The sequence below is a fragment of the Lynx rufus genome, unplaced genomic scaffold (assembly GCF_022079265.1).
Source record: "Lynx rufus isolate CCGP_SWC_20201006 ecotype Redwood Valley unplaced genomic scaffold, mLynRuf1.p SCAF_56, whole genome shotgun sequence".
Lineage (NCBI taxonomy): Eukaryota > Metazoa > Chordata > Mammalia > Carnivora > Felidae > Lynx > Lynx rufus.
In genome coordinates this window covers 42,899-187,077 of record NW_025814874.1, presented here as the reverse complement: position 1 = coordinate 187,077, position 144,179 = coordinate 42,899, and the positions used below count along the sequence as shown (strand labels likewise).

The following is a 144,179-nucleotide window of genomic DNA, read 5'->3' as shown; positions in this document are numbered from 1 at the left end:
AAGCTAAGACTCCCCTTTGCCCCCAGCAAAGTGTCATCATGCAGGCAGCTGAGCTCCTAGAGGAAGGTCACACTGCCCATTTCAAGGACTTGTCACTGGGCTGTAGGCAGTGAGGGAATTTAATTTTTCATTCACTTTTGTTTCCCACATCAAATGGCCAGCACCTAAACCCCTTTCGATCTCGATGAGGGTGATATTAGGGCTTCAGGAAACGGAGTCTGTAGGTTTCTGGGGACTAGGATGTGGATGAGATCGCCTCTTTCTTGCAGTTACCAAGTTCTCCGTAAACCGAAGGACACCCCTGTCCTGCATGACTGTGATCTCCATCAGGCAACCACATGTTTTCTTTCCTTTCCCCTGCTCTCGGGCAGCCGGGAGAGTCCGAGGAACGTCGCCCACATCCCACCTGAGGGGGTGGGTGCTCTTAGCCCGTCCTCTGCCCTCAGCTTGCCCCTCACTCCCTCGTCACAACGAGACCAGTACAAGCTGCTTGGAGCCCAAATGGCGCCACCCCACACGGGACACGGTACAGAAAGCCCCGTCACCTGCTCCGCCTCTGCGGGTGTGTGGCTCCCCGAAGCCCCCACCCACCTGTGGGCAACACACAAAGACGTGCTCGCGCTCACGTGCACAGCAGACTGCGCGCACACACACGCCCTTCCCTGGAGGAGGCGGAATCGGTGACTCCGTGAGGCTGGTCGCCAGTGCTAAAAACGGAGACGGCAGCGCCTCCACACCAGTCTGTGCCTTCGATCCCACCTCAGCCCCTCAGCTGCCTCTCTCCACAGCGTCCGCAGCCGGCCTCTGTGGGCCTCCCGACAGCCCTCACCGGTCACCACCGCCTAGCCCAAGTATTGATCTTCCTGATGTATGTTTTACGGGCCAAATAAGTGACACAAGAAAATGCCAGTAGGCTTTGCAATAGCAACAGACGTTTGTTGAGCACCTGCTGAATGCAAAATTCCAGTGCCGCAGGAGCAGGGTTGGGTGAGGGGTGGTGAGGATACAGGGGTGGTGAGGATACAGGCCCCCTGAGGACGCAGGGCCCACGCCGCCCCCACAGACAGGCCAGCAATGTCACCCAGGCCCAGGTCAGGCTGTGTGTGTGTGTGTGTATGTGTGTGTGTGTGAGACCAGCATAGGGTCCACACAGACCCCCCCACACCGCACGGCCCACGCACAGAAGGTCGGTGCGGAGCCTGGAGCCCGGCACGTCCTTCCACATAGCAGCTGTGGAACCAGTGGGCCTCCAGCCCCCACTGCTCAGCAAAGCGGGGCTGAACCTCAGTGTCCTGCCTTCCCTTCAACTGGCAGGCGGCCATCTGTCCTGGAAACTTCTAGGTGTGGTCCCGCCTGGAGGCAGGGGGCTGGATCAAATGAGCTTTTGAGGTTCCTTCCCTCACAAATCCCTAAAGTCTGTTCAGTGGAGCCCATGAAAGGTTGAAAATCAAAGCCTTACAGAGTCAGATTTCCACATAAAACAAGCGTGAATATAAAAGTGTCAAATGGAAGATTTGGCCTTCACTCCCCGCCTGCTCCCTGCTAACACCCCTGCGCTGTGCTCCAGAGGGCTGGCTCCCTGTTCGCACTTCTGTAAACTGGAGAGTTCAATGGAATGGGGCCATCAGCACTTGGCTGAGAAGTGGGGCTTCACCTCCTTCTGCCCCTCCCCCAGCCACAAGTGACCCTGAAGAGTGTCCGAGATCAAAGGAAGCAGGCCCCCCTCCCTGTCTCCGCTCAGACCCACACCCACCCCCAGAGGACGGGAACTCACACCCGCTTGGGCTGGAGCCCAAGTTGTGGATGACCGAGTTGGCCCGAGGCATCACCTGGAAAGATGGCTGAGCTTGGGCTTTCGGAGGTGGCCACCTCCAGGGGTAACAGCGAAGGGGGCCTTCCGACGACGACGTTGCAGAAGCTGCTGCTGGGATCCACACTGCAGCCCAGCTCACAGGGCCTTGAGGCCTCCCAGCCCGCTTTCCGCAAACTGACCCGAGGCCTTCCCTCCTCTGCAGCTTCCCCCAGCGCCCCTCCCCAGCCAGGAGGATTGCCGCCAGCTGGCCGGGGAGGCCTCAGCCACGCTGACACGTAAAACTTAACCTAGCAGCTGCAGGCAGGTCACACAGACCCCCGCAGACAACCCATTTTCCTGAACTTGCATCAGTGGCTTGACCGTAACTGGAGCGAGTAAACTGGCCTCTTGCACGTGTAGCTGTGGCCCCTTATGTATTTGAAAGGAGACATTCACCCCAAAAATTCTCTAGAATGGTGCCTGTGGCTGGTGGAGCCTCACCCGGCGGGGGTGGGGGGAGGGGGTGGGGGGTGATTGCTGTGCTACCATACCTTGCACACACTTGGTGCTCAATAAATGTTTGTTGCATAAATGATTTGATATTGAGATAATGATTCCTGTGGTTTGGGTCTGTCGTGGAACAATATTTACTGGAACTCTTGAAATGATGTTTTATCGTTGTTTCTGCTGATTTCAGTTACTGCTTAAGAGTAATGTCCCTCACGGTTCAGTCGTGTGTGGGAACCTCAGCCCCAGTGTTCAGGCTGCTTTCCCAGGGCATACCATTTCAGGAACAGCTTGGTTTTTGTCCACGAGGAGCGGACACACGAGGAGTGTCACAACAATAGCTGACACGTGCCATAGTGGCAAAGCTTCTAGAAGAAACAACTCTCTCCTCAAAATTTGCTGACATGACACAAGATTGCTTGTTTCTGAGTCTTTCTAAACCCTGACTCATGGCTACACATGGGCTCTGCCGCTCATCTTACTGGTTTGAGAGTCAAACCAGTTAGTCTGCTTTCAGACAACGGCTCCTACAGCAGCGGGTCCGGCAGGTGTGTACCTCAGGCCCTTCAGCAAACACCACCACGTGCAGAACCCTGGCCTGCCCTCCCACTCCACTCCGACCGGAGGCGAGGGTGTGACCCCCACAGTGGGCCCGTCCCCAACAGGCACAATTCGAGAGGTACACTGAGGGCTCCGGCGGGGGGTGGGGTGGGGGGGGCTCCAGGTGCGTCCCAAAGCCCCAGTCCTGTGTCGAGGACACAGAAGATTGGCCCAGCAGACACTTGTCCTCGCGTCTCCATCACCCGGCACAAAGTAGGTGCTCAATGAGCATTCATTCGAGAAATGAATGGAAGAGTTAACGAGTCTGAACACGACTGCCTGGTCCCTTGACCGGTTCTGTCAGCAGAGGGATGGGCTGAGAGCGGGCCGTGGTCAGGTCACAGCCGTCCCTCTGTGTCGGCGCGAGACCTCTCACCCGGCAGCTGTCAGGCAGCGGTGGCCTTTGGTCCCTGTGCCCGGCCAGCCAGACTCACACAGGTGGACCCCTGTCCTGTTCCTGGCTCCCGGCAGTGTTGATTCCACTTCCGTCTGGAAGAACTTCGCCGTGAGCAGAAGCCTTGAACACAGGACTGCGTCCTCCGCTTTCTCCCTGTGCCCTCAGCACAAGAAGACCGGGCTCCTTCGGGACGCTGCAAGGGAGCCACGGGAAGGACCGCACAGCAGAGACTGTCTGCCAGGAGGCAGGGCTGGGCGGCTGGAGTTGAGGGGGCAGTGAGGAGGCATGGGGATGTATGGGTACCGATGGTACCCGTGCCCGGTTGCCAGTAGCCCCGTGGTCAGCTGGGCTTGTGGCCATTCTGAGGGGGGCCGCCTGGCGGGCCAGGTGCACTCAGCCGGTGTCTGCGGCGGGCCCTTTCACCTGGCTCGGGTTTCCACCGCTCAAGCCTGCTGCCTCAGAGTGGCCTCTGCAAGTAACCCTCAGTTTAAAAAGGGGAGTGATCATTTCAACACCCTGTTCTGCAAATATTAGGAGATTGCATGAAAATGTGTGTAAAAGTCCTTCACCATTGTGAACCCTGACACAAATGCTAAGTGTTGTAATGAGACACAACTGAGTCACTGTGGGCTTCATACTAAATTACATGTGGGTTTTGCCCCAAATTCTTGCAATTCAAAGAAGTCCTCCACGTAGTTTTTCAAAAGGTGGTAGGGAAAAGACCTTGATCTGACCGTTTGAGAAAGCGAAAAGTAGATACTTGACTTTGGTGTTTTTTACTGTCACCTTTTAATTGCTTTGGCTTCTCTGTTTTGTGACCGTGTCTTCCCAAATGACCATGTCTGAGCAAACGCCGTGCTCTGGAGCAACAGGACAGTCGGGGCAGTTGGGGGGCGGGGGGGCTTCCTCTCTTGTCTTCGCTAGGCAGCCAGGCCCACCCGACGGTGGTGCAGTGATCCTGGGGTGCCTAGAGTGAAGGCAGCCCCTCCCTCCCCAGCCGGAGCACCGGCCCCGGCTTCCTTTGTCATCTTAGGGACACTGCAGAGAGCTGCGCGGGCTCATCTTGCTGATGGATGACCAGTGCCTCGGACAGCGAGAAAGGAAAAGAACCGTGTCCTTTGGTCCCTCTTCCCATCCGGAAAGGTTCAAGGGAGGCTGCTGCGGCAACCAGACACAGTCTGGGCTCTCTGGGAGACTTTCCAGCTCAGCCAGAAAGACAAGTCAGGGCTCTCAGATGTACCTCCCACCTGCTCTTCTGTCAGGCAGGGCCTCACCGATCATCCTCAGGCTCCAGCTCAGGTTTGGCCAAAGCAAGACAAATTGTGAGAGGTCAGCTGAGAGCCCGGCCCTGGGGGCCACCTGGGCTGGGGCTCGCCCCAGGTATGAAAAATGTGGCCCACATGCTCCGTAAACTCGTGGTGGATGGAGGAGAAAGGTGTTCTTTTTTTTTTAAGTTTACTTATTTTGAGAAAGAGAGAGCGCGCGCCGGGGAGGGACAGAGAGAGGGAGGGAGAGAGAATCCTAAGCAGGCTCCACGCTGTCAGCACAGAGCCCAATGTGGGACTCAAACTCACGCTCACGAACCTTGAAATCACGACCTGAGCCTAGACCAAGAGCGGCACACTTAACCGACTGAGCCACCCAGGTGCCCCAGAAAGTGTTCTTATTCAACTCAGCCTAACGCTCCAGCCTTGAACATCCTGTACCTGCTGTAGCACCTGGCATGTCCAATTCCTCCATGAGCAGGTCCTCCCAGTCACTCTCGTTTGGCATTTTACTTCAATTATGTCATTTGTTCCTCATAGTAACTCCATGGAATGAGGGCATCAGTTAGGAATTGAGTTGAGCTGCCCGTGACCGAAAGGCTTAGCGATGGAGGCCCAACAAACGCCAGGGTCTGTCTTCCCTTCCACAAGAAGAAAGTCCACACAATGGCCCCAGGCCCCCATCTCCTTTACAATCCAGAGAGGAGGGTGGTTTCTCCTCCACGGCCTCTTGGAGACTACAGCAGTGTCCTCCGGGTCCATGGGGAAATTCTAAGATCCTTATTCGGGAGACCCGGGCAGGGGTGTCTTGCAAACCCTTTCACAGGTGACTGGACAGAGGTTTGAGAAGCTGCCATTCAGCCCCAGATCGTATAGCTAACGAGTGGAGAGTCTAGGGTTCCAGGCCGGAATTCAAACCCAGGTCTGACCCAAAGCCTGTGCTCTGTCGTTGTCTGTAAGTGGATACACGCATATATACACTCTTGCACCCCAGTGCCCACGCACACGACTCTGAACAGCCACAAAGACCACCGTGCTCACTGTGTAGACTTGCTCGCTGTTGGGATGGAAAGCTGCTCTGTTTCCAGTCACTGCGTGCAGAGGAGCCTGGGAGTCCCCAAAGATTACCTCTTGTGCTTTAAAGAACCGCCGAAGGCCCGACTGAGAGAGCCCTGGGAGGTCTGTCTCCTGAGCTCTGCTTGGCCTACACGGTGGCTTTGATTGTCTTGAATTCTAACCCTCGAGACCAGGTGGGTGCTTTCCAGCCCGCTTCACATAATGCCTGCCTTGCTGGCTGTCTGAGGTGGCCACTCCTAGTCTAACCCCACAGCCTGCTTCGTGCCAAGTGGTCGTCCAGCCTGAGAGTGCTTGCGGGGATAGGAAGGCTCTGGTAACTTCTGTGACACTACCCAAAGCATATTATTTCTCTCCCTTTCCCAGAACTCCGGGAAATATCTGGAGTGAAAAGCACGCCTTTCCACAAAGTCATTTTAAGAAGCAAAACTAATAGAAAATCCTACCTAACACACACCGCAAACATCGTGTGTGTGTACGTATGCAGACCCCGTGACTCCCACCTGCAAAGCCCTTCGCCACACCTGCTCTACTTCCTGGCCAGACCAGCAGGTGATACCTAGGGTTGCACCTGCTTCTCCTATCAGGTATCCAGTTTTTCTGAGACTCCATTCCAGATCCCGTCCTGTCCCAGAGCCCTGTCTTTGCTAGGCTAGATAGCTCCCATTGTCCCAAGCTTCGGGAGCACTTAATAGATCTTTTCAAACTTGATTAAAGCCATACTCCCCTTCTCTTCACTAGCAGCCTTGCCTGCCACAGTCAGTGCTCGTCTTTTTCCGGGAGGCACAAGTCACCTGCAGCTGCTGCCTCCCCAGCGATCCCCCAGCAGCAGCCGCCAGAGAGATGAGGACCACCAGGACCCTGGCCACCTCACTCAGCTCCCCGTCTCCCACCCTGTGCTCTGGCCTCTCACTGTTGAACGTGATGACATCCTTTTCGGTCCTAACGCACTTTTTCACGTCTGATTTCCAGTGCCTCTTTCCTATAGGAACAACCACAGTCCAGCATGAGCCATAGGTGCTCAGGAAGGGAGGGTTTAGCCCAAGGATGAATGGGTGTAACACTCCAGGATTCAGCTGAGGGAGAGGAAGACGCTCCCAGGCCATGAGCATTCCTGAATACTCCAGAACAGCACACAATAACGTTTTTAGCATAAAAGTTTTCTAAAGAATTTTTAAAACTATGAACCCCTTCACACGTTAAGTTTACACTTAAGATTTTTATCATGTGTTAAAATAGTTATAAAGAATATTGTTCCTGGTCTATGGTAAAAATTTACATTTAAAAATAAAACTGCTATATCACTCTTTTAAATTGATCCAATGGATTCTGAAGAAAACATTTGAAACCCCCAGAATTTCCTATTGCTTTTCTTTGTCCTTGAATTCATATTCTCAGTCTCTGCCTGACAGAATTTTACCCTGAAGTAATATACTTTAGGGTTTACAACTTTATTTGTTTTACCAATCACCCCATCCTATTTTCCGTGATTTAAAAGGTATAAAATAAAAGTTGATGTTTAAGAATCTGCCTTCAGGGGGCTTTGGGGAGGGGATGAGAATATTTTGGAAACAGGTGGTAGTTGCCCAGCAGTGTGGACGTGCCAAATGCAGCTTCATTGTTCACTTTAAAAAGGTCACTATCATGCTACGTGCATTTCTCCTCAATAAAAACAAATTAATTTTAAAATTCCATTGTCACCGTAAGCCACTGATTCATAGATTTCTCATTTTTAAAAAAATTTGTTAAAGTTTATTCATTTTTGACAGACAGAGCATGAGTGGGGGTGGGAGGGGCAAAGAGAGAGGGAGACACAGAATCTGAAGCAGCTCCAGCTTCTGAGCCGTCAGCACAGAGCCCGACGTGGGGCTTGAACCCATGAACTGTGAGATCATGACCTGAGCCAGAGTCCAATGCTTAACCAACTGAGTCACCCAGACGTCCCAAGAGGTTTCTCATCTTTTTTGACCTGGAAGGTGGTCTGGTGAAGCCTAAAGACCCCTTCTCAGAGTAATGTTTTTAAGTGCAGAAAATAAAATACATAGGATTAAAAAGGAAGCCAGGTGTGTTAGGGATATAGTTTTCCAAATAGTTTTAATTGTGATGTAGTAATAATGCAAGTAATTCTTTATCACCACATTAACAAGATCTAGCTGTAAGTTCAATAACTATGGTAACTTTGAAGCAGAAGTAGAAATAATGTTTCAAGTTATGTGATACAAAGCTCCTTCTGATTTCTCCTGGTGACAAAGTTAGAGACGCTAATACCAGTAACATTTGTTGTTTGCATATGTGATAAAAGGAAGCCCTAAATGTCACTTAGAGGTTGGTGACACAAAGATGTAATTTTTTTCACCTGAGTTCATGAACACACTAAGCTAAGAACCCCTACTCTAAGCATAAAAAATTGTATCTATCTAGGATTACACCAAAATAAAAAGCTTTTGTACAGTGAAGGAAATCATCAACAAAACAAAAAGGTAATCTACTGAACAGGAGAAGATATTTACAAATGACATATCTGATAAGTGGTTAATATACAAAATATGTAAAGAACTTATACAACTCAACACCCAAAAAATAATCTGATTAAAAAGTTGGCAGAGGACCTGGATAGACATTTTTCCAAAGAAGACATCCAGATGGCCAACAGACACATGAAAAAATGCTCAACATCACTCATCATCAGGGAAATACAAATCAAAACCACACTGAGAGACCACCTCACACCTGTCAGAATGGCTAAAGTAAAAAAGGTAAGAAACAACAAATTTTAGTGAGGATGTGGAGAAAAAGGAACCCTGCTCGGTCGGCACTGTTGGTGGCAATGCAAACTGTGCAGCTACTGTGGAAACCGTATGAAGTTTTCTCAAAACCTTAAAAATTGAATTACCATACAATCCAGTAATTTCACTTCCGAATATTTACCAAAGAAAACAAAAACACTAATTCTAAAAGATATATGAACCTCGTGTTTACTGTAGCATTCATTATTGACAGTAGCCAAGATTGGAAGCAGCCACGTGTCCATTGATAGAGGACTGGGTAAAGAAGATGTGGTAGATTGGGGCGCCTGGGGGGCTCAGGCGGTTGAGCGGCCGACTTCGGCTCAGGTCACGATCTCGCGGTTCGTGGGTTCGAGCCCCGCATCGGGCTCTGTGCTGATGGCTCAGAGCCTGGAGCCTGCTTCACATTCTGTCTCCCCTCTCTGCCCCTTCCCTGCTCACACTCTGTCTCTCTCAAAAATAAATAAACATTTAAAAAAATTTTAAAGGAGATGTGGTATATATATATACACAATGGAATATTATTTGGTTATAAAAAAGAATGAAATCTTGCCATTCACAACAACATGGATGAGACTACAAGGCATCATATCAGTGAAATATGCCAGCCAGAGAAAGACAAATGCAGTGAGATTTCACGTGTGTGGAGTCTAAAAAACAAAACAAACCAACAAACAGATAAAAAACAGAAACAGATTCATAGAACAAACTAGTTGCCAGAGAGGAGGGGGGTGGGTGAAATCGGGGAAGGGGAACAGGAGGCACAAACTTCCACTTATCCAACAAATGTCATGGGAATGAAAGTACGGCGTGTCGGGAGTACAGTCAGTCGTGTTGTGATAACACCGTATGGAGACCACACTTCACCGTGGTGGGTACGAGTGACACACAGACTTGCCGAGTCGCCGTGTTGTAGACCTGAAACTAACACAACATTGTGTGCAAGCTGTACTTCAATTTAAATTTTTTTTTAACGTTTATTTTTGAGACAGAGAGAGACAGAGCATGAATGGGGGAGGGTCGGAGAGAGAGGGAGACACAGAATCTGAAACAGGCTCCAGGCTCTGAGCCGTCAGCACAGAGCCCGACGCGGGGCTCGAACTCAGGGACGCGAGATCGTGACCTGAGCCGAAGTCGGCCGCTTAACCGACTGAGCCACCCAGGTGCCCCTGTACTTCAATTTGAAAAAGTAATAAATTCACTCCACATAAAGCTATCATCACATTTGTTAGTACTACACAATTGATCAGAACAGCATAAATATGTTATAAATCTTGATAAATAAGTAATATGAAGGATAACTTATAAAATGCCTCTCTTAATAACATGGCTGAGGCTGGGGGTTTCTGACGCATTTCTCTTTGCATGACTAATAGTTCTAAAGTCACAGAGAGCTCAGCATCCGTTCTCTTCCCAGCTCTCGTTTTTAGGGATGTAATTTTTGAGGAAACCTTGTTTATGTAAAGAGTGCTGCCATAGCAACAATACTCAATTATTTGAGCTTCTCCAGAGTTGTATGTCAAACATCATGTGATAATGTATCATCAAAAACTGTTGGTGATGACCTGTTAACATCAAGTGGGACCTTCTCCGATTCTGATAAGAAAATAGGAGGTCAACCTTCCTTTGAAAGACTTGTATTTAGACATGAAACGCCCAAAGATGTAGCAGATGGCCATTTCTTCTACCTGCTATTCAATCACTTAAAGGCACCTAGGGTCCCCCCCCCATGCCCTCAGGGGTGAGGAGGGGAACCTGGCATCTGTTTCGCTGGCACAGATGCTATAGAAGACACCAGGTGACCTTGTGGCCACAGTCTGGAGGCAGCTTGCCGAGCTCTAAGTTGGCATAGGGGTGGTTTCCCGAAGGTAACCTAGAGCCTGCTCCTCTCCCCATATCGATGGCTCTGGAAGGGCCTCTTCCCTGTGTTAGACATTTTTCTGCCTGGAGGATATCTGCAATGGAACTGCGGAAAAAAATCCTATGTTTGCCCCTCGTTGGGCCCACGACGCTCTTACCGGAGGTGATGTGCCACGGAAGGTAAGACTGCTGCTCGTTAACAAATCCACCTTCTGGGCCTCATGTTTTCTAACCTGTAAGATGAGATGCTCAGTGAATGCTCACTCCTGATGCTTCCCTGTGTGGGAGGGGCACATCCCACATCCACGGATACTGGGTTGGGCGCCCACGCGCTTGGATCAGTGGGAGCACGCCACACGAGTGCCAGGCCAGGAAGGCACTGCGGGTTTCTGCTGAGCTCCCCCTCCCTCACCCCGTGAGAAGGATTTGCTTTGTCCCCGGATGGGATACCTCACAGCCGCAGCCGGAAGCGGGGCTGACCCACAGACTCCGAGAGAGAAATGAGCGCCTACCAACAAGCCCTGGGTGACCTGTCACACAGCTTTGCTGGTCAGCACCCCAAGGGCTGAGAACCGAGCAAGGACATAGGAAGCCCTTCCCGTCACCTGTGCTGCGTCACATAGTAAGCCCTCGTGTCCTGTTTCGGGAAAGCCCCCCCCCCCCCCGGTTTCTGTCATGCAGCCACGTGCTTACAGTTCTTCCTTCCTTCACCAGGGCCAGAACCGTATGTGGGATCTGACTGCAGGAGCTTCTCCTACAGGTTCTCCACCTTTCGCCTCTCACCCACCCTCGCGCCCTGAGCATCAGACACACACACACGGCCCGGGCAGCTCCTCAGACACCAAGCGTGGAGGAGAGAACCCTAACCCACCTAACTGGGGCGGCGGGGGAGCTTCCCAGGAAGTGCCCGCCCCCAACCCCGATGGGGTCGGGTCCCCTCGACAGCCCCTGTGAAGCCCTGTGTCACCATGCCTACCCTCCTCCATTCTGTGCCGAGTGTACGATGTCTCCTCCCCAGGGACCCTGTCACTAATTTTATTTATTTGTTTGCTTGCTGAGCTCTGCCACCGTCCAGCTGCTGAGGCTGCTCGGGCTGGATTCCCAGCCCGGCCTCCGTGAAACACTCTTAGGGAATCTCTTCCACACCAGAGAGCCCTGCCGCACCCTCCAGACCCTGCTGTGTGATTTAATCAACACACACTCCACATTCTGGCCCCCCGTACCCAAGCTGCCCTCTCTCCTCTCAGGGAAGCGATTATATTGGCCGCCACGGCCTAGCTCACATCTGCCAGTCGACTTCTTCTAATTGATTTAGGAACACACAGCCTCTTCCCACTGTCTGGAAAGTGGACGAGTGCTTCTGTCTTTGGCAAACAGGCCTCGGCCACAAGGCAAGTATTTAGTGAGACTCGGCCTCTCACTCTGTCCTTCTAAATTTCCCCTGCAACTTCTCCAAGAATAAGGACTTGGAGGTTTGGAGCCAGTCGAGCTGCACAAACCCAAACGAAGCCCCGAAGCCCCCTGAACGTCCATCTCCTCCCCCGTGACACGGGGCAGGCACGTGTCCCTTTCAGCGTGCCGGCGAGGGCTGGCTCAGACGCAGCCGTGAGGAGGACACTGTGCACTTCAGCAAACACACATGCCCTCCCCTCCCTCCCTGTGTTTCTCTCTCTGCCTCCCGCCACTCCCTAGGTGGCTGTCTCTGACTCTGTCTCTCTTTCTGTCTCTTGGTCCCTGTCTCTTACTCCCTCTTTCCATCTCTTTCTGTCTGTCTCTGTCTGTGTCTCTGTTTGTCTCTCTCCTGCCATCCACCTCTAACAGTCGTGTCTCAGCTACCCGCCCCCACGCTATGGTCTGGACATCCAGAAGACCACATGTAGGGTCCCCTGCAGGACTCACTGTTCTTCTTAAGTCACGCTAGTTCAAGGGCAGACTCCTTGAATTCTCCCTTGGTCCGAAAGGCAGGAGGCCCAGGGAGCTGATGGGGAGCTAAGGGGACCTTCAGCCTCTCTGCAGGAGCTGGACTGGGAAACAGACAGAGAGGGCTAGCTGCTGAGCACAGAACAGAAGCAAAAAGGCAACAGAGAGAACAGGCCACAAGAAGAGAAAACAGCACAGGAACCAGGCACAAGGAGCTGCTTCTGGGGGGGTGCTGGGTCTCCGACCACCCTCCTGAGGGTCACCTGACTGCCAGGGCTAAGGCCAGGACACCCTCCCCGGGACGACTGTCTTCCTCCCTTCCCTGAACCCTTATAATCCGAAGGCTGCCTCTTTCCCTGGTGATCTGAATGAGCCCCAGTGGTGCAGGTGAGAGGTTCAGACCACCTCATGTGCTGAGGTTTTGTTTTCTCTTCACCCAGGCATTCGAAGCTCCAGCCTCACACTGATCTGCTGACACACTCTCCTCTGTGCGATCTTTGGCACCTGGAACGAGTCTCCTTCGAAGCAGCCGAACAAATCAGCTCGAGGAAAGAAGGCCAAAACTTGAAAAAAATGAGACGTCTTTGAAAAGAAGTCAGAGAGGCTTGACTCATATAAATAACTTGCCTTTTCTTCTCCACTCAGAGGCTGGTTCCCCGGGCGGGGGGGCGGGGGGGGCACCTAGGCGGCTTAGTTGTTAAGGATCTGACTTAGGCTCAGGTCATGATCTCACAGTTCGTGAGGTCTAGCCCCGTGTCGGGTGAGCACGAGCCCCAGGTGAGCCCTGCTTCTCTCTCTCTCTCTCTCTCTCCCCTCTCCCTTTCTCTGCTCCTTGCTCACTTGGACCCTCCCCCTCAAAAAACAAAAAAGGCTGGTGCTTGGGGACCTCAGGAATGCTTAGGTGAACAGCATTGTTTGGGTGAACCCTGCTGTCCAAGCACTTCCCTCTCACAGATCTCTAATCTGGAACGGAATTAGAGAAAACATCAAGATACCTCTCTGACCCCAACAGCAAAGGCAACATAATTATCCATATCCTTCAACACCACTCTGAACTTAAGGTCTTTCTTTCTAAGTAGAGAGTCCCCATATACACATGCACTGCCGGGAATTTTACGCCATTTGTTAAGATGTGACATTGGTGGTTGCCTCTCACTGCCAGAGCATAATCTTCAGACAGCATTCCCACCATCGGGAGGGGGGATAAAGACCCTCAGGGCCTTTCCAACATCCGGAGGTGGGCGGTGGCTAAGCACACACACTTTGACACCCCTTAGCTCTTTGTCCCTTGGTCAATAACCCAAAGAAATGATGGAAGGTCCCCTCCAGAAACACCCTGAATGCCTTTCTTGCTGCTGGCGGTCCCTGTGGCTCCTGACTTCCCACCCAGGCTGTCTTGCCTCTTGCCTTTTTGCAAAATTTCTCATGAATTTCTGGACCTCCTTACAGCCTTACAATATATCTTTGTGTAAATTGCCAGACTCTGTTTCTTGGCTCACAAACTAAAGAATGGAATCAAATCACTCTCCACCCTTCTTGCTCAGGGCATCGTGCATGCTGTTTATCAGCTCCACTTATAAGTAGAAACTTCGAGAAGAACATCCTTGGCAGGTGCTGCTGGCCTCTGTTCATTTGCTGGTGCAGCCACTGCCCCACGTGAGTGGCGCCTCCTCCAAGCAGCCTGCGGCAAGGGTGTGCTTACACTTGTCTCTCAGGGCCCTGCTGTTTGAGGCCAACAATGGTCATGTGGTCAGGACTTTCACCTGGGCTGCTATGTGGACGCTTTGACATCACAGGTGAAGACTTGTCTGGGCTCTTCCTCTGCCATACTCTCCACATCCCTGAAAGGGCATCTGCCCATCCAGAATTTTAGAAGACACCTGTAAAATTAAACCAACCTCTCTCTTTGAGAAGTTGGAAGATTAGAGAAGAAACTGGGGGGAGGAGTAGTTGAATATTTAACTGGGTTTGGTAGTGAAAAACCCTTTTCCACTAGAATGCATGAAAGATGCATCCAGCTCCCTTGAGATCCTCCTATGAGGTCCAGGGACCAGGACACAGCAAGGCAAGGTAGTCTGGGACCAAGGAACGCGACCTGTTTGTGTGTGTGTGCGCATGCATGTGTGTGTTCATGTGTATGTGTGCGTGTGTGCACATGTGTGTGCTTGTGTGTGCGGAGTATGCATGTGCATACATGTGGGCGCAGATGTGTTTGTGTGTTGTGTGCACGTGCGTGTGCACGTTCTCATATAAACATATTCACACACATGGCCTGGAGCCAGAGACAACAGTACAGCCCGCAAAAAAATAAATAATTCAATTACAAAACCACTGGGCGTTTTTATAGTTTTCTAGTAGAAAAAAAATCTCACAGGAAGAGAATAGGCGCTTAGGCTTGAGGCAGAAAGGGAGGACAGAGCCAGGGCCAGAGAGAAACATCTCAAATGTGAAATAGATCTGTGGCTTCAGCACACCTCCTAAAGGTAGCATCCTTGCAATGGAAGCCGTGTGCCAGCTGAGCACGGCCTGCGGCCCAGGGAGCCAACCAGGCTCCTGTTCTTCGTGGCGGACCCTCCATGCAGGCACATTTGACAGAACAGATTCATAACCTGAGAGGAGCCGAGGCTTTCTGCTTTGAGAACCCTCCTACACTGCCTTCCACTTCAAAACTAGCCATCACCTTAAAACTGACAAGCCACTCACTCGTTCAGAAAGATCTCTAAAAAATCTTGAAGGCGGTTTGGGGCTGGAGGACTTGGAATGCCCAAAATGGCTAGAGCTGACTTTAATCCTGCCAGGACTTGGTCTTTTTACTTCCAAAACATGGACACACACATGGAGCCCATACATGTCCTGCCCAGGTACCAAGCGTGGTGTCTCCCACTGTATTCAGCACCCAGAAGCATCTGCTGTGTTGAATGATGGCCTCACTCAGTTGCAGTCCTATTCAGTTGAAAACACCCAATAAGGATTTTAATTTGAGTGGTCTCCTATAGGACATGGATATACTTTGAACCAGCGACCAATATATGGTGCTCTCCCTGCCATAGCCAGAGTCCAGAAATCAAAGGGTAGAAGTGAACCATTGTACTTAATAGCCCATGTGACAACTTTTGCCGTCTGTCCCCTCAACTTGGCACTGTGCTGGTCTGAAGTTTCTATTTCTCAAAAGAAGAACCACTAATTGTTCTAATGAATCAGAAGCTGAAGCTGCCTCCTGTCCTTTTGTGCTTCTCGTCCCATCGGATCAACAGGCAAAGAAAGGAGGCACTGTGCTGGCCGCCAGATGGAAACCCCATTGCTGCTGTGGGAGAGGAGAGCTGATGTCCGAACCCAGAGGGCTTTGTGCCCAATGGTAGAGGTCAGTGGGAAACCCAGTGGAAATGAATGTTTGGGTCATCTCGTCATGGAAAGAACCCCATCAAGAGTTGAGAGCAAATGCAGGGTGCTCGGGCGACTCAGTCTGTTAAGCATCTGGCTCTTGGTTTTGGCTTAGGTCATGTTCTTACAGTTCATGATTTCAAGCCCCACATCGGGCTCTGTGCTGACAGCGCGGAGTCTGTTTGGAATTCTCTCTCTCTCTCTCTCTCTTTGCCCCTCCCCTGCTCACTCTCTCTGTCTCTCTCTCTCGCTCAAATACATATATATCTGCCAGAACAGGGGTCACATCAGACACAGCTAGTTTATTAAAAAAAAAAAAAAGAGTTGAGCACAAATGGAACACAGAGAGGAAAGTAGAAAAAGAAAATTATTATGAAAAAATAAATCTGGGCACAGAACTTATATCTTCACAAAATTAACTCAAATGGGTTGTAGGAATAAATGTAAAACATTTAACTATACAGCTTCTAGATGATGATGCAGGAGGAAATCTGGGTGGCCTTGGGCTTGGCAATGAGTTTTTAGATATTTCACCTGAAGTGTGACACATGAAAGAAAAAATGGATGAGTTGGACTTTATTAAAATAAAAAACTTCTGCTCTCTTAAAGACACTGTCAAAAGAATAAAAAAATCAGGTTATGGACTGGAAAAAATATTTGCAAAACACGTATCTGATAAAGGACTTGTATCTGAAATATATATAGCCCTCTTACAACTCAACAGTAAGGAACAAAGAACTCAATTTAAAAATAGGCAAAGATCTGAACACATACTTTACCGAAGTAGATATATATAGATGTCAAGTAAATATGTGAAAATCTCAACATCATATGTTATTGGGGGGTTGCAAATTAAAACAGCTATAAAATGCCACTACATACTTACTAGAATGGCTGAATTTTTTTTTTTTTATTGACAACACCAAATGCTGGTGAGGGTGCAGAACAACAGAAACTCTCATTCTTCGCTAGTAGGAATGCAAAATGGAATAGCCACTCTGGAAGACAATCTGGAAGTTTCTTACAAAGCTAAACATAGTCTTTCCACACAATCCAACATACATACTCCTAGGTATTTACCCAAGCGAGCTGAGAACTACGTCCATAAAAAAAACCTGCACACAAATTGTTACAGCAGCTTTATTCATATTACCTAACACTGGAGGCAACCAAGATGGCCTTCGATCAGCGAGGGGATAAACTCACTGTGACACATCCCGCCAATGGGATATTACTACGAGCTGTCACACTGGAAAAAGACACGGAGAAACATTAATTGCATATTACCAAGCGAAAGAAGCGTGACTAAAAGGGCTGCATACTGTGCAATTCCATCTACGTGACATTCTGGAAAACATAAAACTATAGAGACAGTGAAAAATAGGTGGTGGCCAGGATTAGTAGGAGAGGGAGGGATGAACAGAAGGAGCACAGATTTTTAGGGCAGTGAAACTACTCTGTATGATATTGTAATGGAAGACACACTACATTATGAATTTGTCAAAACCCCTAGAATGTACAACACAAAGAGTGAATCTTAACATGAATTATGGACTTAGTTAATGACGATGTATCAATATTGCTTCATTAATTGTAACAAATATGCCACATTAATTGAAGATGTTAATAATAGGGGAAATCGAAAAACAATAACAACAGGGGACATTGAGTGGGTGGTAGTGGTGGGCTAGGAGGAGTAATATGGGAACTTTCTGTACTACCTGCTCAATTTTTCTGTAAATCTAAAATTGTTCTAAAAATAAAGTCTATTAATTTAAAAAAATGAGTAGAGCATCAGTAAGCTGTAGAAAACCTTCCCAAATCTGATGAAAACTATAACCCAGAAATGGGTTATAGTTCATGCAACTCAACCAATTCCAAGCACAGGGAATCTGAACACCATGGCACATCGTAAATGGCTTAAAACCAATTATAAAGAAATAATCTTAAAAATTGTTGGGGCGCCTGGGTGGCTCAGTCGGTTGAGCGTCCAACTTCAGCTCAGGTCACGATCTCACGGTCCGTGAGTTCGAGCCCCGCGTCGGGCTCTGGGCTGATGGCTCAGAGCCTGGAGCCTGCTTCCGATTCTGTGTCTCCCTCTCTCTCTGCCCCTCCCCCGTTCATGCTCTGTCTCTCTCTGTCTCAAAAATAAATAAATGTTAAAAAAAAATTTAAAAATTGTCAAGGGGCGACTGGGTGGCTCAGTCGGTTAAGCATCTGACTTCAGCTCAGGTCATGATCTCATGGTTCATGGGTTCGAGCCCCCCATTGGGCTCTCTGCTGACAGCTTCAGATCCTCTGTCCCCCTCCCTTTCTGTCCCCAACCCCGCTCATGCTCTCGAACTCTCTCTCTCAAAAATAAACATAAAAGAATTATTTTATTTAAAAAAAAAATGGTCAAGACAAGGGACACCTGGGTGGCTTAGGCAGTTGGGCATCCATCTTCAGCTCAGGTCATGATCTGGTGGTTCATGAGTTCGAGCCCCTCAGAGGCTCTCTGCTGTCAGCCTGAGCCCCCTTCACATCCTCTCCCCCTCTCTGTGGCTCTCCCTGGCTTGTGCACGCATGTGCATGAGTGTGCACTCGCTCTCTCTCAAAAATAAATAAACATTCAAAAAAAGTCAAGAAAGACCCATAATGTATAGAGGAAGAAAGTTATGGTGGCCAACTTCTTATCAGGAACAGTGTGAGCCAGAGGACAGTGGGTCAACATCTGTAAAGCTTTGCAATAACACTGTCACCCTATCATCCACGCCTATGAGAGCGTCTTTCAAAAGGGAAGTCAACAGGGGCGCCTGGGTGGCGCAGTCGGTTGGGCGTCCGACTTCAGCCAGGTCACGATCTCGCGGTCCGTGAGTTCGAGCCCCGCGTCGGGCTCTGGGCTGATGGCTCGGAGCCTGGAGCCTGTTTCTGATTCTGTGTCTCCCTCTCTCTCTGCCCCTCCCCCGTTCATGCTCTGTCTCTCTCTGTCCCAAAAATAAATAAACGTTGAAAAAAATTAAAAAAAAAAAAAAAAAAAAAAGGGAAGTCAACATAAATTGGTAGACGCACAAAAGATAAACGAATTCTTCAGCAGTGCACCTGCATATGTGAAGCTTCTCGTACACTTTCTCCTCCTATCTTTCTCCATGCTCACGTACTCTCACACGAACACAAGCACACACCTCTCTTGGGCCTTCGGTGGGTGTCTGTATGCAGTAATCATGCAATCATTTTATGGCCTTTCTGAATCCTGCCATTTCTCATTCACTAATATGCAAAGGACATCCTACACTGCCAACCTTTTCAAGGACACATAGTACTTCATGGTACATGTATTCCATCAATTACTTAATTCCTCGTAAAAAACGAAATCACTAAAGTTAACTGTGGCCTAGAGATAAATCACAGAAGAAAAAAACTATCAAAGTTTTGCATTTGCTTCCGTGTTGTTTATACAAATGCTTGTATGTATTCATTATTTCCCCTTGTTTTTCTCTATTGTTTTATGTAAGAATTATTTATAGTGGTTCACTTTAAAAGTTATTTTCAGTTTACAGATTACTTGGGTGTGATTTTGCACACACTCAAGTGAAACTTACTATTGCACAGGTAGGGCCAGTATCTAATGGCACTTTCTGTCTCACCCTTCTGGGAAGAGGGCGAGAACGATAGCATTGGTACAAATGTTACAGTTCTTGTGTGGAAGTCAAGTACAGGTGAAGGGGACGAATGGGAGCTGAGTGGAAAGGACTGGACCAGACGCTGACCTCTGTGTGTGAACTCACTCTTCTGCATTCTCTGCTGAAATTCTGGGGCCAACACTCTACAAACTGCACTTCCCAAAACTCAACTAACTCCTTCTACAGCAGCTCTGCTGCTGGGAGGCCCTCAGGGGTCCGACGGGGGCAGCAGGAGAGGACAGACTCGCCTCGCTTTCCTATTTGCTCAGTGTTGCTGGAGCCCCAGCTTGCTTTCACCTTGGCCAGAGGCCCCAGCCCCAGGGCCCCACCCCTGCCCGCCTGAGTCCTCTGCCACAGCCCAGCCATTGCTTCTTTCCGTTCTTAATCTCTGGGTTCTTTCGGCTTCCTTTGTTTGCTCTGTCAGCCTGCCAGCACCGTGCAATCAACCCGTTGGACTTCCCTGTTCGAATCGCTGGGGTGGTTTCCACTTTCCCATCTGGACCCTGGCTGCCACAAATCCCATCTTACCTAAAGACTTAGAGTCTAACAAACGTCTTTGCATTCCAACCTTGGTCAAAGAGCAGAAGTTCCTAAGTATGGTCTCCCAGTCTGTGGGACGAGTGAAAGGGCATCCACACGTCCTCCCTAGTCCAGTGCTGGCCGCAGTAGCGTGGTGCCACCGAGCACTGCCTGACCATCACATTTACCTCTTGTCACTTGGGAATGTGGGTGTAGAAGTGACCCCATCCCTGCCTGCCTCCAAATGCTCATAACAGGTGAGTCCAGTGTATGCTAAGAAAGGCCCACCCAGAGGTGTGTGCTAATAATTTATGGGGAAGAGGAAGAGAAGATCAGAGCTTCCTCTGCTCTAGCCCTCGCTACGCCCCTCCCTGCTCTGTCTTCTCCTGGCACTTATCTCCTTGACACAGGATGCTTCATTTACTGTCACTTGCAACTAGAATATAAGGGACACACTGTGTGTTTCACTCACTAACGCATTCCCAGCACCCAGAAGAATGACACACAGTAGATACTGAATAAAAATTTGTACAATGAGTCAACGGAATTTCCAAACAGGAGAGCAAAGGAAGGCAATATTGTGTCAACAAGGTACAAGCAATGTTGATAACAAAGTAGGGTGCATTGAGTAGGCTTTGGCAGATAGACTGAGAAGCCACGCATCCATTCAAAAGGACACCTGGAAGGATGCTTGTTCACACAAAGTGGTTCCTGATGTAGCATTAAATAAAATTTAAAAATTTAAAAGAAAGGGGGCACCTGGGTGGCTCAGTTGGGCGTCGACTTCAGCTCAGGTCATGATCTCACGGTTCGTGAGTTGAATCCCCACATCAGGCTGTCTACTGTCAGCCTGTCAGCACAGAGCCCATTTTGGATCCTCTGTCCCCCTCTCTCTGTGCCCCTCCCTCACTTGTGCTCTCCCAAAAATAAATATTTTTAAAAATTTTTAAAGAAAGTGTTTGCTGTCCATGATTTATTCTTTTTCCTGGAATATATCACCCAAATCTACTTTGGAGAACCGTCTCTTTTCCATCTGAACTATGGGTTTGGATGGACTGACTCTATCATCTGGAGTGGCTCCTTCTCTTGAACCACTCAGCATCCAACTGGCTACAGGGGTGGGATCCATACCCAGTTTCAGAAAAGTGTCCCAGGGCTTCTGTGAAAAGGACTCCTGTTTTCTTCAGAAAGAGCCCCTCATCAGGCCCTCTGTCCTACCCTGAGTGGTGCATGATGACATCACGGCCACTTGCCTGGAACACCTGCAGAGCACACAGGCCGGGGGGGCCTGCCACTCAGACTGCAGTGTGGACAGCTGGAGAGAAATCAGCTCATTCCAACCACTTGCTCAAGTGAACCCTACCTCTGGATGTTTTGTTGGTAAGCTAATAAATTCTGCTACTGTTTGGTTTTCTCTCACTTGGTATCAGAAGAGTCTCAAATGATACATGGGGCTCGATCCCATTTTGATTTTCTAAATATATTTTGAAATATTCAGTTACTTAAACTTGCTGTCTTCCCTTCCAATCCACTCTTCAGCGTCTTCAAACAGGCATCTGGGTGCATCCCTCTAGCTAGGGTGCACGGCGACATTCATACCTACACAACTGGAAAGGCACTATACGCTTGGGAAGATGATGATGGCTCGGATCAGGATGTTTGTTACCACAAGCCGTGTGTGTGTGTGTGTGTGTGTGTGTGTGTAGAAAATGTCAAGAGGAACATATAAGGTTAGCAGTGGTTGTCTTTGGTTAGTATGTTGTATGGTTCTTTTTTAACTATATGTATTTTCTAAAGTTTGTAGATAAACTTGTATTTTTCAGGTCATATTTCTGGGTCTCTGTCCAAATATATATATATATATATCTATATATACATATATATAGATATATATATATATATCTCAAAAGTTTAAAAAGATTGGCCATACTCTAACCTCAACAGGATGGTAGAGTACTTTCAGTTTCCAATTCCATTTGCTTAGAATACAAATGTATAGAAGTCATAATCTGGTGACTGTGGTGCTTAGCTGAGCAAACAGACAAGAGCCCAGATTCTGTTTCCAGGGTTTATATTCCATTTTAGCCTCAGATTTTATGCCTAAATTTTACTGTTGTGAACAATATGAGAATTAGAAAAGAACCTTCCTTCTCAGAAGGGTGACAATATCTTCTGAATCAGAAATAGAGACACAGGGCGCCTGGCTGGCTCAGTCAGTAGAACATGCAACACTTGATCGCGGGGTTGTAAGTTTGAGGCGCATGTTAAGTGTAGATATTATTTAAAATTTAAAAAGGTGTTTGGTTTTTTTTTTAATTTTTTTTAACATTTATTTATTTTGAGAGACAGAGGCGGAGCATGAGCAGGGGAGGGGGGGGAGAGAGAGAGATACAGAATCCGAAGCAAGCTCCAAGCTCTGAGCTGTTTGTTAGCACAGAGCCTGACGCAGGGCTCGAACTCACAAACCCACGAGACCATGACCTGAACTGAAGTCGGACGCTCAACCGACTGAGCCGCCCAGGCGCCCCAAGATGTTTGTTTTTTTAAAGAAATAGGGACACATTCTATTACACTTGCTAAAATCATGAGAGTCTATATCACCTCTGTCCCAAGCTACCTGTGATTGTTTTCACCTAGTTCCCAGTGGCTCCTGTGTTTGGGGAGCACCAGGAGAGGGAAGGTCCGGAGGCTGGGGGCCACAGTCATCTTAAGCAACGCGGACGTGCAGAGATCTATAAGCTAAGCAGGTCCCTCTCAGTAAGAGGAGCTGGGTGGTGCCTGAGACCAAGCTGAACATCTGCCAGGCAAACAAAAAGCAATGGAGAAGAACAAAGGGGAGGATTATTTTCCCTCAAGTTCTTCTTGAGGCCCAGCAGGCAACACCCACCCTCCTTCCTCGAGACACTAGACATCCCTGAAGGGCGTGCTGCTGGCTGCAGACGAGGGAAGAAAAACACAAAGCATAGGTGGAAAATTCAGGCAGATCCACACTGTTGTGATATTAGTTTCCCACATGCTTGCTGAACTGGGAGTCAGAATTCCTGCGGAATCATTTGGTTTGCGTGTGGAACCATTGATCCCCAAGGACCTTAAAATTCAGTCAGTTAAATTCTTACCCCACCTCTCTTCTATCCTTAAGGCCAGAAGTGGAGGAAGGGTGGAAAGTGGAGGTGCCATGGTGGGGCTTTGTGAAATGGACAGAGCTCAGAAACGTCACAGAGCTATGGCCATTAGTAACCCAAATGGCTCACAGTGGGAAAGCCCAGTCTGGTACCAGGTTCCCTAACTTTCTGTCACCTCCAGCCCTGTGAATCACATTGTGCTGGGCCCAGGGCTTCTGTGTGTATCAGATGCACAATCTGTCCCCTGGGGTTGGGAGCTTGGCAGCCAAGAGCCTCCTGATTTGACTGATAACAAACCTGAGTCACAAGGGAGCTCTAAAGTCCCACCACTGGCATGTAGCCAAGTTACACTGCATTACAAATCTACCAGCAAAAGTAGACCAAATGACATTATTAGGTGTGTTTGTGGGTCAAATGCTTATGGATCAAGTTTAGACATACCCACCACAGTGATTTTAAAATATGTTCCCAAATTCTTTGATATCCCTTTTGTGAAAAGGTAGAGTCTAATTCCTCTCCCCTCGAGTGTGGCAGGACTTGGCAACCCATTTCTTATTAATAGAAGGTGAGGCGGCGAAGGTATGTCACCTCCAAAGTATGTTATAGAAAGTTCCACGCATCCTCCTTGCTTGCTCTCTCAGAGGAAAGGCACCCAGTCACGTGGCAAAGAGCAGAGCCTGCCCACCCCTGGTGAAGCCCTCAGAAGACTTCAACCGGCTGACAGCTTTCTGCAACCTCATGAGAAATCCCGAGCCAGAATCGCCCAAGGAAGCCACCCTGCAGAGACTGAGAGAGTAAACTGTTTCTTATTTAAAGCCACTAAGTTTTCAGGTAGTTGATTATCCATCAATACGTAATGGATGCATTTACCTGTGTCACCTGATGCCTGTCGTGAGGTTCAATGACTGTTCAGGTTAAACTTAGATGCTGCCCTTCTTTTGGTGGGACAGACAATTCACAGGTTCAGCAGAGATGCATTTTCCTTCCCTTGTAGGCACAGCCTTCACTTGCAGCTGGGGGAGGGGGGGGCATGTGACAGCTGTGGCCAGTGAAAGTGGTTATGCCACCTCCACACCTGGTTCATGGAAACTGACCACGTGGTCTCACTGCTGTGGACTGAATTATGTCCTCCCCAGGAATTCGTATGTTGAAGCCCTAATCCCCATTGTGATGGTGTTTGGAGAGGGGAATGTTGGCAGGTAACTAGGATTAGATCAGGTCACCCTGTAGGGCCCCTGTGATGGCAGAGATGGGAGAAAGGCCCCCACCCCACCACCCCTTTCAATTGGCACACATCGAGGAAAGGCCATGTGAGGACGAGAAGGCAGCCGTCTGTGGTGCAAGAAGAGAGTCCTCACCAGAACTCTGCTGGTACCCATTCCTCACCCCTTGCCTCTAGAACTGTGAAAAATACATCGCTGTCGTTTGAGCTGTCCAGCCGATAGTGCTTTGTTATGGCGGGCTAAGCCTACTACGATGGGGTCTTCCAAGTTCTGACGCTTCCTGTCTGCCAGCTGGACATCGAGACCCAGGCCAACCTTGAACATCATCATCAGCTTGGGTACCTGAATGGCGTGTGGAACAGGGACCCACCACCATTTGTACGACTGCCTGTTGGGTGTTCCTACTGTGAACCTCAACATGGACAAGGATGCTCCTGTTGCACTGACTCCCTCGGACTTCAGGACGTGCTTGTTACAGCAGCTAGGGCCGCCTTTCAGAGCAGCGCTACAGCAGTTTCCTTTGTATGTGTGTTCACAATAGGAAATCTCCGTGCCGTTAATTTACTCCACTCAGCTGTGGTTTCAACTGTTGCACACCCAGAAAACAGTAATATACAATTGCCTTGGGTGAGGGCCAGCTTCTTTTTCGGTACCAAGCATGCCAGTGCCTCTATATTAGCTCTGGGCAGTGGCTCTGGGGGGCATCTGTTTAAGTCGATGGACGCCATCAGGCAGCTCTTGGTTATTCTGTTCACAGCTTGAGAAGATCTTCACTTCTCAGTGATGTCTGTGAATGCTGAATCAGAGATAAGACAAACACGAGCTTCTTTGACAGTGACTAGGTAAACTCTTTCTATGCTCTCTATCTGTTCCTGAAAGGCATTGATTTCTTCCCTGCTCGATCGGGACGCGTGAGAATACTCCCTCAAATTCTTTCCCTTCTCCAGTCAAGGAGAAAGTCACCGGCACCCTCAGAAGCATGCAGCGTTTGCGTGCAGAGTTACAGTGGTTACAGTGCCCCAGTCTCTAACCCGAAGGCCCAAACTTCAGGTGGATATGAATGAGTTACTTGGGTTCTGTGCCTCAGTGCCCTCATCTCTAAAGTAGGGGTGACAATGGCACCCCCCTCACGGGGTATTGCGAAGATTGGGCAGACTGATGCTCGTACGGCAGGCAGTGCCCGATCCTTAACACTCAGTAGGTGACTACTGCTGGTGCTATGATGGAGCGGGGGTAATACTATCCCCACCAAGGGACAAAGGGACCTGGGGAGCTCCTTTCTCATTTCCCATGTGAACCCCTCCTGCCTCTGTGCCTGTGCAGCCCTTCAGCCTGGCTGGTGGGCACAGCTCGCCTGGGCATTCTTCCAACTCTCCTCTCTGGCTGCCAGCTATAGATGCCACCTCTGACCTCCGGCCTATGACAGGACAGCTGCCCTCTCCCTGGTCACTGCTCCACCCAAAAATAGTTCCTGAGGGGACAAGGCCTTGCAAAGCTCACTTTCTTTGAGACTGTTGAGTCCTGATAAATAGGGCTGGCCGCAGGGATTCATGGGAGCCCACCCGCCTTTTCCCACTCCACCGCTTGTCCTGGGCTCTAGGTCCTGCCTTTTGTGCCCCTTTCCAGTGTGGATGGGCGGGTGGGCAGGGGAAGGGTAGGCGAGAAGGCCGGTGGAGAGTGAGAATGCTTGGGGTTCAGGCATCTCAGACTTCCAGGAAGACGGGACTCACTGCCCTCACTCCTCCACACCCTGCCCACGGCCACGGTTTCTTCTCTGCTGTCTAAACCCCACCGCAGTGCGCCTAACCCCTCTCTACTGCCGTCCTCTCTGTCAGAGCCCACCCTGCACTCTGAATCCCTAAGTGCTGCTCAGGTGTTACGAATGACCAGGATGACGTCCAGACTTCCTGAAGATGGAAGCCTGGCCCCGCCACCCACTTTCTCCCGATTCTTCTTGGCAGCTTGCCAGCCGCCGCACGCTCATGGCCGGTTTCTGCATGGCCACTCCTTTAGATACCTCTGCCGGACCCCCGACTGTTTTATTTCTCCTCTCTCTTTCCCATGCTTTAAGTCCAGGCAGGACCTACATGGTTGTTTTCACACTATTAATTTTTCATTCACCCCTTCTTTCATTTATTCAATAAACCGACAAACATTTATCTGGCCCCTTCATACCAGGATTGAAAAGGCAGGAAAAGCAGGCCACACGTCCAGCATTGTACAGTCTAACGGAGAGATGAAGACAAATACAGAAACAAGCATAGAAATGAGGCCATAAGCAAAATCTGAACACGTTCTGTGGGAGTTGAGAAAAGGCAGAACACGTTTTATTGACAACATCAGGAAAAGTTTTATGAGGCAGAAATTTCACTCATCCATTCAGCACATATGTACTGAGGACATGCTGTACGTCAGACACATAGGCACTGGGGACAGACCTGAAGCAAGGAACACGTTCTGACTGGGTAGGGGTCTAGGGGAGAAGCTTGGCAGAGGGAATACCAGGCAGGGTGGCCAGTAGGAGCAAAACGAACCCGACCTAGGTTCTCTCCATCTACTGGCCATAGTGCTCTGCTTTTCCTGCCAAGAACTGCTGCTTCCCTGGTCATGCACTTGGATAAAACTGACCCTTGCTTCCCGTCCCAGGGGCCTGCCCACATCAGCCTGAGTTAGCCGGCATATCCTGTCTTCCTGGTCAGAGTGACTGGTCCCAGGGTGGGCCGGTAAACCAGGTGGGGCCATTGTGCCAGACACACAAAGAGCAAAACAGAAGTAAAGGGAAACCATCTGAGTGGCTCGATCAAGCCTTGCTGGGTATCCCTCTGTTGTTTAAGCTGGTTTCTTTTTAACTTGCCATCTAAAAAATCCTCATAGAGTAAAGATAGCAAAATCCTGGAAACCACAGATTATTCTAGATGGTAAGTAAGCAACAGCTGATGAACCTGGAAAGGTAGACCTCACCCTCACTGTAATAGCTCTTTAAATATAACAATGGTAGCTGATGCTAGTGGTCACTTAATACATGTCAGGTATAATTTTAAGCTTTTTATATTAATGAATTCACTTATCCCTACAGGAGAAACACTTATGATTATCCCCATTATTTTACAGATATGGAAACTGAGGCAGGTAGGTTAAGTGACTTACCCGAGATGGCACCAGGAGTCACACCCTACATCTGACTGTGTCCCATGTGCAGTTTTCAAAAAACTATAAGAAGCTAAAAGATCTGTAGCCTTTTAGGCTTTGGAGTCAGACACCACCTCTTCCTCTTTTCAGCTGGTGTGACTTCAGGAAAGAATCTAATCTCTCTGAGTTGCAGGTTCCTCCTCTGCAGGACAAAGCAGGGCTGCTGTCAGGAGTAAACAGATGGCGTGTGTTTACGGAGTTTAGCACAGGACCAGGTCTTCAGGCCCTTGGCCTTCCTTCAGTGTCCCTGTCTTCTGTTGTGCCCACTGTTACCCTGGAGGGCTCCTGGGGGGGGGGCCCCTGGGAGCTGTTTGTTCTCTGCTGATCTCCAGTGCTAATCATACCCAGATGCAGACCTGGGAGAGGCCAACCAGGATCACTTCTTGAAGAGTCTCCCAAAGAAAGCAGCCCTAGGCCGCCCCTGCCTCCCCTCATAACCCAGGACTCTTTCGGATCTGCTCCTAGACTGTGGCGGGGCTTCATCTCCTGATGCGTCCGCTGTAAGTGGAATGAAGCCATTGTCAGAGCCCAGGCCCAGACAATCTCCTGATGAGGCTGACGGATGAAGGCATAGGACTTTAGGTGGAAGTTTTCAGAGATCCGATTGTCTGTAGCTGGATGGCCTGGGTGCTGAGCTGGGCTGAGATTCCCAACTTCCCTTCTGTGAGGAAGTTCATGCATACTGCTCCCCACCTTGTCTGAGGCCCCTCAGGACACAAGGGAGCCCAGGGCATGGGCTCACAGCTCTTGTGTAGGAATCTGGAGAGGCAGCTGAGAGCAGGGCAGGGTAGGAGGCAGCGGGCAGAGATGGAGAGAGCCAGAATGCATGGTCTGGTGCGGTGGGAACATCCCAAGGATGGGACACACCTGCAAAGGCTTTTTCTTTTTTACTCTTTGTTTTGGGATGATTTCAGATTTCTGGAGACTTTCCACATTCCCTTCACCCAACTTACCCTGATGTCAAAATCTTATATAACCTTGGAGCTTTTCCCAAAACTGAGACTCAGCATTAGCTCAATGCCGTTACCTGAGCTCCAGACATCGTTCGCTTCTTCCACTCACACCCCCTCCTGTTCCAGCACACGCCCAGTGTCCCCATCATCTCCTGTGACCGCTCCTCAGTCTTCCCTCGAAAGTCCCTCCATTTGGGCTTGCGTGATATCTTCTCATGGCTAGACATGCTGTGGGCTTCAGCAGGTGTGTGAGCACCTTCTGGTGCTGCTGCAGGGGCAGGCGTGTGGTGGGATTTTGTTGCCTTCTCCCGGCTGAGATGCTGTCTGCCAGGATGTTCTGAGTGGATATTTTTAAGCTCTACCCTCCTGAGCAGGCAGAGTATCTACATGTGTTACTTGGTGCTCAGAGGCTTTTAAAGTAACCACAGCCCTGCGTTAGGGCACCCTCTGGGTCAGACCGCTGCTTCTTGGAGAGAAGTTCCCGTGGAGCTGGGCCGCCACTTTGGCATTGTGGGAGAGCTGACAGGAGACAGACGTGGAGAAGTGGGGGTAGGGTGTTGGCAGTATGGGGATAGGGTGCTCAGTGAAGAAGCTGAGAGAACCCCAGCCCACCCAAGACCCCCCTGCTGGCATTCCCCCAAATCCTGCCTGATCATCAACCCCTCAGGAAGGTGGTCCTTCCCCACATGACCCCAAAGACTCCTTCCCTGACCCTCAGTCCTCTAGAAAGCCCCCTGGCTTTCTAGACCCGTCTAGAATTTCTTCTGGACCCGTCTTCTCTATTCCGTTTGGTTTTCTGACTTAATTGCTCTCTCAGTGACTGTTATGGAGCCAATGTGCACAGAAGACATCCCTCCCAATCAGAACCAAAGCTCCACACTGAGGGGGAGCTGTCTGGGATGGGATGAGGTACTCCCCTGACACTACCCCTTTTAGGGTTTCCAGACCCAATTCAAACAAGGGGGAGGGGGTCCCCCTACACACAATAGCAAGCTATTCTCAGACACCACCATAGTGTCTAAGAATTCAATCTAGTTCTGACACTGTCTACCCAGAGACAACATCAGATCTCACACGTTAGGGTTCAGTCCTACAAAACAGTCTTCCACCCCCAATTCAGATGCCAGTCACAAGCCCAGGCCATTCCCTATGCTTTTGACCAGATGGCTGTAAATTAGAGGTTCCCAGGACCTCCTTCTTGGGCTCTTTTAATTTGCTAGAGCAACTCATAGAACTCAAGGAAACGCTTACATTTACCAGTTTATATAAGGGTGTGATAAAGGATAAGAATCAACAGCCAGATGAAGGGATGCATAGCACAAAGTACAGGGAAGGGGCATGGAACTTCCACGCCCTCTGCAGGGCACCACTTTTGCCACATCTCCACATGTTCACCAACCCGAAGCTCTCTGAACCCAGTCCTTTGGGTTTTTATGGAGGATTCATTATGTAGTCATGATTGACTAACTCATTGGCCATTGGGTGATCCAATCTCCAGCCCCTGTCCCCTCCCTGGAAGTTGAGGGAGACATTGGGGCCATGGGCCCCTGCCCTGAGATGGGGTCCAAAAGCCCCCTTCATTAGTAACAAGACACCCGTGTCACCCTTTTGGCTCTGAAGGAACTGTGGATGAAGACCAAATGTGTCTGAGAAATATATTTTGGTAATCTGAGTGATTTTTCATAAATCATCATATCACAGGTGCTGATAAGGGAGGGAGTCTGAAGACTACTCCTGGAGCAGGAGTTTTCCTCTAGCTTCTGATGGCGTTCGTCTACTAGGGCATCCTGCCCATCCATTTCTGGACAAGGACAACTCTCCACCTAGAGGCTCACTGACAGCCAGGTGACTATATTTCCTGTCTACTAGCTCCCAGTGTGGTTTCATGTTCATGACATGGAATCACAAAGTCTCCTCAAAACCTACCTTGTAAGGAGCTGAGGCAGTCTGTCCATGTCACAGGCTGTGTAGTACAGATGACCCCCTGTGCAAACAGGTGAAGCTGGACCCACTCAAAAACCAACAAGCATTTGCCAAACACCCTGAATGGCAGGCAATAAGCGAGCAAGACAGATGAAGCCCTGCCCTCCTGGTTACAGTTGGTAAGGGGACAAGATTATAACCAACAAACATGTGAATAATGGCCCAGGTATTGACCAAGCCAGCTATGAGGGTAGTGAGGAGATGGTATTTCAGAGGCCAGAAGAAATGAGGAGCACATAATGTGGCACCTTAATAGAGGAGTGAGTCCCTGGGACACCTAAGCCAATGCCCCTCTTTCCCTGTCTTCTAAGCAAGCTACACATGTACAGTGTCCCACAGGCCCATGGGGTCCCTGCTGGGAGAGGATGCCCAGTTTCCAGCCTGCTCTCAGTGGGCCTTGCTTCCCGGGATGGCCCTAGACACAGCCCTCTGCCAGGTGAGAGGGAGCCACACTGCCTTTTCAGCCCAGGCTCTCAGAGACCTCACTACGGACAACAGCAAAGGAGAAGCGTGTGGGTCTTCCCAATATGAGGCACAGCAGCCTGGGAGACCAGCAAGGGCTCCGGACAGAAGGCTCAACACAAAACTGAATACAGCTGACCATTGAGCAACACGGGTTTGAAATGCACAGGTCCCTTAAACATGAATTTTTGTTGATCAATACAACACAGTACTATAAATGTATTTTTTCTTCCCTATGATTTTAATGAGATCTTCCTTTCTCTAGCTTACTTTATTGTAAGAATACAGTGTATAATACATATGACATATAAAATATGTGTTAATTGACTCTTTATATTATCAGCAAGTCTTCCAGTCAACAGTAGGCTACTAAGTAGTTAAGTTTTTGGGAAATCAAAAGTGATACACAGAGATCTGATTACACAGGGCATGGTCTACCCTAACCCCACTTAGTTCAAGGGCCACCTGTATTTGGAAATAGTTGGCTAACCCACACACCACAGAAAGAGAACATGTCAGCTTCCAGAAGCATCCAGGTGGTGAAACCACCTAGGCTGCAGCACCAAACCCACAGCCTACTGGAGGGGTGAGGGGTGAGGGCTCAGAGATTCCCAGAAGGAGAGGGAGAAAGCATCTCTCTCCTCTTACCTTTAAGCCCTTTCTTTGCCTTCATCATCGCCATGACCATGTCTGTGAATATCTGGATTGCCAGAAAATCATGGCACTGAATTAGGTCCTTAGCAGCCAGATTCTTTAGGAAAATCTTTTTCCCTTTAAACAAATTAAGTCTTTTAAAGAATCTGAAAAATGGCAAACAGTTCTGGATATAGGGTCTGTTGAGGCTGAAAGAAATGAAGGTTTCTTCCACTGGAGAGAGATTTGGGGGTCTTCACCACAGAAAATAGAGCACAGCTAATATCTGGAAAAAAAGACTATCATGCTCTGGTATTATTTTGAATGTTGATGACTTTTGGGTTGAGTTTTGCTCACTTGGTTTCATTTTTGCAGGGCCGTACATCTCTAAGCTGCTCCTCCCTTGAAACAAAGACTCTTCTAAGAGTTTGCAAGTTCTTTTCTACCCGCCCTCAGATTTGCCGGGATAGAGGACAAAAATGCCGAGGGGTTGGAAGCAGGAGATAGCCTGTACACATTAACTGCCTACCCAACAAAGGCCCAAGGGCAGCGGGTCAGTCCAGCACAAATGTGAGGAGACCTGTTTCAGCCTCAAGGCCCCTTGGCCAGCAGAAGGGGCAGAAAAGGCTCTGTCTCACTCTAGTGGATGATCCTGCCATACATGTCCAGCCTGGCAGACATTGGCAGGGTGCCTCTCTTATGTGAAATGATCAGACGCCTGAAGATATAGGGCCAGGCTCCAAGCTCCCGCTGCTCAGTTGGCTACAGCCTGGTGTCTGCGTGAGGAACTGTCACACAGCCAGTGAGGGAGTTCAAGGACAGCAGGAGCTGTAGAAAAGAAGCAGACACCCATCTTGGTGAAGTCAGGACTGTCCATTCTTCCATTCTCTTCAGAGGTTTTTAAAAAGGCTTTGGCCAGGGGCACCTAGGTGGCTCAGTTCATTGGGCATCTGACTTGGGCTCATGTCATGATCTCATGGTTTGAGTTCAAGCCCCATGTCAGGCCTGGCCATTAAGTTCTTATTTAAAGTATGGTCTTTAGTCTGTACTTATATATAACTTTTTTAAGTTTATTTGTTTTGAGAGACAGAGAAACAGAGCACTGAGGTGGGGAGGGGCAGAGCCAGAACCTACCAGAGACAGACCAGCATTTGGGGGAGCAGTGCTGAGAGAGGAAGTGGGTGCAGTAAGACGTGCAGGCAGAGGCTCTTCACTTGGGAGGCGATCAGTCAATTCTGGTCATGAGGCATGAACTGAGAATAAGTCTAGGAAAAGAAGGAAGAAAAGAGTCTGAGCAGCTGCTAATTCAGCAGCTTCCCACCTTAAAATGCTGAAAATATCCCCGATAAAGTAGAAGGCTCCCTTCCTTTAAAAACATAGAAAATAGAGAATTCTATTTTATTAGTATAGATTGAAGAACTCCTTTCTATGAAAAAAACAAACCCAGAAGCTACAAAGGAAAAGACGGGCAGATTTGATCATCTAAACATTTAAAACTTCCCTCTGTGAAAAGACCACAAAAGTGAAGTTTAAAGAATGGCAACGGGAATGCAATATTTGCAAATCTTGTACAAGATAAAGAATTAAGGGGCACCTGGGTGGCTCAGTCGGTTAAGTGGCCGACTTCAGCTCAGGTCATGATCTCGTGGTCCATGAGTTCGAGCCCCGCATCGGGCTCTGTGCTGACAGCTCAGAGCCTGGAGCCTGTTTCAGATTCTGTGTCTCCCTCTCTCTCTGACCCTCCCCCATTCATGCTCTGTCTCTCTCTGTCTGAAAAATAAATAAATGTTTAAAAAAAAGTTTTTTTAAAGAATTAATATGCATGACATATAAATTATTTATATTGATAGGAAGAAGACAAAAGAAAAATGAACAAAGAAAATAAGCAGTCAATTCATAAGAAACAGACAAAATACAAACATACACAAGTACATACATTTTTTCCAACATCCCCCTCAACTGATAATTGAGGGAAGCAAACTGGAGATAGATAGATAGATAGATAGATAGATAGATATTTCCCATCGAGTCTTGTTATTTGCAGTAATTATGTTCTATAAAGTCAAAACAAACCCTGAGTTACTGAAGACTAAGTCATTGTCCCTGGAGGAAATACATGGTTAGGTTCCTGGGAGCCTCTGGTCACATTGTCAACAACTAATCAATACATAACCCTGTTTTAGGTGCATTTCTGTTCAAGAAACCTTATTTAATATTTATTGTTGACTCGTGAATGTTGAGCTCACAATCAGCAGACCTCGAACTCAGGCCTGGATAAACCATCTAGCAAGTGTATTTTTTCCATGAGGTACATCACAGCCTTTTTGTACTTAGGAACCGTAGACAGCACTTCAGCACTAGGCTTGGGGGCCACTTTAAATGGCATAATCGCCAACAAAAAGCACAAAAATATGAAAACATGCGACTAACTAGGTGGCAAAAGGATGTCTCTTTCCAGTGAGAGTTGAAGAGTATCGCCTGGTTCCTTCCCAGCTGGGAGTGTGTGCAGGTGACTCACTCTCACCAGTTCTGTTCACATCCACTTGCAGCCACGAAAACATGCAAGTGTTGGCTATGGGGCTACAAATAAAGCTTAGCAAGTAGGCAAACACACAAACACAGCATCGATGAGTACTGAGGGTTGCCTGTATTCGTGAGTATGTATACATCTAGCCTCTGTGTATGTAAATCTGAATTTGCATACACACAACTCCTGGCTTCACGGGAGTTGTTACTGCATTGCTCTCATGTGCACTGTTTGTTCCAAGCACTGGGACAGAGGTGCTGCCTCCAAGGGGTTTGCTCTAATGGCAGAGACTGGTTATCTTCAAGTGGAATGAACAAATGATTGCAGATGGTGCTAATTACTAGGAACGACATAATCTGTTTGCTGTGAAAAAGAACATTCACCCAAAGTAGCTGAGAGAGGTAAAAGCTGATACCTGCAGAGCTGAGAGATTTTCTATCAGCATGGAAATGTCTCATCTGGGAAGGGAGAGGAGTCTGGGCAGCCAGGGCCCCTGGGGACACAGAATGACTGGAGAGGCCGCAGATACTGGGATACAGTAGGTCCTGGGGGAATAGGGCTGTATGTGGGTGGTTAGTAGAATTTTAACTCATCATATAAGTGTGGACTTCTTTTCAATGAAAAGACATCATGTAGTGTAATATCATTTTTAAAATTATATCACAAAAGCCAAGTGTTTTCAAGTTTCTTCAAGAGTGGCCTTATGAGCTCTGAGACACATCCACAACCAGAAGACAGAGAGAAAAGGAGAAAGTACACAGGAATCCAAGGAGCAGCTAGTGAAATAAGAGGAAACACTAGGAAATACGGCATCACCAAAGCTAAGAGAAGAGGCTGCTTCAAAACAGAAGGCAGTGGTCAAGTAGGAGAATTCTTCACTAGATTTTGCCCAAGTAGATCAGTGGTGTCTTGACAAGAGCACTTCAGTGGATCAGAGGGCAGGAGAGAGGGAACAGGAAGGGAAGAAGTGGGACCAGCATTTATAGAAAATGTTTTTGAGAAATTTGAGTATAAAGAGGATCAAAGAAATAGTAGCTGGAAGGGAATTAGGGGACAAGAGAGGTTCTCTTGTTTCTTTATGATGGAGGATACAAGAGCACATTGGTTTACTGGTAGGAATGGTCAGTTAGGTGCTGATGAAAGATCAATAGTACATGATAGAAAAGGGAACAATGGAAGGAAAGTCCTAAACAATGTGAGAGGGGATGGGATCAAACACTCTTGTAAAAGAATTGATCTTTGTTAGGAGGACAGACACTTCTTGAATTACATTAGGATGGAATAAAGAAGGACAGGTGTAGATAGGGTTATAGATTTGGGAGTGGGAATAACAAGGAGGTCTACTGTGATATTATACTCTTTTCAATCATGAGTGAGGCCATCAGAGCAATACTAAATTGGAAGACGAAGTTGGAAATACAAACAGGGTCATATTAAATAGGACCCCATATGCCATGCCAAGTATTGTTCTAAATGCTAGGGAGCTTTTTAAAAACTAATGAAGATGCAGTGACAAGAAAATAACCAACTCATTATAAAAAATGAGCAAAAGATTTCCAACATTATTAGTCATCAGTAAAATGCGAATTAAAACCACAATGTGATACCACTACACACTTAGCAGAATGGCTTTAAAAAAAAAGTGTGACAATGTCACATGTTGGTGAGATAGTGAAACAACAAGGATTTGTTTCTAACACTGACAGAGATGTTAGAATCATCTGGCAACAATTTTAAATCATAAAAATCCTTCAGCAGGCGCATCTGGGTGGCTTAAGAACCCAACTCTTGATTTTGGCTCAGGTCATGAGCTCACAGTTTGTGAGATCAAGCCCCACACTGGGCTTTGCACTGACAGTGTGGAGCATGCTTGGGATTCTCTCGCTCTCTCTCTCTGCACCCCCCGCCCCAATAAATAAATGAACATTTTTTTAAAAATGCTGCAACAAGAAATATAAACACACTGAAAATAAATGGAGAAATACAAAATATCAGCCAAAAAAAGAATATATAAGAAGAATCAAAAGGAAATCTTAGAACTGAAAAAATACATTAAAGGAATAAAAAATTCAATGAATGGACCCAAGAGCAGAAAGGAGGGGAGAGAGGAAAGAATAAGAATGAGAAGATAGAAAAATAGAAATTATCCAATCTGAACAACAGAAAGAAAATAAGGAAAAAAGAAAGAAAAAAGGAACAGAGCCTTAGGGACCTACAGGACCATAACCAAAGATCTAACATTCATGTCACTGGAGTCTCAAAGAAGGAGAAGAAAGAGGATGGGACATAAAAGTATTGAATGAGGATGAGGATGATGACTATTTCCCAAATTTAGCAAGAGATATAAATCTATACATTCAAAAAGTTAAGTGAACCCCAAACAGGATAAACCCAAAGAAATCCATGCCAAGACACATCATAGCTAAACTTCTAAAAATTAAAAACAAGGAAAAAATGTAGAAAGCAGCAAGAGAAATGAGACTTTACCTATCGGGGAAAACAGTTCAAATGACAGTAGATTTCTCATCTCTCATCAAGGAAGTGACACAACATTTTTCAATTTCTGAAAGAAAAGAACTGTCAGTCAAGAATCACATATCCAGAGATAATATGAAGGAGAAATAAAGACATGCTCGGATGAAGGACCAGTAAGAGAACTCATTGCCAGCTTGACCTACCCTAAAATAATGGCTAAGGAAAGTTCTCTAAACAGGTAGGAACTAAGAAAAGAAGGAATCTTGGGTCACTATATATATATATATATATATATATATATATATATATATATATTATATAGAAAGAGTATACAAAGAGACACTCTTAATTTAAAACAATATAGAGTAATTAAAATCGAATTGTAAAAAAAAAAAGGTAATGTACAAAAAAGTAAGAAAAAGAAAACAGAGACAAAGCACAGAGAGAACAAACAGAAAATAAAAAATAAAATGTCAACTTATGCCCTAACATCAACAATTTATTTACTTGTAAATTGTCTAAACATTCCAATTAAAAGAAAGATTGGTAAAGAGGATTAAAAAGCAGTGACCCAACATTGTGCTCTTTAGAAGAAACCCACTTCAAATATAATGAAATAGGCAGAAAGTAAAAGGGTGGAAAAATAGATATTGTGCAAATATTAATCAAAGGAAAGCAGAAGTGGTTATATTACTATCAAATAAAGTAAACTTTAGAGCAAAGAAAATTACAAGAGACCAAATAAGTCATTATGTAATGATAACAGGACAAGTCCACCAAGAAGACACAACAATCCTAAATTTGCACACACCAAACAACACAGCTTCAAAATATGTGATTCAAAAACTTTTAGAACTGAAAAAGAAATAGGCAAATCTACAATTAGAGTTGGAGATGAGAACATCCCTCTCTCAGCAACTGATAAACCAACCAATAAGTTTTAATCAGTATTTATATAGCAGTCCTAACAACAACAACAACAGAATACATGTTTTCAGGTGCCCGCAAAAGATATACCAAGATATCTTGGAGGAAAAGGGAAAGAAAGAAAAGAAAAGACCTCAATAAATTTAAAAGAATTAGAAATATACACAAATATATGATATGCTATACATCATTTTTCTTTAGTTCAGTGTATTTGTTTTATTTTCCTTGAGGCTTCATAGATGAGATTTTCCTGTTATTTTTATGTTTTCTGTCATTGACTTCTAGTTTGAGTCTACTATGGTTGGAGAACACATTCTGTATGTCTCAAATCAATAACCTGAGCTTCCACTCCAAGAACCTAGAAAAGAGCAAAAGAAACACAAAGCAAGAAAAGCAGAAAGAAGATAATAATAAAGAGCAGAAATCAACGTAATTTAAAATACTAGAAAAAAATTAAAACAGAAACTACTTTGGGGTACATGGGTGGCACAGTTGGTTAAGCTTCCAACTTCAGATCAGGTCATGATCTCATGGTTTGTGGGTTCAAGCCCCGCTTCAGGCTCTGTGCTGACAGCTCAGAGCCTGGAACCTGCTTTGGATTCTGTGTCTCCCCCTCTCTCTGCCTCTCCCTACTCAAGCTCTGTCTCTCTCTCTCTGTCTCTTAAAAATAAATAAACATTGGGAAAAAAAACAGAAACTCCTTTGAAAAGATCAATAAAATTGCCAAACCTCTAGCAAAATGGAGAGGGGGGGAGAGAGACAGAGAGACAAAGAGAGAGAAGACACAAATTACCAATATCAAGAATGAAACAGGAAATATCACTAAAGACATCAGACATCAAACGGAACATAGGGGAACACTGTGGACAACTCTGCACACATAAATATGACAATTCAGATGAAATAGACTAATTCTTAAAAAATCCAGTCTCCCACAACTCATTCAATATGAAATAGATCATTTGAACAGTCCTATAACTCTTAATATTGAATTTGTAATTTTAAAACTCCCCAAAGAAATCTCCAGGCTCAGATGGTTTTATTGGATAATTCTACCAAATGTTTAAAGAAGAATTAACACAAATTCTATAAAATTTCTTCCAGAAAATAGGAGAGGTGGAACACTTTCCAATTAATTTTATGAATCTAGTATTTCCCTTATTCAAAAACAAAGACAGTAGAAAGAAAGAAAGAAAGAAAGAAAGAAAGAAAGAAAGAAAGAAAGAAAGAAAGAAATTTGTCGACAAATATCCCTCATGAATATAGGTGCAAAAATCCTTAACAAAATATTACCAAATAGAATTCCACAATACAAAAAAACGAATTATACACCATGACCACGTGGGGGTTATTCCAGAAATGTAAAGCTGTTCAATATTCAAAAATAAATAATTTTTAAATATACTCATTTTTAGACTTATTAGATACTACAATAATAGAGACTTTGTGGGGTTGGCAGAGGGATAGACACAAACTGTTAACATCTACAACATGGAATCCTACTCAGCAATAATTTAAAAAATAATTTCTAAATATAATTTAAATTATATCAATTATATGAAATTGTATTAATTTTAATTTGTTTTTTTTAAGTTTTTTATTTATTTTTGACAAAGAAAGAGCGTGCGCGTGCAAGCTGGGGAGGAGCAGAGAGAGGGAGACACAGAATCTGAAGCAGGCTCCAGGCTCCAAGCTGTCAGCACAGAGCCTGACGCGGGGCTCGAACTCACAAACCATGAGATCATGACCTGGACCAAAGTCAGACGCTTAACCAACTGAGCCACCCAGGCACCCCAATATTAATTTTATTTTGAAATAATTCACAAAATTAAAAGGTTAAGAAGAAAAGTCATATGGTCATATCAATTGATGTGAAAAAAGATTTGACAACATCCAGTATCCATTCATGATTAAAAAGTCTCAGAAAGGGGCGCCTGGGTGGCGCAGTCGGTTAAGCGTCCGACTTCAGCCAGGTCACGATCTCGCGGTCCGTGAGTTCGAGCCCCGCGTCAGGCTCTGGGCTGATGGCTCAGAGCCTGGAGCCTGTTTCCGATTCTGTGTCTCCCTCTCTCTCTGCCCCTCCCCCGTTCATGCTCTGTCTCTCTCTGTCCCAAAAATAAATAAACGTTGAAAAAAAAAAATTAAAAAAAAAAAAAGTCTCAGAAAAATAAAAATAGAGGGGGTCTTCCTCCACTTTATAGAGAACATCTACAAAAAACCTACAGTTAACATTATACTTCATGATGAAAGACTAAATGCTTTCCCCCTAAGATTAGGAATAAGGCAAGAATATTTGTTTTCACTACTCTAACTCAACATAGTGCTGGTAGTTCTAGCCAGTGCAATAAAGCCAGAAAAGGAAATGAAATGAATACAGGTTGAAAAGGTAGAAATGAAACTGTCTGTACTTACAGACACAGAAAGTCCGAAGGAAGCTACAAAAAGAAACACCTAAAACTATTCTTGGAATTCAGTAAGGTTGCCAGATACAAGACAAATATAAAGAAACCAATTATGGTTCTATACATTAGCTATGAATTCATGGACACCAAAAGTAAAAATATGGTACCATTTACAATCACTTTTAAAAAATTATATACTTAGGTGTAAATCTAACAAAACATGTACAGAGCTTGTATGCTGAAAACTACACCACACTGATGAAAGAAATCAAATATGGTCTAAGTAGAGACATACGTGTTCACGGATTGGATTACTATTCAACATGGTAAGGATGTCAATACTCCCCAAACTGATATACAGCTTTAACACAATTCCTACCAAAATCCCAACAAGATTTTCTAATGAAGACAGACGAGAAAATTCCAAACTTTATATGGAAAGACAGAGGAACTAAAATAATTAAAATAACTGAAACAACTCAGAAAAAGAGGAATAAAGTAGGTGAAATCAGCCTCCTCAATTTTAGACTTATTAGATAGCTATAATAATCAAGACTGTGTGGGGTTGGCAGAGGGACAGACACATTTGTGAACATCTACAACATGGAATCCTATTCAGCAATAACAAGAAACAAACTATAGATACATGCAATAACTTGGATGAATCTCCAGAGAATTAGACTGAGTAAAAAAAGTCAATCCCATGGGGCACCTGCGTGGCTCTGTTGGTTAAGTGTCCAGCTTTGGCTGAGGTCATGATCTCATGGTCCATGAGTTCAAGCCCCACTTCAGGCTGTCTGCTATCAGCACAGAGCCTGCTTCCGATCCTCTGTTCCCCTCTCTCTCCAATCCTCTGTCCCCCTCTCTCTCTGCCCCTCCCTGTCCCCTGCTCACGTGCATACTCTCTCTCAAAAATAAAATAATTTTTTTTTTAAAAGTCAATTCCAAAAGTTTACATCCTGTATGATTCCATCTATATAACATTCTTGAAATTACAACATTAGAGAAATAAAGGACAGAATAGCAGTTTCCAGGGGTTTAAGGAGAGGGGGAGGAGGAGGGTATAAAAGGGCAAAAGGAGAGATCCTTGTAGTGATGGAAATTTCTGTTTCTTGACTGCATCAGTGCACATCCTGGTTGCAAATTGTCATCATTGAAGGAAATAGGGTGACGCATCTCTCTGTGCTGTTTCTTTCAACTACCTATCAATCTACAAGTACCTCAAAATAAAAAGGTATTTTTTAAAAGGGTACATACTGTATGATTCTGTTTAAGAGATATGCTGGAAAGGGAGAAATTAAAAGAACAGAAAATAGATCTGTGGTTGCCAAGGGCTGGGGGTTGATTTTTGTGAGGAGAAGCAACTCTTGTCGATCTTGGTTGTGGTGCTGGCTACTAACGGCATGCATTTGTCAAAACACATACAAATGCACCTAAAAAGAGTTAATTTTATTGTATGTAAATGTTTTTAAGTGAGTAAAAACAAAAGCCATGAAGAATTTCAAGGAGGAAAGTGGCATGGTCAGATTTGCATTTTAGGAAGATCATACCTGTTGCCCTGTGGGGCACAGAGGGGTGAGGCAAAGACGTGAAGGCCAGGAAATTGGTGAGGAGATTACTGGAGTCATCCAGGTTCAATACAAGCAGAGCCTGCACTAGGAACTAAGTAGCGATGGAGACAGGGAAGAGAAAATGGTTTCAATAACTCCTTGGACTCTTTTAGGACTGGAAATAGAAAGATGGATTCCAAGCAAGTGAATTTTTTTCATAGAAGTGTGTGTGTGAATCTTCTTATCCAGTGAACTAGTAGGCAAAATGGTCATTTACACGTAGTAGATAAAACTTTAAAAGCCATGTGCTTGGGAAAACTGATTTTATGAGATGCTGAAAGATAGGGATCCAGGACTAGGATTTTATAATTTTAGTTCAAATACAAGGTTATTAAACACCAACTAACTGAAAAGAAAGTTTTGGGGTCTGAAAACAGCCAACATTTCATACTGGGTCATTTCCTCAATTTTGCACGTATGGAATTTTAACTGCTAAACAGAAGGTGACAGGAGCTGGTCCCAAATCGCAGGGCTGTAGGTAGCGAAGTGACCCCAAGGGACCTTAGGGAGTGGCCAGGGGCTGGAAGCCAGCCCAGAGAAAGCCAACAGGGGTGCACGCCTGGCCTAGTGGAGGGAGAAGCCAATTCAGGAAGGGTACTGGTCAGCTGCAAAGCATTGTATCCTAAACTTCTGTGGCAGCTGCTGCCTCCTAAGCTCAGAAACAAATGCTTAATTTGGAGATCAAGCTCCCGCTGGGATGGGAGGAGATGCTAGCTCTGTGGTTCCTCAAACTTTCTACCACCAAGAATTCTTTTCATCTTTTCCACTCCACCCCCACTGATCCACCCTGTGTTGGGTAGGGTTTTCCTACCAAACTAGATTTAGTTACAATACATTTTTCAAGAATCAAAGACATTTATAGTTGCCAACCAGAGTTTGATCAAGAAACCACCAGGGGCACTTGGCTGGCTCAGTCGGTGAAGCGTCCCAATTCAGCTCAGGTCATGATCTTACCGTTTGTGAGTTCAAGCCCGGCATCAGGCTCTGAGTCTGGAGCCTGCTTCGGATTCTGTGTCTTCCTCTCTCTCCTCCCTTCCCCTGCTCACACTCTTGTCTTTCAAAAATAAATAAACATCAAGAAAAAAAAAACTACTCAACTGACATGATTAACCAGTTTAACAATATTTTTTAAGCAATAATGGTGAACATGGGTCTGGAGCCAGGAGTGCAAAGCAGGTGAAGTCTCTGCCTTCTGGGATGATGGTGGACAGCAAGTGACGAGTTACCCTCGGCAGAGAATCTGCACAAGAGGAGAGAGGACAGTGAATTAGGAGGTGGGGGTGGAGGGCAGGTGGGAGTCAGAGATGGCTTCCCTGAGGTGCTCTTGAGCCAAAAATCGAAGGCTCTGAAGGGTAATTAAGAGTTTCCAGGCAGGTGGGAGCAGAGTGCGTGGCAGTCCCCTCTGAAGAGCAGGACTACCATCAAGGCCAATTTCCTGAGGAGGTACTACGTGTCAGGCTCTGGGCTGTGCACCCACACACATTTACTCTGCACTGGGAGGAAGTACTGATAGTACTCTCCTTCACGGGTGAGGAAACCACAGCTTCCCCTTGTCGAATACTTCTCCAGAGGACACACACGGCTTGGAAGTAATGGGATTGGACCCCAGAGCCTACATCCGGCAACCTGCAGGTGTCTCTGGGCAACAATAAGCAGCACGTGTTGCCAGAAAAGTGAGTGTGGGAGAGGGCACCACAATGTGCGTGTGGCTGGACCACAATTCCAAGGGCTTGCTCTGGCAAGCACGTGAGGGGCCGGTGGAGGTACAAACCTGGGAGGAGCTCCAGGACTGACCCCACTACTGTCCTGTGAACATACAAGTCTCCTTAATCCTTGGGCCCTATTTCATGTAAATGCCCAATTTCTGTTAGATTTTCCCAAATATTGCCTGGACGCCCACTCTAACCTGATAGCTTGTAAACACCCAGGGGCTCAATGGACACTGTGAGTTCCTCTTGGGGGCCAGACCCAGCCAGGCTGCTGAGTTAGCCCAGCTCTCTTTCTGGATGGAAATCCATATAAATTCGCTTCCAACCTAGAACTTTTCCTGAAGTCCTCCCTAATTTGACCTCCTGGCACATGCATTTGTCACAGCTGTAGCCCAGGAGAGAAAGGGAGGGTGGCTGTAGCCTTGCTCAGGCCATCGGCCACATTTGCCTGGAATATCATCCCTATAGAAGCTGATTTTGGAGTGTAGTCATGAAGGAAACTGGGATAAACAAGCTTTTCCTTTTCTGGACAATTCTTTGAGATGGAATCTACTCCCAAAAGCAAGATGTTTGGTTTCTGCCCACATATTGATGTCTCACAGGCAACTTGTGGTCCCTACAATACACCAACGGAAGGTGTCCGTAACACCCTCGATGTTAGCTGCACCTTCCCTGGCACATTCACAAATCGATGTGACTCGTCACGTTCCATGTGATCCCTGGTCACAGAGGTGACACAACTTCAGTTTTAGGGAAACAAGGGGGAACAAAACACCTCGGGAAAGATAGTTTCAATCCAACTGCTCTTCATGTGGCACAAACATAAAATATAAATAGGTTTCCAACAGCTTTGCACAGATTGTGGGTATTTGATTCGTGGCAGGCTATCAGGGGAAGCTCAGGACAGCCAGGCTATTTTGAGGCCATGCTCTTGGAGGACACCCTCTTGCCCCCACGAGCCGTTCCCCTGGCACCACTCTCAGAGAGAAGCTCCTGCCTGTGCGGCCCACAGTCTGACTCAGGGCAGCATTTCTCAAGACCTTTCCTTTTAAGGAGTCAGGGATCGGAGTCCGCGCTGCCAGCAGGGCGCAGGCGTGGCAGCTGGGGCATGAGGAGTCATCACTACGAACAGCCTGACTCTGAAGTTTCTAAAAGGGAATCCGGACCACCTGAGCCTCCCAGAAGAGGTACCGGGCGCACTTACCCTGTGCCATTTGTGCCCGGGCCGAGCCATGTACATAAGCTGGAACATGAAGGGCATTTTGTAAGACATTTCAGCTGGCAGGTTAAATGTGTCCCACAGCTGTCACTGAGGCACTCTCCCAAAAATAGTCCCAACACAGAGAGAATCGAGATAATGGCAGAGAGGAGATGAGACTAACAGTGCATTATTACTATCACCCCATGAATAAAACATGTAAATAAAGGTGTTGAATGCAGGGGCTGAATTGTAAGAGGGCTCACAAAGCAGGCAAGTGGGTCAAAGAGGCTGGGATGTTTGCTATTTGAGGAAGAAAGCGACATTTGTATTACTAACACAGAGCAGGGAAATGAGATAGAGTAGACTGCCTTTTCAAAACAAAAACAGGGGCACCTGGGTGGCTCAGTCGGCTCAGGCCATGATTTGTAAGTCATGGGTTCGAGCCCCGCGTCGGGCTCTGTGCTGACAGCTCAGAGCCTGGAGCCTGCTTTGGATTCTGTGTCTCCCTCTCTCTCTGCCCAACCCCCACTTGCACTCTGTCTCTCAAAAATGAACAAACATTAAAAAAAATAAAAAATGGGCGCCTGGGTGGCTCAGTCCATTGGGCATCTGACATGGACTCAGGTCATGATCTCACAGTTCATGAGTTCCAGCCCTGCACTGGGCTTGCTGTTTTCAGCAAGAGCCTACTTCGGATCCTCTGTCCCCCTCTTTCTCTGCCCTATCCTCACTCATGCTCTCTCTCAAAAATGAATAAACATTTAAAAACAAACAAACAAAAACCTTGGCAGAAAGGCTCGGCCCTGAAGAGGAAGCTGAGACCTTGTAGCCTAGGGGAGTGGCCTGGCAGATGAGATCCCCATCCCTCCCTCCCCCCCAGCTGCCCTTGCAGAAGCCAAGAGGCGACCCTCTCCACCCCCCATGTGGAAAGAGGCATCCTCCTGCCTGAGGGGGAGGCCATCTGAGTCTGAAACCTATGATCTAATGAAGGCTTTTGGCTTCAGAAACTGAAGCCTATCTGAAAAATCATTAATACGGTGAGATATACATCATATCACAAAAAGTACCTATCACAGTACACTGCTGTTTAACAGAAATGTGTCTAATTTGCTCATCTAAGCAAATTAGTAAGACTCATATAAATACCTCTTGCTCTGTTAGTGAAAAATTGAACTGAATTTGATCAAGCCTCTAAGTCCACCAATTTACAAGAAAAGACATTTATAGAAACTACAGAAATGCAATCAGTAACGTTCAGAAAGCAGGGAACTCTGTGGGACAAACCACCTGGACTGTTTGACAATGAAATCGCAAGGGAAAGAGAGAGAGAGAGATTGCTTTCTTTCGCTCCAGACTTGAATGAACTATAAATAGAAATTTGTGAGACAATCGAGGAAATTTGAACATAGACTGGGTATTTGATTAAAAGATCATAGTTCATTTTCAAAGGTATGATTGCGATACTGTGATTGTACTTTAATATATGGTCATTATCTTTTAGAGGGCTGAAACATTTACAGATGAAGTTACAGGATTTCTGGGATTTGCTTCGAAATAATCTAGGGGGTGGGAGGGAACGAAATAAGGCTGGCCATGAGTAGTTATTGAAGGGGGTGAGGGGCACATAGGGTTTCACTGTACTGGTCTCTCAACTTGTTTTGTGTCCATTTGAAATGCTCCATAATAAAATACATGGATGAACGGATGGAAAAAAGGATGAATTCAAGGAAAAAAATAGCTTGTACTTCATAATAAACCAAAGCATGCTGTCACTTCAGATGATCAACAAAGATAAGATCTGGCCCTCTAGGAAATTACTTAATTTAGGACAAACACATCAGCACCCATGCCCACAGCAATGGGAAGTGTCAGAATAAGAGGGCTGAAGTATCAGGAGGGCCTCGCTCCAAACTGGCTGTACATTTTGAGCCACTGAAAAGCCACTTAGGTTTTATCTACTGCAAAATTCCAAAATTATGTTTCTTATAGAATTACGAGGGACATGGAACAGTGTAAATTTATTAAAGGGATGAAAGTAAAAATACCTCCAAACCTACACCAAACTTCCTGATAAGTTTTGCCTGGTAATTGCTTCCCTCCAATTCGTGAAAACTGTAAGAAGGAATGTGACATTATTCCAAGCTTCCAATGGAGTAAGAAAGGCATTGGTCATTTTTCCCTAACACCAGTCTTTTCTGAGGGAAATTCTACACCCTTCAGTATTACTTGCCTTGTTAGAATTTTGTAATGTGCATAAAGGTTAAAACTCCGTTCACCTTCATGAAACTCAAGGAAAGTCAGAATTTTCTGTGGTTTTCTCCAGACAACCCAGAGGCTTTGTGCGCATCTGTCTAAAAAGCCTGGGGTTTCAGTTCCACAATCCAACAGATAAATCAGACTGTTCTTCTGCCCAAGCCCCCATCTAGCTGTCCAACAGTCTTCCCATGCAGTAGGCAGCACCAGCCCTTTGCAGTGAGCAAGTGAGCAACCCTCCTCCCAATCTTGCCCCACACACTGCCTGAAAATACTTGCGGCTTATGGAGGCACAGCTCATGAAAACAAGTCTTTATTTCTTACTGCTTAGGAGATGATCAGGTATATCTATCGATTTCATTATCGCTGGTTCAAAGTGAGATACTATGTCAAACAACCTGATTTTTCACCAACTCAAACCAAGCTACCACCTAGATTTTTTTTCCTATTAAGTTGATTACTATACTGCATCTACGACTAAAATAAAATATTTTGAGAAGTTTGGCAAAAAGGGAAGAGGAGTGGGGTGCTTGGCTGGCTCGGTAGGTGGACCATGGGACTCTTAGTCTCGGTCATGAGTTTGAGCCCTTGGGTGGGTGTGGAAATTACTTGCAAAAAATGGGAAGAGGAGTTGTTAAATTTAGAATTCTAAATTACAAAGCTTTGTCCTAAAATTAAAAATAAATAATAAAAGTCGATTACAGAGGTCTATAAAGATACCCACCCATATTGGGCTATCCCATTGTATTAATCGGGGTGCTTTCTCTACTGCATTACGATTTCATTTTTCCACATAGTCCTAATTGTGGCACACAAACAATGTCGTATTCTGTTGATTTTCAGTTAGTGTTCTGCCCTAATATTCTGCCATGTTACATACAAGGACTTCATAGGTACCACTTTTACTGACAGGATAATATCCCATGTAATGAGTATTTCATAAGTTGTCTAACCATTTCCCAACTTATTTAAGGAATTTGAAACTAAAACACCCTCTCTTGTACCAGGTTTTTATTTACCCAGATGTGCCACATGTCACCACCAGCAATGGAGCTGCTAATTGATGAGTCCCACACAGACCGTCTTCTAGCCCTTTCCTCAAAGACAGCTATCAGCACGGCACAGTAAGAAGCCGTGGTTTCAGTGCCAAGGAGTGGCTTCAGTGTCAAGGCTTCAGTCTCCTTCTGAGGCACAACACAAGAATCACCAAGCTATGGCTTCTTTCTCAGAAAGAATCAGAAGTAGAGTGTCCTTTCTGTTTAGCTGGAGGAAGCTCCTTCCCGGATACCTGCACTGCCCCCTGACCCCGCAAGACCTTTGCCTGTTTTGTTTTTCTCCCCAGCACTCATCACCTTGTAACTGCAACACACTATAACTCTGCAAGATACACTTTCTATTGTGTTGGTTGTCTCATTTTCCCCATTAAAACACAAGCTTCTTGAGAGGAAGATTGGAGTCTATTCTGTTCAGGGCTAGACCCCAGGGCCTGGCACAGAGATGGTGCTCAGCTGGCGTTTAGGAAACAAATGTGTGTTGCAAGCTCATCCCAAGACTCTCAAATCCCTGGCTTGTTCTTGTTATCAAGTCTCAGCTCACATGTCACCTTCTCCACAACCCTCTCAAGTAGACACCTGCCTACTCTGTTACGTCACACTTTTGGTGTTCCTCATAGACACTTAAGAGAGCTCTACCTTAAGAGAGCAGGGACTTCATATCCCTATTCACAGCTATGTCCCCATGGGACACAGAAAGTGCCTGGGACACGGTAGGATCTTGAAAACTACTGCTGAAATAATGGATAAATTGAACACAGTGAGTGTCTGAACAAATATCCTAACCCCACCCCTAAATAAACAACATAAATAAGCCAATTCTGACTTCTTAGAAAAATCCTATTTTGGTGTCTGTGCTCTCATAATATATCAATACTGGCCCCGTGCTGATTTATATTCTTTTGAGAGCCTACACAAAGGATTGTTGCAAATCACATGGGCTCCTCAACGCTACCCAGGGTCTCCCTGGCTCTCTGTTCTTGTCCTCTGTGCCTTTCTCTAGGCCCACATCTTCCCCTCAGAAATGCTGGCCTCACGAGAGTCACTGTAATTAGCTTTCAGGAAAAGTTCTGAGGAGCTTCACAGGGAAACCCCAAATGGGGAATACTTTATGACATGTACGGGTTTCAGAGCCTCAGAGTCCAGGAGCAAGATGGCTGGCAGGTCTTCTGGAGGTCTTCCCCATGCCTGACAAGGTTCTAGAGAATTCGTAAATAGCAATGCTCTCAGGAAGCAGTAAGAACAGAGCTGGTAAGGCCCAACAGGATGGCTTCCTGAGAAGCTAACCAACATCTTCGTGTTTGTAGATGACTTTTCTTAACATTGTAAGTGACAGGGAAAGCAGCAGCACTACACAGATGGTCAGCAGTGTCCTTACCTCCTAGGCCACTCCTGTGGTTCTCAACCACCAACTGTAATAGTAAATGAAAACTGCCAATATGAGAGAGTCAAGGACATAAACAAAATCAGAATCCAGTTTTCGTTTTTGAAATAATTAAAAATAGGGGTGCCTGGGTGGCTCAGTCAGTTAAGCATCCGACTTTGGCTCAGGTCATGATCTAGCAGTTCGTGAGTTCAAGCTCAGAGCCTGGAGCCTGCTTCAGATCTGTGTCTCCCTCTCTCTCTGCCCCTTCCCCGCTGATGCTCACTCTCTCTCTCTCAAAAATGAATAAACATTAAAAATTTTTTTACATAAATAATTAAAAAGAAATATTTAGAAAGAAAAACAAAATTAAATAGGGACTCCTAACAAGTCTATTACAACTGTTAATATTTCAAAGACAGCCCTGAATTCAAATCTTTGGTCAGATTCTACATTATAGCATGATTCAAACTTTGGTTAAGGAAATACAGTCATTATAATTACAGACTTTCTGGGGCACCTGGGCAGCTCAGTCAGTTAAGCGTCTGCCTTCGGCTCAGGTCATGATCCCATAGCTCGTGAGTTCAAGCCCCACGTCGGGCACGGTGCAGAGTGTGGAGCCTGGAGCCTGCTTTGAGTTGTGTCTCCCTCTCTTTCTATCCCTCCCCCACCCCTGCTCACTCTCTCTCTCTCTCTCTCTCAAAAATAAATAAACATTAAAAATTTTTTAAAAAATAAAATAATTACAGACTTTCCTTTTATCTCTAGGGCAGGTCTCTCTTGGACTTACGTATTTTCTATTCTGAACAAAAGAGAAAAAAGGCAGGATTACCTGTGAGACACAAGAAAAATACATTTACTCCTAAATGAAAGCAGTACAGACCAACTCCTTTTAAGTCAAAGGCGTTAAGTTAAATGTGAGAAAAGCAAGTCTTCTCTTGCATTTTCTTGGGATGTGGTTGAACACTACTCAAAGCAAGCAACTTAGAACTTTGAACTTAGAACTTTGCTAATCAAAGATCAAGCTTCCTCAAGCTTGTAAGTCTGCTTGAGGACAAAGTGGAAAAATTTGTAGAAAAATTCTATTATCAGCATCCTTACAAAATCCTCAACCAAGAATTTCAATGGCATTTATAGACTTGAGTCCTTAGATCATCATAACATCAATGTTCATTTGAAAGGAATTTGCTGAAGTACAAGACACAAGAGGACTCGCTGGTGGCAGAAAACAAAGAAAACCCAGAGAGTGAGAAATCAGTAGAATGAAATGAATACCGAGTCTTAATCTCATTTCTGCAGCCAGTCACCTGGTCATCATAATAAATTTCACCAGTCACCCCATAAATCTGTTTCCAGAGGAATTCTGTGTTTTGATTTTTGTCTCTCCAAACCACAACCCTTCTCCCCGCTTCTCTCTCCCTGAAACATTCCTCCCCCTCCCATATACACACAAGACCTCCGGCAGAGTTTACTACCTACCAACCTTCTGGTTTATCCCTTTTAGTAGACTCCTACCAGTTTTGCTGGGTTCATCCCACAGACTCAGCAAAGTCTGTGCACTGGCAGAGCACAGGCCAGCAACCTGCTTCTTTGCAGATCAGATCTTCTATGGCAGGGTGGCTTAGACTGGGCAAGCCAACACTGCCATCTGGCGGCCCCTGAGACAGTGACTGATGCAGATCGGATCTCCGTTGAAGAACCTGGGTCCGACCTCTTCCCTGGACCACAGCCAACTCCCTGCAGAAAAGGCAACAGCCAACTTTACTGCAGAAAAGGCACAGGTTGTGGGTCTGCTTGAGGACAAAGTGGTAGGAGATCACACTCTAGATCACCTATACTTCCTAAATCAGCCCATGGATATCAATCCACACCCCATGTTGTGCTTTGAATGGAGGTTTTCCCATTACAGAAAAATACTTTTCAAAGTTGATTACATACTCCAAGGAGCCACTCAGACCAGGGAGAGCCACACGGACAGCTGATCTCCTCCTGGAGGGTAAAAGAAAGCACATGTCTGTGAAGCATCTTCAGGACGAAGACACTAGGCACCCATTCAGAGGGGGATCATGGCCTGCACAGTCAGGGCCTCTCCCTTCTTTGGACATCCCAGACTCACCACCTCCAAACTGTACACACTGTGAGCGCTTCCCCATCTAAGAGAGAAAATAAGCCCCAGGATGTTAACAGACAAACCCCAGTGATCCTGTGGGTGAAACTCCCTTCAAACCATTTCATAACCTCTGTTCTGGTGGAAATCAAGCTAATGAGCAGAACACAAGGCTGTGAGGAGGTTCTGTACCTCCAGCTCACCTTGCCTTCAGCCTCCCCCAACAGTCCAGATTGTCCATGGACACAGCTGCCACCTCCTCTGTAGAAGCAACAACTTGGGAAGGAACCTGAAGCTCCTTCCCAGTTTAGCTGCAGCCTGCTGCTGGGAACTCTGGAGGGCTGGCAGGTGAGAGATGTAAGGCAATGGCCATCCTGCTTTGTGTCCACCTCCGGGGGCCTGGGCAGCACCTGGGCTCAGCACCATCAGCTCTTGTCTGACTCATTCTAGCTTTCCCCAGCTGCTGGGCCAGGTGAGCGTTTAGCCCAGTCCCTTGTCCCCATCACTGAAGTTGGACATCTGAAGGTAGTGAGACTGACACAAGTGTCCTCATGGCCCCATTTTGCAGGTTCCAGTCTGTTCCTGTGTCCCCCACTTCACACTCATTGTCCCTCCCCAACAGCCCGCACCGTGGATTTTAGGCTCCGGCACCTCACACAGCCCAGATCTACCTCCTCTTAATTGCACTTACAGGTCAAATACTATAATAAATCCTCTACTATGTCTCCTATGATTGTTTCTGACTGAAAGTGTCTGAAGAGGAGTTAAGGGAGTTTTTTAAAATTGCGGGTATTTAACTTAAAAATACAGGTCCAGCTCTGAGACTAGGAAAATGTCTTATGGGGTGCCTGGGTGGCTTAGTCGGCTGAGCGTCTGACTTCGACTCAGGTCATGTTCTCACAGTTCGTGAGTTCGAGCCCCGCATCGGGCTCTGCTGACAGCTCAGAGCCTGAAGCCTGCTTTGGATTGTGTCTCCCTCTCCCTCTGCCCCTCCCCCTGCTCATGCTCTGTCTCTCAAAAATAAACATTAAAAAAAATTTTTTTTTAAGAAAGTATGTCTCGGGTGCACCCAGGAATTAGTTTTTACCCAGTGTTCTACATAATTCTGATATAGGAGATCCCACCCTCTGAAAGGCACAAGTAGAGGGAAAGGACATCTAGAGTCAGAAAGCAAGTTAATGAATGCTCTTGGCCATGAAAGGCTCTTCTAGGTATTAGGTACAGAAAGGCAAGGGAAAAAAAAAAACAAAAAACAAAAAACCCATCGGGGTAATAGTTGAGCCATTTTGGTAATAAGGACACTTTCCACTAATTGTCCATATTCCTTTCAAGTAGGCTTGCAGTCGGCCTCATAGCCTGTTTTTAATCTCTGCAATTCGAGAAAACATGCTTGTGTATGACACATGAAGGCATGAGTGGCACCTGCTGGTCACAGGCTTAGCTCTGAGCCAGGACAACCCCACTGGGCAGTTCCGTTGAGCAGACTTTGGAAAAATATTTCTGCCCTTTCTCATCATTAAATAAAAAACATGTACACAACATTCCAATTCAGTGTGTGTAAATCAAGTCACAGTTAACACATACAAAGAGTAATAAGCACTGTTTTCCCACAATTCCTAACATTTTCTGATTCTCAACCCCCTCTCATTCTGTGCAGCAGGCAGAAATGCGAACCTGACGTATGAAGGGAAGTCTTGACGTAATGGCAGCTTTTTCACCAGAAACTTAAAGCCTGGCTAACTATAAATTAAACTCTAATCTACCAAAGTGCTAAAAGGCTGCCTTTTTCAGGCAAGGTATTGTGGTTAAATGATCTATAAAAGCCACCCAAACAACTAGAGTTAGCTCTGGAAGGACCCACGTGCCAGCATATTCTGGACAAGGTAGTATTAACTGCAGCCTCCTTCAAACACAGGCCTTCAAAGGAGACCACATTCAAGGTGCAGCGAATCACTAGGTTAAAATAATTCATACCGGAAGGTGAGAAAAAGACATCATGAATTTGGAAAACTTCCCCAGAAAACTTTGGAGGTGAGGATCTTATACAAAGTTCCAGGCACACAAATCTATATAATTTTAAATAGTGGAAAGTTGAATCCCAATATCAATGGGACATCCTTTGAAACAAAAAATAAAATACAACTAGTTTATATAATTGTAATGATTAATGTTATATTAACTTGGCTAGATCACAGGGTGCCAGATATTCTGCTAAGTATTTTGGGGTGTCTGTGGGGACTTTTGGGTGAGATTAGCATTTACACTGGTACACTGAGTACAGCCGGCTGCCCTTCCCAGCATGGACGTGATCCAATCTGCTGAAGCCATGAACAGAAAAGGTACAAGAATCCGCTCTCTGCCCAAACGCTGAGCTGGAACAGCCGTCTTCCCGGTCCTTGGAGGCAGGGCCCCACCACCGCCTCTCCTGGGTCTTCAGCTTGCAGGTGGCAGATCAACAGACTTCTCAGCAAATGTTAAAATATGTATCTCATAGGAGTTTTTGATGAGTCCAGTTCTGAACAGGAGGCCAACAGGAAAATCCTGTTGTTAATATGCCACAAAACCAATGACACCCCCTAGGTTACACCATATCATCGGACTTGTTCACACCAAAGAAACTGCTCCAGCATTACATGTAATGGAGATAAAATGTATTTTATATTAGCTCTATCAAGATTTAGGTCTCAGATTTAACATATTTTTTAAATGTTTATTTTGAGAGACAGCACAAGCAGGGCAGGGGCAGAAAGAGGGAGAGCATCACAAGCAGGCTCCGCATTGTCAGCACAGAGCCCGACGTGGGGCTCAATCCCAGGAACTGGGAGATCATGACCTGAACTCAAACCAAGAGTCAGACGCTCAACTGGCTCGACAGAGCCACCCAGGCGCCCTTCGGATTTAATATTCTTAAAGTGTTAATAAAAATTCTTCCTGACTACTGGCTAAAGCTCATTTAAGGGGCTATTTACTTTTGTAATTTTCTTCTATGCTGGTTGATTTGCAGATTTTTCTCCCAGTCATTTCAGACCGTTTAACATCCCCAGGGAATATCTTAAGCTCTTCCATTTCCCTTTACATTCATTAATAAAACTGACAAAAGCAGTGGTTTAAAGGTAATCTACCCTTTAAAGAAAGCTGTGTGGACTTTATAATCAATTCCAAAAACCCTCTGCATAAGACAGGCTGGCCATCACGCAATGATAAGCTGATCAAAACAGTCATCTTTTCCAGATTAATTTCTTGCTCATAAATATAAGGAAAAAGTGACATGACCTGTTTGTTTTTTCATCTTTAAAATACAAAAATAAGGGCACCTGTCTGGCTCAGTCGGGGAAACGTACAACTCTTGATCTTGGGGTTGTGAGCTTAAGCCCCATGCTGGACATAGAGCTTACTTAAAAAACTTTTTTTTTTTAATTAAAAAAAAATAATTAAAATACAAAAATAGCTCTGGAAGACAGAAAAATATGAGAAGAATGAAGAAAAGGAAAGGAAAACGAAATTATGCTTTCTAGATCTGTCCTGCTTAGAATAATTACTTCAGGTTTTATTTAATACATCAGTCCAATAGTTCCAAGATACAAAATTAACCAGTTGTGAAGTGATTAATGATAACAGCACACAAATCAATCCTTCCTCAGGGGAACGGTCTCCTCCCTGATGCCCTCCTTGGTCACGATGCAGATTTTGAGTGCATCCCCAGTGTACACGTCCCTCTCTGCCGCTGAAATGAAGACATCTTTCACAAGCCGCATGGCTCTGTCCAAGGACAGTGGGACATGCTCCACATTCTGCATGTTCTTAAAACCAACCTGGTGGGACAGGAAACTTGAATGAGGCATCACGTGACAGTACAAAGGTGGTTCAAGCCTCCCCAGTGCCTTCACGTATCTAAGGATTCATCATGAATACATCACATACATTTAAAATATCTCTTAACTGAAATGCTTCCAGACCTGGCTAAATTATACATTCCTAAAACCTGACAAATGTTCACTGAGACAAAGCTGCTGCTCCTGAGAAGCACGCATCACCTAGAGAAGTGGACATACGAAACCAGAGTACCATTTTACAATGTGCTACCACTAAGAAAAAAAAGAGCCACGAGAATCCCTAGCAGCCATAACTAAGTCTCCCTGAAGAGAGAGGCTTTGTCAGAAGACACACTTGGGTACAGAGTGTGAAGGATAAACCAGAGTCAGAGAGGAGTAACACTCCAGATCCAGGGTGTGCTATGCCCAAAGGCCTGGTGACAGGACAGACACACCACACCAAAGGTCTAGGTGGAAGCGGAGTGACAGGTGATGAGGAAGGTAAGTAATATGCACGAGTAACTGTACACACATATTTCAGAAACACAAAGAAGTAAGCTTGGCGGCAGAAAGGATGATGGGAAATGCAGGCCTGATTTCAGGCAGCGGTAAAGGAAAGGGGGCAAATTAAAAATGTACTTGGAAGTTAGAATATAAAATCAGGTGACAAACAAATGGTGAATATGGGGAAAAAGATATTTGCAAGTGCTTCAGGTAAGGTGGCAAGAGGAGAACTGAAAACATGGTCGACCGTTGTAGACACAGGAGACCTGGAAGTCACGGTGTCAGGGGAAGACACTACAGAGTAGGCGAGAGGCCACAAGAGAGCCAGCAGAACACAGAGAGACAAGAAGGTCTGGGTAGGGCAAATCAGCCCACCGAAAACAACAGCGATGCACAAGAAACCCTTGATTTCTCCACTCTCCTGAGCCGGTGAATAGGAGAACTCAGAGGAAGGCACTTTGTGTTAACGTCACAGCAACATGGATGCAGTCTCCTTACCTGGTTGTCGAGCAGGGGCTGTAGCATGGCACTTGCTGAGCCTCCGGCCTTGAAGGAGTCTCTCTGGTAGGACCCTACTGGGTCAAAGCTGTACACAGCTCCCTTCCCTGAAAGAATAAGACAGTTTCCATAAGGATGCATCCTGACTACCATCCCAAATCACGGTAAAAATAGATCCAGTGGGACACAAAGTGGGACACAAAACGGACTATGAACTTAGCTAAAATTTCAGCCACATTCACTGTTAACCCAGCAGTCTGCTCGCCTCCACTCACAAGGGAGTCAGAGGTACACCTGCCCACTCTGGTCTCCTTATGGCGTGTTTGACACCTGGAGCTTCAGGCTCTCGTCAAGCTGACATCGCCAATTACCACCCAGTGGATCCCAATATGTATGTGGTCTCACAGGCACACTGGTTAGCAGTCACAGTCCTGCTCTGAGTTCTGCACCAAGCTCCTCACCACATTCCTAAAAAATGCTATTGTCGTTCTAGCATAGACCTGAGTTTAAAATTCTACTACTGTTGAATGTGAACAGTCACAAGGAAAACTTACCGTGTGTTTTTAAACAGTAAGCACCTTTAGCATCAACACCATAAAAAAACTGATTTAATACAGGAAAATTTTCAGAAAAACACAAATGCCACATGCAAAAAGTTAGTTCTGCCTAAAACATAAACATTGCTTCGTACTACCAGAGTTAAGAATCGCTTTTGCAAACAAAACACAACACCAGAGTTTGAATGTACCCATTCTTTTTATATATATATATATATATTTATTTTTGAGAGACAGACACAGAGTGCAAGAGGGGGAGGGGCAGACAGAGAGGGAGACACGGAATCCGAAGCAGGTTCCAGGCTCTGAGCCCAATGCGGGGCTCGAACTCACAAACCACAAGATCATGACTTGAGCTGAAGTAGGATGCTTAACCGACTGAGGGACCCAGGCGCCCCTGAATGTACCCATTCTTAACAACAGTTGCAGAGTACTATCAGTGTAAGGATAAATGGGCCTCTCAGGCTCTCCTGAAGCGTGCATAAATTGCTATGCCTTTTTATTTTTATTTTTTTAATTTTTTTTTCAACGTTTTTTATTTATTTTTGGGACAGAGAGAGACAGAGCATGAACGGGGGAGGGGCAGAGAGAGAGGGAGACACAGAATCGGAAACAGGCTCCAGGCTCTGAGCTGTCAGCCCAGAGCCTGACACGGGGCTCGAACTCACGGACCTCGAGATCGTGACCTGGCTGAAGTCGGACGCTCAACCGACTGCACCACCCAGGCGCCCCATTGCTATGCCTTTTTAAAGAGCAATCTGGCAAGAGAATCTATCAAAATATAAAGCATGCACCCAATGACCCAGTAACAATCTAACTTGTAGAACAGGATATACCCATAAGAAGGCTTATCCTGTCTCTCTTAAAAGAGCAAAAATTTCTAAGCAACCTAAAATCCATTAGCAAAAACCGGTATGGAAGAGGAAGATGGGACTGGGGACATAACCACAAGACAATGTAAAATGAATAACTCTATAATGTGTATAACAGAATCCTATTTCCTATTATAGGCATAAAAAAAGCAATAAAAAAAAGCATATAACATATTTGTATAAGCACACAAACAAGTATGGCAAGATAAACTGAAAACTGTAGTTATCTTCGTGCGACTGAAGGCAAGAAAAGAAGGGAATCACTCATATGCTTAAGTACTGAATCTGTTACAAAGCACACGTGTCACCGTAATTTTTTTTAAGGCCTTTTAAAAACAGCTGTGTTTGGGGGGTGCCTGGGTGGCTCAGTTAGCTGAGTGTCTGACTCTTGGTTTCAGCTCTCAGGTCATGATCCCAGGCTCATGGGATCAAGCCCTGCATCGGGCTCCATGATGATCGTGCGGCCTGCTTGAGATTCTCCCTCCCTCCCTCCCTCCCTCCCTCCCTCCCTCTCTCTCTGCCTCTCCTCTCCCCTGCTCACCAGTGCACACTCTGTCAAATAAAAAAAACGAAAAATTCCCTGTGTTTTGGGTGTGAAAAATCATGGATCATTTGACGAGGTATGACTTTAAAGTGATATAACTGATCTCTAAAACACATTACGCCAGAACTGAAGCACCTCAGTAGCTCACCTGGGAGATGAGGGATAAGGACAGTCTTCTTCCTACCCATGGACGTCTGCCACCCGTAGCTCTGTGTAGTTTTTCTGTTGCACAATTACTTACAATTCTCTGCTGAGAAGGCAGCATGTAAGGTGCTGAAGTCACTCAGGAGACCCCCAGGTTAAGTGTTTTTGTTGGAAGCAAGCTTGGGACAAGATTGAGATCACAGTGGGCAGTTCACTAACTTCAACACACAAAGAAAGGGACAGGAAATACAAAGCCAAAAAAGAACAACAATCTCTCTCAGGAGGCCAACAGGCCACAAGTAAAACGAGGCCCAAAAATTTCAACTAAAGGCAGAACCAATTTCAGAAAAACCATACGCCACGGAGTTGAGAAAAACAAGAGCAGAATAAGTCGAAGACCAGAGCTTCAAAGACCTTCCCACTTAGCAAAGGCAAAAGAGACTTTTGTGACACAAGAGCAGAATGGCATGAATCTTATCTGTAGAGTGCTTTTCCTCAGCAAAATAATTCTTTAAAAAAGCACCATGGCTTCAATGTAAAAAAATAAAGTCAAAACAAGTGCTAGAAAGGAAACCTTGGATGGGGGAGTCTAACAAAGTAGGACACTCAATGCCACAAAGAAAAGACCAACAGATTGGACCATACGAACTTCAGAAAATGCTGCATAGGTAGACAACCCCCAAAATGTAAGAGACGAAGAACATTCTTGGGAGGCATCCACCACCACGGATATTACAGAGTTGACACAGTTAGATGGCATGCTTATAAATAATTTTTTAAAAAGACTAACCTGCAAATAAGGAAATAAGCAAAGGTTAATACACAGGTCAGTCTCCAAAGAAGAAAAGCAAAGATCAAACAACACAAATAAATGCCCAACTTCAGCACACAAAAATGACATATAAATTAAAATAATAAAATATTTATTGGGTAAAGATCTTTAAGAGTAGTAAGGATGCCCAAAGAACCCCAGGTACTCATGCCCCTGCTGCCAGGAGGGTCCACTGGTGGTCTTTTCCGAAGGGCAAACTAGTGATGGCATCAAAATGCCAAAAATATATATCCTCTGACCCAGACACACAACTTCCGAGAATGTTTTCCAGGGAAGTACGCATGGTTGAAAAAGTATACAAATATATGCTAATTTGGATGTAAGTTTAAAAAAATAAAATTTAAAAAAAAGAAAAAAAAAGTATACAAAACTGTATGTACAAAGACATTCATCACATCGCTTAGATTAAGGAAACTGGAAACCACCTAAATGACCTGCAGAGGACTGGGAGGCAAACTGCAGTGTAGCTGTACCCTATGTAAGTCACTGAGTCATTACGCATCTTTATTCACTAGCATAAAATGATCTCCATTTTATGCTACACCATATTCTACTTGTAAAGTGCACAAACATGTATGACTACCAAGATACCTGTAAGCGGGTTTACTGGAAGTTTAATTGTAATTAACTCTAAATATAGGCTTTGAGGTGGTAACTACTTTCATTTTTGTCTCTTCCAGTACTATTTGAAACTTCTGCAACTACTATTGTTTTTGTTACAGAAAAACTAAAGCCATTATTACTTTTGGGTGGAAAATTTTTTAAAGTATGACTGCAACTAGAGAGTTAAAGGCACAGAGGTCCAAGAAGACAGCTACTCACCTGGCTATCCTGAAGGGCAGCTGTTCGATCCAGTGTCCTGAAGGGTAACTATTGATCCCACCTTCCTAATTTAGCCGTTGACCCCAGTGTCCTGAAGGACAGCCAATGACCCAACTACCCTAAAGGTCTCAATAAAGAATACTGCTCTCCAAGTCTCCACCTCCACAAAAAAGAAAAACTGGAAACAAGGTCCCAGATACCCTGGACTTGGGGACACCTGGCACATGTGCAGTCTGGGTACAGGGCAGTAAATGGAAAACTGTCAGGCCAATACCACCCTTTACTCAGATTTTGGCCTACCATTCTTCAATAAGAATGAATGGCCAAAAATCAACGGAAATTTGAAGGAAGCCTCCAACATAGAAAACAGAAGTCAAAAATAAAATGAAAAAAAATTAATCCGATAAAATGCGGAGATCACAGGAAAATATCAAGGGGAGTACATCTAATGAGAACATACTTAGAGGAAAAAAATAAGGAAGCCAGAGAATTGGAAAAGTTCTTGGAAATTAATGACAGCAGAAGTAAGAATGTAGTACAGGATAAAATCTAAACCTGAGGAAATCTTCCGAGAAGAAAAAGACAAAGGGATGGACAATATGCCAGGGAAGAATTCTAATAAAATAGAAGATCACAATCCAGGTGATTGTCGAGACAGTGGGGAAGTGAACAGGAGAAGACACAAATAGGGAAAAGATCTTGTACAAAGGGTATCACTATAAAATTGCAGAACACCAGAATAAAAGCAAAGTCTCAAAACAAGTTCTCCGGATTTCTTTTTCCAGAAATCTCTTGAGAGATACACACCACCAAAGCAAGGAAATAAACCAAGAAAACAGGAAAGCACGGTAAAAGCTGAAGTGTCTTGGGGGAACAGACAAAAAAGACTGCTTTGCTACACAAATTCCTCTAAGAAGTGAAAATAAATTTAAAGGACAATCAAAGCAGACAAGATTATAAAAGACAGAAATGCCTGACCAAAACATCAGAGAACAGGGCTTTGAACTCGAGAAACAGATCCAACCCAAACCTTAGCTTTGCCCTTCAGTAGATGTAAGTGTTCCCAAATTAGCCTCTGACTCTCAGTGAAACTCAAAGGACATTGTCTGGCATGCTAAAATTCAATGATAGCTATGACTAATGTTGCTAAAACCTGAATTTATTGATCTGACATTCAAGTCAGACATAATTTAGGTGGAAAAAAAAGTGTCCAGCAAGCTGGGCTAGGCAAGCTAATCTGTGGCTAGAATTTAACTTGTTAAGGGTAATGAATTTTTATTGGCTGTTTCTATGCTTTATGTTCTGTCTTACTTTCAAGGAAGGCTGAAAGACTCGAAATAAATTGTCACCCTAATTTGTCTACATCTAAACCATGGTGGGTAAAATGACCAGAGTGCTCTCGGGGGCCATTTATGTGGGCAGCTGTTAAGACAGAGGGAAAACAAAGGAAGAGCCCATGGAACAGAAGGGACAGGAGGAAAAGTGGGGAGGGTAGGAGAGGAGCCCAACTCCCTACTATCCAGAAAGTTTTCCTCTCTGTAGAGAGATTTCAATACGTTGTTCTCAGCCAAACATCTCTAGAACTTCTTTCTTCAATGGACTACTGTAAATGGTGGCACAGATCTGTCCTGAGAGATAGTATAGCATCTGGTCGTTGGAAGCAACCGAAAGTCAATCCAAATGAAACCTGGTGAAAACCATCCGTGTCCCTGCTGCGTAATACAGCTTTAGATCAAAAACAGGATGGACGTGTCAAGTAACGAGACTGATTTTCTTAGGCCCTCCTGGTCTGACTGACAGAAAATCAAAGAGGTGTTTCAGAATGTTCTGAAAACACTGTTGGAAATGCATACATTTCTTTTAAGGCATCAGTTTTAACAACTTAAGTCAAATACATTTGTTATGTAGAATCATAAGGTCAAGCTCCTCCAAGTCAGATTTTTTCCACAGGATTAAAATGCTAATTATCTACTACTGAACTCCTGCAAGATATTCAGTAAAGGAACAGCATGCCTAACAGTCATTATTAGAGTTTTAGTACACAACCTGTGGTGTGTCTTTGGATCATCTCTTTATTCCCCTTTAAGCTTCAGTTCCTTATTGCTTTAATTAACAGAAAATAAAAGTGTTGGGCAAGATGCTATTTATTATTCTTTTCAACTCTAGAGGGAAACATACATATCTAAAAAATGCCACCCCCCTTCATTTTCCAGAACGAGAATTCTACCTTCTTCATCCAGTCCCCCGATGATGTTGTAAACATAGTATGGAAAGAAGCGCCTTGAATAGAGGATTGTAGACAACATTGCAGCAATCGCCCCCGTAGTCATGGTCTTGTTATTGGAATGCTTATACATCTGCAATTATTAATGAAAGTAACAGGCACGGAGAGGCAGAATATATTACAGACGTGAACAAGGAACTGTAAATTAAAGGATGAATGCAAATCTTGGTGAAACGATGTCTATTTCTTTCAAGAACACACAAACATACTAAGACAAAATAATAATTTATTGTATCATGCCATTTTGGGGGCTATAAAAATTAAGGGAAAGAATGCTAAATTTTCCTCAGTTGTCTGATTTAAAGACTCTATTCTCCATGCCATCCATATCTCAGGAACTGCTAATTCAAGAGCAAATGTACACATAATATGTTTATACAGTGACCTGGGAGGGTGTTTTAAATCCAGCTCTCCTTTACTCTGCCTCTAGACCAGGGTCAGCAAACTGTATAGTCCATGGACAAAATCCAGCCCAACAACTGTTTCTGCAAATAAAGCTCTATTAAAACATATTTTTTCATTACATATTATCTATACATCCTCGTGCATTACAACAGCAGAGCTGATAGTTACCACAGATATCAAATGGCCCATAAAGCTGAAAATAATTACTATCTGGCCCTTGACAGGTAAAATTCGCTGACCTTTGATCAGACCCAGATAGAAGTCCTTCTCTTTGCAAAGGAGGTATCTATGAGAACAGAAGACATGAGGGCAGGACCCTTACTCTGCATGATTCTAGTACAGGGAAGCGGTCCTGCTCCTTAAAGCGTCTATAGTGGAGACCAGAAGTATCCAAAACAAACCTTTTAGTGATTTTGAATCCTAGATTTATTTACTCTTAGGGAATCCTAAATTATCCAATAGAGAAATTCTACAAAAATTTCAAACATAAAATGAGTTCACCAATTTATCAGCCACATAGCAAACATCTCCAAAGATTTACCTAAGAACACAGACCAAAATAACAATAGCTAAATACGGAAGATTAGAAAAAAAATCTTCATTTCAAAATCAAGCATCAACAGTATAATCACTGCATCATTTATGTAATAACACATGAAAGAGAAATTTCAAGGATTGTGTAATTAAGTTGAATTCCCTACTCCTTGTTATACTTTGTTAACACAACACTATTCTGCTGGTCTGTGTACTTTTGTACTGTAAGTTCCATCTGCAAAATATGCACCAGGAATCGAATAAATATGTCAATAAATGTAAATCAATAAAACTTTCAATGTAAAGAATTTAAATAAGTATTAACAATTGATCAATACCAAATGAAATCATTTCTGTATTTTACTGAACAATTTTGAAATTATTCCAAAACAGGTATCTGTTAAATTTACTACATACTCCAATACCTAGGACATCATTCATAAGCGTATACAATTTCAAGTGTTATTCACTAATAGGCAAACATAGAACGTGACCACCTCTGGTAACTTCTTCATGTACCAGGTTGGCCTTACCAACTACATAAAATTATGACACATAACCTAAAAAATTAAATCCTACACCAGCCCTGCATTTTTGCCAGCTAAGAAGAGTTTGTATTTACTGGTTATTATTACAGATAAAATCCATTTTAATATGGTTTAAATTACTCCTATCCTACTCTCCTTGAAATTATTTGTTACATGCTGTTTAATATACACGGGCCATAATAAAAATCAAGACGTGCCTTTACTTTTATTAAGAGTCAGTACTCCTCTATTCCTCACACCTCCCCATCTCGCACAGAAGACATGGAGGCAGTGACAGTGTCAGCCCCTTTACAAACTGCAGAACAGGCTGGTTTGCCTCATTCCTCACTTCCTCCTCATCACCCTTTTCAGCTCTTCCGCCCCCATCTATTCTACGCCCAAACTTCCTCAGCTGGCTGTCAACTAAAGCCTACTAAGGTGTTAGGTGGCGACAGCTTAGGTTGTGCCTCTCATCCAAACTCCTGACTTATCTATTTCTATTCCTGCCCGTGCATCCTGTCAACTAAGAGTCCAATGCTTGAACGAGGGAGAGCATGTCAGTTGATGGTGTTCCAAACCAAGCACCTGTCTAAAAGCTTGACTCCTCCACAGAATTTTTGTTTTTGAAGGAAGATTATCTTCAGAAGAAACCCTGACCAGGCTATCTCCATAAGGGTAGAGAAGCCTTTATACTGCACAGAGATTTTAAATACCCTGCAGTTTCACAATACGCTACTTTAATGTGGCTATCATTTCATTAACAGTATCATTTCACTTCTAGAACAGGTTATGGTTTCACCTGCTAACTTAGAGCTTCTCCAGCTATTCTGAGTGACAATCTAATAAATCATTACTAACTTTCTAAAGTGCAGACACGTAACAAAAGTATCTACCTTTAGTCTTGCTTCAATAATCTTTGTCAGGGTAAGACAGTCTCCATGAAACCCGCTGCATCCAATGACTGTTTTGTCTGTTCTGTAAAGAGCACATTTCAGGAAACTGGGCTGGTTAGATAGTAAAGTAAAACATGTCTTCAGCAATTTTAAATATAAAACCCCTATTCCCGTTATTCACCAAATGGTAACAGGACTAGTTAGACCTTTGTTGCGCGGGGAGGGCAGTGTCATCATTTCATACCTAAATAAATTACAGGTGAATCAAAGACTTCCAGAAAAATTAAAGTATGAATGGCCTAAAGAAGACATAGGTGATACAATCTTGGGTTGACAGCCACCTATTTAAATATGATACAACCCAATGCTTTCACAGAAAAATTTCATAAATTTCGTCAAATTAAAACTTTTATAGAGAACAATGATAAAGTAAAAAAAAAAAAAAAAATTGTAGTAGATATGACCAAAGTCTTATATTAACTTCCTTTATCTAAAAGGGTTCCTACAGGGGCACCTAGGTGGCTCAGTCGGTTAGCATTCAACTCTTGATTTCAGCTCAGGTCATGATTTCACGGTTGTTTGGATGAAACCCCACATGGGGCTCTGCACTGCCGGTGTGGAGTGTGTCTGGGATTCTCTCTCCCTCCCTCTGCCTCTTCCCTGCTTGCGCGCACTTGCTCTCTCGCTCTCTCAAAATAAATAAACACTTAAAAAATGAAATAAAATGGCTCCTACAAACATCAAAAGCATTAACACAGTGCATCATGGGATATAATGTACAGCATGGTGACTATAGTTAATAACATTGCATTGAATTTTTTTAACTTTTTTAAAAGTTTATTTATTTTGAGAGAGAGAGAGATCAGGAGAAGAGCAGAGAGAGGAGAAGAAAGAGAATCCCAAGCAGGCTTCACACGGTCAGTGCTCAAACTGACAAATCGTGAGATCATGACCAGAGCAGAAATCAAGGGTCAGATGCTTAACTGACTGAGCCACCCAGGCGCCCAACATTGTACTGAATATTTTAAAGTTGCTGAGAATAGATCTTAAAAGTTCTCAAGACAAGAAAAGATTCTGTAATAAATATGGGGACAGATGTTAACTGGACTTATGGTGGTGCAACATACACAAATATGTAATCATGTTGTACACCTGAAACCACTGTTACATGTCAATTATATCTCAATTTAAAAAAAACCTCGCAATGGAAAGATTGGTAAAGTTATAGGAGTCATATAAAGAAAGACGCAAGTCACCATAAATGTATGAAAAGAGCCTTCATGTCATTCACAAATCCAAATCTACACAGGTGATGATTTCAACCTGTTAATAAGGCCTAATGCTGGTGAGGGGTTGTGGAAAATGGGTACTCCCCCCTGTTTTTAATGTTTATTTTTGAGAGAGAGACAATGCAGGCAAGGGGCAGAGAAAGAGGGAGACAGAGGATCTGAAGCAGTCTCTGTGCCGACAGCAGACAGCTGGATGTGGAGCTTGAACCCACAAACTGTGAGATTATGACCTGAGCCAAAGTCGCATGCCCAACCAACTGAGCCACCCAGGCACCGAAAATGGGTACTCTTAATAACTGGGCAAAAATATACATCAATTTAACTTTTTAGAAGGGCCATTTGGCAGTATCCAGTAAAAATTTAGGTGAACGTCACTTTTATGCAATAATTCCATTGCTATAAATTCATCCCATCAATCTACTCACATAAGTTTGCAAAGATATACTATAGGCTTACTTGTGAAGTATAGGCTTTCTTGTGAAGTTACATATTATGTTAATGGCTCTCCAAAACAAAACAAACAAAAAACAATTTAATGCCCACCACTGGGGAAGTGATTCAATTTTGGTTTATCCATACAAATTCAACCAGGTCTCAAAAATTCCTAAATCTTAATATCAATCTATAAGGAAACCTACACCAGTCTCATCAAGAAACATAGAAGAAATCACATGATAAACTCTTCCTTTCAGATATTTATGAGGGATTCATACAAACCATATCTGTCCAACTAGAGGGACCAATGACACCTCTGGGGGCATCAACATTTCCTGATCTATCCCTACAATCAACCTCACTGCACTCAGTTAAAGAGCTCCAAGCTCCCATAAAGCTATACTGCCTTTACTAACAAGATGGGTTAATAATACCAATAGGGTAGGACAAAATCTTAGAGCTTCAAGATGCTTTTCCCAAATCTTCACATATATCAAAGGAAGGGGTGTTTGCATGCAAAGAATAAAGTTAAATGTAGAGTCTCAAACAGGTGGGCAAGAGGCAAGTTTGGCTCTAAGTCAGCCCACAGGGTATGGGATTAAGTGCAGACACGCAGTTTTAGCTCTATGTATGATTTAAGGCTAAAGACGGATGACAGGGAGACATATGAAATCACTAATGTTGTATCTATCTATATACCTAAAGTACTGCATAAAAAGGAAAAAAAAAAACAAACAAACCAGGTATTCCCTTCAGTAGCACACACACTAAAACAGAACATTACAAAGATGAACAGAACCTTGCAAGAGAATGGTATTTGTAAAGTTATGTTCTTAAATTTTATCTGTGACATTTACTACTTTCAAATTATAAAACATCTTAGAAGAAAAAAGATAGCATGGATGCACTATGAATTAAATATCAAAAGATGGAAGAAGAATACAGGAAGAGAACTGGGAAGATGAAAACCGGTATTGATTGTTCTTTAGGTAGGGTGTGCACTAGCCCTGGACCCAGGAAAGAAGCCAGAGTCCTCTTTACCTACTTCTTATAGCACAAGGCCCTGTCCAAGGTACCCAAATCCCATCAATCCATTCCTGTTACAATTCAGGTTTAAAAGGCTCTTGTGGCCTAATTTAGGAATTAACCAACTGTAACAGTTCCCAAAAATGTCAAATACAAACTATTGGTCATCAGTGCATATGACTTCACTTTTATGTTTTAGAAAAAATATACCTGGTCCTTAAGACAGTGGCTCAGATATAACTGCTTAGGATATGGCTAAATTAAACATTTCAGGTTAAAAAAAAAGTGGGAGATTTAAAAAACATGTAATGGATTAACAGATAGAAAAATACAAAGCTATGTGATAAAATATTTACAATATTATAAATATTTTATAGATATTTTATAAATAAATAAAGCATTATGGTAAAATGCTAATAATAAAAGCGATGTGGGGGCACCCGGGTGGCTTAGTCGGTTAAGTGTCCGACATCGGTTCAGGTCATAATCTCGCAATCTGTGAGTTTGAGCCTCACGTCCGGCTCTGTGCTGACAGCTCATAGCCTGGAGCCTGCCTCAGTTTCTGTGTCTCCCTCTCTCCTTCTGCTCCTCCCTGCTCATACTGTCTCTCTCTCAATAGTAAACAAACATTAAAAATTTTTTTTAAAACACTGCATATCATATTAGGGAATACTAATTTAGAAAACTGTTTTCTAACAAAAATGCAAACTAAGCTCCAAACAGGCAATCTAAAAACTCATGAAACAAACTGTTTAGAAGTGGAATCTCTTACAGCAATAAATCATCACAAGGTGCCAGGAAGTATGTCCTTAGAAATATTTACTTACAGTCTGTAACACTTGGGGCTGTCCCTGGTGTGAATTGAATATCCTTCACTCAATCGAGTGTCAGAAGCCACAATTGAAAAATCTTCTCCAGCGATTGCCAATACAGTCCTGGGGGGAGGGACACAAAAATTAGTGAATACTTTGGGATGGTAATACTACCTCTCTAGAGGAGAGCTCTTCATAGCACATATTGGACAAACCCCACTAGACTTGAGCAAGAGCAGGACTCAGAAGAAAGTTGAAAGATCAGTGGGAAAGGATCCCTGGCTATAAGTCGTCTAGGAAAAAAAATTTAAGTACTCCCTAAAAAACAACACAAGCCTAAGTGAAAGCGTAGGTCACTTCGCAGAAGGTAACAGAAAAACCACTGAATTATCATAACATCATCAAAAAATTAAATAACTACTTGTGCAAGGTACTGATATCACAAAACAGGGCCATGAGGATCAGGTGTAGACAGTGGTGCCACACCAAAAGCTCTCTGAGCTCAAAGGACTTAATGCTTTTCATTTTTTATCCAAGTCCTTATTTAGTATCTACCACTCAGTGGACACCCAAATATCTGTTAGAAATGAATGAACAAAGAACAAACTTTTCTTTCGTGGCTGTATGATTTATGATTCAGTTTACTGAAGAGGCTAGAGCATGAACTCCCAAAGCAGTCTGTCCAGTTCTAATTCTGCATCTCTCACTTATTAGATATGAGACTGTGGGTAAGCTGTTCAACTTCCCAAGGCATCAATGTCCTCATATAGATCAGAGATCGTAACAGTAACTAGGATTCCGCAAGAATTAAGTTAATAATTACAAAGCCCTTTTACTAGTACCTGAAACATAACTGGTCCTCTAGTGTTAGCTATGATCGCTATGGCATAGATATATGAGGCAGTAGATTGTGACCACTGAGAACCTGGGCTCTGGAGTTACTGGAGACCTGTCCTTGCCACTTCCTAGCTCTGTGACCTCAGACAAATTATCCAAGTTCGAGTTGTTGGTAGTAACAGTTCCTGTGTTACAGGATGACTGAGTCAAATGACACAGATCACATAAAGCACCTAGCACAGTACCTCACAGAACATAAGCACTGAGAAAATGTTATCCATTATTTTTACTGAGGTGGGATCTGCACTGAAGTTCTGAAGTACAAAAGGATGGCATTTCAGGTAACGTGGACAATGAATAAAGGGAAACAGGTAATAATACAAATAAACATCCAAACAACTTACTAAGGTGTTCTGTGTGAACTAGTGGAGGAACGTAAGGCTTATGTGAGGAACATGGGTCTGACTTGAGAAAATCCCAAATGCCAAACTAAAGATTTTGGAATGAGAACAGTTACATTTGCAAAGTGGAGTGAAGTTTTAAGAAGCCACTGTGACAGGGGCGCCTTGGTGGCTTAGCTGGTGAAGCGTGCGACTTCAGCTCAGGTCATGATCTCTCAATCAGTGGGTTCAAGCCCCACATGAGGCTCTGTGCTGAGAGCTGAGAGCCTGGAGCCTGCTTCAGATTCTGTGTCTCCCTCTCTCTCTGACCTTCCCCTGCTCACACTCTCTCAAAAATAAGTAAAACATTAAAAAAAAAATTTTAATAAAAAAAAGAAGCAACAGTGACAATAACATAGTACGTGAAAGGGGATGAAAGTACTGCTCCAATAAGACTACTGCAATAGCAATAGAAGGGCGCCTGGTGGCTCAGTTGATTGAGTGTCAGACTTTTGATTTTGGCTCAGGTTCGTGCGGGTTCGTGAGTTTGGGCCCCGAGTCGGGCTCTGTGCTGACATCACGGAGCCTGCTGGCGATTCTCTGTCTGCCCCACGCCCCCTCGTGCTCTCTCTCATGCAAGCTCTCTCGAAATAAAACAAACAAAAGATATGGTGCGTGTTAAAAAAAAAAGACTAATGCAGTAAAAAGGCAGCAGTGGTACTGGAAGAAGTGGGGATACTGAGGAAACACACAAATTGTACATGGTTTTTCTAACTACCAATATGCGACAGAAGTGGGAAGAGCAATTGTGACATCCAAGATTTTAAACTTGGTGGAGCAGCACAATGACAATTATGAGCATAAAGAAGGAAAGGTAACTGAGAGGAATAATTAGCTAGCTTTTTGTTTTAGTATCTTGAGTTTTGTTAACAGGAAAAAATTCAAGTAGAAATGTTTCATTTAAGAAGCCAGAAAGGAGGAACTCATGAGAGGTAAACCTAGAGAAACAGATTTGGGAATTATCCTTCTGCAAATGAGATGTGAGTGCTAATAATGGGATTGAACTGCATTTAACGAGACAGTAGAAAAAGGACATGGAACTAAGCCTTGTTCTGCCAAAGCAAAGGCTGCCCATGAGCCAGCAGCAACAGGCGCTACAGAAAAAGAAGACTGAAGAAAGGTAACTTAATAATCACAAGGTCACAAGTTACTAATGTGTAAAGCAGTAATGGCTGAAATTTGGATTACAAGGGGTTAAAGAGTAATGAGTACTCTACACTGGAGACTCATTCTTACAACTGCCTCATGCCTCCCATCTTGGGACGTAACTACTTCGTTATCACAGAAAACGTTTAGAAGTGCAATGGTAAAAGCATACATAAAATCAGTGGCCAACGACGAGCTATGGATTCAAGTCCTGGCTCAACTGCACACCAGCTTTATGACCAGAGCAATGACAAGAGCCCTGGCTCATTTGTAAAAATGGAGCTAATACCACCTAACACTCCGTTATCCTGAGAATTAAAAAAGGGAACTGCCTGCAGTATACAAAATGCTTTTCTACGGATTCTCCCTCTAAACTATGACGAGCTAAGAAAGAGAATGAAATCTGGGCTCAAGAAGTCGAAACACCACACTGTTCAAACACCACACTGTCCTTCGGTGGCAGAAACGAGGCTAAAATTGGAGACTTCCACTCTCTTTCCAACATATTTCAAAAGTCTGCATTAAAGTTTCAAAGCCATAAAGACATGATTAATTAACATGGTTATGTCCAAGAACCGTCTGTTTGTTTAAATCGGGTGTGTGTACAAAGTTTAGTTGGTAACCTACAACCACTGCCTCAATTTACACCTCTTCATTGTTAACAAGTCCTAAATGCAGGGTCCTTCCACATTGCTAGTAACGCTTTTAGCATACAATGAAGGAAAAGTACTAAAGATAAAGCCAATTTTAAAAACACAACTTGAAGGTAACATGCAAGAGTACACATATTAAAGGGTCCCTCTTCTGACTTTTTTTCCCCTGAACTTAAGCTTAAACTTAACTTAAAAAAATATTTTAAAACTGTAAAATATAATATTCATATAAGGGAGTGCATAAGCACATGTGAAGATTCACAAATGGTTACACATCAATAAGCCTGGTGTTGCCGGGGCTGGAAACTCCATCCCACAGTCCAAACAGGTTCTTACCAAGCTCTCATCTACGAAACTAAGTCTAGTCAACCAACGCTGCCTTCCATTTAAAACAACAGAAAACGATTAAGCTGTTTGATTAGAATCATCAACTGCAGACACGACCGTGCATCCAACGACAGTGGCCAACCAATCCTAACTTTTTAACATCAGGCGCTAAACCTGTCGCCTCGCCTTTGACATGCGAAACCTATTTAGGCCGTAAGAGAAGGTTAGGCCCATTTTTAAACCTCTTTCGTAGCAGAGCCCAGGTTTCAGTTTCTATCTTCTGTCTCACTGCAACAAAGAGCAGGCTATGCACAAGTGACCGGCCTGCAAGGTGAAGCACTTAAGGCCAAAGCTGCCCCTCCGCAACCCATGGAGAGGGAGGCCTGCGGTCGGCGGGGAACGCGGGCTCGGCCGCGACTCCCAAGGCTTCAGCAGGCGCGAAGGCGGTGGGGATTGAAAGGTCGGCTCTCTGGTCTTTACCCTCCGTTGAAAGCGTAGGGCGAAAAGCGCATCTCCAAAGGGCCGGCGGCGCTGTGGGGCTCCACCGCCAGGTCTCTGCCGGGTCCCCAGCACCCCGCGGCCGTCGACAACATCGCGCTGCTCCGGCTGCTGCTGTCTCACGGCGAGATGGCGCCCAGCCGGACGTCCCGCCGCTTCCGGCTTCTCGCGGCGCCAGCTCTGGCCGCTCTATCTCGCGCCGCTCGTTGGTTGCTCCCGTCGGTAGCCGGGCGCCCCCTATCCCAAGGAGGCGGGACAGATTTTTTGTTGTTTTCCTTAGAAAGGTTTCTTTCCTAAGAAAACATTAGAATTTGCGCCTGATGGACAAAAATTTTAAAGTCTTACCATACAAAAAAAGTTGGCAAAACTGTGGAGTAGCGGAAACTCGAATGCTGTATGGGAGTGTAAGTCGGTGCACCCGAAAAGGGAGTGGCATCGCTTGGCGGATTTGAAGATGCATACGGCTTATGACCCAGCAACTCCCGGCTTAGCTGTATATCGTCCTCGCCAGAAGACAAGTACAAAAATGTTCTTGTGGCATTCAGTGTTCTTCATGGTTCCAAGTTGGAAATGAGCCAAATGTCCGTAAACAGCAGAGTGCATAAACCAATTGAGGGTTATGTCACAACAAAACAAAGAAACAAACAAAAAACCAAAAAAACTAACCAATTTCAACGAGAGGAAAGATACAGCAACGTGGATGAGTCTTAGAAGGTTGAGCAAAAGAAAATATGTTACATAACTTATGAGTACACAGTGAGTAGGAAGAACCTGTTTGGACTATGGGATGGAGTTTCCACCCCGGCAACACCAGGCTTATTGATGTGTAACCATTTGTGAATCTTCACATGTGTTTATGCACTCCCTTATATGAATATTACATTTTACAGTTTTAAAATATTTTTTTAAATATTTTTAATTTTTTTAAAATATTTTTAAAAGCAATTGGTTCTTTTAGGATGGACCACCTGTTATATGCGTGCAGTTTGGGAACCACAGAAGATTTTTGAAAAGCACTTGGTTAAATAAAAATTTCCCCAAGTTTTATTGTAAACATAGGATAAAACAGGATTTTCTTTGATGGTTATGGACATAAAAGTATTATACTTATTTAGATTCTGTCCTGGATCCAAAAACTTATATAATACATTTCCCGTCCTCATGGCAACGACAACCTTACTGATTATATAAAGTACAGCTAACCCTTGAACAACACAGGTTTGAACTGCATGGGTCCACTTATACCCAGATTGTTTTTGATACAGTTTAGTACTGTAAATGTATTTTCTCTTATGATTTTCTTAATAACATTTTCTTAATTATAAGAAATACAACATATAATTATAAGAATACAACATATAATACATATAACATATAAGATATGTGTTAATTGACTTTTATGTTATCAGCAAAGCTTCCAGTCAACAGTAGCCCGAACAGAGTCAAAAGTTATGTGTGGATTTTCATCTATGTGTAGGTTGGCGCTTCTAACCCCTGCGTTGTTCAAGGGCTAAGAGTACAAAGGAAGCAAATTATAATACAATATATGATTATGCCTAAATGAGCCATAGGAGAGATGAAGATACTCTGTGGTCCAACCAAGCATACGGAAGTGAAAAGACTAAGAAACAACTACCCATACTCTTGAAACTGCCTTGGCCCCTCCAGCCAAGCTAGTAGTCTTTGAAATTTGTCAAGCACCCTTAGCCTGACTGATTAACCTTTCTTTATCTGTATGTCATGCATTCTTTCCTAGAAAGAGCAGAGCACTTCTGCATGTGAGGAAACAGAAACCAGACCCCCTTGCACAACCTCTGAGCACTGCAATAATATCTGCAGCTGGCACCATCGGGGCTGCTCGTAATCAAGAAATATTATGGACCACTGCACTCCTTTTACTGATTACTTGCCCTAAATTCCTTTAAAAATCCCTGGCAGAACCTCTTAGCTGGCCTTTGGACAAGAGTTCACCTTCTCCCCAGGTGGCTGGCCTCCTGAAGAAAGCTCATATTCCTTTCCAATCAAAACTCATCTCTTGAGTATTGGCTTTTCTTTTCTTTCCTTTTCTCTTTTCTTTTCTCCTTCCTTTTTAAAATTTTAACTAGCCTCCAGGCCCAATGTTAGTGTTGTAGTGTTGAAATCACAACCCCGAGATTAAGAGTTGCATGCTCTACCAACTGAGCCCGCCAGGTGCCACTTGAGCATTGACTTTTCAAGCCCTGGGCAGCCAAATTTGGGATTCACTAACAAATTTTGGCAAGCCATTCAGGAACCAATGCCCCCGTGGCATCCGGTCCCCGCCCACCCCCCCCACCCCCCCCCCCCCCCCCCCCCCAGGGAATCCTAAGGCAGAGCAGAGGGCCACGGCTTCCTTTTAGTTTCCTGGGCTTGTAGCTTAGAGGACCGCAGGAGTTTAGCTTCTCAGGGCTAGTTGGTCTCCAGGAGGAAATCTGAGGGATCTGTCCGTACAGCTGATGAGACTATTTTTGTCTCCGGGAAACTCCCTGCTGATTCCCGAACGACACTAGCTGCCAATTTCGCTTTTTGGTTTGACTGGAAAGGAAAGGAGCATTTGGGGGACTTGACAAACTTCTGGACCGGATAAGTCCATCGGAGTGCCTGCTGATGCAAGTTTCTCATTTGTGAAGCATTGGGTGCTTTTGTTTCATTGTCCATGTTTTTTTGTTTCCCGTTAGAAAGTCACAGCTTTCAGGAGAAACTGAAAGGGACTTGAATAATGGTCAATTGATTTGGAATTTGGAACAGATCTGTTTTGGTGTGTGTGCAGGGGGAGGGGGTTGTGTTATGTTAAATGTGTGTATAATGGGAAATTCCATTTCTATCCCACCAAATAACCCACTGGACTGAATTTTGAATAAGTGAAAGGAATATAGGCAGGAACCTATGACTAAGAAGAAGGTGGTCTTTTACTGTAACACAGCTTGGTGGTCCATGTACCATTTAGAGATGAGATGGCCACTAAATGACTCTCTTGGGTTCCTTCCTCCCATTCAGTTGCCTCCAAACAAGGGGTCTTGGTTTGGTTCTCTTAGGAAGCCATTTGGGAGCGCCTGGGTGGCTCAGTCAGTTGAGCGTCCGACTTCGGCTTGGGTCATGATCTCACGGTTTGTGTGTTTGGGCCCCGCGTCGGGCTCTGTGCTGACAGCTCAGAGCCTAGGGCTGCTTCAAATTCTCTGTGTCTCTCTCTGCCCCTCCCCTGCTCGCACTCTGTCTCTCTTTCTCTCTAAAATATAAATAAAAAATTAAAAAAAAAAAGGAAGCCATTTGGTTCAGTTAGTGAAACTCCAATTTTGGGGGCGGAACCAGAAACTAGGAAGTGTTCAGTTCAATTGGTGAAGCCCCCAAGTTTTAGGAAAGAACAAATGCTAACGGAGATACTCTGGGCTTCATTCAATCATAGTTGTGTGTCTTGTGTGTTCTTTCTGAACCTTTGCCCAGGAAGATTGGGAATACACCTTCTCTTCCCAAAGAAGGTCCATTAGGACGTAATTTAAATAAAAGGTACAGAGAGCTGAAAAGCAACCAGACAAAACCCTGTTTTTCAGGAGAGACAGACAAGAGACAGAGAAAAAGGGATGTTACTCTAAACTTTGAATCTGCCTCTGGCCTTTCTGGTGGCACCTTCGCACCTCCGCCTCCCCCTCCCCCTCCCCCTATTTCTGTACCTCTGTGGGCACCCGCTCACATAGCTGGCATCCTTGGTGCCTGGGGCATCGTCAGCGTCTGCTCCTCCTCCTCCTTTCATTATCAAGAAGCAAAAAGCACCCTGAGCTGTTGGGCCCTTCCTGTGAGGTTCAAGCTAAAGCACCTCCCAAATTCCCATGGAGGGATCCAGGGACTCCCCAAACTTAAACCACTTACCTCAGATTTCCCCACAGATGCCTCAAGTAAAAAGTGACAGTGGGGAACAAATTAATTGAATTTTAGTGGACACAGGCACAACACATTTGGTATTAAAGCTAATTCAAGGGTGGGGCGCCTGGGTGGCTCAGTTGGTTAAGCGTGCGACTTCGGCTCAGGTCATGATCTCACAGTTCGTGAGTTGGAGCCCTGCTTGGGATTCTCTCTCTCTCTTTCTCAAAATAAATAAATAAAATTGAAAAAAAAATTTAAAAATAATAAAAGCTAATTCAAGGTTTTTGGTTTAATTAAAATAGACATGCTTTTGGAGTTATCAACATGGAATATGACACAGATAATCAGCTTTTATTCTACCTGAATTTATTAGTTAAAATCATGTTGTATCAGTTGCAATTTGTCAACAAAAATGACTTAAAATGATGGTTGATTTTGTCTGTCTCAAAGTTTTCCTAATTGTTAAGAACAAGTAGTCTGAATAAATAAAAAAGTTTATACCTTTCAAAATCTTTGGCAACCCAAAACTTTAAAGTTTTTCTAAGTTAAACGATAAATTGGGTTGAACTCATTAGATATCTAATTCTTTTCCAAATGAGATAAAGTACTGAAATATTTACTAAACATAGGCTTATCTGTTTCTGGCTCCCTCATACAGAGAAACTAAAGGTACTTGGGTCTGCTAACAAACACAGTTCATACTTAATTGAAAGAGTGTACAAAAAACATGTTTTTAGAAATTATGAAGGTGTTCATAAATTTGCCATCTAAAGAATCTTAGTGTAACAGACAGTTCACAATTGGTTCCTACTTAATTTTCACTGGAGACTAAGGTTTCTAAGAGTTAAAATTCTTCTAAATGTCAGTAAGACCGATGGAAATAAGGAAAGCAACTCTGTATGTAGGAAAGTAAGAGATGTGTAAGAAAGATATAAGAAATGAGATTACATTTTTGTTGAGGTAAAAGTAATTTTGTCCTAAAATGAGACTGGTTATTTAGACAGAAAAGGCTTAGGACAAAATCTGAGTGAAAAAGAAAAATTGTAGAAGGTTTGTGAAGGGAAAACTTTGGTAAAGAATTTTATTTGTGGTCAAAACTAAGATTGAAATGAATGGATTCTGGGGCACCCAAGTGGCTCACTTGGTTGAATGTCAGACTTTTTATTTCAGCTCAGGTCATGATCCAGAGGTTGTGGGATCAAGACCCATGTCAAGCTCTGTGCTGATGGTGCAGCTTGTTTAAGATTCTCTCTCTCTCTCTCTCTCTCTCTCTCTCAAATAAAATTTAAAAAAAGACATTTTCTTCGATTGTCAGTCTGTTCTTGATAAGAAAGTATAAACAAAGTTTTTTTTTTCTTTATCTGCACAGAAAGTTTCTATGTTTGCCTTTATCAGGTCTTTGATTACTTAAGAGAACTAAAACTTCCCAATATTAAAGGAGGTAAGTTTTGCTAACAACTATATAACTTCTGTGTAGAATCTCTTATTGCCATCTTGGCTAAATAGGTAATAAAGGGTGCTTGCCTGCCTCAGTCAGTAGAGTTTGTGACTCTTGATCTCCAGGTTGTAAGTTCTGGCCCCACAATGGGTGTAGAGATTACTTAAAAAATAATTTTTTTAAAAGATAATTATATATTGAGTGTTATGATAATGATCCTATTTAGGCATGTGCTTTAGAACTTTGAGGGTTTTTTTGTTATGTTTATTTTGAGAGTCAGAGATAGAGAGAGAGCACCAGCACATGAGCAGGGGAGGGGCAGAGAAAGAGGGAGAGAGAGAATTCTAAGCAGGCATCTTGATGTCAGCTCAGAGCCCAATGTGGGGTTTGATCTCATGAACCTAACTGTGAGATCATGACCCAAGCTGAAATCAAGAGGCGTATGTTCAACTGAGTGAGCCACTCAGGTGCCTCTAAATAAGTTTTTCTCATTAATTAGGATTGTTTATTTGGTATGTTAAGCGACTTGGGAAACACTGTCAAACAAATGATGATAAACCTTGCTTGAAACATTGCTGATTCTCTAATGTTTGCTTTTCCACATTTAAAGAAATTTTCTCTTAAGGTATCTATGCCTTATAGAAATATGATAAAATATTCATTTGTGAACATATTGAAACATTTAACTTTTCTCCCTATATGAACCTTCCTGAATCCAGAAACTCTCAGTGAGTATTCTTTCTTTCATGGCAATTATAATTATTTGCATAAGTTCAATAAAAATCTGTTCTCCCTGTAACAGGACACCGTGGGAAATATTGGTTATATTACCAAGGTTTTGAGTAGAATGTCATATTTGAGAAAGACATGAATAGATTCAGATATGACCAGGGAGCTTTAAGGAACTAAGATTGAGTTTATAGAATCAATAAAGCTCCTTGGAGATATTCATGGGATACCTTGCTTACAGAGTTCTCAGCAGCCTTACTAGGTGAGTAAAGAATGTCACTTCCTGGAAGGTGGAGGAAACCTTAGAATATTTGGGGTATCTCAAGAAGAGGAATTCACCCAAATCTACAGGTATGACAGGCAAATCTGATGGCAAGTTATTGGCTTGGTATCTGGCCTCAAGTCTTATTAAAAGTTCAATCTAGAGATTCCTTATGAAAAGTTCTAGCAAAGCAATTTTGTGTTTTTTGTTTTGTTCATTTGTTTGTTTTGGCAAGCAAGTTTTTAAAATTTTTAAAAATATTTTAAAAAGTTTTCCTTTCATTTATTTTGAGAGAGAGAGATAGAGAGCAGGGGAGGGGCAGAGAGAGAGGAGAGAGAATCCCAAGCAGGTTCTGTGCTGTCAGCACAGGCTCCGTGGAACCATGAGATCACGACCTGAGCCAAAGTCAAGAGTTGGGTGCTCAAATGACTGAACCAACCAGGCGCCCTGCAAAGCAAGTTTTAAAGAATTTATATGGTCAATCACTATTCTTGCTGAGCTTATGTAAATAATCAGACCAAGTCTGTTAAAACTAGACTTGTTTTTCAAATGAATTAGTCTCAATTTGGCTATCTTTGGAAATTGCTGGAAGCCGAGCTACCCAGCCTGAGTGGCAAAGCCTGGGCTGTGGATGGATTGGTGACTGCAGGGCGGCCCACTGACAGTGAAGCTTCTTGTACTCCCGCTTTTAGGTAATTTGGCCTTAAAAGTACCTGGGGTATTGTCTGTTGGGGAATTGCCCTTGGCAGACCCCCTGGGGAAAAAAAAAAAAACCATTAGGGAAGAAAATAAGGTTCCGCAAGAAATTGTGTGACCTTGCGTTTAGCCCTTGCCATTCCCCATGGAGGCTCCTCTACTTGCAGGAAGGATAGCCTCATTCATTTGCCAGCAAAGATGGCCAACGAAGGAGAGACATATGGATCCGAAAGCCCCACTCCGGTAACTAAGGAGTGTATCTATGGACACAGGTCACTCTGACCCCTGGGCCCACTTGGCCCCCAGGAGGCATTCCAGATGATGATTGAACCTAGTCGGTTAAAGTATAGAATGGTTCATTGGTTCCACTGTGTCTCTGAGAATGTATAAGACATGGGTTTCTAAGGCCCTCTTGGCCCCCTTCCTGGCACCTCGGACCCAGGCGAACACTTTTGTTCTTCAAAACCACGAATGATTCAGGGAAACAACTAAGAGGTCGTGTCCCTGTAGCTGTTCCACTTGAGGTGTTGAGAGATAGATGACCTTTCGTGAAAACAGCAAAGCAAATACTTCATAAATTATAGATAAACATAGATACATAATAAAAACAATAAAAGAAATTAATCAATAAGCAAAGGGCAGGAGGGAACGTATGACAAAACAATCATGTTATTCCTTATGGGGTAATTATACAAAGGAACGTTTTCAAAATTAGATAATGTTAGAAAAACATAGATGACGTATGCTACAAGGAAATCACTAGCATATATAATGCCACGTTTACTGCAATAAATCGGCCAGTTCAACACACTGCTGTTGTCTGTGTCCATTTTTATTTTCGTTTTGTTTTATTTCCACTTTTTCGCTAACGCCGCTCATCCTTCGGGAACCCCTGGACCTGCTGGGACTCCGGCAGGAAATGAGGGTGACTTTAGGAAGAAAAATTATGTTTCAATAACACACCTTTGTGGATGTTAAATTCTAGTCTGATTGTCTTTGAGTGTTTGTTGTTTGCCTAAGCTAGACAACTTGAGGTAAACTTCAGAGAGATTGTCACAACAGCTCACGTATAGACAGTCTTTGTGCTTGTTGCTCTGTGAGGATAATAACAAGCCCCATGGGCATATAATTTGAACAGCTGGACATTGGGATGGACTCTTCAACAACAGTTAACTCAACTATCACCTTGACCAATTCTATGTGGCTGGGATGACAAAACCATTCTTTTGAAGCTGGAGCTCACCCCATTCCATGGGGTTAACTGTGTACTTGTGGAAGTAGTGGGTGGCCTTGCTTTTTCTTATGACTGGATTGGATGATGCACTTGGGGATGCCCTTATCTCCTGGGACAAGTCATCTCCCACTTGACAGCGATTCCTGGCACATCAAGTAAAGAAGGCCTTTTGATGGTTTTATGCCTTACCATATTTGTCCCAGGAGCTACCTTTATTGATATAAAATTGCAAGTAGAGGCTTTAGCCAAGCATACAGCAGCCACCTTTAACCAAACCCAACGTGCAGTCACCCACAAATTTGAAATGTGGCTCTCCAAAACCGAATGGCCTTTGGTATCCTGACTGCAGTACAAGAAGGCACCTTAAGGAGAGCTTAAGGAGGCTCTCATTAAAATAGAGTGTTGTGTATATACTCAAAAAATGTAACTGAAGTCATGAAAGATTTAAACACATTACCACTATAGATGCCCTAGCTCTAGATCCTTTTAGCAGTTGGCTAGATTTAATTCCTTCCAGATGGAAATATACCCTATTAAACATTGCTATATTTCCTGTTCTCTTTCTCTTCTGTTGTTTGACTTTTTGCATCCATCAAGCAGGAGCTCATGCTATTCATACAAACTTGGAGATGTCTTTAGCGTCCCCCTCAGTGGAAATGCCAGAAACAAGATTCTCCCATCCTGTAAAAGGCTTTATTCCAAAATCCCTAGGTGGTCCCCAGTCAGCAGGAAGTAGCTACAGAAGATGGACCTTCACCCTTAATCTCATAGATATGGAATGATGAAATGGACAGTGGGAAACTAAAGCCCCTTCAAGCCCTTCCCACCAACCTACTAGTCTTTGAGCTTTGACAAGAACCCTTAGCCCAAGTGATTGACCTTTCTTAATCTATCCATCATGCATTCTTTCCTAGGAAGAACAGAGCACCTCTGCATGTCACAAAACAGAGACCAGACCCTCTTGGACAACCCTGGGCACTGGGGAACCACACCCCTTGCACAACCTCTGAGCACTGCGATAACATCTGTAGCTGGCACCATCCATTCTGCTTGCAACAAGAAATATTATGGACCACTGCAGTCCTTTTACTGATTAACTGCCCTAAACTCCTTTAAAAATCCCTGGGCCAGGGGACGCCTGTGTGGCTGTTGGTTAAGTATCCAACAGCCCAATCTCAGGGCTCATGATTGGGTTCTCTGCTGTCAGCGCAGAGTCAGCTTGAGATCTTCGGCACCACCCCCCCCCCCCCCCCCGGCCCCACGCGAGCGCGATCGCGTGCTCTAAGATGAACATTAAAAAAAAAAAAAAAAAAGGGGCGCCTGGGTGGCGCAGTCGGTTAAGCGTCCGACTTCAGCCAGGTCACGATCTCGCGGTCCGTGAGTTCGAGCCCCGCGTCAGGCTCTGGGCTGATGGCTCAGAGCCTGGAGCCTGTTTCCGATTCTGTGTCTCCCTCTCTCTCTGCCCCTCCCCCGTTCATGCTCTGTCTCTCTCTGTCCCAAAAATAAATAAACGTTGAAAAAAAAAAATTAAAAAAAAAAAAAATTCCCTGGCCAGGCAGAAACCTCTAAGCTGGCTTTGGATAAGAGTCCACCTTCTCCCCAGGTGCCGGCCTCTTGAACAAAGCTCATATTCCTTTTCAGTCAAAATCATCTCTTGAGTATTGCCTTTTCAAGCCAGGGGCAGCAGAATTTGGGGTTCAGTAACAGTCTCTTTGTGGCAAGTGTGACAAGAGTGCATAAAATGGTAGTAGCAGAAACAAAATAGAATTGAACCTGTAAACCAGGCTGTTTTTTTTCTTTTCATTCTCCAAGTTTGAAAATAGCTAACATGCGCGGAGAGTTTACCATGTGCCTGGCATTGCTCCTGCATTTCCTTAATCCATCTCACAACTTCCTTAGAGGGTGACTGTTACTATTATTCCATTCTACTAACTGAGGCGCTGAGGTCGGGTAACTTGCCGCAGGTCACACCGCTAGACTTCAAAAAGTCAACATTTGAAAATCATTATCTTGCCTCCCCTCGGCAAGGACCAATCAGAAAACGTTCTGGTCCGGCGGCTCACCCCCTAGACCTCCTGGGGAGCTCAGCCCGCCCCTTCTTTCCCTTAAGCCAAATACCCAGCGGAACTGTTGCGGAAACAGCGGAAGTGACGGAGTGCCCACACTTCCCATGGCCGCCACTCTAGTTGGACAATTGGCTGAAGCCTAGGATGGAAGAACTGGCGGAAGTGACATTATCAACGCGCGCCAGAAGTTTAGTAGGGTCGGGAAGGGTCGCCGTGGCGGGCGCCTGGGCCGCCTGTGGCTTAACTTCGTTTTCGCGGCCCCGCAGTGGTCTCTGCAGGGACTCCAGGTAACAGCCCCTTTAGCTTTTCCTCTTCTCTGAGGATTGGTGCAGAGGCGACCACTGCAGCGAGGCCCTGGGGCGATAGTGAGGGAGACGCTGAGTGGGCACGCAGGCCGCGCGGGGGCCGCTCCTCCCCGCTCGTGCCGACGCCGCTCCGGCCTGTACCGGCCGCCCACCCTCCCCGGCCGCCTGTCCCGCCCGGTGCCCTCATCTGCTGTGCTTTAACAACGGCTTTCATCGTGCGAGTTCGGGTGCAGGGCTCCGGGAGTGCCCGGGACACAACAGTCCGGCACATCCAAGACCCGGAGTTCCTATCCTGCCATCCTTTTCTCCTGTTGATGTTGGAGGGCAGATTCAACCTGGCCTTTGTCCTCCTTTTTTTGCTATCAGCAGGAATGGCTTTGTTATAAAGTTGTGCTTGAGACTTTAACGTTTTGTCAGAGGCTAGAGATTTCCGGCACGATAGAGCGTAAGCTGTAAATACACAGCGCTTGGTTTACAAGGCCTAGCTGTCTAGGCCCCAGGCCGTGTGCTTTTCTAATTTAAAATTCTAGGTAGGCTTCTGTGTGAAAAATAATACGCTTGAGTGGTTTATGCAGACACTGGGGGGCAATGCAAAATTAACTGATTCTTTTCCCTTATCTGTGATTGCCTTTTAAAAAGATCAAATTTGATGCTTCAATTTCCAAAATATGAACACACTCTGCAAACAGCCTTCTTTTCAAAGGATAAGTTAGTATTATAGGGTAAGTTATAAGTAATAGCTAACGATAGTAGTAACTAAGTAGGATTAAGTTAGAAGTAATAACTGTGGTTTTAATGGCACAGGTGAGTAAAAATGGTGGGTGCCATCACTGGCAATGAGGGATGACCTCTGAACAATCGTAACATCGGCCCGGACCTAGTGCTGCAGATTTCTTATGTAGACTCTGAGTTGCACTAAGGGGTTAGGAGCCACCAATTTTGGAGAAAGCTCTTGTCATGTTTACGAGTGCTTGAAATCCTGCTCTCATTATTTCTTGCTTTAACCATAGCAGTGACTGCCTTAAGGTGAACTTCCAGCCTCTAGTTTTATCTCTTTGAATTCATCCACACTTGCCAAAGTAGACCTACTCATGCTGCACTTCAAAATCTTGTCGCTGCTCTTTTGCCTATGTGATATGTAAAACTGGTAGACAGTGTGACCCCACTTACATTTGCTACCTCCTCTCCAGAGCTTGTTGCTTGCATATTGCATGCTTTTGCAGTCTTTGTCTCCTTGTGCTTGGTCTTTTGCCTGCAGTGCTGATTTGTAAATTCCTGCTTACCCTGCTAGACCCAAGTCCAGTGATCGTGCTTTGTGAACACATTCCCCTTCAGGACACTTGGCAGTTGCTGTGTCTTATCGTCCACAGCATGTGTGCATTTGTTCTTGATGACCTACTGTATGCCGGGAATGGTGCTAAGACATTGGCGAGATTCTGCACTCCAGGAACTTGGCATAGTACACCTCTGTTACAGCACTTAAGTTTTGGAGTAATTATTTGTATACCCTTCACATGGAACTCTTTGATGCTAATGACTATTTCCTCTTCATATTTGCATCACTTCTATTGTTATTATAGGATAACAATTTAAAAAATATAATTTTATTATATCTGACATTTTCTGAACCAGAGTTTTTTGGTTTTTTTCCCCCCTTTTTCAGTGATGAGTATGTAGGATATATAGTCTTTGGTCCTTTGTCCTGTCAAAGTGATTGATTCTTTCATTCATTCAACAAATATCTGAGTGCTTACTTTGTACCAGTACATGTTTGAAGCTCGTGTGTGTCTTTGGTATATAATTTGTAACTTTCAGACCAGCAAGTTCTATATGTGCCAATATCTTCTTAGATTTTAATGTTTAAACTGAAATCTACTAATAGCTAACATTTATCTTGGGCTTACTAAGTGATAACTAGATGCTGTTCTTGATATGTTGATGAGCCAGTACTGTTTGACTCTAGTTCTCAAAGCAACTCTAATCAAGGTAAGGAGCCATCTGAACTAAACTCTACAAAAGTTCTTTCAGTAGTCACTTGATTCTTTTTTCTAAAAGAAATAAAAAATGTGTAGCCAGTAAAGAAATGATGTGTTAAGGAAAGCTTAGATAGAGGCATAGTTTGTATTTATGTGTTCTAAAGAGGTCAAGTTATTGCATGTATAAAAACACGTTTTATTTATTTTTGTGTCTGTACATCTTCTATCACAGTGTTGTATTCAGTTAGATTGGGGCACCTGGATGGCTCAGTCAGTTAAGTGTCCAACTTTGACTCAGGTCATGATCTCATGGTTTGTGGGTTTGAGCCCCATATTTGGCTCTGTGCTGATGGTGCAGAACCTGCTTGGGATTCTCTCCCTCTGCCATCCCTCACCCCCTGCCCCCCAGTAAATAAATAAACTTAAAAAAGAATAAAACAAGGCAAGAATGAAGCAGTATTTAAAAAAAAATAAATAACTTAGTAGATCAATAAATATCACGTTAAAGTATGTTGGATCCAATTCACTGTTTATTGAAATTAACACCTAAGACATTGTGGAGGATATAAAACTGACTGGAATATTTAAAAACCTCAACTTGGCCCAATAGCACTCTACACAGTGCTTAATACATTTTTCTACTCAGGGGCGTCTGGGTGGCTCAGTCGGTTGAGTGTCTGATTTCAGCTCAGGTCATGATCTCGTCGTTGGTGAGTTTGAGCCTCACATCGGGCTCTGTGCTGACAGAGCCTGGAGCCTGCTTCAGATTCTGTGTCTTCCTCTCCCCCCCCCCCCCCCCCCCCCGCTCTGTCTCTTTCTCTTGCAAAAATAAACATAAAAAATAAATGTTTCTACTCTGATTTGACAGTTTCCTTAGGAATGTGTTTTCTCTGAGTGTTTTTTCCCAAAAGTTTTTTTTGTTTCTTTGTTTGTTTGTTTTAGTGTTTATTTATTGGAGAGAGAGACATAGAGTGTGAGCGGGGGAGGTACAGAGAGACACACACACAGAATCTGAAGCAGGCTCCAGGCTCCAAGGTATCAGCACAGAGCCCAACTCGGGGCTCGAACCCACAAGCCTTGAGATCATGACTTGAGCTGAAGTTGGCCGCTTAACCGACTGAGCCACTCAGGCGCCTCGATTTCCCAAAAGTTTTTAAATATTGATTATGGCACCTTATTTTTGAACATTCTAAGTATTAAAAACTAAGTTTTTAATGTTTATTTTTCGAGAGACAGAGAGACAAGAGTGTGGGCAGGGGAGGGGCAGAGAGAGAGGGAGTCATAGATTCTGAAGTAGGCTCCAGGCTCTGAGCTGTCAGCACAGAGCCCCATGTGGGGCTTGAATTCCTGAACTGTGAGATCCTGACTTGAGCTGAAGTTGGACTGAGCCACCCAAGCACCGCTGAACATTCTAAGAGCATTTAAATTAAACATGTAATAAAACACTTTTTGTTCTAGTGGTAGTTTTGCATGCGGTCACAATAAACATGGGAGGGAATAGGATTTCAGCATTATAAGGTTAAAAAAGTATATTCCAAAATAGCTTCGTTGCTTTTTTCTAGTTTTTTGTGTAATTATGAAACTGGTTCATAAAAGACTGTACAGCTTGTATTCTTACATTAAACCTCAAACTTTTTTCAAAGTGGCGTTACCGTTTCTTGGTGTGCACGAAGACAACGCAAGCAGTTGAGGAAATTGCTAAGAAGTGTGTACTGGGGATGCTTTAGGAAGAGACTGAATGCCGAGGCGAGTTCCAGTCCAAAGGTGTTTAATTTACCAAGAAGAAAGTGAACATCATGGATCAGAACAACAGCCTGCCACCTTATGCTCAGGGCCTGGCCTCCCCTCAGGTAATACAACTGGAGGGAGGGTGTAGATGGGACAGAGTCTACACTGTTAGAGGCAGTAGAAAAAGAAAGGAAGGGAATTTAACCATCTGTCGTTGAAATTGATTTATCTGATTTTAAGCCTCTTACTTTGTTGAAACATTGTATTAGGCTTTGAGTAGGCTTGATAGTGTTAAATTTGAGGAGTTTATTTGGAAGTTAAAATGTGTATTTGTCTGTAAATCTTAATCTTTTGATAAATGTTTATGAAAGTGTTCCATGTGACTATTGGGCCTTTGATTTTGAAAGTAACTTTTGCCAAGTTATTTTCTGTTTTTAGCATTTCTTTTTTATGTTTAAGGTTCCAAATAACATCTACTTTTAAAAAATTAACTCATGATAAGAACACCCACTTTAGATGTGTTTTGATAATTGTGTACACCTGTGTGTATACAACTGCTCTGCTGATCGAGAGCTAAAGATAGTTTTGCTCAGCCTAGAAAGTCATACCAATGGAACCATACCAGTATGTGCTTTTTTTGTGTATCTCTCTTCTTTGCCCAATATAACATCTGTATATCAGCAGATCCCTTTTTATTGCCGAGTAGTACTCGATTGTATGGATGTACCACATCTTGTGTATCTACTCTCTAGTTGCTGACATTGTGGGTGTTTTCAGGTTGGGGATATTATGAATAAAGTTGCTGTAAACATTTGTGAACAGGCTTTGTGTAGACTGTTTCTGTCTCTCTTGGGTAAATACTTATGAGTGGGATTGCTAGGTCTGTGGTAAGTGTGTGTTTCACTTTATAAGAAACTGCCAGACCATACTCTAGGTCCACCAGCAGCAATGTGAGAGTTCCGCTTGCTCTACATCCTCACTGACATTCTAACTTTTAGCCATTCTAGTGGTTGCTTAGTGCTGTTTCTTTGTGATTTTAATTTGCATTGTCCTGATGACTAACAATCTTGAGCATCCTGTCAATGCTTATTGGCCAACTGCATTATTTTCATTTGTAGAATGTCCTTCACATCTTTCGCCCATTTTTTTAACTGGCTTATTTGTTTGTCTTTTATTGAATTGTAATTGTTCTTTGTGTATTCTGGATACAGGTCCTTTCTGAGATGTAGGTATTGTAGATATTTTCTCTCAGTCTGTGGTGTGGCTTACTTTTTAATTTCTTAATGATATCTTTCAAAGAGTAGAAGGTCTTAATTTTTCTCTGAAGTCCATTTATCAATTTTATTTCAGCGTCAGTGCTTCTGTGTCCTAAGAAATCTTGGTTAACCCAAAGTCTTAAGGATTTTCTCTTTCTGGTAAAGTTTTAGCTTTTACATGTGTGCCTGTGATCCATTTTGAGTTCACTTGTATACGTGACATAAAGAAAGGCAGACCTTTCAAAACCTCACTCTTTTTAAAGTCACATAACCTGAATTTTTTCTAGCCAGTATTTTACAGATGTGAGTGATCAACACAGTATGATTGTACCTATACTATTAGGGCTGCGGTGTATGTTTGACCCTCCTCCTCTCATACTCTTTCTGCCACTATGTTGATGAAACAATTTAACATAAACCTTAGACAATTTTGGTTTATGCTTTCTGCCAAATAAAGTGGTGGAAGTGGGAGAGGATTGTGGCTCCTTTTTGGATTTTGCACGCATTTGAGCATCTGATGAAAACTATGGATTCCTTGATGCAGAAATACTAGGTATACTTTGAAGAGGTTCACAGAGTCACTGCAAACTCTGCAGGCTCTATGGGCTCTGTAGAGTTGGTGCTGGGTGAGGGCATTAGACTGGCTCCCAGAAAAACTTGGCTATCATTGTGGCTTCTCTGCTGGTGAGACCTGTGGTCTTGGGGAAGTCCTTTAGCTTCTCCTGGTGTCAGTTTTCTTGTCCTTAATGTGGGAAGAACATCGAGTTTTTCCTTTCCCAGAGGGCTGTGATGAGATAAATTAATTATATCATAAATTATATATTAATAAATATATTATTAAATTAAATTAATAAATGTGACAGTATCTGGAAGTTAAGAAGCATTCAGAAAAATAAATTGATATTATTCTGATAGATGCATTGGATTTTCTTGATATAAACTTTTTGTATATGTGCTGCCGAAGCGAGCACAATATAAACTTTTTGGAGAGCAAATGATCCACGTTTTTGAATAGTATTCTAATAATTGTCGTCATTATTGTTGCTAACACTTCAGTATCTTCTGCGTGCCTGTCATCGTGTTGAATGGGTTCAGTGGCATCTCTGGGGTAACTATATAATTTATTAGGCAAACTTGGACAGATACATTGCGAGTGAAACGGGGAACTACCCAGGTAGTATGCCAGGATAATAGGTTAAAAGCATGGGCAGTCGCTCCAATTATGTCCTTTATACTTTCTAGCAGTGTTAGAACATTGTTATCCTGTTGATGTGCCTGAACGGTTAAGCAACTTCCTTGAGTGTTCACATGTAATAAGTGGCAGGGTTGGATTTCACGCCCGGGTATAATTCTAAATACCAGGCCCTTACCTACTGTGCTATGGTGAAGAAGAAAGTGATGTGTGTAAGGACAGCAAATGCCTTTCTGTTATGCGTCATGACTCCATTTATATTCGGAAAGCATCTGTCTTTGTACGTCTCACCTCCTCTTCTACCAGACAGGTGCTGGAAACAATACCAGCTGGCCTGACTTACTGTCCTCCTGACCTTCCACAGGGTGCCATGACTCCCGGAATCCCCATCTTCAGTCCGATGATGCCTTACGGCACAGGACTGACTCCACAGCCTATTCAGAGCACCAACAGTCTGTCCATCTTGGAGGAGCAGCAGAGGCAGCAGCAGCAGCAGGCGCAGCAGCAGCAGCAGGCGCAGCAGCAGCAGCAGCAGCAGCAGCAGCAGCAGCAGGCGGCTCAGCAGCAGCAGCAGCAGCAGGCAGTGGCGGCCGTTCAGCAGTCAGCGTCCCAGCAGGCGACGCAGGCGGCCTCGGGCCAGACACCACAGCTCTTCCACTCACAGACTCTTACCACTGCACCCTTGCCGGGCACCACTCCCCTGTATCCCTCCCCCATGACCCCCATGACCCCCATTACCCCCGCCACGCCAGCCTCTGAGAGCTCTGGGATCGTGCCGCAGCTGCAGTGAGTACTTTGTGTCTTTCCCTCAACCCAGAAGGGCCCCTTGCGGCGGGTGCTGCTCTTCTTTGTTTCAGACGGATTGAGTTGTTGAGGGGGTGGCACGAGTGGTCGTCGTATGTCTAAATTTGCTCCTGCTCTGTCTCCCACAGGAGAAAGGATGCGAAGTTGCCTCAGTGAGTCAGTCCCCTTAGTAAAAGGCTCTCCTAACATCGCCGCATTTTGGGTAGATTGGGTAGCTCGCGTTTATGTCCTTGGGCCAAGCTATCAAGTTGTTGTAGACATTTCCCTGCGGCTGATTTGCTGAATCAAGCCTTACACGGTCTCTTTCCCTTTGATGTTTTCTTTGGGAAGGGAAGACTAGTTACTTAGTTCACAATGGTCCTTGTTTGTCTTCATTGGTTATTATAAGGGCTGCATATAACTCTTTGGAGAGCTGTGTCCTTTCCACAAGCTGAGAATGTCTGTTCTTGCCCTCAGTGGATTTTTCTGTATAAATTAAATGGGTCCTATATGTATCAGAATTGGACGCAGGGTGGAGGTAGGAAAAAAGTCCTGAAAAATACACCAATATTCTCTTGTATCTATCAGTGTGAAGTACATAGCTTTTGCTCTTAGGAAGCATGGCCAAAGTGAAGGGTCATTTGCAATAATTAGTTCACCAGCCATCGCTGGTCATTTTTGTCACTAAGTAATATTTCATCGTAGATCCTGTTATCCAAATCTTGCCTCAGATTTTTGATCTGATGTGATTTTAAAAATCAGATGATTTTCATTTTAATACTTTAGAGAGAGAATCCCTTGTTAGTTCACGTTTGTCAGCAACATTCCCTGGTGTCTTGCTTGTCTGGCTTTTATGGCCATTTAAGTTTTTACCTCTTGTTTAGATCATAAGTTATAACCAGTTGTGATGGGGTGTTTGTTTCCTCTTGGCACCTTAACCCTTCTGGTATTCCCCAAAGCATCTAGTCAGACACGTTACTGAGTTTCCATATCCATTAAGAACCCTGGTAGGTTGGGAATTCAGTGGCCTCTAAATCCTACAAGCTTATGAAGACTTGGGATAGATAATCAGTGAAAATATATAAGAACACATTTTTAAGGGGCGCTTGGCTGGCTCAGTTGGAAGAGCATGCGACTCTTGATCTTGGGGTTGTGAGTTTGAGCCCCATGTTGGGTGTATAGATTATTTAAATTAGTAAACTTAAAGAAAATCATACATTTTTAAGAAGAATTCTGGGGAGGTGGCAGAGCCAAGAAAATCCCTGGACCGAATGGCTTCGGTGAACTCTACCAGACATTTAAAGAAGGACTAATACCAGTCCTTCTCAAACTTTTCTAAAAAATTGAGGGAACATTTTTTAACCCATTCAGTGAGGCCAGCAGTACGCTGACACCAAAGCCAAAGACACTAAAAAGTCTACAGACCGGTATCCCCATTGATCATTGATACAAAAATCCTCAAAAAAATACTAGGAAACATCATTAAGCAGCATGGTGTAAGATTATTCACCATGACCAAGTGGGATTTATTCTTAGAATGAAAGGGTAGATCAACATACAAAAATCAACCATTGGGGGCACCTGGGTGGCTCAGTCAGTTAAGCATTCAATTCAATTTTGACTCAGGTCATGATCTCACTGTGAGTTTGAGCCCCTCATTGGGCTCTGTGCTGACAGCATGGACCCTTCTTGGGATCCTCTCTCTTCCTCTCTCTCTGCTCCTTCCCTGCTCATGCTCACTCGCTCTCTCCCCCCCCCCCCCAAAGTAAATAACCTTAAAAAATCAACCACTGTAATATACCACAACAATAAAATGAAAAGAAAACTGATATCTCAATTGATGCAGAAAAAGAATGGACAAAATTCAACACCCTTTCATGGTAAGAACACTCAACAAAATAGGAAAAGATGGAAACTGACTTAACATAGTAAAAGCCATATTTAGAAAACCATAGCAAACCTAATACTTAACATTGAAAGACTTAATGCTTTTCCTCTATGATCAGGAACAAGGCAGGGACAACCTCTTTCTCCATCTCTTTCTTTTTTTCTTTTTTCTTTTTTATTTACATTTATTTATTTTTGAGAGAGAGACAGAGAGAGACAGAGCACACATTGGGGAGGGGCAGAGAGAGAAGGAGACAGAATCCGAAGCAGGCTCCATGCTCTGAGCTGTCAGCACAGATCCTAACGCGGGGCTTGAACCCACAAACTGTGAGATCATGACCTGAGCTGAAGTCGGATGCTCAACTGGCTGAGCCACCCAGGCACCCCGCTCTTTCTCCATTTCTATTCAACATAGTACCAGAGCAAGACAAAAAAAGGGTATCTAGAGTAGAAAGGAAGAGATAAAATTATCTGTTGGCAGATGTTATGATCTTATATGTAGAAAATCGTAATGAGTCCACAAAAAAACCTGTTAGCTATAATAAGTGAGTTTATTTAGCAAAGTAGCAGGATACAAAGTTAACACTTGAAAATCAGTTGCATTTCTGTATATAGACAGTGAACAATATGAAAAGGAAATTACAGGTGTCCCTGGGTAGCTCAGTCGTCCTTGGGTAGCTCAGTCGGTTAAGTGCCCGACTTCAGCTCAGATCGTGATCTCACGATTCGTGGGTTCGAACCCAGTGTTGGGCTCTGTGCTGACAGCTTAGAGCCTGGAGCCCACTTTGGATTCTGTGTGTGTCTCTCTCTCTCTATGCCCCTTCCCTGCTCACACTCTATCTCTCTTAAAAATAAACATTAAAAATTTTTTTTGAAAAGCAAATTACAAAAACAATTCTATTAAGATCAAAAAGGATAAAATACACTAAAACCTTGAACTGTGGGTGACTTGTTCTCTGCATGTTTTGCAAGATGAGCAAACATTTCTAATAAATTTTAACTTGACAAATGAGCAGTGTCTTGCAGTACGAGTAGCACGTGATGCTGGATGTCACATGATCACAACCTAGCCAGTGGTTCTTGAAATTTGCTTTGATACACAAGTGCTTTGGATTACAAGCATGTTTCTGGATTGAATTATGCTCTCAAACCAAGGTTTTGCTGTACTTAGGAATTAACCAAGGATGTGAAAGACGTATGATGAGAACTATAAAACATTGCTGAAAGAACTTTAAAAAAGACATGAAAAGTGGAAACACATCTCAGGTTCATGGATTAGAAGATTTAATATTGTCAAAATTTTAATATTGCCCAAAATGATCTATAGGTGCAGTGCCATCCCTATCAAAATCCCAATGATATTTTTTGCAGAAGTAGAAAAAATCATGCTAAAATTCAAATGGAATCCCAAGGAACTTTGGCCAAAAACAATCCTGAAAAGGAAGAGCAAACCAGAGGGCTCTCACTTCCTAATTTCAGAACTTACTACGAAGTTTCAGCAATCAAAACTGTGGTATTGGCATAAACACAGACATATAGACCAATGCAGTAGGATAGAGAGCCCAGAAATAACCTTTGCATATATGGTCAAATGATACTTGTCAAGGGTCCCAAGACTGTTCAGTGGAGAAAAGATAGTGTTTTCAACTAATGGTGCTGGGACAACTGGATATCCACATGCAAAAGAATGAAGTTGGACCCTTAGCTAACACCAAATAAAAAACTAACTTAAAATAGATCAAAGACCTAAGTGTAAGACCTAAAACAATAAAACTCGGTGAAGAAAACATAGGACAAAAGCTTTGTGACATTGGACTTCACAATGTTTTCTCAGATGTGTAACAAAGGCATGGGTAACAACAGAAAAAACATAAAGTAGACTACATGACAATTTTAAAACTTGTAAAAAATTTTTTTAAAAAGAAAACTTGTATACCAAAAGACACTGTTCACAGAGTAAAAATGCAACCAACAGGAAGGGAGAAAATGCATCCCATAAAGGATTATTATCTAGATGCTTAGAGAACTACTAAAACTCAACAATGAAAACCAAAGAGCCTGATTCCAAAAATGGGCAAAGGACTTGAATAGACATTTTGCCAAAGAAAATACACAAATAGCCAATAAGCACATGAAAGGATGCTCAACGTCACTAAACATTATGTAAATGCAAGTCAAAACTACAATGAGACCACCTCATACCCATTAGGATGGCTATTATCAAAAATAGTATAACAAATGTTGGGGATATGGAGAAATTTGAACCCTTATGCACTGTTGCTTAAGAAGAAAAAAATACATGTAGCAAATATGTGACTAAATTTGTGGTAGATGTACCACAACTTGATTATTTCTTAAGTAGAGAAATGCTAAAGGCAGGTGTGTATATAAAATTAATTGGAAGGAAATAGGTGAGGTAGAAATGAAAACATTCATTGGGTTGATCATTTTTTTTTTCTAATGCTCATTTGTTTATTGAGTGAGAGAGAATCCCAAACAGGCTCCATGCTGCACTCGATCTCACGTACCGTGAGACCATGACCTGAGCCAAAATCAAGAGTCAGACACTCACTCCCTCTCTCTCTGCCCCTCCCCCGTTCATGCTCTGTCTCTCTCTGTCCCAAAAAATAAATAAACGTTGAAAAAAAATATTAAAAAAAAAAAAAAAGAGTCAGACACTCAACTGACTGAACCATGCAGGCACCCCTTGGGTTGATTATTCCAATTGGCCTTACAATTGTCTATTAAAGAACACAGCTTGGGGCACCTGTGTGGCTCAGTCGGTCTGGCATCCGACTTCAGCTCAGGTCATGATCTCATAGTCTGTGAGTTTGAGCCCCATGTTGGGCTCTGTGCTGACAGCTCAGAGCCTGGAACCTGCTTCAGATTCCGTGTCTCCCTCTCTCTCTGCCCCTCCCCTGCTCATGCTCTGTCTCTGTCTCAAAAGTAAATAAACATTAAAAAAAAGTTAAAAGAGAAACACAGCTATCCTCTTATCCAACCCAGTTGTGAGCCATCAAGTTTTCAAACTGTTGCATTTTGACAGGACAGGAACCAAAAGCAGCAATGAGCTGGAAACAGCTGGAGATGTATTTGCAGTCTGGAATCGGTATTCATACGACAGTGATGTCCCGTGCCCGTGCATGATAGTTTATGGGCAATTAGTGTCATTCAAAGGGCAAATAAGGGCTTCATTCAGAAGGCTAAGGCATGGCTCTGCAGATAGATGGACTCAAAGCCTGGCTACCACTTAGGAGCCGTGTTTATCTGGAGCAAGGATCCCATTTTATCTGGAGCAACCATGCCATTTAAGCCTCAGCTTAATAACTTCATACATTCACAAATTAATATTGAAAATGTGAATATTAATAGATATTACTTCATAGTGCATTGTAAGTATCAAGTGGGGTAACCCATGTAAAATGCTCACCATGGTGTGTGGTAAACATAATAAATGTCAAAATGTAAATTTTTTTTAATTTTAATTTTTATTTAAAAAACTTTTTAATGTTTATTTATTTTTGAGAGAGAGAGGGAGGGAGAGAGAGGGAGAAAGAGAGACAGAGCATGAGCGGGGGAGGAGCAGAGAGAGAGGGAGACACAGAATCCGAAACAGGCTCCAGGCTCTGAGCTGTCAGCACAAAGCCCGACGCGGGGCTCGAACTCACGAACCGTGAGATCATGACCTGAGCTGAAGCCGGACGCTCAACTGACTGAGCCACCCAGGTGCCCCAATGTAAAATTTTTTTAATTAAAATTTAAACTGACCTAATTACATTGTTCTAGTAAAAGAATCAGATTTCTAGATAATTAACACTTCATCCTGTAAAAGTTAAATGATCATGCTTTCTTTTCAAATTTCTTGCAGAAATATTGTATCTACGGTGAATCTTGGCTGTAAGCTTGACCTAAAGACCATTGCACTTCGTGCCCGAAATGCTGAATATAATCCCAAGGTCAGAGCAATTACAATGTATTTCAAACTATAATAATACAGGAATTTGTTGTTAAAGGTCCCTAGATCAAAACGTGTTATGCATAAGTTTGTTGATACCAACAAAATGAGGAATTAAAGAAAATTGTGTATTGTTTTTTATTGAGAGACCCTAGAATCACAGCAGTCTACAAGATAAAGTACTAAATTTATTTACCCATTGTGATGGGGATCCTGTGACATTAAAAAACAAAATATGTGGTATGATCTCATTTATGTTTTGAAAACCATATAGAATGGAATGATACGCTGTCTGGAATTTACTTGAAAATAAAACAATTAGAGAATTGGGGAAGGGCACATGGGGGAAACAAGATAGGCCAGAAGTTAATAATTGTCAGGGTTGGGTAATAAGTACAGGGAGTTTATTATATTTTTCTATGTATAACTTTTAAACTTTATAATAAAAATATTATGGGGTAAAAATACCTATGATACTTTTTACATTAACATAAGCAGCCTGAGTACATGGTAAGGCTTTTGTCTCTGCATTGGTAGATAAGTTGTTTTTTAAAAAAATAGTAAATATTTGCATTCACAAACGGACGGACATTCTTCAAGGACTAGACAGACCAGGCCTCTGAGTGGAGATGATCGGATTGAAGAAGAGCTCTCGGGTAGGGCCCTGTAGAAGACAGTTCCCCTAAAGTGGGAGAATCTATTAGCGTGCTGTTTACTTTCATGCATGGGGAACCACTATTAAACTGGTTTCGTTTAACAAAGGAAAAATAAGATTTTATATAAGAAAAAAAGAGAAGGCAGAAGGACACACTTGAGAATCTGAGTATTCTATTTGACAGGCTATCTGTGTCAGTGTCTGTGCCTCTCAGTTTTTCCAGATTACCGCCATATCCTTTACTGATGTCCCTTGTTCCCCCTATGGTGAAACTCCCAGTCCAGGTTGCCCATGCGGATTTGACTCCTTTTCTTATGTGGTGTCATTATTTGAATGTCATCTTGAAATAGTGTCCAAGTGGCAGCATGTAAGCTTACCTGGATGTTAGACAGTGGAGAAATATCATAAGAAATAAGTGAAATTCACTTCATACATCCAGTATTTTTTAGTTTGCTTACACCTAACCAGAAGGATTAACTCCCCAAGAATCAGCTTGGTCAATTTTAGGAACGGAAAGTCTTTTTTCTCAACTTATTGATTGTTCTGTTCTGTCCCTCCCTGCGCCCCCCAAGTATTTATCCCATTTGTTAACAATTGTGCCAATACTACTTGGCCGGCCAATAAATAGTTGAGGACACTTTTATTATCTGGCTCTGTTTTAGCCAGTGAAGTTATGATAAAGCATTTGTTAGGTGAGTGGTTTCATTTGTTGTTTGAGCCACAATCCAGAAACTTCTGTTTTAGTTTGGGAACTCCTGGTCAGGGTAGAGATCTCATACACTGGGTGAAATCATGTTCTTGTACCACATTTTGTCAACAGCACAAAATGATTAAACACAAGGGGAAGAAGTGAGAAAGAACAGGCAGTATATATACCAAGTGTGTTGTCCTATCCTTGATTCCAAGCTCTTGGGAGGAAGCTGTATTTTCAGGAGTCATCACTTTCTGGAGGTCTTTTAGTCGATTCGGGGTCAATCTTCAGGCAGAACCCATGCCCAGTTGGATTCTGAGTACATGCAAACCGGGGAAGTTATCCATGTGTCTAATCCTGGTGCTTGAGAATGGTATTTCAGTTAGAGTCTCAAATGTTTTCTTCTACGCAGTTTGAAGCTGACTTTCACTGATAATCGCTTTCATGTTTCTGTCTGCTGCCTGTACATCACCTAGAGATGTGTGCGATGATGTTTTCTTTAGAAACGTGGCTTACCCATAATGGGGCATGCGACTGTGTATACGACTGACATTGGTTTGACCAGGGCAGGTTTCCTATGCTATCCAAAAGTTTGCATTAAGTCACTTTGCTTTCATTGAAGACCTACGTTAGTGCCTGTTTTTGCCAACGGAAAGAAACCTGAAGAGAATTTCTGCCTTTACAAAATGGTGATTGTTCCTCACTTTACTCCATTTGGGTTTATGAAAGGTTTCACAGGAACACTCTACTTTTCAGTAGCAGGGGAAACCTGTTTTTGACAAGACCGGATATATCAAGGTTGGGACAGTTAGTGGGAGCCAGGCCAGTTTTCATGCATCTTTCAGGAACAGTGTCATAGGGTGAGAATTTGCAGGGATTTTGGGGTGTAACACCCTGTCATTAGGGCTAGGATTGTAGGCCAAGAAAAATAAAACTCTTTTTGGAAACTTGGACTGTTTTAGCACTTGCCTTTTAACAAGGGAAAACTTCAGTCAACAAGAGAACTATGTACATACTATTAAACGGTGTATCTAAACTTTGGGCACTCAATCAAATCTAAGAGGAAGTTCAGAGCCTTGCCCTCTATTATGTGAGAACTGAAAATATGGCATTTCTCAGCAGCCTTTTGAACTTCTCAAGTTGAATATCCCCAATATTTTTGTAAAATTTGAATCAATGTACGTATTTGTCTTTTTTTTTTTTTTTTAGCGTGGCTTTTTGTGTGTGTGTGCATATGCATAAGTATTAAAACTTGAGGATGACTTTGACACCCAACTATTTTGAGATATTTAAATAAAACAAAGAGAAAGACAATGACCAAGTTTCTGCCTCCCTCCTCAACCAGAAAAACTATATATATCATTGTGTCATCATTGGCAGCTAACCCTAGTAAGAACTGCATGAGTTAGAGAAGCCATTTTCCTTAGAGTAGGCTGTACAATCAGAAATCTGTACAGAAATCAGAAATCAGAAGTCTGATTTCTGTAATAAGTCATTAATTTATTTTTAATGTTTTAATTGGAGATAACCAAAGAAAATAGACAACTCTTATTGTCCTAATAACATAAACCCAAATCTTATTGAATGTTAATATTTACTCATGAACCTCTAGTAAGATAACTGTTTTAGTAGAATGAGCTTTTGTAACAGAATATATCTTATAACAACATTTAAAAGTTATGCTGTATCAATGTAAAAATATTAATGTAAAATATACCTTGATTATTTTAAATATATGAGTCGTTATTGAATGACTTATTCTAGGATGTATCATCAGAACAAAACAGAATGAAGTAGTTTTAGATTTATTTTCATAGTTTACTAAAATACGTTTTTTTAAGGAAAGGGAAATAAAGTGGTTGGGTTTAGGTTGGAGTAGTATTTAAGAGTTACATAGAAAGCAGACAAAATAATTTTGTAGAAGTGTAGGGGTATGTTTGTCAGCTGAACCAGGTAAGTTGGATAAATATATGTTAGCTGTACATTGAGAAAAAAGTTAAGTGATGGTCTTGGAGTGAGTTTCTAAATCTCTGTCTTTTATATACAAGTGAGAAAGATGTAGCCTAGGTAGAAATGTCCAAAATAAAAGTTGCTGTAATAACTGTCTAAGAAAGAAAATGACTCCTTTAGTTATTGAGACTTTTGGTCTGCTTGGTTGAGCTAATTAAAATTTGGAGGACATCAAATATGGCTAATTATTTTAGAACGCTTTCTTTTTACAGTAAGAATAAATCTTTATGGTTGCCCAGTAGCCATTGAGGAAACCACAAAGATACTTCAATGTAAAAACAGTTCTTTTTTTTTTTAATTTTATTTTATTTAGAGTGAGAATTTAAGAAAGAAAACAGAAAAGCCAGAACTGTTGAACTTCTTTCATCATTTAAAGCATTTTACCTTTGACTTTGAAATGTAATATCAGCATATTAAGTTAGACAGTACATATCTAATGTTGAATTTTTGAAGGTTAACACACAAACCTGAATTTGTAAGGTTGAATTTGTGATAAACTGTAACAATTTCCTTAATAAGAAGATAAAGTGTATATTTATTATCTGTTGTGCCTCCTATAGTCTCAACCATTTCTATTAGTTATCTTCAGCCAGAGCGATTCAATGTTGTGTCCTACGGACATAAGGAAAACTAGCAGGTAGATAACCAAGAAATGTCTTGCTGTCTGTTCATCGGTACACGTCATATGTCCCTTTTTTAATCGTTTGAAGTGGTAAAATAAACATGTATATCTCCATTTGTCCTTCCACCAAGTAATAGAATGGCTCTTATATAGCATATAAAAATGAAAGTAAAGGCTAAATAAAAACTGTTTATTGGCCAGGTTTTTATCTTTATCTTAAGAAATTATGTAAATATTAGACATTTTTAAAGTATTTTTCTAAAATCCCAAGGTAGCTAAGATCTGGAAGTAACCATTTATGCACTGTGGTAAGCCAGTATACAGGGTGTATGTAGCATTATAATAATTAATCTTTTATCTATTATTTTATTTTGGATACATAATTCTACAATGTTATAGTCTCTAATGAAATGATATTATTTGATCAATAAAATCAGTAGAGGGAATTTAGGAAATGCAAGGTTAGGCTTTTCTGGGACTTGTACAAACTAAAATGTAGTGCTTGTATTTTTGCATGGTGGTAAAATCTGCAGGAAGACAGAGCAGTTTTAAAACTAAAATTGCAAAAGGAATCTAATTTGTTAAAGAGCTATCCTGATTAGAAATACATGAATATTTCTTATGTAATCATCAGATATTAAAATTTTAGAGTTATTTGCAAACTAGTAATGGAGGCCATTCATTCAACCCACAGCTGAAATATGTTCCCCTCGAGTTAAGATGTTAGCAGTAAAAACATTGTTAAAAAGTCGAAATTAAAAATAAAAAGTTTGATTTTTTTCTTAATTTGCAATTTTATGTGTTGATACTTTAATACTGCTTCTAAAAGCTAGTTGGAAACAGAAGGTCACTCCACTACATATTGATATGTTTGTAATTTGATTTACTCCCTCTGGAGGTAGAAAAGGTTTATCAATCGATTTGCCAAAAAAAATCAGTAAGTTAACAGTTCTAGAAGCTAGCAAATATAAGGTAGAAACAGAGGCACTGATATTTATTAAGGACGTAATTAAAGTAAGATTTTTTGCAAAGATTAGTTGTTGTTGCAATGGTGTGGAAGAATACACAGATCTTGGTTCAACGTACTCAGTAGTCACTGTATTCTGCTCCCTGTGCAAAGAAAAGCATGCGTGCTGCCCGGTGATGTAAGAGACCCATGTATAGGAACATGTGCCAGGGATTTTGAGAACTCTCCGTTTTACCAGTCGTGACGTTCATTGTCTTACTCTCCTAAAGGAAGTCAGTCTGGCGTGACCTCATTAACAGTTGTCTCTGACCATTTTAGCGGTTTGCTGCTGTTATCATGAGAATAAGAGAGCCCCGAACCACTGCACTAATATTCAGTTCTGGGAAAATGGTGTGCACAGGAGCCAAGAGGTAGGTTTAAGGAGTTTATTCTCGTGGTTGTACGTTACCATGGTTACTCAGTTGCATTTTATGTGTCTTTGATAAAATGGAACATCCAAGCTGTTACTAAGAATCCCTTTATGTAACAAATTTTATGTATAACACAAATTCATCCCCAAGTGAAAACAAATTGGTCATGAATCACAAAATTTCCGAGCAGATGGTGTGAGAGTGTATAGATCTGCTTGGTACTGGCAGTGGGACAGACCACGCGTGTTGGTCATAGATGCCCGCTGCTCCTTGTTGTAAATAGGCTTCATCATGAGAGTTAGGGTTTATTCAGGTCTTAAGATGTCTACCCCTTTCATAAATGCTATTGCCTATATTCTGCGTCTGTTTGAAGTGATCCTGTCTGTGAAGGTTAGTGCTCTGGGGCCTTGGCTGTAAACCTTGTCTTACAGAGTCCACGTAATTGGTAGAAGGCGAAGGTTGGAGGAAGATTAGTGGCATCAGCTTCATAGAGCTTGAATAAGTGAAGGAAATTAAGCTCTTAAAATAAAAATTAATATGACTTGGAGTTGTCTACACACCAAGAGGGCTGCAGATGTTTTTGCTTATTCTGAACTTTGAAGTTGTCTTTTTTTTTTTTTTTTAATGTTTGTTTAGTTTTGAGAGAGAGAAACAGTGCAAGTGGGGGAGGGGCAGAGAGCTAGGGAGACACAGAATCGGAAGCAGGTTCCAGGCTCCAAGCTGTCAGCACAGAGCCGGAAGTGGGGCTCGGACTTGTGAAACAGCGAGATCATGACCTGAGCTGAAGTCGGATGCTTAACCCACTGAGCCACCCACGCGCCCCTGAAGTTGTCTTTAATGAGGGGAAGGCCATTGGTGTAGACACAGTGGTTCCTGATCTCCTGTGTTACCTTTTTCAGAAGGCAAGGTGTGGGTCTCTCCCTGGCTTCCACATAAGTCTTCATTTCGGAGTCTTGCTTGTTTTTTCCTGGATGGGTCATCAAAAGCTTCTGGCTTATCAATAAATGCTGGTGTTTTTTTCTTTCCCAGACATGCTATTCATTCACTGTTTAGCTGTCTTTATCCATTTGCTACACACTGAATAGTGGGTATCTAGTTGCATGATTATTTTATCAAGATAGGAATCCACAAATAAATTTTTTTTCCTCAAGAAAAAAAAGCATTGCAAGTATGTATGTTTAATTTCTGTTATCCCTAACCCTTGCACTTGAGAGTCTTTTGCTTATGATAGTATTATTGCTTTTATTTTGCTTTTCTTACATAGGCCGTACATTACTAAGCCATAATTTTATCCAACAGATGAGTTATAGGAATGGATAAAGAGAGATTTAATATAAAAGAAGATACAATTAGAGTATGCATTCTCTAAGTATAAATCTCATTAATATTTTCCTATTAAAATGAAATTGTTAATTTTCACCTTAGGAATTTGTAGGCTAAAATACAGTAATCGTAATGATCATGGTGATGATGAGATGTTCCACATCTGTAAAATCTAGGCATATCAGTAGTCTGATGAATTGAATTTTGAATTCAGTAATTTTGAATTTCGAATAAAATTTTATTTTAGCTGGCTTTGACTATGACTATCTCACTTTTTCTTCTCCCTAGTGAAGAGCAGTCCCGACTAGCAGCAAGAAAATATGCCAGAGTTGTACAGAAATTAGGTTTTCCAGCAAAGTTCTTGGACTTCAAGATTCAGAATATGGTGGGGAGCTGTGATGTGAAATTCCCTATAAGGTTAGAAGGCCTCGTGCTGACCCACCAACAATTTAGTAGGTGAGTCTGAAATGTATTGTGATTGCCTTTGGCAACAATTCACTTATAATCTGTGTAAACATTATTCATGATAAAACATACGCAGAACAGTCGGTATGTAAGAACAAGGGATGTACTGATAGATGTATTGAATGTTGAAGTTTCTTCTTTCTGTCTTGGAAAATACATTTTTCTCACCATTCTCCTACCTCCCATTTCACTTATTGACATCCACAACTCCCCTTGACTGGGATGAAATTGGCTCCCTGTTATTTTATTGCTCAATAAATGCATTTTAAATGCATGAATTAAATCCACAACCTGTTATGTCAACTTTTGTCCCCAGTTGTTTGAATTTCTCTAGTGAACATTATACGAGCTGTACCAGTAAAGTATAAACTTGAGTGAAATGATTATTATTTCCTCTTACTTTCCCTGCCACCTACAAGGCCACTGCCCACTTCTCCAGCCTCTCTGCTCCCAGCACCGCTTAGACTTGCCCTGCCCTTCTTGGACCAGGGCTCTTGGTCCAAGTTTTATTCTTGGCACCTTCTTGTTATACTTTTCACCTAGGAAACTCCCACTGGCACTTCAGATATCCACCCAAGTGTCTCTTCCTCAGAGAAGCCTGTCCTGCATTTCCCAGTAGGTTAACCACACACATCGTTACTGTTTTCAGTCTGTCTGAACTGGGAGCATGAGGCTGCTACGACATCAGAAAATCTAGACTCATTAGAAATAGAGTTCGTTGGTCTTCAAGTGCCCGTGACAGGTCGCCCTCACTGGCCTTAAGTTCTCTTTCCTGTGGGTTGGCCTCGCAGTGAATTTGCCGTTTAGTCAGTATTTTCCCTGCACAGGTCCTTATTTTACCCGAAGCATGGACAGCTTTTAATTTCTAAACTGTTTTTGTCATTTTCCTCCTAGTTACGAGCCAGAGTTATTTCCTGGTTTAATCTACAGAATGATCAAACCCAGAATTGTTCTTCTTATTTTTGTTTCTGGAAAAGTTGTTTTAACAGGTAAGTTGTAACAGGAAGTAGTATCCAGAGGTTTGCAAGAGTTTCAAGAACAGCATTTTCTCAGTGCTGAGAAGTAATTTCAGTTGGCTGGCAAGTGGTGAAGACACCTTTGGCCCTTTCTTCTCCTCACCCTAACACTGTGATGGGAAACATACGCACCAAGGGGGTGAGAGCAGGGAAGATGGCCGTTACATTGCTTAAGAGATGGCATGTTAAGCTGGAAATCCTCCTGTAAAGCTTTGAGATTCATCTGTGTCGTTTGGAGACAACAGAGGGAAGTTTAGAAGAGCTTGCTTAAAGGCAGCAAGTGGGAGAATAAGATTTGGTCATTCCTTCTGCACTGCTTGGGTCATGAGCTGCTCAGGTCACAAGCTGGTGCAGGGACTAACACTGGTCACATGTGGTGGACTGCAGGGCAGGAGGCTGGAGTCATCTAGGGCACTGTTTTGTGGCTTAAAAAGCCATTTTAAGAAAATAGTACTTTAAAAACAAAAACGGTTGTATCAAGGGATTCCCTCATTAGTGTTCTAATGTCTGCATCTGTCAGTCTAACTGGGAATGGAGAGAATTGTGCTTGTGGTTTTAAAGTAATTTTACCTTTTAAACATGTTAAGAACAGCTATTTCAGACTCCTCTCTTCTCTGACTTGTCTTCATAGGTGCTAAAGTCAGAGCAGAAATTTATGAAGCATTTGAAAATATCTACCCTATTCTAAAGGGTTTCAGGAAGACGACATAATGGCTGTTAATGTACTCCTGCCTCTGCACCCACTTGTTCTTTTTTTAAAAAACAAATCAGTTTTGGTACATTTAAATGGTGGTGTTGTGGAGGGTCCCAGTTTGGTGAGAAGATGGGCGTTCTGTGGGTTGCAGCACCAGGTGAAGCTCTCCGGCGTGCACTCCCCGTGGCGATGCTGGGAAGTGGTCTTCTGCGCAGAGAACACTGCAGCATTATGTAAGTTGCTCGTACTGTGCTGCTGTTTGAGTTGTGCTGCCTGTTTATTTATATTTAGATTTTAAACACATACTGCTGTTGACAAGTTGGTTTGAGGTACAGAACTTCAAATGTTAAAGCCACCTCTGCAGTTGATTGGACTTTTTCTTTTAATTTCTTCCCCATAAACCAGTTTTTATATTTCTACCAGAAAAGTAAAAATCTTTTTTAAAAGCGTTGTTTTTCTAATTCGTGACTCCTAGGGGTTATTTTTGTGCCAGACACATTCCGCCTTTTCAGTATTGCAGGACAGAATAGATGTATTAAGGAAAACAAATGGCTGTACATATTTTTCTTCCTTCGGAGTACTCTGTACAATAAATGCTGTTTATAAAAGTGTTAGATTGATGTTATAAATGATACCTTGTAAGATTCATGTGACCATACTGGTAAAGTTTGTATTTTAGATATAATTGCCTGAAACCATTTCAGTGTGTGCTTGCTTGCTTGTTTGTTTCAGTCAACATTTCATTGTATGTTGCAGTTTTAATGGAAGAACTACCTGAAAATTTAAGGTTGGTCACGAAACATGTATTTATGATGTTCCATAAATTGAGCACTTCCTGTTTCCCAGATACATTGCCTGTAATTCTCACAAAACCTGTAACTAGGTTTTGTTCCTCTTTCTTAGGTGAGGAAACTCTGGCCTCAGCTGAGGGATGAGGCATTTGTCCCAGGTTACATAGCCAGTGAGTGGCAAAATCAGGCTCCAGGGCAAAGCCCTTCAGTATTAAAGCTGGGGTATGTGTACAGCCTAGTGAGGTGTTTTTTCTCATGAACATTAGCTGGAAATTTGTAAGTTCTTGGGTGTTCTTGCTGGAGTTAATTGTAAAAGTATATTTTCAAACAGTTCAGAGGCATATAATCAGAAAGGAAAAAGTTCTTCTGCTTACTGCCCCGGGGTATCTCCCAAGCCCCATTCTGTACAGGTCCTTTCCTTTTGGGGTGCTTTTGATCCCATATTTAGAAAATACTAAAGCATATGTTCAGTTTTATATAGCTTTGCCTTTTTTTCCCCATCAGTAGGTCATAAACACATTTCCATGATAGGGAGTCCAATGGCATCACAAATGTATGACATCTCTTAGGTACCATTATGTATTTACCTGTTTCCTTAATTATGGCCATTGATATCAGTAATGTTAAGGATTATTTGGAAAGACATCTATCCAAGAAAGAAATCTCTCTCCACGTGTAGATCTTCTCTTAGATTCTTCAGTAAAGTTTTATAATTTTTTCATATAGGGCTTCTACATTTCATAAAAATTAATTCCTAAGTATTCTCTGGTTCCTATTAATGAAAATTTTCATTACATTTTAGTTCTTGTTGACATATCTTCTTCCTAATCACTCTTCTGAATTCTGAAACTTCTACCTGTGAAACACCGCACACACAGATAGCCTAACAAATATGTCCAGCACAGTGTACTCCTCAGTAGACACCCCTGCAGCCACCACCTGGAACCTTGCCTGTGTCCCTGAAACCCCTCCTTCTGCTCCTGCCCAGCCACAGCGCCACCCACCAATAGATGTTATCTCGAATTTTGTAGTCATCACCTAAATTACTAATATAGGGCAGTCTTCCATTAAAAAAAATTTGGTGTTTTTATGCACGTATTCCTTATATTCCTCTTCCATCTCTTTTCCTTAAAATTTACAGACCATTTAGCTGGTAGTTTCTTTCAGTATATGTTTTGCTATTTTCAAATTCATGGTGTTATTCAGCCTGTTCTTCTGTTCTCTGTATTTCCTGCAAATGAGTAGCTGCATCCAGACAGAGGCTTGATACCTTTGTAAAGACTACAGAAGTGCCATGTTCTTTTGTTAGGAGTCAAGTCTCTGGTGTTCTCTCTTCTCTCTTTTAACATTTGTTTATTTTTGAGAGACAGAGCATGAGCAGGGGAGGGGCAGAAAGAGAGGGAGACACAGAATTGGAAGCAGGCTCCAGGCTCCGAGCTGTCAGCCCAGAGCCCAACGTGAACTCGAACCCATGAGCCGGGATATCATGACCTGAGCCAAAGTCAGACACTTCACCGACTGAGCCACCCATGTGCTCCATTTCACTATATTTTATACACAAATCTTTTTTAAATATAGGTACACGTATAACATGGGCTAACAAGCCAGGACTTGCTCAACTAAAATTACAGTCAAATAGCCAAGCAGTCGGTGACATTAACAGATGGTGTAACATCCAAGATGTACTTAGGGCGGCAGTGCCATTTCCAGGCCAGCGGGGATAGGTGTGGGAGAATATGAACCAATGTAGATTAGCTGTCGGTCTTCAAGCACTGACCAACAGCAATGTCCTTCATGCTTGCTTTAGTCCTGGGCTGGCATCACTCCTGTTCAAAGACGTCACTGTAAAGCACTCGGGGCTAGGAGCCTTAGCATGGTTAACAGATTGGCTGACCTCAGGGCCTTCCCTCAGGGTGCTGTGTCCTGGGCTAGATTTCCCTACGGAAATTCCAGCGCCTCATTCCTACCTTGTTCCTCGGGTTTACTTCCCATGTGGTACTGAGATAGAGGGGAAGACCATCATTCTTGCCTCGCAGTCTCTTTTGAGCAGTGCTGCTGGCTGATCAAGGTTGTTTTGAGGTAGAGCTTCTCTTCAAATTCAGTTGAAGTCCTCACACGCACCAGCCTATTTTTCTCATTGTTCTGGACCTCTATGTATACTAGAGCCTGTCTGATTACCAGACAAATCTCTTCAGGTTTTACCCAAATAATTTTCTCTTGGTTTTAACACTGCAAATTTTAGGAGGAAAAACACTCTAATAGATTGTCTTAATTAGGCAATTAACCCACTTTTATTCAAGTAGAAAGAAACAAACACAGGTAAACCAATCACTTCACTTAGTCTTACCATTCATAGTTAATTAGTTCACACCAAGTATGTACCCTTCCAGATTTCTGTGAACAGAAACATATAAAAATACTTTTATAAAGGATATGAACATACTATGAGTATCTTGGTGTCCCTTTAAACCTGTATCTTATTTGATGTGCATATAGGTCTGTATCATTAAGACTGCATTACCTTCTGCTGTAGGAATACACCAAAATTTATTTACTTGTCACTGGACATTTTTGTTTCACTAATATTTACACATTGTAAAGTCACCAAAAACAACATCTTTGTCTCTGGTATAATTATTTCCTTAGGATAAAGTCCTAGTAATGGAATTGCAAGGCCTAAGACAGTATGAGCATTTGTAAGGCTTTATGATGTTGTCTTTAGGGTGTATCTGTTATATCTTGCTTCCAGACAAATTCCTCTGTGTAGCCAATCCCCAGTCTGCAGCTTTCAGCACAGGTGAAGACAGCCACAACACCCCAATCGACACTCCTGCCCAGAGTGTCGGCCTTCAGGTAGTTGAGCAGCTGAGGCATGACCTGAGGAGAGGATGACACAATTAGGTCTGTTTTCAACATACCTTCCTTGCCAGGGTGATAGGGATCTTGGGTGTTTCAGTCTCCGGCTTTGACACTAAATTAATTTTGGATATAGTTTTCACAATTCATTTTTTTACTCAAGAAACAAGTTATCACCTACCACTTTGTAAGGTTAGTAAATCCACAGTACAAGAGCATTTCTACCCAACCCAAATGGATTGTGATAACAGTTCCTTTTGAAAACCCATCTTCATGATTATATCCATTTTTTCCCTACCAGATCCAAAAACCCTAAACTGAGTAGGTTTAGTGCCTTAGGTGAGACAAGGCACTTGCTGTAAATAACAAGACCCATGTGCATATGTTACTTCAGTGAAGTTTTATAGCATTTAACTACATAACCCAGGGTGACTGTATATTAGAATACTTTTTGAGGTCATACCTGGAATTCAAATATTCTCTTGGCACCACAGGGGCAATCTGGAATATCCTTTTCTTGAGGGATATTTTCACCAGAGATCCAGATGGGTGCAATCCCTCTGCCATATCTGAGAACCTAAAATCAATCAGGATCATGTTCAAATCACTCACCTAAGTCTCCCTTGGTAACATGTGCTTTGATTATCTGGAGAAACTCTGCACATGCTCCTACACATGAGTTCCCCTCACTCATCTGAAACACAGTGAGGTTCCCTCACCTCAGACCTGGCACCATTAATGCTTTCTCAGTGTCATCATTTTAGCTTATCTGACTTGGGTTATCAAAATCGTATTTCATAAAAGATAATACGGTTAGAATCGGAATCCTAAGAGTATTTTGTGTAGTTTCTGAATCCAAAATGTAGCCCAGAGTTTGTGCTTACTTTCACACAGATAAAAGGAACCTGTTTTAAACTCAGTTAAAAATTTTAAAGGGACAAATGCCAAGTGAAACACTTGTTTAGATAAATATATAGAGATAAATTTCATTAGGTGTTATACATCAACGGAGTGGCCTTCCTGTTTTGTCACAAGCATATACATTGCTAAAAACTACCTTCTCAGTGTTTAGGACCCGGGTCTGTTCTTCCCATGATCTTCTTCCCCTGGGTACTTGATTCAGTGACTGCTTTATAGGAGTTTAGCTGAGTTTCCTTCAGTGATTTAGGTTTATGGCGAATGTCTTTAAGAATGATGTTAATGGAAGAACAGAGATGAAGAAGAGAAACGTCTGCTGAGCACTTGCTATGTGCCTATACCCTCCCTTCATCCGCACAACCACCCTGTTTTTTTCACACTGGAGATGGAGTTACATCAGAGCTTATAGTGTAACTCAAGGATCCAGGACTCTGGCCAACACCAAAGCGCATTTTTCTTTTCACAAAACCAGGGTTTGTGTTTCATGTCATGTTGGTTTCATAAGCAAGAGTTCCCTGTTGGACACATGGGCAAAAATATTTTTTTCTTTCTGCCACTGGTGCAAACTTCTTGCATCACAGGCAGTATCTTATTCATCTGCTATCTCTGATCCTTTCTTTAGACTATAGACCCTACATGATAAACAGTACAACCTGTAGTCTTTCAGTAACTACTGAAAGGATCAGCAGACCATCTGTGTGAAGGATTCCTGTAACAAGACCCTAGCTTTATTGTAGTTATCTCTTCTCAGGGATTTTACCCTGAAAACACCACCTGAAAAGAACACAAGAAAGAGTTGTATGAATTCTAGTTTACCTGTTCTGGCTCAAGGGCTATTTTAGTTTTAAACTTCTGGAAAATTTTATCTTCCCTGGATTCATGTTTCGCCATGGAATCCAATTCCTCCTCAGGTACTTCACCTGAAAAATCATCAATGTAACTGTTAGGACAATAGGAATAATCCCCATGGCCTGACATCTTCCACATGCCGAGGAAAGGAAATTTCAAACAACCAACTTAGTGTTAAATTGGAGTGAAGGCCAGATGTTCCCACAGGCTTTCCCTGAACTTTTAATTCATTGAAGTTGGTGCTTCAAGACCATCTGACTTTCCAGGCACTCCACTTTACTGTGTAGGTTCCTAGTAAGTACCTCTCTTTAAAGCTTCAAATGAAAAGAACAGACCCAAGTCCTGGGTTTAGGACTTGTGTCCAGCAGAGATGACAGGACACCCAACAGATATTGACCCTTTTATTTTCACTACTGCCCTTTAGGCATCTGGACTCTCCCTATCTCTTCGTGTTTCATGCATTTTTCGCAGCTGTTATACTCATTCAGCCATCACAAGCTCCCTGTTGACCTACCCACTTGTTCCTCACACTCCTCTCCTGGAATCCCAGCTATCGGAACCACTGCTGTCCTCAACAGAATTTAGTCTGTGTTACATGTACCAAAGAATATTTTTGGTATCACCTGAATATGAACTATAAACCAGTAAGCTGATATTCTAAAGTCTATTTAGATTCTAAAACCTCCTTTTGTAGTGCCTAAGGGCTCAAATTCTGGAGTCAATATCATGTGAGCTCAAACTACAGCTCTAAAACTTTAACAGCTTCGGTTACATGACCAAACAAATTACATGGAAAACCTCAAATTCCTCACTGCAAAATGAAGTACAGTTTCTAACTCTACTGCCTTCAGGATTTTAATGAGATCACACACAAACAGCCCTTGATACAGACTAAGTGTTGGATAAATGTTGGCTACTAATCTGTCTCTTAGGTATTTGCTTTGGCCTAGGCACTACACCTAGAGTGTGTTCATCTCTAGATAACCTGTAAAACTGCGAATCTGAAACCGGCCACACGAAAGAGAAACATTTAAACGACCCTGGTCACCTGCCAAACACTAAGCACTCTCACTTATTTGATCTCGATCTGAGAAACATATCTTGGATCCAGAGGAACGTACCAAGTTTCAAGCATCTTGTGGAGCCCTACCCAAATGACCACGTGGATACTTGCCCTGACATGTCTTTATCAGAACTAGAATATATCTGATACATATGCCAAGGAGGGGAGGTACAGGAAGTATATTTTCAAATGATATAATATTTGAATAGTATAGGCTACATACTCCAAAGTGGGTTAACTTTTCCTATCAGTACCTACCTCTTTTCTTGACATACTGAGCCTTTTCTTTCAAGCATTATATTTAATCACTTAATGAATAAAGGTTCTAAAACTGATCCCTTACCCATGCTTCCTATAATTTCTGATTCATTTTCTTTTTCAACAACTTCAGGTGTAATCTCATCTTCTGTTTCTATTACAATTTCAAATTCTGGAAAAAGGAAGTTGTGGTCTGGAATTGTTCTGTCCAAATATTCTGAAACAAGAAAAGGTAACTAGCATAATTACTAGTCATTTAGTTTTATAGAGGGTCCAATAATTTCCCATTTCTAAGGCATATTCCATGTAGTTAACATTTTTGCCAAATAAATACATGTAGTTCCAGCATTTCAGGTTATGGGTCATAAATTAAATGCCTGTATTGAGGCAAGTGTGGGACATAACTGAGTAGGTGGGACGTCACAGTTCCTTTCATAGAGCTGTTCATATCACCAGTTACCAAAATTTTGGAAAAGTATCATACTTTCTTTAATCTTAACTTTTATCCTCAAAACAAAAAACCTGGGTTGACAGATGCTATGAAAGGGAGCTGAAACTTACAAGAACTGACTCACCTGATTGTGTACAAGCCTGCTTATGTCCCAATTTCCAGTCTAGAGTCTGATGCTCCTTACTGCAGTAATGTGCCTTGTGACATCTGGAGCATGTTTTGGGGCCTAAACAGCCACAAACTCTGCAGAGATGAGCACCAGACTTGAGCTGGAGGCACACAGACTCTCCTGTCTCTGGAGGAGGATTCTCAGAAGGTGGTTCATATGAGTAAAAGTCATTTTTCCTGGGTAGCTGATTTCTAAAAACTATAAGAAAATGAGAAGAGATGTTGTAAATACCGTAAGTAAAACAATATAGCAATCCAAATATTGGGGACTCTGGTCCACACAGGACTGAAAAGATCACAGGTTTTGATTTCAGTGATCTTATTTTCCGAAAGGGGAGAAAAGGGAAAAAAAAGTGCAAAAGAACAAGAAACCAGTTTGGTACCCACAGCAATTTGAATTGGATCTTTGGGCTTATTCAATATAATTAAATAATGAGACTAACAGTTAAGTTACATTGATTCTACACAAATATGGAAACGTTATTGGGCCCAGCTTTCTAAAAAACAATTTTCATTATTGCAGTATAACAACGCCTACTTCGTACCAACCGATTAAACTCAAAAGCTGGGGCCCAGAATGCGTGAGGAAGCTGAGCCGGGCGGGGGGTGGGGGCCAGGCGCTGCGGTGGACTCTCCGCCGCCCCCCCGCCTCCCCCCCGCCGCCGCCCCCAGGCGCTGCCCTTCGCATACTTGACCCGGGCCCTGGCTCGGGAGCAGCGGCCGCTCACCGCGCAAACCGGCGCAGCACGGCGGCAACCGGCAGCAGAAGAGGAAGAGGCAGCGGTGGAAGGCGTCGGCTCGGTCGGGCAGCGGCGCGTAGAGCTGCAGTAAGAAGGCCAGCGGGCGGCCGCACAGCGCGCAGGCCAGCTCCTCTGGCCCCGGCAGCCCGGCAGCGCCCAGCCACGCCGGCCGCCCGCCCACCTTGCTTGGGAACTGCTCGCTGCGCAGCCGCCACGCCGGCGCTGCTTCCACGAAGCCCAGCTCAGCCGGCCCCGCGCTGGCCACCGCCATGCAGCTGGCAAGACCGGCCACTCGCACGCTCGGACTGTCCGGCCGGAAGGCGGAAGTTGGCCACCGGAAGGCGCGCAGAACGGCGAGTCAGAAGCGATTGGGTAACAAGGGAGAGGAGGCGGGACTAAGGAAATAGCCCGATGTAAGCACGCTCGGTGCGACCCTAATTTCCGGTCCCGTGACGTGAGGGTGGGGGTAGCTTTTAGGGTTTAGGGGTTAGGGTTAGGGTTAGGAATTTATCCTAATGAGCCAAGAGGAGGTGTGTGCATGTTCACCAGCTGGTTCAAGTATTTCAACTGTGTCCTTGGTTTTGTTTTTTTCCTCTGCCCTGCTCTTTGGACTTGTCGGCCATTGCCACTTCAAACACTGAGAGTTTTATTTTTTTAAGTAAAAGTTTACAATAAAAATTCAACTAGAAATGCAACAAGTCTGAAACTGCAATCTACAAAAGTGAAAAGGACCATGGAGCTACTGTCCCTACTCCTTTTCTTGCAGCAGCCTGCCACCTGCACGTGGCAGCTGACACTGGGAGCTGCCTGTGGGCCAAACCCCAAAACCTGCCCGTGTGGGGCTAACGCCTGGCCATCCCATTATCCTGGGCCCCTTCTCCTGTCGCCATGAGGATTTTATTGGCTGTTTCTTGTTTAAATCTCAAGGAGGCATGAGCGAATGAGGTGGGATTCAGCTATGGCCCAGATGCTTCTATTTCTAGTACCTATTTTATAGCAAAATTACATCTAACATTTCCTTTCTTTTGAAAACAAGTTTCTTTAATTTTATTTAAACTTTATAGAGTTAAAACATATAATGGGGTGCCTGGGTGGCTCAGTCGGTTAAGCCTCCAACTCTTGATTTCAGCTCAGGCCATGATCCCAGGGTCATGGAATGGAGCCCCTCATCCAGCTTTGAGCTGAGCATTGAGCTTGCTTAAGATTCTCTCTCCCTCTCCCTCTGCTCTTCCCCTGTCTGCTCTCTCTCTCTCTCTCTAAAACAAAAACCACTAAAGCCACCAAACAACCATGAAACATAACATTCTTTCATCTTAGTGTTACCTCTTTAGTGTTATTTTGTTTTCAGAAGCACATCTTAATCATTCTTGGATTCTTAAGCAAATAATTAAGTTCTGTTTTACTGAAAGGAAAAACAATATGAGAATGTTTATTTTTAAAAACTGCAATCTTGAAATTGAGTAAGCAACATCCCTTCTAAGATTGGGTATTTGTAGATATGAATTGAATTGTGAGGGAGAAGAGCTAGTCTATTCTCTGTCCATTGAGGCTAGGGAAGAGTGAGAGCCCCGCTCATGGGTAAGGTAGCTTTGACTTCTGGTTAGGTCCACAGTACAGGATATGTAAAAGCAGATTGTTGAGTAACGGTTTGCTTCATGCCAGTGACAACCTGCTCCAACTCAACTGTTCTTAGCAAACTTTTCTTTCCAGCAGTGGAGTCCCAGGCCTTTTAGGGAATCCCGTGACTTTTCACACCACAAGTTTGTCATACATACAATTCAAGCATATGAAGATGGGGTAATGCCAGAGACACTTCTTCAAAACTGAAACCCATTTGTGAGATCTGTTTCAGTTCCTACTGTAGACACCTCTGTTTTTTTATTATTAATTACTGAAAACATTTAACTTGGAATCAATTTATTGTGAATTCTAGCATATTTTTAGTGGACAGATGTTCAAATCTGTGCCCTCTTTACCCTGAATTACTGTCAGAATGCTTGTAGTCTATGGTTCAGCTTTAGTTTCTGTCTTTATTACAATGGATCTGAAAACATCAACTTTCATTTCAGGGATTGATACGACCTTTACTCCTCTGTCTTCCTAGGTCTCTGAGTGGATGTTCTCCAATGTGATCTTTTTGGTTCTCATGCCCCCTTCCTACCCCTCTGTTGAGGTACACACCTCCCCCTGGATGTGATCTAGCATCTCCCAAACTGTCATCTCAAGGCAATGTTGCTTTTTTTTTTTTTATGAGTCTTTATTTTGCTAAGGTTCAGATGACGTTCCCTGTGACTCACTTCATTACCCCCAAGTAAAAGGAGCAAGCCAGCAGTTCAAATCTTACATGTTGCCAATATTGCAGAATATCTGCATTGAATGAGCCCTGGTGAGTATGAGTCATTTTGCTGCTGAACACACATGCTCCCACACTGCCCGCCATTGGCCTCAGATCACCTAGACACTAGACTCTTCCACCTACAGAAGGGAATTTACAAGGACCACTTAATAATTTTAGGTCTATAAAGAGCAAAAGGTGTTTTCCTAAAACACTGAGGAGAAAATGAGGCTTAGCAGAAGAACTGCCCCTAGGTCACAACTGCAGGACAGTCTCTCACTGTGTATTATTGGTGGGAATGGCTAGTTTGTCCTTTGGAAGCCACCAAGAACGAGGACTCTTTGAACCAAGTCTCTACTCAACTCTGGACAAAGAATTGGCATATTTGACATCCTCACCTTTGTTTAGGGCCTTTAGTGGTTTTGCACAGCCATCACAGCCCCGAATACGCAGCCAGACATTTGAATCTCCACAATCCACATTGGACCTGTCTTTTGGAGTCTAGTTTCTCATTATTCTCACTTGATATTCCTTATTTGTTGGGCAGAGTCAGGGGCTAGGGACTGGGTCAGGGTCAAGGTCAGGGTCTTGGTCTTGGTCTGGGTCTAGGTCAGCCTTACATTCTGGGTCAGTGTCAAGGTTGATATTTGGGACAAGGCCTTGTTCTGTGTCAGGGTCAGGGTTTGGCTTTATCATAAGTGGCCCCCTTCCCTATCTTATGTCTCTTCTCTGTTTCTCCTCTTTCTGAGCCTCTAGGATGGACAGGACTCTCACACATTCGGAGTTGATCTGGGGAGCACTGGTTTCTTGCCTCTCAGTCTTGGGCTCTAAAAAGAGTGAAATATCCACCTGGTCACTGACTGTTTCAAATTCAACTCGACTCTGATCATGGATTGTGAATAGCCTCAGAGATCATGCAGGATCCTTCCACTGTCCCTCCTGGGAAGGGTGCTGCTGGCTCCACTCTGCCTGGGGGTTCCCAGGTTCCAGCACAGCTCTGACCCATGAGGGCACTCAGTAGACATATGTGGTTTTATATAGGATGAGGTGTGGTGACTTACCAGCCCCCTTCTTGTGGGCTGGTGGGGCCCTCCTGGCACTGGGTGGATCCTTCGTCCCATCTGAGTGATCACCAGTAGATAATCAGGTCTCAGACAGGACAACCATCCAGGCAGGCATCTGTGGTCCTTCAGCTCAGGGCAGCCTGGCTCCTGACAACCCTCGTGGCCCATTACTGCGCTGACTGTGCTGCTGGGCAACTTAACAGGTTCATAGGCAGTGTAGACAGTTCCAATGTATGTTTTCATTCCCAGCATCTGTGTGGTTGAGACAAGCACCTCCTCCCTCACTCTTAGCCTGCCAAGAGTGGTAATAAACCTCCAAATACAGAATGTGGCCCTGGCTACAACGGGCATACAGCAGACTGGCTCTGCAGTCCTTTGGCCTCCAGATTGTAGTATAAACCTTTGAAATGCATACTTGTTAAGAATCAAGGAAATAGGAACAACTGTGTCTCCTAGTGAGTAGTTTCTCACTGAGGCTGTGGGGTCTCAGAGAACCACATGCATGACCCAGGGACCGTGGCCTCCAGAAAGCCTGCCAACTGGGGATTTCATGCTGTGGAGTAATCCTTGGGTCTCCTACTGCTTCACTGAGCAATAATTTCCTTACTATACGTTTGGTCTCTGCTCTTTGTAAAGGAGAGAGAGGAGACTGTAATATGGACCAGTTTGTTCGTTGAGAATGGGTGATTGGGGCGCCTGGGTGGCGCAGTCGGTTAAGCGTCCGACTTCAGCCAGGTCACGATCTCGCGGTCTGGGAGTTCGAGCCCCGCGTCGGGCTCTGGGCTGATGGCTCAGAGCCTGGAGCCTGTTTCTGATTCTGTGTCTCCCTCTCTCTCTGCCCCTCCCCCGTTCATGCTCTGTCTCTCTCTGTCCCAAAAATAAATAACCGTTGAGAATGGGTGATTAATGTGGTCAGGGGGCAGGTGTTACTCCTGGGCTCCCTCCTTCCAGGGACACGAGTGAGGTCTGTGTGTCTTCTAGTCTCTGAGACTTGAGGACCCAATGCCCAAAGCAGGAGCCTTGAGTTTACCACCAACAGCAAAGTTAGTTTTTCTGTAGCTGGAAGAGTGTTTTGCCATCGTGGGAGGACAGCAAGAGCACTGGATGGACCACTGCAGTCCCTGGCCCTAAGTGAACCCCTTCCTTTCTTGGGCACAGCAGATTACAGTGCTGTGCAGTTGGCCATCAGTGATGTGGAGTTTGCTGCTTTCCCAACCTGGCATCCATTGTCATGCCCAAGTCCAGTAACTTAGCTTGCCTTTGGGAACTACATCTCGCTTGTCTCCCATGCAAACAGTTCCAGAGGGCAGCCCCCACCTCCCACCTGCCTCAGTGTTGGGCGCATGATCCAAGTCTAGCCAACCCCATCTCCATCCTCTGGGTGCTCTGATGACTTCAAGGATGAGAATGTGACCCAAGCCAGGCCAAAGATACTTAACCCCATGACTTTTCAGGGATCCTAAGGGAAATAGAAACCTTTCCCAGTAGAATGGACAGTGAGTGGGTGTCAGCCTGGAGTTGCTGGAGGCCCCAGACACAGTGAGAGAAACCTCTGAATGGAGCCTCCCCAAAGGCATTTGGCAGGATGGAGGTTTGGAGAGGGTCCAGGTCACCCTGGGAGAGTCTGACCCCCTGGGCCTGCCAGATCCAAACCCATTCCTAACGTGCTTCTGGCAAGTATTACTTTATTTCTACCATTAAAAAATACTAAGTTATTTTACCTCAGTAAGTATGTTCATTTGCTTGCAATTCAAACAGTCATAGCTGACACATCAGGATCAATAATCCCTGAGCCCCTCTGTGCACACTGTCCTCACTGGGTGGGCCATGGCTGGGATGATGAAAGCTCTCATCTCCTCTAGGTTTCCAGTCTGATGCAATAGGTTTCTCTTATTTGACCTTTAATGTCTCCTCTCTTTCTAGTTTTCTTCATAATTGTCACAATTAATGAGCCAATATTAATGTGTTATTTTAACTGAGGTCTATAATTTATCCATGTTCCCTCTGTTCTACCTTTTCCTGCTCCATGACATGTAGTCAGCATGTCGTTTTGGGCTTTTCTTTGCTGTGACAGTTTCTCAAACTTTTCCTTGTTTAGATGACCTTAGCAGTAATGAGGAAAACTGGTTGGGCATTTAAAAAAAAATGACTTATTGGGGCGCCTGGGTGGCTCAGTCGGTTAAGCGTCCAACTTCGGCTCAGGTCATGATCTCACGGTCTGTGAGTTCAAGCCCCACGTCGGGCTCTGTGCTGACAGCTCAGAGCCTGGAGCCTGCTTCAGATTCTGTGTCTCCCTCTCTCTGACCCTCCCCCATTCATGCTCTGTCTCTGTCTCAAAAATAAATAAACATTAAAAAAAAATTAAAAAAAATTTAAAAAAATGACTTATTGGTTTTTAAAATAAAAAAAAACCCCATTTTAAATATTTTCCCGGTTTTGTAATTTGTTTCAGGAGGAGAATTTAGTGGTCCATCACTTACATATATAACACCCAATGCCTATCACAAGTGCCCTCCATAATACCCATCATCCATTTAGCCCATCCCCCACCCCACCCCCCTCCAGCTACTCTCAGTTTGGCCTCTAGTTAGGAGTCTGTTTTATGGTTTACCTCTCTCTTTTTCTCCCCACTATGTTCATCTATTTTTTGTTTAATAAGTTTCACATGAGTAACATCATATGGTATTTATCTTTCTCTGGCTTATTTTGCTTAGCATAATACACTCTAGTGTCATCCATGTCATTGCAAATGGAGGCATTTTCATTCCTTTTTATGGATGAGTAATATTCCATTGTATATATATACCACATCTTCTTTATCCATTCACCAGCTGATTGACATTTGGGCTCTTTACATAATTTGGCTACTGTTGATAGTGCTGCTATAAACATCGAGGTGCAAGTGCCCCTTCAAATCAGTATTTTTTTATTCTTTGGGTAAATGCCTAGGAGTACAGTTGCCGAGTCGTAGGGTAGCTCTATTTTTAACTTTTTGAGGAACCTCCATACTGTTCTCCAGAATGGCTGCACCGGTGTGCATTCCCACCAATAGTATAAAAGCTTTCCCCTTTCTCCCCATCCTCCCCAACTTCTGTTGTTTCCTGAGTTGTTAATTTTAGCAATTTTGACAGGTGTGAGGTAATATCTCATTGTAGTTTTGATTCGTATTTCCCTGATGATGGGTAATGTTGAACAACTTTCAATGTGTCTGTTGGCCATCTGGATGTCTTCTATGGAAAAGCGTCTATTCATATCTTCTTCCCATTTCTTAACTGGGTTATTTGTTTTTTGGGTGTTGAGTTTGATAAGTTCTTTATAGATTTTTGGAACTAGCCTTTATCAGATATGTCATTTGTAAATATCTTCTCCCATTCTGTAGACTGCCTTTTAGTTTTGTTGATTTTTTTTTCTTCACTGTGCAGAAGCTTTTTATCTTGATGAGGTCCCAATAGTTCATTTTTGCTTTTGTTTCCCTTGCCTCTGGAGATGTGTCTAGTAAGAAGTTGCTCTGGCTGAGGTCAAAGAAGTTGCTGCTTGTGTTCTCCTCTAAGATTTTGATGGTTTCCTGTCTCACACTTAGGTCTTTCATCCATTTGGAATTTATATTTGTGTATGGTGTAAGAAAGTGGTTCAGTTTCATTTTTCTGCATGTTGTTGTCCAGTTTTCCCAACACCATTTGCTGAAGAGACTGTCTTTTTTTCCATTGGATATTCTTTTCTATTTTGTTGAAGATGTGGACCATATAGCTCCGGATCCACTTCTGGGTTCTCTATTCTGTTTCATTGATCTGTGTGTCTGTTGTTGTGCCAGTACCATACTTTCTTGATGACTACAGCTTTGTAATATAGCTTGAAATCTGGAATTGTGGTGCCTCCAGTTCTGTCTTTCTTTTTTGGGATTGCTTTGGTTATTCAGGATCCTTTCTAATTCCATACACATTTTAGGATTGTTTGTTCTAGTTCTGCAAAAAATGCTGGTGGCACTTTGAAAGGGATTGCTTTGGATGTATAGATTGCTTTGGGTACTAGAGACATTTTAACAGTGTTCTTCCAATCTGTGAGAATAGAGTGATTTTCCATTTCGTTGTGTCTTCTTCAATTTCTTTCATAAGAGTTTTCAGAGTACAGTCTTGTACCTCTTTAGTTAGGCTTATTATTAGGTATTTTATTGTTTTTGGTACAACTGCAAATAGGATCAATTCCTTGATATCTTTTTCTGCTGCTTAATTATTGGTGTATAGAAATGCAACAGATTTCTGCATGTTGATTTTATATCCTGTGACTTTGCTGAATTCATGTATTAGTTCTAGCAATTTTTTGCTTGAGTCTTTCAGTTTTTCTACATAGAGTATCATGTCATCTGCAAATAGTGAAAGTTTGATTTCTTCTTTGCCAATTTGGATGCCTTTTATGTCTTTTTGTTGTCCGATTGCTGAGACTAGGACTGCCAGTACTATATTCAATAGCAGTGGTGAGAGGGGGCATCCTTGTCTTGTTCCTGACCATAGCGGAAAGGCTCTCAGTTTTTCCCCATTGAGGATGATATTAGCTGTGGGTCTTTATATATGGCCAACATGATGTTGAAATCTGTTCCATCTATCCCTATTTTGTTGAGAGTTTTTATCCAGAAAGGATTCTGTATTTTGTCAAGTGCTTTTCTGTATCTATTGACAGGATCATATGGTCTTATCCTTTCTTTTGTTAATGTGGCATATCACGTCGATTGATTTGCGAATATTGAACCAGCCCTGCAGTCCAAGAATAAATCCCACTTGATCGTGGTGAATAATTCTTTTAATGTGCTGTTGAAATTGATTTGCTAATATTTTATTGAGAATTTTTACATCCATGACCATCAGGGATATTGGCCTGTAATTCTCCTTTTTGGTGGGGTCTTTTTTGGTTTTGGAATCAAGGTAGCGATGGCCTTATAGAATGAGTTTGGAAGTTTTCCTTCCATTTCTATTTTTTGGGAACAGTTTGAGAAGAATAGGTATCAACTCTGCTTTATTTTATTTTATTTATTTTTATTTTCTTAAACAATTTTTGTGATATAATTTATTGTCAAGTTGGCTAACATACAGTGTATACAGTGTGCTCTTGGTTTTGGGGGTAGATTCCCATGATTCACAGCTTAATACCTCACCCAGTGCTCATTCCAACAAGTGCCCTTCTCAATGCCCATCACCCATATTCCCCTCTTCCCCTCCCCCCCCATCAACCCTCAGTTTGTGCTCTCTATTTAAGAGTCTCTTATGGTTTGCCTCCCTCTCTGTTTGAAACTATTTTTTCCCCTTTCCTTCTCCTGTGGTCTTCTGTTAAGTTTCTCAAGTTCCACATATAAGTGAAACATATGACATCTGTCTTTCTCTGACTGACATATTTCACTCAGCATAATACCCTCCAGTTCTATCCATGCAAATGGCAGGATTTCATTCTTTTTCATTGCCAAGTAGTATTCCATTGTAGATGTAAACCACATCTTCTTTATCCATTCATCAGTCAATGGACATTTAGGCTCTTTCCATAATTTGGCTCTTGTTGAAAGAGTTGTTATAAACATTGGGGCACCTGTGCCCCTATGAATGAGCACTTATGTATCCTTTGCATAAATTCCTAGTAGTGCTATTGCTGGGTCATAGGGTAGTTCTATTTTTAATTTTTTGAGGAACCTCCACACTGTTTTCCAGAGCGGCTGCACCAGTGTTCATTCCCACCAACAGTGCAAGAGGGTTCCTGTTTCTCCACATCCTCGCCAGCGTCTGTTGTTTCCTGAGTTGTTAATTTTAGCCACTCTGACTGGTGTGAGGTGGTATCTCAATGTGGTTTTGATTTTTACTTCCCTGATGATGAGTGACATTGAGCATCTTTTCATGTGTCTGTTGGCCATCTGGATGTCTTCTTTGGAAAAGTGCCTATTCATGTCTTCTTCCCACTTTCCCCTGGATTATTTGTTTTTCAGGTATTGAGTTTGGTAAGTTTTTTATAGATTTTGGATCCTAACCCTTTATCCGATATGTCATTTGCAAATATCTTCTCCCATTCCATTGGTTGCCTTGTAGTCTTGTTGATTGTTTCCTTTGCAGTGCAGAAGCTTTTTATCTTGAAGAAATCCCAAATAAGTTCATTTTTTGATTTTATTTCCCTTGCCTTTGGAGACGTGTCAAGCAAGAAATTGCTGCGGCTGAGGTCAAAGAGGTTTTTGCCTGCTTTCTCCTCTAGGGTTTTGATGGTTTCCTGTCTCACATTGAGGTCTTTCATCCATTTTGAGTTTATTTTTGTGTCTGGTGTAAGAAAGTGGTCCGGGTTCATTCTTCTGCATGTCGCTGTCCAGTTTTCCCAGCACCACTTGCTGAAGAGACTCTCTATTCCATTGGATATTCTTTTCTGCTTTGTCAAAGATTAGTTGGCCATACATTTGTGGGTACATTCTGGGTTCTCTATTCTGTTCCATTGGTCTATGTGTCTGTTTTTGTGCCAATATCACGCTGTCTTGATGATTATAGCTTTGTAGTAGAGGCTAAAGTGTGGGATTGTGATGTCTCCTGCTTTGGTTTTCTTTTTCAACATTATGTTAGCTATTTGGGGTCTTTTGTGGTTCCATACAAATTTTAGGTTTATTTGTTCTAGTTTTTAGAAGAATGCCAGTGCAATTTTGATTGGGATTGCATTGAATGTGTAGATTGCTTTGGGTAGTATTGACATTTTAACAATATTTGTTCTTGCAATCCATGAGCATGGAATGTTTTTCCATTTCTTTGTGTCTTATTCAATTCCTTTCATAAGTTTTCTATAGTTTGCAGCATACAAAACTTTTACATCTTTGGTTAGGTTTATTCCTAGGTATTTTATGGTTCTTGGTGCAATTGTAAATGGGATCAATTTCTTGATTTCTCTTTTTGTTGCTTCATTATTGGTGTATAGAAATGCAATCAATTTCTGTACATCGATTTGTATCCTGTGATTTTGCTGAATTCATGGATCAGTCCTAGCATCTTTTTGGTGGAGTCTTTTGGGTTTTCCATGTAGGGTATCATGTCATTGCGAAAAGTGAAAGTTTGACTTCTTCTTTGCCAATTTGGATGCCTATTGTTTCATTTTGTTGTCTGATTGCTGAGGCACAGACTTACAACACTATGTTAAACAACAGTGGTGAGAGTGGACATCCCTGTCGTGTTCCTGATCTCAGGGGGAAAGCTCTCAGTTTTTCCCTATTGAGGATAATATTAGCTATGGGCTCTTCATATATGGCTTTTGTGATGTTAAGGTATGTTCCTTCTGTCCTGACTTTATTGAGGGTTTTTATTAAGGAAGGATGCTGTATTTTGTCAAATACTTTTTCTGCATCTATTGAACAGGATCATATGGTTCTTATCCCTTTCTTCTCTTAATGTGATGTATTGCATTGATTTGTGACTACTGAACCAGCCCTGCAGTCAGGAATAAATCCCACTTGATCATAGGGACTAATTCTTTTGCGTGTGTGTGTGTGTATGTATGTGTGTGTGTTTTAAGTATAACCTTTATTTTTAATACATTTATGCAAAATGTTTGAGAATTTAACAATTGGCTTCTGCTGGCTCTAGCACACCATGGATGGATAGTTAAATAAAGTTGTAGAGGTTGAAAGCACAGAAATTCATAATTTATTACTATACAGGGAAGGAGGGGAAAACAGTCCAAAATGATTCTTAAACTTTAGCCCTGAATAGCAAGGAAAGAGAGAGAGGGAAGAGCAGATTTGAACAGAGTAGATGCTGATTAATCTTGGAATTTATTTATCTCTAAAGAAACTTGAGGGTGGCTTGAAATATAGGTCTCCACTTATGCTCAAAGAAAAATCTATCACATTAGGAATCATCTGTTTGAAGATTATTGCTGAATCATGAAGGGGAATGAGAGAAGTGAGGACAGAACTTTGGGGATATTGTCTACATTTTGGCATCTGGCTAAGGTATGTGAATTAGAGAAAGAGATACAGATGGAAAAATCCAGAGAAGCATGAGGATTATCAGTACAGGAATTAAACAGAAACCAAGGAGGAAAGGCTTTTTAAGGAATCTGCATTTAGGATTGTTGCACACTACTAAAGGAATGTTGTCGAGGGGTGGGCCACAAGAAAGGCAACATTTTTTTTTTCTGATGCAACTGGCAGAAAGCAGTGTGAAGCAATGGCAACACTATCGAATGTTGTGCTAAAGTTTAACATCTCACAACTTACAATTGAGCCCCTCTTCAGCCATTTACTATTAGCTGTGGGACTTTAGGGCAGCTCCCAAATGTTATAAATCATAAAAGGGAAAAGGGAACTGACAGACATTTGCTGAGTGCCTCATGGGAACCAAGCAGTGTGTTTGGAAGGCTCTTTGCTGGCATCTCATTTACCATGACAATATATGTGAAAGTAGGAAGTTCTTCAGATGTAAGGTATTATTTATTGGAAATATGAAGAGAAAGGGGAGAACATCTTGAGGGGGTAGATTAAAGCAAGATGTTGAAAGCCTAATCTTAAATGATCCTGCAGTGATGGTATCACAATTTTCTCAGCATTAACATGATCTATTCCTTTTGTCAGCTTCAGAGTTAGAATTTTAAAATGCAGTTTGCACCCACAAAGTAAATGTGTGTTCCTTTGTGTTTGCAAACACTTGGCATGTTTTTTTTCTTTTTTTAATTTTCTTTTTTGTTTTTTTAAATTTACATCCAAATTAGTTAGCATATAGTGCAACAATGATTTCAGGAGTAGATTCCTTAGTGCCCCTTACCCATTTATCCCATCCCTTCTCCCACAAGCCCTCCCATAAGCCTCAGTTTGTTCTCCATATTTATGAGTCTCTTCTGTTTTGTCCCCCTCCCTGTTTTTATGTTATTTTTGTTTCCCTTCCCTTATGTTCATCTGTTTTGTCTCTTAAAGTCCTCATATGAGTGAAGTCATATGATTTTTGTCTTTCTCTCACTGACTAATTTCACTTAGCATAATACCCTCCAGTTCCATCCACGTAGTTGCAAATGGCAAGATTTCATTCTTTTTTATTGCCGAGTAATACTCCATTGTGTGTGTGTGTGTGTGTGTGTGTGTGTGTACACACACAGACACCACATCTTCTTTATCCATTCATCCATCGATGGACATTTGGGCTCTTTCCATACTTTGGCTATTGTTGATAGTCCTGCTATAAACATAGGGGTGCTTGTGTTCCTTTGAAACAGCACACCTGTATCCCATGGATAAATGCCCAGTAGTGCAATTGCTGGGTCATAGGGTAGTTCTATTTTTAGTTTTTTGAGGAACCTCCATACTGTTTTCCAGAGTGGTTGCACCAGCTTGCATTCCCCATAATTCTTTTAATATACTATTGAATTTGATTTGCTGGTATCTTGTTGAGAATTTTTGCATCCATATTAATCAGGGATATTGGCCTGTAATTCTCCTTTTTTGTGGGGTCTCTGTCTGGTTTGGGAATCAAGGTAATGCTGGCTTCAGAGAATGAGTCCAGAAGCTTTCCTTCCATTTCTATTTTTTGGAGCAGCTTGAGAAAGATAGGTATTAACTCTGCTTTAAATGTCTGGTAGAATTCCCCTGGGAAGCCATCTGGCCCAGGACTCTTATTTGTTTGGAGATTTTTGAAAACTGATTCAATTTACTCACTGGCTATGGGTGTGTTCAAATTTTCTATGTCTTCCTGTTTGAGTTGTGGTAGTGTGTGGGTGTCTAGGAATTTGTCCATTTCTTCCAGGTTGTTGGGTTTGTTGGCATATAATTTTTCATAGTATTCTCTGATAATTGTTTGCATTTCTGTGATGTTGATTGTGATCTGTCCTTTTCCATTCGTGATTTTATCATTTGGGTACTCTCTCTTTTCTTTTAGAGAAGTCTGGCTAGGGGTTTATCGATTTTGTTTATTTTTTTCAAAAAAACAGCTCTTAGATTCATTGATCTGTTCTACTGTTGTTTTTTTGTTTTGTTTTGTTTTGTTTTGGAATTCTATATTGTTTATTTCTGCTCTAATCTTTATTATTTCTCTTCTGCTGGCTTTGGGGTTTCTTTGCTGTTCTGCTTCTAGTTTCTTTAGGTTTGCTGTTAGATTTTGTATTTGGGATTTTTCTTGTTTCTTGAGATAGGTCTGGATTGCCATGTATTTTTCTCTCAGGTCTACCTTTGCTGCATCCCAAAGAGTTTGGACTGTCGTGTTTTCATTTTCATTTGCTTCCATACGTTTTTTTAAATTTCTTTTTTAAATGCCTGGTTGACCCTTCATTCTTTAGTAGGATGTTCTTTAACCTCCATGCATTTGGAGGTTTTCCAAACTTTTTCTTGTGGTTGATTTCAAGTTTCATAGCATTGTGATCTGAAAATATGCATGGCATGAACTCAATTCTTTTATATTTATTGAAGGCTGTTTTGTAGCCCAGTATGTGATCTGTCTTGGAGAATGTTCCATGTGCATTCAAGAAGAATGCGTATTCTGTTGCTTTTGGATGAAAAGTTCTGAATGTGTCTGTCAAGTCCATCTGGTCCAATGTATCATTCAGGGCCATTGTTTCTTTATTGATTTTCTGCCTAGATGATTTGTCCATTGTTGTAAGTGGAGTATTAAAGTCACCTGCAATTACCGTATTCTTATCAGTAAAATTGCTTATGTTAGTGATTCATTGATTTATATATTTGGGTTATCCCAAACTGGGTGCATAAGCATTTATAATTGTTAGCTTTTCTTGATGGAAAGGCCCCGTAATTATGATACAATGCCCTTCTTCATCTCTTGTTACAGTCTTTAGTTTAAAATCTAGTTTGGCTGATATGAGTGTGGCTACTCCAGCTTTCTTTAGACTTCCAGTAGCATGATAGATGGTTCTCCATCCCCTCACTGTCAGTCTGAAGGTGTCCTCAGGTCTGAAATGGCATATTACTGCTGGTGGGAATGTAAACTGGTGTAGCCACTCTGGAAAACAGTATGGAGATTCCTTAAAAAAATAAAAAATAGAACTACCCTACGACCCAGCAATTGCACTACTAGGTATTTATCCAAAGGATACAGGTATGCTGTTTCAAAGGGGCACATGCACTCTCCATGTTTATAGCAGCACTATTAACAATAGCCAAAGTATGGAAAGAGCCCAAATGTCCATCAATGGATGAATGGATAAAGAAGATGTGGTATATACATATATACAATGGAGCATTACTTGGCAATCAAAAAGAATGAAATCTTGCCATTTGCAACTACGTGGATGGAACTGGAGGGTATTATGCTAAGTGAAATTAGTCAGAGAAAGACAAAAATCATATGACTTCACTCATATGAGGACTTTAAGAGACAAAACAGATGAACATAAGGGAAGGGAAACAAAAATAATATAAAAACAGGGAGGGGGACAAAACAGAAGAGACTCTTAAATATGGAGAACAAACAGGATTATGAGAGGGGCTGTGGGAGGGGGGATGGGCTAAATGGGTAAAGGGCATTAAGGAATCTACTCCTGAAATCATTGTTGCACTATATGCTAACTAACTTGGATGTAAAATTTTTTTAAATGTTTATTTATTTCTGAGACAGACAGAGAGAGAGAGAGAGAGAGAGAGAGAGAGAGAGAGAGAGAATGAATGGGGGAGGGGCAGAGAGAGAGGGAGACACAGAATCCATCTGAAGCAGGCTCCAGGCTCTGAGCTGTCAGCACAGAGCCTGATGTGGGGCTTGAACTCACAAACTGTGAGATTATGACCTGAGCCGAAGTCGGGCACTCAACCAACTGAGCCACCCAGGTGCCCTTGGATGTAAATTAAAAAAAATAAATTAATTAAAAAATGGCATATAGATGGATCTTGTTTTTTTTTTTATCCATTCTGATACTCTATGTCTTTTGTTTGGAGCATTTAGTCCATTTCCATTCAGCGTTATTGTTGAAAGATATGGATTTCGTGTCATTGTATGTTTCATGCTTGCAGTGATGTCCTTTGTAGTCTTTGCAACATTCCACTCACAGAGTACCCCTTAGGATCACTTGCAGGGCTGGTTCAGTGGTCATGAACTCTTTCAGTTTTTGTGTTTTGTTTTTTCGTTTTTGTTTTTGTTTTGTCTGGGAAAACATTTATCTCTCCTTCTATTCTGAATGACAGCCTTGCTGGATAAAGGATTCTTGGCTGCATATTTTTCCTGTTCAGCACATTGAATATTTCATGCTACTCCCTTCTGGCCTGCCAAGTTTCAGTGGACAGGTCTGCTACTACCCTTATGTGTCTACCCTTGTAGGTTAAGGCCTGTTTGTCCCTAGTTGCTTTCAGAATTCTCTCTTTATCTTTGTATTTTGCCAGTTTCATTATGATTTGTCAAGGAGAAGATTGATTCCTCTTATGTCTGAAGAGAGTTGTCTGTGCCTCCTGGATTTGAATGTCTGCTTGCTTCCCCACACCGGGGAAGTTCTCAGCTATTTATTCAAGTAAACTTCTTCCCCTTTCTCTCTCTCTCTCCTTCTGGAACTCCTATGATATGGATATTATTACGTTTCATGGAATCACTTAGTTCTCTAATTCTCCCCTCATGGTCTTGAGTTTTTTTATCTCTCTTTTTCTCAGCTTCATCATTTTCCATAATTTTATCTTCTATTTCACTTATTCTCCCCTCTGCCTCTTCCATCCTCACTGTCACCACATCTATTTTATTTTGCACCTCATTTACAACATTTTTTAATTCCATCATGGCTATTTTTTAGTTCCTTGATCTCTGCAGCAATAGATTCTCTGCTGCCCTCTATGCTTTTTTCAAGCCCAATGATTAATCTTATGACTATTATTCTAAATTCTTGATCAGATATATTGTTTACATCTGTTTTGCTCAATTCTTTAGCTGTCACTTCTTCCTGGAATTTATTTTGAGGAGAATTCTTCCGTTTCATCATTTTGGCTAGTTTTCTGTCCCTTCTGTGTTTTAATAGCTTGTTATGAATCCTGCACCTGTGAGTACTACTATATTAAAGAGGGGTCATGCATTATCCAGGGCCTGGCCCTTCAGGAGGTGTTTTTGGCATGTGTTACGTGCTCTCCGTTGTTGTGACTCTGGTTGCTTTATCTTCCTACTTGTAGTGATGGTTTGGACCCTCCACCAGATGTGCTTTGATTTGTTCATTAAAGTAACCCTGGGGAAAAAAAAAAACGGTGGTGGTGATGGAAGAGGCCTTTTATCTCTCTCAAAGAGAGAAATGACAGACGCAGGGGGAAAAAGAAAAGAAAAGAAAAGAAAATTGACCAGTCAGAGAAACTATACAGCTTGATCCAGAGAGAGGAAAATAAAGAAGGAGATATAGAACAGGTATAAAGATAATAGATTAAATATGTGTGCTTAAACAAACCAACAACCAGAATCACCAGACTAGAGAAGGGAGGAAATAAGAAGATGAAAAGGAAGAAAATATAGGTATATATATAATAAGAATTGTCCAGGAATTAAATCAGAAAATGCAAAACCACTGGGGGCCTTGGAACTAGTGGCTGTGCTGGTTTGGAGGAGGGGCTGTCTGGGTGGTCAGTGTCAATCTTGCTCCAGTAGATACACAGTTACCAGGCAAGAAGGGGCGTGGTTTGGTGTAGGCAGGTCCTGCCTCCACTGTGGCCCCTTGTCTGTTCCCTGAAGCCCCACCTTGTTGGTGATGGGGAGAAAAATGGCGACACCCCAGTCTCTCCTCCCCGGACTGGGTGTCCCAAACCATTCTGTTCAGGTCATCCTCACAGCGCTGCATGGGTGTGAGTGGGCTGTTTGTTTTTTGTTTTGTTTTGTTTTGTTTTTCCCACTCCACTGTCTCCTGTGCCTCCGTGGCATTTGTCTGGGACTCAAACCCCGATGTCTTAAAGGATCCCACTCTGCATACCCCAGTGCCAGGGAGGTGCCACTCTGTCCTGCTGATAAAGGGTCTCTGGCTGTCAGGCGCAGTCAAGGTCCTTTGTCCTTGGAACAGCTGTATACATTTTTCCCACAGCACTCAGGGAGGGGATTGCTTTCTCCCATTGTGGACTGCACATCTGAGCTAGTTGCCTAGCCCAGGGCTGGCACCCCAGGTATGTGCACAGGGGCAGCTGGCCCCAGTCTGGAGGAAGCTCCACAGTTAGAAATTGGATCTTTCTCCATTTTTTTTCTGATCTTTGGTCTGTGGTTTTTCTCTTGTCCAAATACAATCCTACACTTCCACAGCCTGTCGTTCTCTTCCTTTTGTTTCTCTGCATAAGGGAATCCCTATGCCGCCCATTTTATCTCTTCCAGTTCGAAATCATGCACTTGTAGCCCTCCAAGTTGTCCCCGTGGGTCCCTGGAGACGTCTCTGTCACTCTGCAGCCTGGACTCTCGGAATTCCAAGTCCTCTGGCCTCAACACCACTATGTTTGAGGGAGGAGGGAACTTCAGGTCCCCCTACTTCTCTGCCATGTTGGATTCCTGTCTTCTCAACTCTGCTTTAAATGCCTGGTAGAATTCTCCTAGGAAGCCATCTGGCCCCAGACTCTTATTTGTTGGGAGATTTTTGATAACTGATTCAATTTCTTTGCTGGTTATGGGTCTGTTCAAATTTTCTATTTCCTCCCACTTGCGTTTTGGTAGTGTGTGTCTAGGAATTTGTCCATTTCTTCCATATTGTCCAGTTATAATTTTTCACAGTATTCTTTTATAATTGTTTGTGTTTCTGTGGTATTGGTTGTGATGTCTCTTCTTTCATTCATGATTTAATCTATTTGGGTCCTTTGTCTTTTCTTTTTGATAAGTCTGGCTAGGGTTTTGTTAATTTTGTTAATTCTTTCAAAGAACCAGCTGTTAGTTTCATTGATCTGTTTACTGTGGGTTTTTGTTTGTTTGTTTGTTTGTTTCTAGATCATTTATTTCTGCTTTACCCTTTATTATTTCCCTTCTTCTGCACGCTTTGGGCTTTATTTGATGTTCTTTTTTATAGCTGCTTTAAGTGTAAGGTTAGGTTGTGTATTTGGTACTTTTCGTGCTTCTTGATCTAGGCCTAAATTGCAACTTCCCTCTCAGGACTGCCTTTGATGCATCCCAAAGGTTTTGAACTGTCATATTTTCATTTTCATTTTCATTTGCTTCCATGTATTTTTAAATTTCTTCTTTAATTTCCTGGTTAACCCATTCATTCTTTAGTATATGGTTCTTTAACCTCCATGTATTTGAGGACTTTCCAATTTTTTTCTTATGATTGACTTCAAGCTTCACAGCATTGTGATCTGAAAATGTGCATGGTATTATCTCCATCTTTCTGTATTTGTTGAGGGCTGGTTTGTGACCCAGTATGTGATGTATTCTAGAGAATGTTCCATGTGCACTGGAGAATAATGTGTATTCTGCTGCCTTAGGATGAAATGTTCTGATATCTGTTAAATCCGTCTGGTCCAGTGTGTCATTCAAAGCCATTGTTTCCTTGTTGATTTTCTGCTTAGATGATCTGTCTATTGCTGTAAGTGGGGTGCTAAAGTCCTCTACTAATATTTTATTATTATCAATGAGTTACTTTATGTTTGTTATTAATCGATTTATATATTTGGGGGTCTTCAAGTTGGGGGCATAAATATTTACAATTGTTGATATTCTTGATGGATAGACCCGTTAATTATGATATAGTGCCCTTCTTCACCTCTGGTTACAGTCTTTGTTTTAAAATCTAGTTTGTCTAATATAAGTATGGTACTATGGCTTTCTTTTGACATCCATTAGCATGAGAGATGGTTCTCCATCCCCTCAATTTCAATCTGCAGGAGGCTTTAGGTCTAAAATGAGTCTCTTGGGGCGCCTGGGTGGCTCAGTCAGTTAAGCGTCCAAATTTGGCTCAGGTCATGATCATCATTCATGGGTTTGAGCCCTGCATTGAGCTCTGTGGTGACATGTCAGAGTCTGGAGCCTGCTTCGGATTCTGGGTCTCCTTCTCTCTCTGCCCCTCCCCCACTAATGCTCTGTCTGTCTCTCTCTCTCAAAAAAAAAAAAAAACATTCAAAAATAAAGTAAGTCTCTTGTAGGCATCATATATATATATATATGGATCTTGTTTTTCCATCCATTCCGATATCTTGGAGCATTTAGTCCATTTACATTCAGTATGATTATTGAATGATATGAACTTAGTGCCGCGTGTTACCTATAGAGTTGGTATTTCTGGTAATTCTCTGGTTCTTTCTAGTCTTTGCTGCTTTTGGTCTTTTTTTTTTTTTCTTCTTCACTCAAAGAGTCCCCCTTAAAATTTCTTACAGGGCTGGTTTAGTGGTCACAAATTCCTTTAGTTTTTGTTTGGGAAACTCTTTATCTCTCCTTCTATTCTGAATTTCAGCCTTGCTGGATAAAGAATTCTTGGATGCATATTTTTCCCACTCAGCACTTTGCATATATCCTGCTACACTTTTCTGGCCTGCCAAGTTTCTGTGTACAGATCTGCTGCAAACCTGATCTGTCTTCCCTTGTAAGTTACAGACCTATTTTCACTTGCTGCTTTCATGATTCTTTCCTTGCCTGTGTATTTATTTGCCTGTGAATTTCACTATGATATGGTTGATACCTTTCTTGAATTAATGGGAGTTTTCTGTGCTTCTCAGATTTTTGTGTACTTCCCCAGTTTAGGGAAGTTTTCAGCTATAATTTGTTCAAATAATCCTTATTCTCCCTTTTCTCCATTTTCATCTTCTGGGACTCCTATGATATGAATGTTATTACATTTTAATAAGTCACTGAGTTCCCTAAGTCTGCTTTTGTGATCCATGACCTTTGTTTCTCTCTTCCTTTCAGCTTCATTATTTTCCATATTTTTATCTTTTTTACCATGAATTCACTCCTCTGCCTCATGCATTCTCCTTGTCATGGCATCCATTTGGGTTTGTTTCTTGGTTATAGCATTTTTAATTTCAGCCTGACTAGATTTATTTCTTTTATCTCTGCAGAAAGGGGTTCTCTTCTCTCTTCTATGCTTTTTTCAAGCCCAGCTAGTATCCTTATAATTGTTGTTTTAAATTCTAGTTCAAACATCTTACTTATATCTGTATTGATTAAATCCCTGGCCATGATTTCTATTTCCTGTTCTTTCTTTTAGGGTGAATTTCTCCATCTCATCATTTTGTCTAGAAAAGGAATGAAAAAAGAAAAACAACAACAACAAAACAACCCCCCACCAAAACCCCAAAACCCCCAAAACAAAAACAAAACTAGATCCTAGACCTGCAGTTTTTGCTCTCTCAGACCTCCAATTGATTTCTTGGGTGTTCAGAATGATTTGATAACTATCTAGCTGTGTTCGAGGGATGAGACAAACTTAGGGTCTCCCTACTCCTCTGTCATCTTAACTCCCCCCTCCCGTCTTTCTTTTGATGTCTCTTAGCATCATAAATGGTTTTCCATCCCCTCACTTTAAATCTAAAATGAGTCTCTTTTGTAGGCAGCATATAGATGGTCTTGGTTTTTTATCCACTCTGACACCCCATGTCTTTTGATTAGAATATTAAAAAAAAATTTTAATGTTTATTTTTGAAAGAGAGAGAGAGAGAGAGAGAGAGAGAGAGAGAAAGAGAGAGAGAGAGAGAGAGAGAGAGAGAGAGAGAGAGAGTGGCGGAGGGGCAGAGAGAAGAGACACAATCCGAAGTAGGCTCCAGTCTCTGAGCTGTCAGCACAGAGCCCAACGTAGGGCTTGAACCCACGAACTGCAAGATCATGACCTAAGCTGAAGTCTGACACTTAACCGACTGAACCTTCTGGGTACTCCAGTCTGGGAAACTCTTTATCTCTCCTTCTATTCCAGTTGTTCACTAGCATGTTGTTTGGTTTTCTTCTTTTAATTAACTTCTAATTTCATACTTTTGTGGTGAGAAAAGATGTCTGATATTTCAGTCATCTTAAATGTATTAAGATTTGTGGCCTAACATATGATCTGTTCTGGAGAATGTTCCATATGTGCTTAAGGAGAATATATATACTGTTATATGGAGATTGAGTGTCCTGTCCTATCTCCACTAATGTGTTGTTTCAAGCCAATGTTTCCTTATTGATTTTATGTCTGATGATCTATCTATTGATGAAAGTGGATTATCTCTTTTGACTGGAGAGTTTATCCATTCACTTAAGGTAATTACTGATATGAAGGGATTTCTGACATTCTCTATTTATTTTCTGTATGACTTAGAGCTTTTCTGTACCTCATTTTCTGCATTACTATCTTCTTTTGCATTCAGTTAATTTTGTAGTAAAAGGTTTTAATTCCCTTTTCATATTATTTTGTGTATATTCTATAAATATTTCTGTTGTGTTTACCATGGGGATTATTTTAACATCCTAAAGTCATAAAAATCTAACTTGAATTTGTACCAGCCTAACTTTAATAAAATACAAAAACTCTGCTCCTATACAGTTTGCCCCCCTTCAGTTACTGATGTCACATTTACAGCTTTATACATCGTGTGCCCCCCAAAATAGACTAATATTTTTTATGAATTTGTTCTTTAAGTCATATAGAAAATAAAAATTAGAGTTATAACCCCAAAGTACACTAATACTAGCTTTTTTAACTGCTCATGCATTTATCTTTATTGAACATCTTTTTTTCTTCTTGTGTCCTTTCATTTCATTCTGAGAGACATCCTTTATCATTTCTTGCAGAGCAGATCTACTGGGAACAGACTCCCTCAGATTTTGTTTATCTGAGAATGTCTCAACCTCCCCCTCATTTTCGAAGGACATTTTTTCTGGATATAGTGGAGAGGTTGTTTTTCCCTTTCATCTGTTTGAATATATCAATCCACTTCTTTCTGGCATCACAGAGTTTTTTTTTCTTATGTAACTTTATTTTTTATTTTTTAAGATTTACACCCAAATTAGTTAGTATATAGTGAAGCAATGATTTCAGTAGATTTCTTAATGCTCCTTACCCATTTAACCCATTCTCCCCTCCCACAACCCCTCCAGCAACCCCCAGTTTGTTCTCCATATTTATGAGTCTCTTTTGTTTTGTCCCTCTCCCTGTTTTTATATTATTTTTGTTTCCCTTCCCCTATGTTCATCTATTTTGTCTCTTAAAGTCCTCATATGAGTGAACTCATAGGGATTTTTGTCTTTCTCTGACTGACTAATTTCACTTAGCATAATACCCTCCAGTTCCATCCACGTAGTTGTAAATGGCAAGATTTCATTCTTTTTGATTGCCGAGTAATACTCCATTGTGTTACATATATATATATATATATATATATATATATATATATATACATACACACACACACACACACACACCACATTTTCTTTATCCATTCATCCATCGATGGACATTTGGGCTCTTTCCATACTTTGGCTATTGTTGATAGTGCTGCTATAAACATGGGGGTGCATGTGTCTCTTTGAAGCAGCACACCTGTATCCCATGGATAAATGCCTAGTAGTGCAATTGCTGGGTTGTAGGGTAGTTCTATTTTTAGTTTTTTGAGAAACCTCCATACTTTTTCCAGAGTGGCTGCACCAGCTTGCATTCCCACCAACAATGCAAAAGAGATCCTCTTTTTCTGCATCTTCACCAACATCTGTTGTTGCTTGTGTTGTTAATGTTAGCCATTTTGACAGGTGTGAGGTGGTATCTCATTGTGGTTTTGATTTGTATTTCCCTGATGATGAGTGATGTGGAGCATTTTTTCATGTGTCGGTTGGCCACGGATGTCTTCTTTGGAGAAGTGCCTATTCGTGTCTTTTACCCATTTCTTCACTGGGTTATTTGTTTTTTGGGTGTTGAGTTTGATAAGTTCTTTGTAGATTTTGGATACTAACCCTTTATCTGATCTGTCATTTACGAATATCTTCTCCCATTCCATTGGTTGCCTTTTAGTTTTGCTGATGGTTTCCTTCGCTGTGCAGAAGTTTTTTTTTTTTTTTTTTTTTTTTGATGTGGTCCCAGTAGTTCATTTCTGCTTTTGTTTCCCTTGCCTCCGGAGATGTGTTGAGTAAGAAATTGCTGTGGGCAAGATCAAAGAGATTTTTGCCTGCTTTCTCCTCGAGGATTTTGATGGTTTCCTGTCTTACATTGAGGTCTTTCATCCACTTTGAGTTTATTTTTGTGTATGGTGTAAGAAGGTGGTCCAGTTCATTCTTCTGCATGTCGCTGTCCAGTTTTCCCAGCACCACTTGCTGAAGAGACTGTCTTTATCCCATTGGATATTCTTTCCTGCTTTGTCAAAGATTAGTTGCCCATACGTTTGTGGGTCCATTTCTGGGTTCTCTATTCTATTCCATTGATCTGAGTGTCTGTTCTTGTGCCAGTACCATACTGTCTTGATGATTACAGCTTTGTAGTATAGCTTGAAGTCTGGTTTTCTTTTTGGCATCACAGGTTTTCATGAGAGATATTGTTAATAATCTTATAGAGGATCCCTTGTATGTGAGTCATTTTTTTCTAACCACTTTCTGATTCTTAGTATTTTTCTTTCAACTGTTTGATTATAATGTGTCCCAATGTGTATCTTGAGTTTATTCTACTTTGAGTTTATTGAATGTGCTGGATTTGTAGATTCACATCTTGCATCAAATTTGGGAAGTTTTGGGTTATTATTTCTTCAAACAATCTTTCTTCCTTTTTTTCTGTTCTCCTTCTGGAACTCCTACAAATGTGTGTATTGATATGCTTGGTGTCCCATAGGAACCTTAGAATATATTATCTTTTCTTCACTCTTTTTCCTTTCTGGAAAGGAAAGGCACTCAGTCTCAATGATTTCAATTATTCTTTCTTCACATTCACTTGTTCTTTCTCCAGACTAATCAAATATGTTCTTGAATTACTGTAGTGATTGTTCATTTCAGTTATCATACTTTTCATTCCAGAATTTCTTTTTGATGTGTTCTTTTAATGTGTCCTTCCTCTTTATTAATATTTTCATTTTGTTCATACTTAATTTTCTTGACTTTGTACATGTTTTCCTTTAGCTCTTTGAGCATCTTTAAAATAGCTGATTTAAGGTATTTAAAAAAATTTTTAATGCTTATTTATTTTTGAGAGACAGAGAGAGACAGCATGAGCGGGGGAGGGGCAGAGAGAGGGGCACAGAATCAGAAGCAGGTTCCAGACTGAAAGCTGTCAGCACAGAGCCTGATGCAGGGACCAAACTCATGAACCACGAGATCATGACCTAAGCCAAAGTCAGACGCTTAACCAACTGAGCCACCCAGGCGCCCCTTAAGGTACTTTTTTAGTAAGCCTGCCATCTGGTCTTCCTGAGAGACACTTTCTACTTATTTTTTTCTTTGAATGAGCCATACTACCTTATTTCTTTTTGTCTTGTGATTTTTTTTTTGTTTTAAATGACTTTTAAATCTTATAGTGTGGTTATTGCAGAAACCAGATTCTCCCCCTTCCCTGGATTTTGCACATTTAAAATTTTTATTGTTGTATGGCTTCTTTGTACTACAACTCAACCTGAGGCAAAAAGTTAGAGTCCCTTTAGGTCTTTTCTGATCCAGTGTCTTTCACTGGGAATGTGTGGTGGCTTTCTAAATTCCATCATATATGCAATTCATTCTGAATGTCCTAATCCTTCAGTGTCCAGTTCCCAAGGAGGGAAAAGAGAAAAATAAAGAGGTTGGAATGAAACTCTGTCTCTTGATTTCCCTGGAAGTTTCTTCAGCTAGTAGGGTCTCAACAATGATAGCCTACCTCTGCCTGTACCTCCAAGAGCAGAAGCAACAATCAGAAATCATAACACGAATCCTTGATATCTGTAGGAAAAGATCCATATTACCTACCTTAGCCCCCACAAGCCACATTCAAGACACTTCAGGGATATGGGCATGGTTGCCTGCCACATGGCTGAAAATGGGAATTGAATAGCTACCACCATGCTAAGAGTGGAAAGAAACTACAATATATCTAGTCTTTCCCCTGGAAGCTGCAAGGCTTTGAAAAGACTCCAGAGTTTCAAAATATTTACGTCAGACATATTCTTCAAGTAAAATTTTTGTCTAGGGTAGGAGATGTTTTCCTGAAGCCTCCCACTCTTCCATCTTTTCTAACATCACTCTAAGACTTTTCATAGTTAACGTAATCCTTGATATTCTTGGGTTAAGATCTCCCATCTTGCTTGCATTTAAAAAATTTGTTCCATCTGTTCTTTGTTTCACAAAATTTCCTATCTGGAGATTATTGGACACTGTCTCTGAACTGTCACTAATTCCAGAACACCTAAAATGTCACTGTGGTCCTCCAGTCTGTGTAGAGTCTTATGGAGGCCAGGTGATCAATGAAGTTTTGGGCCAGGTCCCTCTCACAGTACATTCAGTAAGTTCCTAGACCAATCCTATTTAATTGAATTGCATTTATTGAATAGACACATTCAGCAACTGGAAGAATTCCTGTGTGGTTTCTCTGGCTGGTGGAATAGTGCTATACTTGTAGGAAAGAACAAGTGGAATTCACTGGAACTAGTTATGTGTAAGAAAATAGTAAATCAGCAGGAATCCTACATTCCTGGGAGAGGTTCGTGCCCCCATGAAGAACTTGAAAGGACTTGAAAGATACAGGGCTGAGTGATGTATCTCTCACATTACCCATTCAATTCACATATCTGACCTGTCCAGAAAACAGATGGATATTGGAAAATGATATTAAATTCTAGTAAGATTAACCAGATGGTATCTCCAACTGTAAGTGTTGTTCCAGATGTGGTTTTATTGCTTGAGTAAATTAACGCACCCGCTGTACCTGGGTATGCAGCTATTGATTTGGAAAATGCTTTTTTTTTTCTCTCGATATCTATTATTAAACACAAACAGAGCAATTTTCTTTCAGCTGGCAAGACCAGAAGTACACATTCACTCTCCTACCTCAGGGATATATCCACTCTCCAACCATACATCATAAGTTAGTCCAGAGGGATCTTGACTGCCTTTCCCTTCCTCAGGATGCCACATGGGTATTGATGGCATTATGCTGATTTACCTAATGAGCAAGAAGTAGCAATTACTTTAGAGTTATTAGTAACACGTTTGCGTGTCAGAGGGTGAGAAATAAGTATGACAAAAATTCAAAGGCCTTTCTCCTTAGTGAAATTTTTAGAGGTCACTGGCATCAGGCATGTCAGGATATTCCTTCTACAGGCCAAAAAAGGGCACAATGCCTAGTGGCCCTCTTTGGATTTTGGAGGCAACATATTTACCATTTGGGTGTGGTACTCCAGCTCACTTACTGAGTGACCTCCAAAAACTTCTAGTTTTGAGCAGGATCTGGAATGAGAGAAGGCTCTGCAGTAGGTCCAGGCTGCCATGCAAGCTGCTCTGCTACTTGGGTTATATGATCCAACAGATCCAATAGTTCTTAAAGTGGAAGTGGTATGTAGAGATGCTGTTTGGGGGGCTTTGAAAACCCCTTGGATGTGAATCACAGTGTGAACACCTAGTATTTGGGATGAAAGCCCTATTATCTTCTGAAAGTCCTACTATCTGTCTTTAGGAAACAGCTTTTGGCTTGCTACTGGAACTTGGTAGAGACAGAATGCTTTCATGGGCCACCAAGTTTCTATGAAACCTGAGCTTCCAATATTAAACTAGGTATTGCCTGGGGCAGCTGGTTGGCTCAGTTGGTTAAGCTTCCGACTTCTGCTCAGGTTATGATCTTGCAGTTTGTGAGTTCGAGCCCTGCATCAGGCTCACTGCTGTCATTACAAAGTCCCCTTGGGATCCTCTGTCCCCCCTCCTCTGCCCCTCCTCTGCTCATCCTTTCACTCTCAAAAATAAATACATATTAAGAAAAAAAAAAGGTATTGTTTCACCAATGAAGCCATCAAGTTGGGCATGCACCGCAGTATTCCATTGTCAAATGGAGGTGGTCCATCCAAGATTAGGCTTGTGCATGTCATGAGGGCACAGGGAAATTACATGAGGACGTAACCCAAATGCCCATGGGCCTCACTCCTGCTACATTACATTCTCTCTCCCAGCCTGCATCTATGGCCTGTAAGGGAGATCTGTATTAGCAGTTGCCTAGGAATGTTATGCACGCACCATTCAAAAGTGGACAATTGGAGCACTACAGCCCCTTTTTGGGATGTTCACGAAGGACAATGCTGAACGGAAATCCTCTGAGTGGGCAGAATTAGATGCAGCTAATTGTTCATTTTGCTTGGAAGAAGTGGTCAGAGGCATGAGTGTACACCGTGTTTTTTTTTTTTTTTTTTTTGGCTGTGGCTAATGAGTTTGCTGGATGGTTAGGCACTTGAACATTATTAGAAAATTGGTGATAAGGAGGTGTGGGGAAGAGAAATGTGGATAGACCTCTGAGTATTCAATAAATATGACGTTATTTTTGTCCGATGTGAATTCTCAATAAAAGGTGATCTCACTAAAGGGGGATTTTCAATAATCAAGTGGATAGAATGACTAGTTCTGTGGATACCAGTCAGCATTTTTTACCTGCCATTCCTGTCATTGTCAAATGGGCTCATGAACAAAATGCATGGAAGCAGAGATGGTGGTTATGTATAATCTCGGAAACATGAACTTCCATTCATCAAGGCTGGTTACATTGGACTTCTTCCATCATGGAAGGGACAGCACTTTGTTCTTACTGGAATAGACATTTGGGTACATATATGTCTGTATGCTTGCATGCTACTATAAAAACTACTGCCTGTGGACTTACATAATGCCTTGTCCACCATAATTACATTTCAAACAGCATTGTATCTGATCAAGAAACTCACATCACAGCAAATGATTTCTAGAAATGGGCCTATGTTCATGGAATGCACACATTTTACCATGTTCTCCATTATCCTGAAGCAGCTGGTTTGATAGAAGGGTGGAATGTCCTTTTGGAGACTCTTACAGAGTAAGCTAGGTGACAATATCTGGCATGGCTGGGACTATATTCTTTGGGAGGTTGTATATGCTGTAAAATAGTACCCAATATATGATGCTTTCTCTCCTGTAACCGGGATTTATGGATTCAGGAATCTAGGGGGTAGAGAAGAGACTGGCACCACTCACCACTACCCCTAGATACCCACTAGCAAAATTTTTCTTCCTGTTCCCATGTTATTATGCTCTGTTTGTCTGAAGTCTTAGGTCGAATGGTGGGTACCAGAAGTTGGGGGAAAGGGGAAAAGGAGGGGGGTGTTGTTTAATGGGTATAGAATTTCAGATTAAAAAGATGGAAAGGTTCTGGAGATCTATTGCACAACAACATGAATATACTTAACACCTCTGAGCTGTATGTTTATAAGTAGATAAGATGGTAGATTTTATGTTACGTGTAATTTATCACAAGTTTTAAAAAAGATCATTACAATACTAAATATTGGAGAGGACGCAGAGCAACTGGATCGCTCCTACACTGCTGGCAGGAATGTGAAATGGTACAAACACTCTGAAAAGGGTTTTGCAGTCCCTTTTTAAAAAATTGAATATACACTGATACAGTCCACCAGTTGTACTCCTGGGTGTTTATTGCAGAGAAACGAAAACTTGTACTTATGCAAAAGCTTGTACACGGTTGTTCATAGTAACACAAAAATGCTCTTTGTTTGTGATAGCCAAACTGCAAAACGACTATAATGTCCCTTAGTAGGCAAAAGGTAAACAAACGTTGGGACATGGAGAGCAGGAATCTTACTCAACAATAAGAGGGGTTTAGCTACGGACACATGCACAACTTGGGTGGATCCAGAGACCAATGCTCCGGGATAAAGGCCAAATCCCAGAAGACTATATGCTGTATAATTACATTATTATATTTATATAACATTTTTTTTCCTCTTTTTTATTTTTTTATTTTTATTTTTTTTTGTTTTCTTTTTTTTTTTATATGAAGTTTATTGACAAATTGGTTTCCATACAACACCCAGTGCTCATCCCAAAAGGTGCCCTCCTCACTACCCATCACCCACCCGCCCCTCCCTCCCACCCCCCATCAACCCTCAGTTTGTTCTCAGTTTTTAACAGTCTCTTATGCTTTGGCTCTCTCCCACTCTAACCTCTTTTTTTTTTTTTCCTTCCCCTCCCCCATGGGTTTCTGTTAAGTTTCTCAGGATCCACATAAGAGTGAAACCATATGGTATCTGTCTTTCTCTGTATGGCTTATTTCACTTAGCATCACACTCTCCAGTTCCATCCACGTTGCTACAAAGGGCCATATTTCATTCTTTCTTATTGCCACGTAGTACTCCATTGTGTATATAAACCACAATTTCTTTATCGATTCATCAGTGGATGGACATTTAGGCTCTTTCCATCATTTGGCTATTGTTGAGAGTGCTGCTATGAACATTGGGGTACAAGTGCCCCTATGCATCAGTACTCCTGTATCCCTTGGGTAGATTCCTAGCAGTGCTATTGCTGGGTCATAGGGTAGGTCTATTTTTAATTTTCTGAGGAACCTCCACACTGCTTTCCAGAGCGGCTGCCCCAATTTGCATTCCCACCAACAGTGCAAGAGGGTTCCCGTTTCTCCACATCCTCTCCAGCATCTATAGTCTCCTGATTTGTTCATTTTGGCCACTCTGACTGGCGTGAGGTGATACCTGAGTGTGGTTTTGATTTGTATTTCCCTGATAAGGAGCGACGCTGAACATCTTTTCATGTGCCTGTTGGCCATCTGGATGTCTTCTTTAGAGAAGTGTCTATTCATGTATATAACATTTTTAAAAAAATTTTTTTAATGTTTATTTATTTTTGAGACAGAGAGAGACAGAGCATGAACAAGGGAGGGTCGGAGAGAGAGGGAGACACAGAATCTGAAGCAGGCTCCGGGCTCTGAGCTGTCAGCACAGAGCCCGACGCGGGGCTCGAACTCACGGACTGTGAGATCATGACCTGAGCCGAAGTCAGAGGCTTAACCGACTGAGCCACCCAGGCGCCCCATAACATTTTTGAAATAACAAAATTAGAGTGATGGAAAACAGATTTGTGGTGGGGGGAAGATGTGAGTATAAAGAAGTAGCATGAGGGAATGTTTGTGTGAATGGAATAGTTTTTTATCTTGATGGAGGTAGTGGTCACATGAATCTACATGTGTGATAAAATAGCTATACACACTGCATACACATATATACACACTGCATCAATATCAAATTGCTCTGTATTGTACTATAATTATGAAAGATGTAACCACTGGGGAAAATTGGTGAAGGGTTAATGCCACTTTTCTATATTACCTTGAAGACTTCCTTGAATCTATCATTATTTCAAAATAAAACATTTAAATTAAAAAACAGATATTCCCTGTATTCAAAGTTGTGTAAGGTATGTCACTGTGTATGTATTGAGAATTCAAATAGAAACTAGGACTTGGTCATTGAACAAGACAAAGCAATTTGCTAGTTTTATATGGCAATTTTAGAAACTTGAAATTCAACTCTGAGTAATCACCACCCCAGCTTCAGGGATGCTGCACTGTGGCCAGTGTCACACTAAATATCGGCAATAATTTTTGCTGAGAGAACTAAACTTCTGATTACTGTCCCATTATTGTTCTGAAGCCCCAAGGAATAATTTAGCACTTAGTTCAACTCAGGAGCAATCTGTTATGTCAGAAGGTAATTGTGCACTTGTAACACAAGTGATCTTAATGACCCTAACAGGAGACACACAGCATCAGGGAGGGCAGTTTAGTCTCTTGTGTACTTGGCAGGTGAGTCATTGTACACAAGGCCATTTCCATTTTGGATAACAAAGTAGTTCATGCCCAGGGGGAGATGAAGTCACACATAACCTTGACATCCTGCCATTGCCTTTCAGCACAGCCTATGAGAGTTATCCTCCTGCTCTGGGGCCACAGAGACTGGCTTTGGTAAGGATGCTGCTGCGACGGGGTCTCAGTGCTGCAAATGAGATATTAAGTCATTTCCAGAATTCTGCTCCTCGAGTATTCTCTTCTTTCCAAATCTAAACTTAATCTTCTATCTCCTAAAATTGCCCCTATATTTCAGATTTCTTCTTTGCATTAATTTTTTATGGTACAATTATATTTTGGTTTTACTATGCCAACTTTACAAATGTGTTATGTTGATCTTTTTCTGTTCTATTAATCTCCCATTTACTAAATTATTTTCCTCAATTTCTCCCTTGGCTTTCCTGCTCATATCCATATTCCTTCTTTAATTGCATTAAAAAATCTCTTTGTATTTAATTAAGATGACTTTATTAGTTTTTTGTCTTACTCACATATACTTGACGATAGATTGAAATACACCACGTATTGATTACAGAACCTATTCTTTGCCTTTCCTCCTTATCATTCCTTCCCGGTCCTTCACACTTTAAGCGCTTGTCTAACCGACTACCCATTCTATTTCCATTCCTTGCATTCTTTTATTGGTTGTACTTCCTCTTCAGCTTTTACGTGTTGCTTTTAAGGCATTGTTTTTAATACTTTATAGTCTTTTATTTCTTTTAACTATCCACCTAATAATTTCCCCCTACAAATTAGTATTTTAAGTAATTTTTCTCTTTCTTCCATTTATTTACTTCTGAAACTCCTATCACTCTTTCCCTTTCTGGTAATAATTACAGTATTTCTGCTGTTTCCAAGATCTTCACTACTATATCCTATTTCCAGAGGTATATTTGTTGTCCTTTTGTATTTCTTTCCCCTTTCCTTTGTTTCTTTTATACTCAAGTATCTTCCCTTCTAGCTTGAATACACTGTGCATACCCAAATGCATTCTGCATACTTGAATTTATAGTTATGTTTGTGGCAATATCTCCTCCTCCCTAGGGCTGGTTAGTACATTCATTTTATATTCCTAATTTTAATGTAGTCCAGTATTTTAATATCTTTATTTACATTTGTGATTTATAAAAATTAAAGAAAAATGT

The 144,179-nt window shown here is 42.6% G+C and overlaps 3 protein-coding genes across 3 annotated transcripts; 1 reads left to right on the top strand and 2 right to left on the bottom strand.

Moving 5' to 3' along the window:
• Nucleotides 1-54,480: 54,480 nt before the first annotated feature.
• Nucleotides 54,481-71,775, bottom strand: PSMB1 (proteasome 20S subunit beta 1). Its single transcript, XM_047101082.1, has 6 exons — nt 71,628-71,775; nt 67,760-67,867; nt 64,183-64,264; nt 61,767-61,896; nt 55,769-55,875; nt 54,481-54,766 (listed from the first exon to the last, which is right to left on the bottom strand). Exons 1-6 carry the CDS (start codon nt 71,738-71,740, stop codon nt 54,581-54,583), a joined length of 726 nt encoding a protein of 241 aa, XP_046957038.1. The 5' UTR covers nt 71,741-71,775; the 3' UTR covers nt 54,481-54,580.
• Nucleotides 71,776-82,140: 10,365 nt separating this feature from the next.
• Nucleotides 82,141-104,495, top strand: TBP (TATA-box binding protein). The gene is made up of 8 exons (XM_047101084.1): nt 82,141-82,233; nt 85,871-86,077; nt 88,768-89,189; nt 94,942-95,029; nt 100,292-100,383; nt 101,995-102,162; nt 103,066-103,160; nt 103,819-104,495. Exons 2-8 carry the CDS (start codon nt 86,024-86,026, stop codon nt 103,896-103,898), a joined length of 999 nt encoding a protein of 332 aa, XP_046957040.1. The 5' UTR covers nt 82,141-82,233; nt 85,871-86,023; the 3' UTR covers nt 103,899-104,495.
• Nucleotides 104,496-106,940: 2,445 nt separating this feature from the next.
• PDCD2 (programmed cell death 2) lies at nt 106,941-112,294 on the bottom strand. The gene is made up of 6 exons (XM_047101086.1): nt 111,964-112,294; nt 111,192-111,434; nt 110,702-110,833; nt 109,263-109,366; nt 107,992-108,105; nt 106,941-107,549 (listed from the first exon to the last, which is right to left on the bottom strand). Exons 1-6 carry the CDS (start codon nt 112,244-112,246, stop codon nt 107,391-107,393), a joined length of 1,035 nt encoding a protein of 344 aa, XP_046957042.1. The 5' UTR covers nt 112,247-112,294; the 3' UTR covers nt 106,941-107,390.
• Between the last annotated feature and the right edge of the window lie 31,885 nt (nt 112,295-144,179).

What these genes read in the sequence shown, in the direction of transcription:
- PSMB1 (XM_047101082.1), bottom strand. Translation starts at nt 71,740, where the DNA reads ATGTTGTCGACGGCCGCGGGGTGCTGGGGACCCGGCAGAGACCTGGCG. An exon ending in CCCTACGCTTTCAACGGAGG is followed by an intron (nt 67,868 to 71,627) that starts GTAAAGACCAGA and finishes CCCTCCCCCCAG; the next exon opens with GACTGTATTGGCAATCGCTG. An exon ending in AGCCCCAAGTGTTACAGACT is followed by an intron (nt 64,265 to 67,759) that starts GTAAGTAAATAT and finishes TGCTCTTTACAG; the next exon opens with AACAGACAAAACAGTCATTG.
- TBP (XM_047101084.1), top strand. Translation starts at nt 86,024, where the DNA reads ATGGATCAGAACAACAGCCTGCCACCTTATGCTCAGGGCCTGGCCTCC. An exon ending in ATGCTGAATATAATCCCAAG is followed by an intron (nt 95,030 to 100,291) that starts GTCAGAGCAATT and finishes TGACCATTTTAG; the next exon opens with CGGTTTGCTGCTGTTATCAT. An exon ending in TGGAAAAGTTGTTTTAACAG is followed by an intron (nt 103,161 to 103,818) that starts GTAAGTTGTAAC and finishes TTGTCTTCATAG; the next exon opens with GTGCTAAAGTCAGAGCAGAA.
- PDCD2 (XM_047101086.1), bottom strand. Translation starts at nt 112,246, where the DNA reads ATGGCGGTGGCCAGCGCGGGGCCGGCTGAGCTGGGCTTCGTGGAAGCA. An exon ending in GTGCTGCGCCGGTTTGCGCG is followed by an intron (nt 111,435 to 111,963) that starts GTGAGCGGCCGC and finishes ATTTTCTTATAG; the next exon opens with TTTTTAGAAATCAGCTACCC. An exon ending in AGAAATTATAGGAAGCATGG is followed by an intron (nt 109,367 to 110,701) that starts GTAAGGGATCAG and finishes ATGATTTTTCAG; the next exon opens with GTGAAGTACCTGAGGAGGAA.